This window comes from Opisthocomus hoazin, chromosome 7 (assembly GCF_030867145.1).
Source record: "Opisthocomus hoazin isolate bOpiHoa1 chromosome 7, bOpiHoa1.hap1, whole genome shotgun sequence".
In the NCBI taxonomy this organism is placed as follows: Eukaryota; Metazoa; Chordata; class Aves; order Opisthocomiformes; family Opisthocomidae; genus Opisthocomus; species Opisthocomus hoazin.
The window spans coordinates 31,413,669-31,549,186 of NC_134420.1; the positions used below are offsets into that span (position 1 = coordinate 31,413,669).

Here is a 135,518-nt window from a genome sequence, read left to right on the forward strand (position 1 = left end):
TGATGTCACGCCTAAGGGTCTCCGCATCAGCTCGCGAAGGGTAGGCAGCCAGGAGGAGAGAGCACGGCTGTGTCTGCAGGAGAGGCCGTCTGGCAGAGCTCTGCTGCTGGGGGCTGAGGAGTGCAGTCCCTGGCTGGCACGGCTGTGGTGGTGCAAGTACCTTGGGGAAAATTGTACTCCCAGCAGCAGTGTTTGCTTCTCTGCCGGGTAAGCAGGGAGAGGGGAGTGAAGGTGGAGTAAGTTACACTTGCAAAAGCCCATAACTATTTCATTAGACTTGTAAAGCTTTCTTGGTGCGCGCCTGCCCCTTGGCAAGTTAGCGGAGAACTTACCTCAGGGAAGGGGTTGAGAGGAGGGGGACACCCTAAGTCTGTGCAGTTAAAAATTCTGTTTCTTTAAAGGGAAAGTGAAGATACAAAACGCTGAAGTGGGGGAGCGAAACGGTAACAATTGGGAAGCGAGAATATTGACAAATGTGAAAAGCAAGCAGAGAAAGACAAATTGAAATTTGCATTATTATGCCATCTTTTGTTATTCAGTACCCTCCTTAAAATGTAGGTATGAGGTTGTATAAAGCAACATAAAGAACTAATGCTGGGCCCAGAAGAAAACCCAACAGGTACATACACACAAATCTAAAGTTGATAACATATTAAAAGGAAGAACAATTCACAATAATGCTATAAATGGCTGATTCTCCAGTGAGGAAACGTTGGAAGACTTTTCACGTGGCTTACAGGACTGAATTGCAGCTCTCCAGCTCATGTCATTCCTTTAGGGGAAAAAAATTGGGTTTTGGCTTTCAGTTGTCAAAATTATTTAATTTTGACACTATGGGTTTAACTCATTGATTATGCACTAAAACTGTCTCCTTAAAAAAGCAGTTGCAAGGAAGCTGTATTTTGAAATGGTAGTTACTGAGCACTATGAAATCTGTGATTGTATGAACAAGAAGTTTCAGTCTCAGAATTGTGGGACCAAAGGTTGTACTACACGTCATTGCTAATGTTATTTTCTTTTTAGATAATATGGTTTGGACAGTGTGTATCATCTCAGCATTGCAACAGGAGCAATATTAATATTCTTTTGTCTGGGATATTAATTAAAAATTCATTATCTGATGGTTTTTAAAAAGCAGCTAATAGATGAGATCTGCACAGAAAAACTGTTACAGGTCCAAAAGATTCATGGTAACACTGCTGACAGAAGGCCGTTTACCTTTAGTTCGTTGGAGGGAGTTAAGAGCTCACATAAATTTAGGTTGCTAACGCAGATTCTTTTAAAATTCCTGGCTCTTCCTTTTAGTGCCCTTTTGGCGTGTGCAGTTCCATGTTCTGTCTTGTTACAAGACACTGCATCTGGCTCAGGACACCCCTGAGCTACCTGCTGCTGGAAACCAGCAAAGTACGTCTAGGAAAGAAAAAATCGTTACGTGCTCACTCTGCTCTTAGGTTGCCCTTCCACACCCTGCTGCTGGTCACTCTGAGAGGTAAGATACTGGGCAGGGTGGCGTCTTGTTCTGGCTCAGGGCAGCTTTGTCTATGCTCTTCCTGTAAGTAGGTACCTTGATGCAGCTATTCAGTAAAAACAGGTATTTGTCCAATGTTCTGGACTGAAGAACTTGCATTTTATTTATAAAAGGAATGCGTAGCTGCCACCAAGACTGCCCGTGGCATTGGCGACAGAACTGTGCCCTTCTCTCACTTCAGTGACTTACCTAGTTTTACCACTATTGGCCTTTCTCAGTTTGTCAGTGAAGTTGAGGCAGGTCCTGTGTATGGGGGAAAAAGGGTAGCTCAAGCTGGGTAACCATACAGACAGCAGGGATCCTACCTGAGCTCACTGGAGTCGTAGAGTACTGTATAGTCAGTGAAGCACTGTCTTGTGCCTGCTACTGCAGAAAAAGTCTGCAGGAAGAAAAGGTGGTGGTGTTAACTTCCCCTGGCTTCTGAACAAGTCAGTATTTCACTCCTCACCAATTTCCCACCCGTGCCAGTGGCTGAGAAATGAAAGCAGAGTCAAGATGGACCTGCAAAAGCATGGTCATGACCACCCGTGCTCTGCTCAGGCTAGAGCCTGTCACACACGAGATGGAGTCACATCCACTGCGGCTGAACTAGGATCACTGCGCTCTGCTCTGGCCTCACCACATACGCAGGGACGAAGGGGCTGAGCTGCTGACACCCAGTCACAACTTCTGGAGACTTTGATAACTCACCTTTGGGGAAACAAACTAATGCATAAAAACCAAAGGAGCAGCATAATCCAAAAGGTAAGGATGTTGAGGGTAAGCTGCTGCCATTCCAGTTAGCTAAGAGAAGGTGTACTTATTTTTTACTTGCATGTTCCAGAGGTGGCCAGCTAAAACACGACTGAAAAATGCTAGCCTCTGCAAGGGAAAAGAATGAGAAAATTTCTTGCTAACTGGGCTTTCCTGCCTCATCTAATTGGGCTGTAGCAGCTCCTGGACATAGATAGGGTAGGCAATGAGCTAAATATGAGAGAAGCCAGAGAGCAAAAGCAAAGGTGACATCGAAAGAAGGGTGTGAGTCAAGGGCACCCATCTTCCCCGGTCAGTCAGTCCCCACCCTGCTCCTAGAATTTGCCCAGGCACAGAGGAACCCCTCTGTTCTGCCCTCCTGTCACTTCCCAGCATGGATTTGGAATTCTTTCCATGCCATGCAAGTCAGTGCTGAAAGGTGGCCATCATCACCACGCAGGTCTGGACATGTCAGCATGTAAGACTATGCTCTCTAAAGCCAAAGGCCTAAAACTATAGGATGCTTGGAACAGATACAAAGTCAGACCAAGACAGCACAAATCTGAGCTGAAAACGTGCGTCACTCAAACGATCCAGACTCTGTGCTCTGTGCTTTTCTGTACCACATCTCAGCAGCGTTCATCTCCAAATGACGTGGAGGACAGGGAGTCCGTGTGGTCAAAGCAAACCTGCTCCTGCCGGCTCATGTCTTCAGCCTGTGCGTGCAGCTGATCATGAAGCTTGTACCAGAGCCCTGCTTGCCTCAGAAAGGAACCAGCGTCTATGACTGACAGCTCACCACACAACCTGATTACACGTGAAGGCAGCATGTAATTTGCCATCTTAGGTTAGCAGTGCGACATTCAGGAGCGGGACAAGGACAAAATGCTTCTGAGACTGTTCAGGCTTAATCCAAATTATTTACTTTTTCAGTCTCCATATTTTGCAAGCTTTAATCAGTAAACATCAGTTTAGACCCTAAGCAACAGAGGAAAGCCTTAGAAATGAGCTGTCTTCAAAACAAACAACAACTACCTCTACCAGCAAGTCTGTATGCTTGGAAGATGAGAAGAAATGACGACCAGCTCAGGTGTGTGAAGCCAAGTCCTGATTTGAGCTTTCTCAAAGGGTTGAGCTGTTCTGCCCTCCTGTGCAAAAGGCACTGGAAGGTCGTGTCTGTAGGAGGTTCCTCTTCACTCTGCCCCTCCTTCGCATTACTTCATTTCTACCTCAGAAGAGTAGGTATTAAAACCAAAAAGAACTCCAGTGCACCAAGTGCTAGACAGTTACCCGAGAACCTCAGCTTAGTGCTTATCAACATAGCACAGGAAATTACTTCTGAATATCAAAGTACTTACAAAAATGAAGTTCATCCCGAGTAAAGACCATTAAAAGAGAGACAGTCCATTTCTCATCACTCTGTGCAGCTCACCCTTTCTTGGAAAACCCCCTGCCCCTTCCACGCCAGGAGCTGAGAGGGAAGCATCACCATGAGGCAAGCAGCACATCACCTTCACTATTCAAAGGGATACCATCAGCTCCACCAACTATTTTTTTTTTTAAATAGCAAATTTGTTTTCCTCTTCATTGCTTGTTTTCAAAGCACAGGCTCAGAGGAGCCTGGATTTTGTTTTTTTGATCTCTCCTACTGCTTTCAGCTTGAGCAGTAGCACCGTTTTCATGTTTTTCCACAGGGCCTGCTAATAAAACAGATGCAAATGTGGTTACTATTTATTTACTTCCCTTACAGTGCATGAACATCACTAGTAAGCCATCAGGACTGTAGAAAGCTCTCAGGAATACAGCAGCCTTTGCAAGTTGATTGCTGCTGGCGCAGCATGCATTTTTGGTTTCTGCCGTCAGAAAGCAGCGCAACCTGTGTGGGTCATTATTTCCATCCAAATGCTGTGGCTGGATGGTAGGTCCATTGCTTTTCACCTGAGCAGACAGTGAAAGAGGCCTTTAAGTGTTGTATTCTGAATCCGAGCAGTAATGCTTCAGTGGAACACATTTGATAGACAGAGATAGAAATGCAGCTGTCCTTAACGATCTGGGGATCCGGCAGGTAGAAGGAGGAAGGAGAACATTGCTGATGTTGAAACATCACCCATCTGAAGGAACTTAACTGGAGGAAGTGATTGAAATAGGAAGCAGTCCTTCCAGACTCACACGTTCCCTGATCTTTGGAAGAACTGGTTCTGTTACACTGGAGTAACGCTCAGGTCCTCTGACAAAGACAGACCCGAGTCCCTCTCCCTTGATGTTTTCTCTGCTATATAAAAAGGCTTTTGATCTCTGTGCAGACTGGCGCTCCTTAGCACAGCTGCTCTGACCTCTGCCAGCGCTGACGGCTGGTGGTCAGCGCTATAGCACAGGTCATCATAAGCATAATTCACATTGCCGCAGGGGAAAGTCTGGAGTTTCACCAGTTCAATTCCACCGATATCCAGGTGAGGGCAGTTGCTTCGACTTGGAGATGCTGGAGATGCCCGAGAGCTAGGAGAACTGCAATTCCCATCAAAGTCCGAATCTTCCCGCTCTGGAGTTGCTTTGAACTTGGAGCTGGGGCTGAAGTGACAGATGTTCTCTAGCACCCATGATCCATAGGTTGGGTTCCAAAGGTTTTTTGTTTTGTTTTTAAGTCTGTGGGTTGGTGGATTGCTGAGCTCCAACTTCTGGTGCGAGGTCTGCTGGAACCAGGACCCGCTGTTGAAATCGCTGAGGCATGGCAGGCTGGGACCTCGAGCAGTCGGGGTGCTCAGGTTCTCCACCAGTAGCTCTTGTGGACACTGTAGGAGTCTGTGCCCAGCGTGCTGGGAGTTCGGCGCTTTAGGCGCTGTCTGTGGTGCAAGAGAAGGGCTTACCAACAGGGGCACTATCCCACTGGGAATGTTTGGGCGCATGACTGTGCTCCCTTCATCCTCTGGTGCGGGGCTACACTCCATGGGCAGCTCAGTGTTGATCACGTCAGGGTCCTGAAAAGGGAGACAAGAGTCTGTCACACCCTGAGCACCTCCGGGGTGGCTGTCACACCTGCATCGTAAGAGAAACAGCTATGAGCGTGAAAAAGCTTTTGGCAGAGGCTGACATCAGGTTTGGGCATTATTCCTGGGTGTCGTACAAGGTGCTGTGTGAGTTATAGCGCACGCTGTTAGGACTTGTGAAAATGCTCTCCGATTTAAGTGCTTCCTTTGAGCAGAGGCTGTGCTTTATTGAAATCAGGGCCTAAGCTGGGGGGCACTGGTATGTACTTTATCCCTTGGGAGGCTGGATCCAGGCCTGTAGCTGTAAAATGCTACCAGATGGTGAACTCACTGTGCCATCTCCTTCCCCACCCTCCCCACCCCATACCAGTTCAGCTGTGGCTTTTGAGCAACATTAGCAAGGTCGAAATACGGACATTGAAAGAAATTCTAAATACCTTTCCATCACAAAATGAAGGACATTTTGCTACTGAACAAGCCGAGAGCTGAAAGAATCCACTTGCACAGGAACAGTATAATCTCATTTTGGTGGGACCAAAGATGGGAGAGTGAAGATGGATACCAGAAAACACAAATTCGAAGAGCAGTTGAGCCAACAGCACTACCATAATTGGGAAAGTAATTAGATCAGCCTGTCAGGACTTTTCGTGCGTTTTGGGCACTAAAGCTAGTGCCTTTGGACGGTGCGTGTTCCATGGATTATCATCCACCTGGATACCAAAGCATGAATACCTGTGTGCAATATTTGATTCTTTCCAGGATGGTGGAGAAGTTTGGCCGATACTCTGGGCTATGCTGCCAGCACTGTGTCATGATCCGGTACCTTGAAATAATTTTTAAAAAAAGAAATATTAATCAAGAAAGGTAATTATGTAAAATGTATTTTGGTATGAAGTGATGATGGGACCAGAGCAACTGCACTCAGTGCATGGCCCGAAGGAGAAGAGGCATCTCACTTCTGCTCCTTGAATCCTGAGCTATTAGGGGACCACTACTTACAGCACATCCTATAGTGCTCTAAGCTGTATACAGGAGGCGCTGGCTCAAGCGACATTTGATAGTACCCACCTAACACTGAGGACAGTCACCATTCCCTGACTAAAGGTGTCTGGTTGCCTTTGTCTGACCTGTGTGACACCCACTGTCCTTTGGCTTGTGGGAGAAAGGAAATACTTACACTGGCCCTGGACAATTTTTCGGTGGATCCATTCTTCCTCCACTGGTGACAAATTCCAGCACTTCCTGATTGGTTTTGCAAGGGTAGGGCATGTAGCCTAGGGAGAAAATCTCCCAAAGCAGCACACCAAAGGACCTGTGTCAGAAACCAGCGAACAATACCAATTAGGTTTCATTTGTGCTCCACAAACCTGGCACGAAGCTGTGTAGGCAACACCACGGCAACAACTTTTCGAAGCTGCAGGCCAACCACAGTAATGTGCAATTAGCAAGATTATGAGTCAACTTTGATATAAAAAATACAATCAATCATAACCTTTGCTCAAGCTCCACAACTAGCTTTGCAGTGGTTTCAAAATATTTGAAGCCTCTGAAGTTTTCTTTCTGCTGCATTCATTATTTCTCGAGCAGGAAATGCCAGAGCACCCTTTGCTATGTACGGGCTAACTAAGAATAAGTGTTAGATCTGGCACGGAGGTTCCTACTTAACCTGGGAAGACTCGAGATGTTTGAATCTGTGTTTGGGAACAGGATGCTCAAGAATAAAATCAAGTAAGAGACATCCAGTGAAACTGAAAGGCAGCAGCATTTATTTTTCGTCATGATACGGTTGCTCTCCTTTTTCACATCCCTGGATCAGTTAGGTGGTACCACTGAAAATAACGTATGACTTACACCCATGGACATCAAGAAGGTTGTGCCAGGATTTCAGCAGGGTCAAAATTTTAAGTCTTGCTATTTGCTGCAAAGGTGGAAGAAATTTCCAGTACACAAATGTTACTTATAATAGCCTATTACAGGAACTGTAGCACTTTCCTTCAAAATATTTAGTACTGGCTGCTCACAGTCAGGAACTGATAAGCAATACCTCGTCTTCCAGCTTCACTAATGACTTCAGGAAACTGGGTCAGTGTGGCATTTAAGGGAATGTCTCAGTACAGTACACTGAAGAATCTACTGTATGGGGAGAGAGGCATTCTTAAGCAGCTGGAAAGCTTCCATTCCCCAGCACCTGTGCATGACTGTGCTACTGTTGAAGGGGTGCTTATTTTAAAGAAAGATCAAGTTACACGAGGAATCAGTATATAAATATTGTTTCCTCAGCAACCAGCAAGGACTTCTGAATAAATCTGCTGTCATTTTATATATAATAGAAAAAAATTACACAAAAGAGTAATCCTGGGTGGTACAGAGAGAGTCATCTACAAGGTATATAAGCAGGCTTCATCACCAATAGAAACTGAGTGGCAGATTCTGAGGGTTGAGGGAAGTGTCTCACGGTATTTGTCTGGAACTTAAGCCGAGACTTCTTGGGAATCTCAACTGCATTCTCTTTTCACTTCTTGTTTGCCTTCATATGATACTCTGCATTTATGTACAGTGAAATTTTATTATCTCCATTTACACCAGATTTTTAAATTCTCATTCAGAATTCTTTAGCTGTCCTTCTACTGAATGCAGAGGGAAGACTTCCAACATTTTTCTGGGAAATCCTGACATTTTTTAAGATTTCTGCTAAGCAGACATTTTTTTCTTGAGCAGTACATTTCTTGACTCTTCTCACTAAGTAGCAGAAGTGATTAAAGGACATCTGTTACCAGGTATCAGTCTTGGAGGTGAAAATGCCCTCTAGAAAAGCTTCTGGTGGCATCCACTTGACAGGAAGCATGGCTCTTCCTCCCTTGCGGTAGTAACTTGCTCTGGGAAAGATGAAATGCATGGAGAATGTCACACAGTCTGAAAGGGCTCAGACACACAAAAGATCTTGTCACCACTGCAACAGCAGCTGGGGACTGCATGCGGCAATGGGGCCAAGTGAAACAAAAGGAAAAGTCATCAACACAATGCATTGAAACAGTGCATTTTACACCCTCTTTGCAACTGGGATGGAAGGTGAGGATGTTGTAGGTGCATGGCTGAATACACGGCATTCCCCAATGGTTTGCACAGGGTGCTGATGCAGCAAGTCTTCTTGACATCATAAACTGAGAATTATGTTGGTTCTTTTTTTTAATTTAAAATTGTTTATGATCAACTAGCTAACAAATTCACCTATGCTTGGTTTAGTGTCCACATGTGTTTCCCTGGTGCCCAGTCTGTAAAAAATGCAGCTGAAGTGTACTGGCTAGTAAAACGTAGATGTGTTAATTTACAGTCTGTTAACTCCGGTTAGTTAACTGGTAATCAAATTCAGACACATAATGGATGGTTCCACTGCTTCGGATTCCATGAGACAGTTCCAACTGGTCAAAATGACACAGATTACTGAGTTATTCACAGGATTGAAATGGCCTTTCACTTACCTGTAAATATCCCTGGCCATCCCAAAGTCACCAATCTTGGCTATTCGCCCTGCTCCTGTGCAGGTCAAAAGGCAATTCCTTGCAGCTATATCTCTTTAAAAAAAACAATAAAAAATATTAATTCTAACTCTAAACTCTTAAGTAGCTAAAGGAATAAAGAAAGAATACTCAACCCAGTCCTGCAAGTCTTAGTTGAGTCATCTTTACACAAATGAGAAGAGCCTTATTAAAAATAAGAAGTAGTACCAGCTACATTATCATTTTTGTTAACCACAATTCTTAAACTGCATTTACATTACATTTTCTACCCAGTGTTTTCCAAGCATTCCCCAACTCCCTTCGCCTTTCACTGATGCAGAAAACAGGGTCAGCATCAGAACAGGGATAGATGCAACCTCTTTTGCTTCAACCACATTATGACAGATCTCTTTCTTGCTGGTTTTTTTTTGAAGAGGGGTGTCTCAGCACTGTCTCCATCAGTTACAGATGTGATGCTGTTGGCTAGTGTTAGCAAACTGCTGAAAAGTCAGTGTAGGACCATGTTCAGTGAACTGTTGCTTTGCTGCTTCTGGTTATCTGCTGTGGAACCAAGCAAAGCTACATATGGGAGCAGCCATTTGCTGGGTGCAGGTTTAGCTTGTGACAAATGGCAGTGATAACTGTGTGGCCAAGACTAAAGAATTTGTGTTCATTTAAATCTGCATTCTGAAAAGGAAATCATTAAAAATCATAGCACTGTGGGGGTCCTGTTGACTGCCAAGAAAAATGAGCTCTGTGAACAACTCATATGTTTCTTCCTACTGCCAGCCTTGAAAAATCCCTCTGGACTTGGAAGTCAAGCTCAGCGTTCTTTTCCGTCATCAGCTGTGACTCCTAGATGACAAGACCCGCCCTTAGCAACGCCTTCACAACCCCACAACCTTTTACCTCTAGGATACCTGCTATTTGTAATGATAACCACCTTCCCTTCCCTACTAACTCTAAGTAATACTGACATCACTAACAAATACTAATTAAGAACCTGAACGAAATTCCCTCTACACAGATTTCCTGAATTGTTGGCTAGAACAAAATGAGACAGTTCCCAGGTTGCTTACACTAGAGATCTAACAGTGCAAAAACTGACCCAGAGAGGTTTTTTAAAAGTGCTATCTGCTATTAAGAGTGAAGCACTAGTTTCTTCCATTTCTCTCCTGAAATGGAGATTGGTCTTTAGCAATAACAGCTGGCCTGTCCGTTTGTTGACATAAATGTCAGAAGCTTTATGTGATGACGGCTGGGCTCTGTGACATATGATAAGAAAACCAGGGAACATCTGCTTGACAGGAGAAATGAAAATTGGTTTTATAAAACACTTGTGGAGAAAATTTCTGTTGAGTTTTTACTTGACTTCTTTGCAGCACAAGCAAAAACTGGCCTTTATCATAAATTCAATAGATCAGGGCAGGTGGAAGTTGACAAAGGATATTAATATTACAGTAAGGATTTTTAAACAATAACGCTGGAGTGATTAACTCTGAAGTTTCCACTTAGAATACTGATCCTCTCATGTACTTAGTATGAGATCCAAGAGCCAAAACTTGTTGCATGCATTTATTGCTCTTTTTTAATGACAGAAAACTCTTAATACTTTTCTGAAAGGAACTTATTTAACGTTCAGATGCTCTAATCGTAAAGCCATAACATATCCCATATCTCAGTCTCATGGTTTTTTGCTCCAATTGCTGCTGCCACTTGTTTCCCTCAGTTTCTCCTGTCTCTATGCACTCTTGCCTAGCTCTGCCTCTTTGCTCCGTGCACTGTCATGTGTACATACACGTGCTTGTGCGTGTGGGTGAATCAGTTGTCTACTTGCATAACTGCAGGCTGCATGTCAGTTGAGTTAGAGCCTGCGTGACCCTCCTGTGTGCAGGCCTCTCCTTTCCTTTACACACAAGGGCTGAACTCAGCATGGAGTTCATATTCAGGAAGGAATTCAGTTGCATGCTATGCCTGGGAACATTATGAGCTGAAACAACTCTTAATCAGAAGCAAAGGAGTCCAATATCCAACTGGGAATTTTTAAAGGCTATGTGTACTAACTCTTAACTCTTCTACAGCATTTTATTCTTATTTGAAACCTGCCATTTCAAGATTTTTTTGCTCTACAAAAGAGGGAAGAAATGTGAACTGACAAGTACAGGGCCCCCAAGATCACAGAGCAGGTCAGCTGCTGAGCTGGGAAGGAAGCCTTAGAGTTGTGTTTTTACCTCGTATTATCCCTGTTCTACCCTATCCTAGTCAATAGGTCCAATGTTATGGGCTGTCCTGTGCTGATGGGATAGGGAAAACATTAACTCGACACTGGGAGATCAGAAAAGAGAGAGATGATGCCCTCTTGTTTTACACAGTAACACAAGGTGACACTACCATCTAGTGGACTGCAGGGCTAATCTCAATTGTGTCTATACTATAGGCACCTGAAAATTAGTGCTTGAAGACTTTCACTGTGAACAGAAGATGCCTTTCTCCCCAGCACTGCAAGGAGCAGTGCAGAGCCTAACTCCTACCAAAAACCAGTGAGACCAATCCGGACATCAAAGCAGAAGCCTGTGTTGATAGAAGCAATCTCTGTCTCCCCAATGGACATTAGCTCTGTCTAATCCACCACAAATAGAAACCGTGAGAGCTTCACGCACCTTGCGATACATCAGAAGGGACTGTTTCTCCTCACCTGTGGATGAAATGATTCTCTTCCAGATATTTACAGCCACAAGCAATATCCCGAGCTATGTTCAGCAGGTCCTGCATTGTTAGCGTGGATGGCTGATTCTGGAAAAGGACACACAGAAAATTGTAAGGGAAGAACAGCGAAGTAGAAGAATATAGTACAGGCAGGGGATAATCAGAGAGGGGCAGAAGAAGGGAGAGACATACGTACAGTGTGGGGGAAGGGTTAAAGGAGTCAGGAGCGAAGAGGAACATAAGCAGATCAAACTAAAGAGCTAGAAAATGAGTGAACTCTTATTTCAGCCAGAAGACTTTCAGAAGACTTCACTTCGTCTGAGCACAGCGCATGAGTGCAAGCTGGCAAGAGATCTGTGGCCTGGTCTGAGTAGCCTAGTAAAGGGGAAGGGAGAGAACTATTCTCTGCTGGTGTTGGGACTTTGTGAAATCAAAAGACAAGCAGGTTTAAAAGGTGAGATGGGAGAGAAAAAGCACCACCCACTTTTGAAGAGTGAGTTAATAAATTACCAACAGAAATTAGCCCATGAAGTCAGAGAGCGAGCAAAGATGCACGAGTGCATATCTCTGCACCAGCAGTCAGCGTTTATCAACTTATCTGTTCTTGTGGAAGGACAGATTATCCTCAGGAACAGTACGCGAAAAAGGGGTATTCTGCCACAGGACTCCAGGACTGGTACTAGCCCTTCACCATCTGCCCTTCCCTACCTAAGAACAACAAAGCAGTCTTTCTCCAGGACCCCTGCTTATTTTCATCCCGTCATTTATTTTCCCATAGGGAGATTTCCTTGGTGTTTCTCCAGGAACTTCTATACTGCTCTCAGGAAGGGTGGGGAGAAATTACTACACTGCTGATCAAAAGCCAAAGAGATATCAAATAAATTGTTGTTTTTACGGCTGCGTTTGTTTCTGGATGATGTTATCGCTGTAATTTCTCACGTTCAAACCACATAACACAGACTACAGCTATTGAACACTATTTTTATTGGGGGGGTAAATTATTGCACAAAGCTCTTGGACATCTGCCAAGGAGAATTATTACAGTTATAAAGTATGCATTTCTGAAGAGGAAAGGAAGAGCAAGAAGGAGAAATAAAACCCACAGTCTTCCAGACTTTATCTCTGCTCTGGGATCCCTCTGTCAGAAGACTGTGATGGACTTACATTTTCTCTGCAGCCAGGGAAACTTGTCATGAAATACCTTAAAGTCCTGTTTTCAGAAAAGGTGTTTAGGGACATTTTTTTTGAGTACTAAGGGGACTTCAACTATTGTATTTGCTATCTGCTCACATACCAGCTAACATAGCAGCAGGTTTGTTTTCACATGATATTTAATAAATGACTGTTCTTTACATTACAACTATACATAATTTTCAAATAAGAGTATTTATTATTCTCTGCTGCCCACAGACTTTATCTATGCACAAGAAATGGTACCACTTTCACTATAAATGCCAAAAAAAAGATATACAAACTCCTCCGTCTGGGTGCTGTTACACTACTGTAAGCGCATTTCATTAGTGTATTTACTCCTGTATGTGGAAGACATTAAGCTTGATCTTTTAACAACATGTTAATACCAGCATAGGAGCATACACACATGAAGCAATATTGTCACAACTATTTGGGGCGTGTGTATCTGTGGAGGAGAAGCTGTGCCACGGCATCACGTGGTGTAGGAGTACATGAGGCGCCAGTCGGCCACCTCCTGCCTCTGTAGGCAGTCATCATAGGCACTTCAATACAAAAAGAAATTAACACAGAATCAGGCTTAACTGTTCTTTTTTTTTTTTTTCAAGTCTCCTCTCAAGCAGACATACATACTTATTTAACAGAGGTGTCCAGGATCACACTGTTAAGAACACATACCGGGAATCAGCTATTCATTATAAGAACACTGAAACTAATTCATTCCAAATAGCCAGCATACTCGGTTGGCATCAATATACTACTAGAAATCAGAGATAATTTGCAAAAACCCTCATGACAGCTTTTTATAAACGTGTTTTTTTTTAATTTGGTAATTTTATTTGCATTGATTTAAAACCCTGTCACAGTGTTACATGTGGGCCCAGCTCTTCAGCCAGTATAACTTTTTGCATCTCCATATGGTGCTTATGCACACCTGCTGAGGCTGTAGAGCTACAAATTCCCATTACCGCATATCAGTGCTATAACTTCAGCTGTTTACACACCATCACGGTGCACAGAAAACAAGGCAGACACTGAGGAAAGAAAGTCCCGTAATTTGTAGTCCAGTTGATAGAGAACTCTGGGATGGCAGGACAGGATTTCACTCTTTCCTCCTCAGTTACTAACAGACTGGAGTTCTGGCACTGCTTTCATTTTCTCACTGACATCTGCTTACGTCAAGAAACGAGGCATATATGTCCAGAGGTTTGTAGGAGCTGGGACACATAAACAGCCCTGCTTGGCTTCAGTGCCTTTATCCAGCTCATAAAAATAACAACAACAGTCGTACTAAAATCAACCACAGGCCTAGCAGGGAAGTTATCTCACCACCCTGGGTCGATTCTGCCGAAGAAAGCTCTTCATATCTCCTCCAGCCATGAGTTCAAGCAGAATGAAGCGAGGCAGCGTCTGTAGGCTAACACCGATGCACTGCACGATATTTTGGTGATTGAACTTACTGAAAGCCAAGATCACAGCAACACGGAAGAGAAAGACAGCATTAGTACCTGCCCAGCATCCATCACACTCACTGTGAGCTTTGACAACCCGGATTGAAGCAAATCCTGATGCAGTACAAGTTACCAAACAAATTCCTACTTCAGCCATATCAAAATGCCTCTCTGGCCTCAACAGGTGCAAGATCAGGGTTATGCCTGGCTTTTCTCATGAAAATCTTTCATTAGAAGGTATGAAAACCTGAAAGTTAAGCAGAGCCTTCTGTCTGTGAAGAGATCACAGAATCACAGAACGGTAGGGGTTGGAAGGGACCTCTGTGGGTCATCTAGTCCAATGCCCCTGCCGAAGCAGGGTCACCTACAGCAGGCTGCACAGGACCTTGTCCAGGCGGGTCTTGAATATCTCCAGAGAAGGAGACTCCACAACCTCCCTGGGCAGCCTGTTCCAGTGCACCGTCACCCTCAGAGGGAAGAAGTTCTTCCTCATGTTCAGACGGAACTTCCTGTGCCTCAGTTTGTGCTCATTGCCCCTTGTCCTGTCGCTGGGCACCACTGAAAAGACCTTGGCCCCATCCTCCTGACACCCACCCTTCAGATATTTGTAAGTATATATTAGGTCCCCTCGCAGCCTTCTCTTCTTCAGGCTGAACAAGCCCAGTTCCTTCAGCCTCTCCTCGTAGGGGAGATGCTCCAGTTCCCTCACCATCCTTGTAGCCCTCGGCTGGACTCTCTCCAGTAGCTCTTCATCTTTCTTGAACTGGGGAGACCCGAACTGGACACAGTACTCCAGATGAGGCCTCACTAGGGCAGTGTAGAGGGGAAGGAGAACCTCCCTTGACCTGCTGGCCACACTCTTCTTGATGCACCCCAGGATCCCATTGGCCTTCTTGGCAGCCAGGGCACACTGCTGGCTCATGGTTAACCTGTCGTCCACCAGGACACCCAGGTCCCTCTCCGCAGAGCTGCTCTCCAGCAGGTCCACCCCAAGCCTGTACTGACGCATGGGGTTGTTCCTCCCCAGGTGCAGGACCCTGCATTTGCCTTTGTTGAACCTCATCAGGTTCCTCTCTGCCCAAGATAATCTAATGGACCCACTGACTGAAAGATGGGGGTGATGTGAGAGGGAAAAGAAAGCTAAGCACTTCAAATATGCAAATATTATTGGCATTTGCAAAACAAAATCCTGACCGGTGGTCATTTTAATTCAGCATTGTTTATTTCAAATATGCTGCTGTCTAGTTTGGTGAACTCAGTTCAGTATCTAGTCTGCCAAAGAGGGACTCAGGTAATACCTACTGCAGCAGCTGCTTATGTGATAGCTTTCTACTGCCTACAAAAGAAAGCCGAGACTGTCAAGAAGCTCAGTAAGACGCAGGTCATTAGAATGCAGTATCTTCCCTTGGATAGTGATTACCTGGATAATACAGGAACTAAAAATAGAAAGGAAGCTGAGGAAGAGAAAGGGACGTGTGCTACTAAGTGTATCAAAGCACTCTGTAATCAATTGAAATTGCTCTTTAAAAAAACATACATCAGTATTACCTCCTGTTCAGCTGCCAAGGTTCTTAGAAAGTGTCACTACGTCATGAGATTCATGCTTTAATAGCAAAAAAACAGCATCTAGGTATAAGCTGGGCCAGACAATGAGAAGAGGATCTTCATGTTGCACAAATTAAAAATACATAAATTCTAATTAGTTATAATCAACCCTGACTTTTAGTCATGCTTGACTATATTATTGTTTTAAGCTTAAGGATTTGGGTTAATGAAGTGAATTCCAAGACTGGAATACCTGAACTACAGGTGGTAATAGGAATGACTGGCTGTTATCTTTTCCAGGCAGGTTTTATAGATCTTATAGTTCACTGTCAGAAGGTCATGCAGATGAGACCCTATAAAGGTTCTGTCAAGCTTGCAAAAAATCAAAAGCTAGAACACATCTACGAGAAGTGGCCACACTGGGAGAAGGGCTGTGTTTCACCAGTGCAAGCTATACACACAGAGCCATCTTCACTACCTTATCCCTACAGAGGTTTCAGAGTATCTCATTCAGCTATTTTTGCGCAAAGAAAGGGTAAAATCCTAGGAGCTTCACTGCAAAATGCACTTACTACAGATAGGAAAAGCAAAAAGGCAGCATATAAGCTTAGCTGCTGACTGAAAGCCACAAAGGGAAAAGCTTTCCACAATTTCTCTTTCTTCAGCTGCCAACCCTGCTCTTATGAAAACTCTACTTTTATTTGCAAGAGATTACATAATTTAAGCCCTAGCATGTAAGCCTACCATTTTGGTGCTGGTCTTGCAGAGGCTGAACTTCTGCATCATTACACAGGTGGCTCTAATCTTTAGCTTTTCTATTGCTTTCCATTTCATCATTGAAATTTTGTCCTCCCAAGTAACTGTTGTGTGTGATGAAGCCATGCTTTCCTGGAAATGGCTAAACACCTGCCTGCCAGTGAGAAGTAGCCAATGAATTCTTTACATTGCTTTGCTTGTGCACGCAGCTTTTGCTTAACTATTGTGCTGTCTTTATCTCAACCCACAAGTTTTCTTAAACTTTCCCTCTTGATTCTCTTCCGTATCCCACTGCTGTGTGGGGCTGAGCTGCCTACTGGCATTAAACCACAACAGATGTGCAACAAAAGAACCTCAGTTACTTTGTATGAGATGAATAAGTAGCGGAAACCAGTAACTCATATGCTACTAAAACACCATCTGGTGAAAACAAGGCTGAATTTCTTTTCTAAACCCAAACAAGTATTAATTAGGATTAATAATTCTTATTACCTGCATTACTCCCTTTCCCCCTGCCCACCATCAGTATAAAAACCTTAAACTATACCTGATAATCAATGCTTCCATCAGGAAATCCATCTCATCCTGCTCAGAGCAGACTTCTGGCAGGGTCTGTTAAGAGGTCCAGACAGTGAGGACCATGCCACCAAAGAATTGAGAATATTGAGGTGACCACCAAAGGAATAAGAAAAAAAAAAAAAAAAAAAAAGAATGAGCATGTAACATGTGAACGACTTCAGGAGCCTAAGAGGAGGGCCTTGTCTTTTCAGTGCCCAGTTTATTGGGCTCCACGTAACCCATTTGGTAGTTAAAGCTAGAACAGAAAACTGGTGACTTGGAGATTTAACTATATGCAGTGTTCTGGAGCAAAACAGCTTCAGGTACACATCAAGAAAGGCGTTAGCTGGGGAATTACACATCTAGTTAAGCGCTTTAAAATGACAGGTGTTAATTTATTCTCCCTTTTCTATATGTCCACACTGCAGAACATTCTTCCATGTCGTATGGCACTTACAGCCAGATAATTTAAATTATTGTGTCATGTGGCCTTACAGATTTCTCTCCTGCCAGCAGATCTGCACAATATCTGCCACTGATAAACATGAACTGAGAGCGCAGGCAGCAGTAGAAGCAGCACCTGATACTGTGCCCACTGTTTTAACATTACAGGATGGTTTTGCCACAGCTGTGTTTAGTGCCTGCAGCCAAACTACACACAGAGAGGTGGGACATTTACTGTTCAGGGTGGTGAGACTGGCACAGAACCAGTTCTTGTCATCAGCAATGTGAGCTACAGAAGTCAGGGTTGCATTTTGCTATCTCAAATAAGTGAATGCCTCACAAAGGACAGCGCAGATGATCTATTAAATTGGTGGAATACCCACAAACAATGTGGAGTATGTTGTAAATATATTTTTTAATTTATTGCCAGTCTCCACCTGCTTCTTCTGTAAAGTCAGATCAGGACTGATATACGCTTCTTCATGGAGCAAGGTGAGCACAGCCACAGCTTGGGTCTCATGGACACTCTACCAGTTTCCAGCCAGGGAGAAGGACAGCATTTTGATGGTGTTCAGGGTGTTCACTTTACTGTGAACTGGGTGAACAAGTGGGTGGGTGGGCAGACAGGGCCCTAACAAGTCGCCATCAGTGCTAAGACTTGCAAAACCGGCGACATGCTCACTGGACTATCACAGCTGAACAACATGTCGATCCACTTCTGTTTGCCACTGGGCTGTGGGGCTTCCTCCACTCTGGACCCCGAAACCGGGTTGTGCATTACAACTGCTTGCTAGTGTCTGTCCTGGGTTTTTATGCACATTTGTTCAGTGGCACAGGGAAGTACATAAAAAAATGCCATAATGCATGATCCTTTCACTTTTTTTTTTTTATTTTGAAAGACCTGGCGAATAACAATAGAATATCTTTTTATAAATGAAGGCTACATTTTGGCCTGAACTCACAGATTTGGTTCTCTGAGTCACAAGCTTACAAAAGAACAAAAGGAAGCTATGAGCATCCTTAACTTCAGGGCTGAGTAACTGGCAAATCCTGAGGCAACAGCAGTAATTTTACAGAAAAACAGCCTGTTATCTCCTGCCATTAATGACATGGAAATTCGCATGATATTACAATATATATTCACAGCAGCATATTTAACACTGTGCGATAATAAGAGACTACCTGAAAGTTTCACATATGGTAGATGAACACTACTCTCAGTATAAAGGAAATCTATCTGAGAAAAAATACAAGTATTTAAATATGATAATGTCATGCAAAAAACTTGGGAGAAAGCACTCTAAATCACTGAAATGCAGAAATAATAATATATAAGCATTACTATTAATGTTTACTGTTTGCTGTCACATAAATGTTTCATACTAATATTTTCTTTACACAATTTAGAAATCCCCTTCTAGTCTGCAATGTCCCCAAAATGTCTGTTTGTTGCTACTTTTTTTTTTCTTCCCCTTAAGTTTCTTTTGTTTCTTGACTACTCAGATCTATAAATCATTGTGGCAGAAAAGCCATTGTGGCAGATTTTCTGCTGGGGTGAACTGATGGTTCTGTGTTGATTTCAAGGAAGCTATATTTATTTATGTTGACAGAGAATTTGTTATGTTATTTTGACTAATCATATTATGCAGTTTACAGGTGACTAATTCACACAACTTCCCATCTGAGGGCACTGATTCTACCTCTCCTGAGCAACAGGAATGAAGCTTACAAAACAGATTGCCCTTTTTAGATTCTCATCCTAGTTGGATCACAACTTACAGCTATTAGGCATGCAGCAAATAAGACAGATGCTTTACTTTCAACCTGCTGCTAGTGCCATACAGCTTAAAAATCTAAGTTTATAATTCCCGGATGCGGCAATGTGTGGAAACCCGCATCACACACACGCATATGTCTTTATGCATGTGATGAAAGTGAATCTCCAACTGAAATAGTAATAAGATACTATGGCTCTTACGGGTAACTATCGTTGTACAAGAAATTTGTGGGAACTGACCTTGATAGCCACTTGAAGAGGGTTGGGATCCCCTGCAATGCCTACCACAGTTCCCTCATAAACTTCACCAAATGCACCATGTCCCAGTGCCCTGGAAGAAAAAAAAGAGAGAGAACAGATGTAACTATGCCGCTGGATCCAGTGCTGGCCAAGCTCTTCTCTTCATCCAGTCCATGAATAGCAATAGAACCTGCTGTAAGAGATGAAATCAACAACAGTTTTGTTTTTATCTCAAAGTTCCTGAAAACAACTTCTCGGTATTTTCTGTCACTGTCACTAAAGAAGGGAGGCTGGATCCTTAATGGTTCTGAACAAATAGAGCAGCCTGCTCAGTCTTAGGGTCCTGTCACCAAGTATGGCAATAGCAAGGCAAGTAAGAACTAGAGAACAGTAGAATAAGGTAGCTGCAAGCTGGTGTCTTCAGGAGATGATGCAAGATAGCACATAAGAATGATCAAGTTTTTCCTTCTGAAGTTTACCTAACTTTGATCAATATCATCTGGATAGTATGGAGCCAAAGAGCAACCAAACTAGCATATATTTCCTTGTGACAGGAAATGCTGAAAAAGAAATACTGCTATAAATTTGGAAAGGGGTTACTGCCAGGTGGCAAGTGTAATCCAGAACATCAATAAAAACACAGAGGTAAAATACCTTATACTGTGTGTGGGAACACAGAACAGGAGACTCATGAACTTATACTTCTGCTTTAAAGCTTAACATATCTTAGAGAACATAATAAGTGTCCCATCTATCACATTTTAGCTGGCTTGGACTAGGTGCTTTCCAGTTATTCAGACAGGTGGACCTTGTTTTCCTGTCCTGGATACGTGATGATGAGTAAAACAAACATGTAAGCCCTACCTCTGCCTTTGCTTCAGGCTGCCTTTCCTCTCCTGTGCCAGAGAGCAACCCCTGCAGCAAGCCTTACCGAAGCAGAGAGATGTTCTTCCGTGGGATCTCCTTCAGCTCACTCAGAGTGGCAGCCTTCCCTGCAAAGCAGTAGTTGGGGTTGTAGTCTGTCATGATGGCTGAAGTGCGGATTTTGCTCAGTTTATATTCTGGGCTCTGCAGTCGTGCTCTGGCTCCTTCCAGCTGCTGCTTCTTAAGGTGATAGACTGCAGGTGGGGAGACAAACAACAATGCACAGACAAGATCAACACCTGTGCATCTGGCTGCACAGAAGAGAAAGAAACAAACTCCATAATTATAAATGCTCAAGAAGCATCTTTAGCTTGCCGGTATCACGCTCTTCTCCATGCTCTGTAGTGATTTAATACCGGATGTGCAGTCTGATTCCTGCAGAGCCCTAATTGCCTGGGCGCAACTTAGGTATCCCTCTGCTTCTTTGTACGATGGCTGAGGAAAGGGTGGTCCACAAGACATCTTGCTGTCACTGAGCCGAAGAAAGCATACCATCTCCCTGAATGAATTATATGTTTAATTATAGACTGTGACTTCAGCCCATATAGCAGTGGCTGCTAAAGAGGTGCCTGCTAAGAGGGCTTTCCAAACTCTTTTCTCTCTAGCAAATGCCAGGACAGAGCAGTCCTTACCCTCTGGGACTATGCTTGTGCCTAACTGTGGGGTGGTGATGTTTTCTATCACTTCTTTCTCCCTGTCCCTCTGATCTGCTTGGGAGACCACAATGCTCTGGCTCTAAGTATTAAAAGTAGTGGCATGTGATTTGGTGGTCTCCTTTCATCTAATTTAACTGGAAAAAGCGAAGTCAAACAGTGATGAGGAGTAAGTGTTTCTTACTGATAGATAGGCTGCCACAAGTGAGGATCATTCCAAGCACCACAATCACAGCCACCACAGCTAGGAGGAGTGGGAGAGGCAGGTGTCCCTCTGGGATATGACCCTGGGGCACTGGAAAAAGAAAAACAGAGGTGCATTAGTCAGAAAGCAACCAGAGCTGCTGTAAAGCATCCCTCTGAAGGTTGCTCCTATTTCAGAAAATAATACAGAGATCAGGGCCAGACCATCTTAAGAAAATTCCAGCAAATCACTCTACAGCCCTGGAGGTTGAAAAAATACCTAAATAATATTAGAAGCATTGTGAAGATAGAAAACTAACTGATGAAACACAAATTTCTCATCCATTCTTCAGTTCTTTATAAAGGGGTAACATCACTGCTCACAAGTTGAAAATCTCTACAGTCTTCATATTTTGGAATTCCAAGAGATAGTGCCAAGAAATAACAGTGAATACCAGGCATCAGCTGAACAGGCACAGTGGGAAACTGCTGTGGAAGGAAGTAATTTGTGGCTTAAGTAACTCAGCAGCCGATTATGTTGTACCGGAGAGGTATTTACGCTTAAATATCTGATACACTGTGCCCATTCAGGAAATTTACACCGTGTGTCTTTACAGATGTTTACCTTCTACCTAATCCAAACCTGAATGTTGGAGAAGGTGACAGAGAGGCAGCTCAGCATGTAAGCAAAGGACATCAGGAATTTTCAGTCACATGTTTGACTGACATTTCTCATAACACTGTGTTCACTGGAGCCACTAGCTGTAACTTCGGGAATCTACCATCAAAAATCCAGGAGGAGAGACGATACAAAGAATACAGACATTATGCAATGAGGATAAAACTTCACATCTTACCAGTGCAGGTGACGTTGTCGTTGGCTAGCACAGCCCCCATCTCACATTGGCAGACAGGCAGGTTGGTGTCAGGGTCCCGCTTACAGTTGTCTGAGTGGCAGTGACTGCAGTTAAGGTAGATCTGAACCTCCACCTCACCATGACTCTCCATGGCTGAATAAGGAACCAGACACAGCAGGCACGTTTAGTTTTGCTTTTCCCATCTTGCTCCAGTAAGGAAAAAAAATAGATCAGGTACCTACAACTTCTCCCCTTCTCTGCAGCAGAGCAGACAGTCCAACACAGTGTGGACACATGTCAGAAACCTTAGGGAGCCCAGGAGGAAAGAAGGGATTGGGTCCCTCAGGTAAACAGAGAGGTCTTGAAGTGAATGTCTGGGACTGAGGATGTGCAGTAAACTTGATGCCTGGTGTCTCTCCTTAGAGATTCAGAGGAAAAAGATCCCAGAGCACTACAGATGTATTTAAAGAAATGACCAGCTAAAGATCTGGCCTGCAGAGTGAAATATGCCTGAATGAAATGCATAAAAAAAAAAGACAGGAGGAGACGGAGCAGGAAAAAGGAAATACAGAGGAGGAATGAAAAAGGAGGAAGAACTAATAGGAATAAGAAGTGTATTGTACCTGCCAGGGGATGCAAGAAGATCTCTCCAATGGGGTTCACAAAAGAGATGCCATCCTGCCCACCAGCTGTGATATCATCATTATCGGAGGCATGCCCTCCTAAGGAAAGAAGAGTATGGCTAGCTGATCAGTGCTGCATGCTGCAAAACTGTGATGCCTCTGAAATGCTGCATTTGTTCCTGGCTCTTACCACCCAAGGTCATTCTGCAAGCTTTCAGTGATATTAACATGTACAGTGTCCTTGGTGCGTGAGGCTCACTTGACTCAACCAGTAGCAAGGCTAGTGAAGTGACTTATTCCATTGTTGGTTTCTCAGTTCAGCAAACTAAAAACGTATTTGCTTTAAACAGAAAAAAAAAGAAATGGAACATTTTCCCTGGGCGACTTGGGGGTGAAAGAAGGGGTGATTCAGCACACGGAATGAGTACTAAATCACATAGGAATACTTCTATAACCTTGATTTCCCCAGTTAAAGAGAGATGGTGGAGAGCAGGGCAGGTTTCACACTGTTCACCTTGAAGTATTCGCGTATGACCTTCTGCAGTAGTGTACCTCTGCACTGAGAGCTCTAGCCCTTAACTGCAGGTGCTCTGAAGTGCACAAAATTACACGGCATGACTATTCCTCCAACAGACCTACCTCTGTAGCCTCCACCTCCTCCACCAGAAGTACAAGCTCCTCCTCCCCCACCAAAACCACCAGAGGTAGCCCACTGGAGCTTGGCTAGTGCCTGGGGACAAGCTTGACCCCCTTCTCCACCTTCCAGAAGTGACTTCCCAGCCTGAGGAAGCAAAGTCTCATCTTCCCAGCCACCACCTCCACCTACACAGTCAGAGAGTGAGGAAACAAAACAAAAACAGGTGAGGGAAGCACAAGCAGAAGAAAGTAGGGGACATACTGTAGAAAGACAAAGAATGACCCTTAATAATTTCTTAAGTGCCTGCATTCAAGTTAACTCCTTCTTTAAGGATAAGAGAATAAACAGACAAGCTCCTTGTTGCTACAGATAATAACAAAGTGGAAACCTGATGCACAACCTGTGTTACATGCTGCATAACCAGCACCTTTGCACCAATTTCTAGTGGCATTAGGGAAATAAGGAAGTCCACCACTCTCCTTTGGGATAACTGGTTAGGGCTTTCAGCCATGTGAGATGCTGAGGTCCCCAGGGAAATAAAAAATAAACTGGATTTCCTCATCTCCCTCTAGTGGCCCCTCTATAAGGATTCCAGGCACAGCTATTGCAAGTTTATAAACAAGCTTCCATTTCTGGTACAATTCCCACAATATAACTCCTGTTGTTAGGGTTTCAGGGGAGTAACAGGGAAAATGTTTTCTCTTCAAAGGCCATTGTTACAGTGCAGAGGAGTGGGCTCCATCCCCCAAATACCATTTTCACTGAGTGATTTCAAAGAAGAGAGGAGTCCTCCTATGGAATAGCCTCTACTGGAGCACTCATCACCTGACCTGTGCCTTCTTTTTTCACCTGGTGACACAGCACATGAGACGACATGCTTTATAGACTACCAGCATATTTCTAACAACTACTGCCAGAGAAAAACTCCAAAAGACCAAAGAGAAGCCCCTCACTTCATGCCTATAGGACAACTTGTGTATTCAGCCATTTGGTTCAGACCCTGTGTGGTTTTAGCTCTCACCTGCTGCCCCAGTCCTCCCGCTGACTCCAGGTACTGTGGTGCTGTTCTCAAATTGCTCCAGGGGTACGTAATCCAGGGAGCTGTCCTGAGCCTTCAGGTAGGCTTTTCCTCCTCCTCCTGCTGCGATGAGCAAAGGTTCGAAAATCCCATCCTTCTGCTGGAAAACCCCCCATCAAACATCAGAAAAACTTTACATCCCTTGGATATGTGAACTTACATAAACTCATCAAAAACCATGAAAGCATCCCAAAGAAGAGAGGCCTGAAGCCAGGCGAATGCTACTGATTGTCTCCCAACTGCACTACAAAAACGTTTTACACAGTGTTTCTGTGTACAAAAAGAACTGTTTAACTGAACACCAGGGGTTTGGGGGTTTTTTTTGGTAGGACTGCTGCCAGTATTAAAGTGGGATCCTGGTGTGATTCCCAGACCTGAGCTATCAGGAATCAAGGAGTCAGTTCAGCTCTCTTAATAACAGTGACAAGTACGATCAAGGTTATCAAAAGAGATAAAGAATTTAAACTAAAAAAGATAAAGACAAACAGAAGGATAGGGACGGTGGGGGAGAAAGAGAGAGAGAGCAGGAGACATACTTCTTTTCCATCACCTGTTTTTTAAGAACTGAATATCATATACCATGATTGACAGTGAAAGCTAGTTGCTCTGCTGGACAGTGCTCAGGCAGGATGCAGAGAGGAAATACTTACCCTAAAGATGTAAGTTGCTCCTCCTCCACCCCCACCTCCTCCAACCCAGTCCTTCAGGTCCTTTTTTTTTTTGTAATCTTCTTCAATGAGAGATGACTCCCCTAAGCAGATCTTCTGGGTTTCAGGATTGCCCTGAAAGGAGACAAGAGATGCGCTCATACATTAGCAAAGTCCAGCTCTCGAGAGCTCTTTGTATTTCTCAGTATAATATTGTTTGTGATGTATATCAGACATACATAAATCAGTATATATATTATCTGTGTGGAAGGTGAACTCTTCTACAAGGACCAACAGCTGAGGGATGGATCTGTCTGTTACCTCTGAATTGCAAACACACATTACACATGCAAATGAAAATACAAATAATCACAGAAAAAACCCAAAGCAATACAACAATAACTCACTATTGATATCACACAATTCATATTTTGCATATTTAGAACTTCTTATACCCAAGAACAATAAAATGTGTTTGAATTATGGATTAATTCTCAGAACTTCCTTACTGCAGTATTTATTAGGTAGTTCTCAAGGTCATCATAAATGCACAAAGCAGACAGAGGTCATCTGCACATAGTTAGGAGTGAGCTACTGACACATCTTGGAACAGAAATCTGGAGTCCCAGCTTCCTCTTCCAGCCAAATACCAGAGGACACTGAAAATGCTGAAAAAGTAAAGAGCGGCCTTCTTAGACAATTTTTTTTTTTGGTGACACTAGGTTCCATGAGTTTCAATGACTGTGAATCTGCCCAGCTTCACTCAGATGATTAAGTCTGAACTATTTCAGTAACTGCTATGTTATCTCAGTGCAGGTGAAATTCCTGCTTGTGTGGGTCATGTCACACATCAAGGCCAGGAGCACAGCACTAGTTCTACTGCCTGTGTCCTCTCATTCAAAGAGGATGAAAGATGACAAAGTAGCTGAGGACCAGGGAAAAGCAACTGGGGTAGATCTAAGGAGAGAGAACACAGGTTTGGAGCTGCAGAACTTCTTCACAGAAAGGAAAACAAACATTATTTACCCAACATATAGATTCATCAGGATTTCCAAAGCCAAAGAAACTTGGGCTTTGGAAGTGGGAAAAATGAATGGAAACTTTTTCCAACAGGGTCTGCCAAAGTGAACTAGTTAGTGTTGGGTTATACTTTGCAATTTGGAGAACAAGTCATGAAATGCAAGGCAATAATGGACAACTTTGCAGGTTATGACTTAAGCATAGGGAGTGCACTGGAGAGGGAACCGCAGGTATAAAAATGTATGTTTTATTTAGATAGGTACAATTCTTTTACTATCTAAAGTGAAGAAAGGCTGGGTGTAGAATCTGTTGCAGTATCTGGGTAAGGCATTATATGCTCTGGGCAATGTAAAGAGTAACTTCGAATGCTTACAAGAATAGTGTATGCATCCCAAAACTCAGCAGACTATCTGTGGGGAAAAGATAAAACAGCTTTGTTCCTAGGCATGGGCTGACAGATCACATTTCTGGAAAGAGGCAAAAAGAGGCAACTTTTTGAGCCTAAGTGATAAAAGGACTTTCAAATCATTTGGTCTATCATTAGATGATACATGTATAAGCATTCATATCATCAATTTCTGTTTCTCATGAGTGGGTTTTTTTGTCATTACAAATGCCTAATCCAGGGGCCACTGTAGTTACTGGGAAGATCCCCCCTGGTTTTGACAGGCTTTGGATTCAGACCTTAGTCTCTAAGCTTAGAGATTATCTAACACAGCGCAGCCACAATGCTGCTGGGTGCTTCTATAAATAACAGTAAATTATCTGAAATCTTGGCAGACAGAAAGAAACATAGGCTTTAGGAAAATATGAGAGGGAGCACACAACTCTTGCCTACTAGCTCCCTGCTTAAAATAAGCATAAGCAAGCTGATGAAGAATTTATTTCAAACACCAAGAGCTTAAAGCAAAGTTCCTGTGGGCTTCATATGTGTTTGTGCATTTTGGGATTGTTTTTCCTTTCAGAGTTCTTTATATTTGTTTTGAGATTCTTTCTAACTTGGTTTCTTGGTTCTTCCCAGTCTCCTGACTGGATTTCATTGCTGGATTCTCGGATTTCTTTCTTTCATCATCAAACCTCAAGCCACCCACTGAATCTCACTGAATTGTATCTGCAAAGTCTCTGCCCACATGTGCTTGTGCAGTCCTCACCCCAGGGCAGGCATCTTCCCCCTGCTGCCCCACTAAGATGTACAGCAGCTCATCTTTCTCCAGCTGGAAGGTGGCCGAGATGAAGACCCCATGGGACCTCTTATTGTGGTTTTTGGCTCCCTTCCCCCCGGCCGCTCCATAGGCAGAAATCCTGGAAGAAAAAGTAACTAGTTAAAGATACAAATCTCGTACTTCTCACGTCCAGAGGAACTCCATCTGCAAGCTCTCCCTAGCCTGCATTCCAAACAGGCATTGTTTCAGGGCAGGCTCCCCTGCTGCAGTATCTCATGGCTACTCTTTGTCTGAGGCCCATGTAGCTGAGGCTGCTCAAGAGGACAGAACAACTCTACACCAGAGCACTGGAGACAGAGACTTCAGGAGCAAATAGCATGAGCTGGTATAGCCAAATCTAGAAGACTGAGGATTCAGGACTGAAATGATGGCAACACTTCCACTTGACCACATGCCCACACACACTCCTGTTTGATCTCTTCTAAGTCACCATTCCACTCTTCCGTGCTTTGCAGTAGCTCAGACACAGATCCTTACAGCTAACGCTGCTACTTCTCTCTTACTTCACTGCCCCCTCCACCCAACTGAATATAGACAGTCCCATACTTTTGCTTGCTGAAACTCCACAAAGTAGTTCAATGTGGCTGCCTCTCCAGCACACACTGATAGTCACCTGTATCGGTTTGTGGCTGGCACTCTCCAGACTTGCACTCCCCGGAGCCTGCCCTCTTTCTCCACAGTCACTGTCACGTTGCTGTTCTTATAGGCACTGTCGCACTGAGCTTGAGTTGGTCCACGTGGACCACTGGCACCACATGTTGTGAACCACCAGAGAACAACAGGTGCATCCCCTGTGACCAAAACAGCAAGAGTTGGGGCAGAGGGAACTTCCCTTTATTCCTCAGACGTGTGCAATAACTCACAGAACTATATAACTACAGGGCAAGTATCATTGAAACAAACAACTCATCCCGTTGATATGTTTCCTTAATGATCCTTCAAAAACAAAATTCACATTATCATTATTCACAAAGAACATTAACGATTTTTATACAAAATCAGATGATCATGAGAAAGACCATGTTGCAGCAGTATATGCCATCTACAGGGCTTTTGATCACATCCTGATGGATTATAATTATACAAAAAAATGCTTAAACTTGCTTTTACAGTGTTGAGGACCTGAAAGTCAGTACATGCTAAAGTTAAATTTATCTGTTCAACTTTAACGCAGCTCCCTTGTAATACAATCCACTAAGATACCACCTTTAATTATATGATCACAGAGTAGTTATATTATCCCAACCTTACTCTAGTCATAGCACAACTAGTGCTCTGTATATAGTCACTGTCTGTTATTTCCCCCCTCTCACCTTATTTCCTGCAGACTATTTAATAATAATCATGGACTGCAGATAAATGCATCATTTGGGGGTGAGGGGGAGCTTCTGAGGGGTTTTATCGAAGTGTCTCACAGACGTTATCATATTTCCCTTTACAATGCCAGTATGAAGCAAGGAGATATTATTCAACTTTCCAGATCAGAACTGAAGCATATACACAGAAATAAAGGTATGAAAACATACAACTAGTGACCATCTATGCAAGGCGGTGAAAGTTTTAGTTGACTTGTCTCAGGCTTCCACAAGAATTCTGTGGCAGTAGCAACAGTTGAGAGGACCACCTCTTGCTACTTTCAGCAGGGGCCCTTTTCCTCCAAGCAAATCTTTTCCTGGCTCTTATTAAGCATTACTCTTTTGTTTCTACAACAACGCAGCAGACAACATTCTGCTCTATTTCACAACCCTTGTCCAAGATCAAACATATCCATCTTCTCCGGTGAACGACATGGGGCCTAAGAATAAAACTATTCAAAAACATATCTAAAAACTGTGCATGCACAAGCACCAGAGTCAAAAGCATAACTGTTTTAGAGCTGAGTGATTAAAATAGCAGTAAAAACCACAAACCTTTAAAAAAAGTCTTGTTTAAAGGAAAAAGCAAGCAAAATTTTCCCCAACAGATGTCATCCTGTGAACACGCAGGAGTATCATTGGGATAAGAGTGCTAGCTACTTCACAGAAATCTCTGCCTCTTCAGCTAACAGAGGAACTGCCAGCAGTACAGATTGTCTCATTGCAGGTGGACAGTCTTCAGGAGGTGGTGCAGTCACACACAGGTAATTTTTGGCAGCAAAGCAGCCCCAAGCACAACCTCCCCTCCTCAGGCCCTCCTTTAGACAGCTCTTCTCATCCACACAGTTGTTTTCTGTCCTCCAGAATGGCATTCTCTACTGTTGTCGGTAAACTGGTCCCCAGTGTCACCTGTTCTCCTAGTTTTCCATTCAGTTTTACTCCTCAGTGGATTTCCAGATTCTCACTTACCTCTCCTCCCTGGATATTCATCTTTACACTCCTGTTATCCACCCATTTGGTTCATCTTCACTGCTCACCAAGTCCCAGTAAATCTCTGTCTATCCCCAGCTTTCTGTACCGGTCTATGTCTTTCTCTCCTGGGCTAGCTTTTCTGCACCCCAGATTTGAGTCAGGCAGCTTCTGCTTTTACTTGAATCTTCTTCACTTAAAGATTCCGCTTTTCTTTCAAGAGGTCCTGCTCTTCAAGGACTGGTGAGTTGGGCTCCAGCAAACTGCTACCCCATCACCAAACAGAGACTACCTGACACGGTCTCCACATCTTTGGGACAGATAATACTTCATTGCTCTGTTGCTATCAGGCAGGCAGATCACACACAGAGGATAGGAAGGCAGTCACCACTTACAGTCAAGAAACAGGTTTTCAGTACTGAATCATCTACCTGGGAGGGAGGGCTCTTCCAGGGGGTTCAGAAGATGCTCATCCAGGATACTAATTTCCCGTGGGTACTGGTGCTTGCCACCAGAATGGTTTGGTTGTCTTCCTGTAATAGTTTGTAGAATGGATGGGATAATGGTAGAAAAGAGAGATGGAAAATTTGAAGATTATATGAATGAAACAAGTAAAACCATTTTGTTAAAATAAGTAAATAATAACTTGGGCAGAAAAAATGTTTTAAAAAATCGTATTTTTTTATTATTCTTTTGGGCCTATGTCTTGGGTTAGCTGCTTGCACCTGTGCTGAAGTCAGTGGGAATACACATGAACACAAACTCTCCCTGTCATCCCATGCATGCTCGTCTGCAGGATAAGCTCCTTGGCCAGCCAATTGCCGTGGAGATGACCACAAGAGACTTTGGGAAAAGTGTAGTGGGGGAAAACAGACACCAGGTATTGATGGTCTGCTGGTCAAAGGGCCAGGTGACAATTCTGGACAGCCAAACAAGTGGAGGTGTAAAGGAGAGTGATAGCAAAAATCATGATCAAACAATTAGTTCTGAATGGTATCATGGTAAGTAAATCAGCCTAACAGGTCAATCCCCTCTCAGCAACCAAGTTTGAGCACCCCAGATCTTGCTTAGAGAATAAAATACTAAATAAAATTACCTGTCTCACTAACATACACAGCTAAGAAACAGCAGTATACCCTTGATAGAAGCCACAAATCTTTGGACAAGCCTTTTTGAACAACACAGAGAAAACCACTACATTTCTGACCAGTAAAAAGGCCTTTAAAAATCAGTCCTTTCTCAGAGAGGAGGGGTTTCAAAACAATTGCTAATCCAGAGCATCTGAACACATTGAGAACACCACACAACCAAAGATGCCTTACAACAGGAAAAAGTATAACTGAACCCTTCCCTTATCATCTGCAAACATCCTGTTTCAAGAGTTAAATTACCAATTTTTATGCAGATCTTTGATTCGAAAATCTCTATATGAAAAAGGAGAGACTTCCTTCCATTTTACGAGCCCTCAGTTAATTTAATACTGAACATTTTTCATTAGCTGAAAAATATTACGAATATTTCAATTTATTCCAGTTAAGAGAACCTAACAGCTGTTTGATGCTCTATTCAAAAGAGACTCACTCAGTTCCAGCTAGACAATTATCTCTGCTGCAAAGCCATTGCTCTAAATAGTGATAATTAACACCCTTGTTAGCTGTGTCAGAAAGGCCAAATAACTAATTGAAGCATGGAGACCTTGCTGAGCTTTTACTCCTGAGAATATTCCCCCCAAGTCTGCCTGAAAGCACATTGATGGATGGAAGTAAAAGGGAGCTTTGTACTGACACACTCTGTTCATACTGAGATAGAGAACTTCAATAGATGGAGTTGTCAAGCCAGCGAAAAATGAAATCAACCCAAAACAAATGATCTAGATCAAAGACAAGAAGGAAAACCAAATGAAAAAGACAAGGCATAGCCAGAAAAGCAGCTTGGTCTCCCAAGGCCTGCCCTGAATTGTGAATCCCAAAGGTCACAACAATTTCAGATACTTAGAGACGTACAAGAAGTCTGGCTAGGTTTGCAAGAGTAAAGGAATGTAAATCACTCTGAAACAGTCGGTCTGTGTGTCTGTGTGGATTTTTTTGCAGCATCCCAACTGAGTATCCTAAGGCAATGCCTCATTTCCAAACAAACAATCTTTCCTCCTTCTCCAAATAGTCTCAAATCTTCATGCGCTGGAAGGAAGTTTCTGTCTCTTCGTGCTCAGCAGCAGACAAGCTGCGAGACAGGCTGAGCTTCACCCTGTCCACATGAGCCATTAACTCTTAGAAGGCTGGTATTTTATGCACTGTCAGACATGAATTTGTAAGGTGGCATTTTCCACAAACATGGTGCAGCCCTGGAACCCAGAGGCTAGTGCTCCAGTCAGTTTTAGCTCCCACTTCCTCCTCTGACAGCCAGCATGTTGACTGTAAGTGAATGGAAGGGAACAAACTTAATTCGTATTAAGGTGTACCTATATCAGAAAAATATGAAGAGCACGGGACTCCTTTCTCCAAGCTTTACCTAATGCTGTTGATTTCCACACTGAAAAGGGACAGAGGGAAGTGTAAAGGAGAAAGATAGAGCACCTCCTGCAGGCAAAAACTAAAGTAACTCAGTCCTACTTCTCTGTCTGTGGACCGTAATGAAAAAACACACAGTGGTCCTGTGGCCAGGATTAATCAAAGTAAGGTGCCCCACAGGATAATGAAAGCATGCACGGTCTCCTCAGTGATATCACCTTACTGATGCAGGTAAGAATATTTCTGGAAGCCTCTCCAGCTTGTCCTGGAGTAGGACAGAGAATGTGGAAGCTGCACCAGCTTCCCCCTTCATCACCCCTTTGGCTGGTCTATTGCATTTCTAGTCAACATCATCCTAAATCAGTGAAACGAGGCGGTAACGAGGCTTGACCCACCCCCCACCATTCACCTCAAGCAGCAGTGAGACAGAACCAGTGAGCAGGTCAACAGAACCAGACTTTGCTGGGCCGGGAACTCCAAAGTCAAGAACCAGAGATACGCTATACAAAAGCTCTCTTTGGACAGTCTTGCCGTTTATAAACCAGTCTTCTGGGAAATTATAAATTATGCACAGAACAGAATGTATTCCCTAGGGCAGGGCAGTAGAGGGCACTTTGACAGACCACAGACCTGCGATCTTAATTGGAGCAATATAATGCTTAGAGCATCAAAAGGTAATAGTAAAAGCAGAGACCACATAAGCACTGAGGAGGGTAACAATCAGCACTGTATTTGCCATGCCAGCCCATGTTTTCGTATTTAGACACTCAAAATTCAGACCTCCTCCTATGAAAGCACTAATTAACTAAAATGATAAAACATCTTTATGCCTGTCCCCTAAAAGTCCTCACAACATACCAGACCCTTGTCATCTGGACTGTCACACCGTCTTACGCAAGGTAATTGTATGAACCAGGAGGTGATTTTCTCACTTTTTTCATATGGAAAATATCTGTCACTGCCCAGGAGCTACCATCCAAAGAATGGTCTCTTTGTTTTTATCCTTATTGATGTCCCTCACTACCCACTTGTTTTCCTCCTATATCTTACTGAATCTTTCCTCTCAGTTTTGAGCTATATGGAAAAACCTTACCTTCTTTCCCAGCTTGCATACAGACAAGCAGTGCTTTCAAAGTCTGCACTGAGTTTCATAGCGCAATTGAACTACAGGATTGAAATAGATGCAGAAAATAATATTTACATCCTGGCAAGCAGGAAATTCTTCCTTCCTGCCACACATCCTTCCTGCTGCCCTCATGCAAAGAATTCACTGCTTGGATCTTAATCAGCTCCATCTCTGACATCTGAAACCTCTCCTTGCCAGGGAGAAATAATTCCATTACTGAAAATACAGCAGAGCTGCTGGGCTTCTCTGCAACCTAACTGAATTAAAGTCACGAGAAGAAAAATGCAATGGGGTTGCTTTCAGAAGCGAGAAAATGTCAGTTTGCAAAGAGGATTCAAGGAACAGTGGCAAGTGCAAGGCTTCTGAGAAACATGTTTCCTTCATGATGTCTGTCTTCTGCATGAGTCACACATCTCTGGGTCTACCTTCAGATGGGGTAAGTGCCAGCTGCTCCTGGACATCACTGCAATTTATCCTAATTGAAAATGAGGAGTAATTGCACGGTCTAATGGACAAGCTCTGACAACATTGCTGCAGCGGCATTTAGGCCCTACCTATTTTCCAAAGGATCCATCCCTACACCAGAGCCAGCAAAAAGTCTGCAGGTAAACTGGAGGCTGTATTTGCTCTCAGGAGGGCAGTAAACTCCAGCAGTTCGGTGCACGTCAGCTGGCACAAGAGCATCTGGAATGACTCCCTTCAGTTTCCTCAAAAAATTTCAAAACAAAGTGTTAGCATGGAGATCCCCAAGTGTTTGGGAGCTAGGAATGTTACGGAATTGGAATGAACAAGTGATATTACCATCAAGGAACATCTCTTCCTCCTAATTTCAAATGAAAATGTGCATGCTCAGCATTTTATAGAAGGGTGGTTTCAGTGCCCATAGAGCAAAGGGACAGAGAACAGGAGACTCAATCAAAGGCGGGAGGGAAAAGGGGCTGCTGTCGATGAACTTTCAACATGTCTGTTTTGACATAAGCTTTCCCACATGTTATGTTAGGCCACAGCTAGCCTCTGCAGGGACATGATATTACCCTAAATGCTGACACACTGGGTGTGGTGATCCACGAAGAGTGGTACAGGACCACTGACACACATTTTGTCTGCAACAGCAGTGAAAATTTAAGTGCTGCATATTCACCAGTTCTTTTACAACAGAGCATATAGGTCTTTTCTTCAGTGACAAAAAGAAGGCAGTTTCTAATATTTGCAAGTGGTTCAAGTATCCAACCTCTTTCCTCTATTCAGTGGAATACATTGTCGTCAGTCACATTCGCAGTAATGAAGCAAAGGAAAGCACGTCTGTCATCTATGTGGCAGTAACAGCTGACGTACCCCCTTGCAGGGTAAAACAAACTTGTTGCAATAATCTAAACTTTACTGTTGTACAGTCACTTTATTCTTTCATTTTCTTCCTTTCTTCCACTAAAATATGGTGACTTCCCTCTTTGATTTCAATAAATTCCCTTCAGCTATCAATTGCCAGGGTGCATAGGTCAGCAAGGACTGGTGAAGAGCAGCGTGATGTAATTCTTCCACTTAGGGGCTAAGGAATAAGTCTAGTGTTTCTTGCCAAGACACAGGTCTCAACTATGTGATACGGGATATCCCAGATTAGAGAAAAAAAGAGCACTAGAAGACTTCGACACACTGCAAAATTGCCTCTACTTGCAATCTTCAGTAGGTCTGAGATAAAATAGCATTGTGCTGTAAAAGCTAGATTACACTACCCAAATTCTTTACAGGATTCTGTGACATTTGTGGCTCACCGTCAGCGGAACAGTTCAGTCCAAACGTAATATTGTCGATAGCAATGTCAGCTTGGGAATTCCAACCCCAGGTTGCCAGGAGTTGCAGTTGAAACCTTTGCAATAAGAAATAAGTTTTAGAGAAGGCAGGCAAAGGTGCAGGAGGGAAAAAAAACGCTAAAAATACAATGTTCCCTTATCGTCGAATCATGATCATCACTATATAGAATGTTTCCTCTGGACAAGCCCTGCTGAGCAGCCAAAAGGGCTTGTTAGAAACCTTACCCACACATCAACAGTTTGTAAGGACCAACAAACATTCATATAATGCCACATTTCATGGAGAACAAGAATGAGAGCCCTACTTCCCCTGCTATCTCTACACACATGTAGAAACACAAGCTACTGCCCCTCACTAATAGTTGTACACAGACAATCATCCTTATTCAATTGCTATAAACAGTCAGGGAATCAGACGTGTGCAAAAGGGAAGGGAAAAAATAATCTCCTCCTTTCCATCCCCAAGGCGACAGCCAGAACAAAAACAAAACAGAACAACAATATCCAAACAGACAGGAATCTTGGGCCTGATCCTTAGCCAAAGTAATTCTACAAGGTGACATGAGTTTATTTCAGCTGAAGGTCAGGACATTTTAAATTTCAGCCATAACTCCATGAAGTGTTTGCTTTCCGGGCTGTCTCATCTTTTTCCACCATGACCAGGTGTTCAGCTGATTACCTAGGAGGTCTGTCATGTCCCATGTGTGTTGCCATGTTCTGGATTCACAAGGAGGAAAGAAAATGGGCTGAAGGATCTCCTTCTAATGGATCTCCTTCTAATGGATAGGACTGAATTGTTTTTCATTAGATTTCAGAAATAAACAGATGTCTGACGTCCAGTCCATTTAGAGCTTATTATAAGCATACGGAGAGGACCTCTACTGCTGTCACTGGCGAAACTCAATGATGATTTATGAGAGATCAAGCACTGACCTGCCTAATACATTAATCATTCAGCCTAGCAACACACTTGTTCTAGATTAGTGGCAATAAAGTATGTGTGCATATTCCACCCACCAGCCAAATGTTGGTCCAAATCCACAGTTAATATAATGTTGCATAGCTGCATCAAAATCTTTAGGGATAAGCAGCTTTTATTCCAATTCAAGAAAGGTCCCTTGTGCTTAAATGAAAGCATTCACACCTATAGGATCTGAGTGTTCTGGGAGTAAGTGTTGGTGCAGCAAATGCAAATCAAGGGTCTCTTGAATGACCACTTTCTTACCTACGATATCAGCAGGAGAATTTTTCCTACAGAAACCTGCCACTTTATTAGCAGGTTTAGCAATACTTCTGCATTTTCAGACCTTGTACGTAAGTCCACTGACACAAGACAGTAATTGCCCCAGGCATTTGATGGAAGAGAAAGTGACATCTCCCTGAGCCCAGGACTAGGGCACTTTCAGGACCCACAGCCATTGATACAGCACCACAGCCTACCCCGTACTTAAGTGCCCACATGGCAGTGTACCCTTCATCAGGCCTATCTGCTGCATCTGGTCCGTGGAGTCAGAGCAGGAAAGGGTCCATGGCACTGCGCTACAAGATAGATATCTGCTCCAGCTGAATACAAGTGGAAGCCTGGGGAATGATCACCCTCCCCCAGTGCATGAGAACAGACATCTCATAAGCTCTGAGCTGTGTCTCCCCTTCCTCATAACTTCAGAAAAAGGGAAGGAATTTGCCTTCTGAACTCTGTGCTGTGTTAGCTAGAGGGATTTCCAGTGTTCCTGCTCATTGAGCTCATTTTGCTGACTCTAGCATTTTTCACTCTCCAGCTCTCTGATGTCTGGTCTTCTGCCTGTCTGATTTTCTTCTTATATCAGCCTTTTTCCCTGTGTGTGTGAACCAAGTGAGTGAATTTTCCAGCCGATCACCAGGAGCAGTTTTCCAAGTAGCTAGATGCCCAGCTGGGAGGCTGATCAGCAAACTGTAGTTTGTCTTCCTTCTCTCCTAAGAAATAAATTCACTGGAGGAAGCTGTTGCTAAAAACTACTAGTATATTCCCTCCATGGCCTCCTCTTCCTATCCGCTACGGCTTCTCCACCTCTGTCCCCACGAAGCCGCTCATGTCCTGCTACAGCAACTATTGGTGTTGCAATTCATGTCTGCCTTCTCATTGTGCGATCTGTCCCTTCCCACCCACTTCACTATTGGCTATCAGGCCTTCAGGGAACCAGGGGAAAATATAGCCCTTTCATGCAGCAAGAGAAGGACAGGAGTTTCCTGAAGATTAAGGATACAGGAAAATGACATGCCAGCCCAAACTCTATACTAAAAAATTCGCTAAGCACAGCATTGCTGGAGTTTACATTACCAAGGAAAGCTGGAAGAATATTAAATACACTGCCAGCATGCAGACCTATCCTATCCCAAAGGAGTAATTCATAGCAAAGGTGCGTATGGTGAACACATGATAATGATGAGACCAAAAGTAATAGTGAAATCGAACTAGAAATAGGGTGGAATAACATTCTCTGAGTTTTACTGCTGCTTGGGTCTGAAATGCTATCACTTCCAGACCCAAACTCCTGAGCCTTTCACACAAAGATGCAGAGAATATTTTAAGTTAAAAGGAATCCCCTCAGACCTTCTAATCCATGGAGTTCTGAGACATTATTTATTGCCAATATTAAGTAGATATATTTCCATTTATAACAGGCACTGTATAGACTTCATGATTTTTTTTTGTCTTAAGTGTCATGTGAAACAGACCTTCATGAGCAAGACACAAAAAACAGATTGGAGCCATTTAAAAATCATTTGTGTAGTGAAAAATAACCATCTGCCAACACTAGCTACATGGCTTGAGATCCAATGACATTGGGTGAGGGAGGAGAAATACCTGACTTTACTAAAGTCAAGTAAAGAAAACTAAAGAAAACTTTGGTGCAAGCCTGATTTCGGCAATGGTCTTTTCCTGAGATTGTTGCATCAGTGATGTGGCAATGAATGATCTCCAAGTGCCTAGGCTGCACTGATATAGATCCTAGGCTAGACAGTTGTATTGGCTAAACTGTGGTTTTATCACTCGTTTGATTCACATGGCTGTATTTACTGTGCGAGTACAAAGCGTACCTACGCTAATATAGCTCTTTCCTTGCTGGGAGCACTTTGCAACTGTTAATATACTGGCTTTCTCAGGTTGGTAAAATGTTTCTAGCACAGATACTTGCTACTCCCAATACCTAAGGACTGTTTAAGGCTGCTTGTAAGTGTAGATACACAGTATGGGCTTGTGCTAAGCTGGACGTGAAGATATACACATATGACAATATTTCCTCCACAAACAGAATTGCAGTACTCCTGCATTTTTATTTTTTTCTTCAGTAGAAATGGCCCTGGATAAAGGCAAGCAAGTGATGTCTCACAACAAGAACAGTAACGACTTACTACATCTCTAGGGATGACCCTGGATGCTGCCAGTGGAGCTCTTACCGGGTCTGAAGCACTGGCATTGGTAAGGTGATGAGAAACCAGTGGTCACTCCAGCTCCCTGCTCTTTCCCACATGGGCAAGGTGATTTGAGCTCCCTTTATCTCTTCCCTGACAGAGAAGGAGATGGTACCATTGTAGCTGCCAAAAACATGCACTGAGAATTGGATCTGTAATAGAGGAAGAAGAGAAAAAGAAAGAAAGGTATCCTGTGACAAAAAGGGAAAGTTACTCACTTCTCTCCTCCATGGGGACTGAGACATCAAACCTTTGATCCTGGGTCAAACTGTTTAACCACACACACCACTACGGCCCCCATTGCTTGTGTATGATTCATCACTGTTCCTAGCACAGACTTTTCCTGATGGAGTCCCTGACTGACACTCCTGTTGGGCAGCTGTTCTCCAACCACTGATGACAATATCCACAGCCTCAGACACCATCTGGGTGAGAGCACACTGGTTTCCTTGTTATCTCCTTCACAAGCAAAAAGTAGTAAAGCAGAGGAACACAGGCTTAAACCCAAGAAATGCTTTATCATGAAATGCTTCTACTAGAGTTAGGTTACTGCAGGAAAACAGTCCTGAACACATCCCTCTTCAGTGTTCTCACCAGCTTAAAGATTCCTGTGAAAGGGTTTGAACCACAGTTTGAATCTTCTAAGCATTCCCATTGTAACAGCCCGGGTTACTGTGTTGCACTGATATGGCTCCGTCTATACCCAGGCACTATATGGGGCAGAAAAGCACTCCGAGGGAAGAGCTGCCCTACCCCAAATGCCCTTGAAATGAGGAATTAGGCTACCTCCAGAGGCAGAAAACCTCAATCCATTTACTTTCTCCAAGTCATACACACTGTCTGGACCATAGCACCCATATGACAAGTGAGCAACCTAATTATAAGGCCAAAGAATATTTTGAAGCAGGAGCCGTTCCTCTTTTTTTAGGGCAACCACTTCTGCTTTGCCACAGACCAAGAGAGAACTGCTATTTCCACCAGTACTTCGAGTGCTCAACGGCTCCTTGTTTTACAGAGAGCACCAGCAGGAAAGGGAGCACAAACACGCATGCGCTGCAGAGAACAACCACAGGAAGTTCCTTGCTCCTGAAATGTGGGATCAAATGTGGGTTCAAATGTGGGCCAGTGGAGAAGAGAATGGGTCCACACCTCCTGTGACCTGTATATCGTAACTAACAGTTACTGTTCCTTCTCCTCCTGATTTTGCGAACCTAGGTCCAAGTACATTTTGTTTTGTTGGAAGTACCCAGCAAACTTGACCTGGATTTATAAATATAAACGCTATAATTACATTTCTGGCACCTGCACTATTTACTTTTGCCAGCTCTAATCAGGAGGCTTCAAAGCTTTCTGTTTTCCTCTGGCAGGGTTGGACTCCAGCTCTAACCTGCCATTTAATTTTCGTGTTATGAATGCAATATTATTTAATATTTTTAATTCCAACATCTTGCAGTTCCCCTTATCCTTTGTAGAGATCTGGGCTGAAGGCAGGTTATGTGATTTTATCCACACCAGGTTGCCTTCACCTTTTGAAATTTCTGAAGAATGCGAACAGAAGTTTATTATCTTCATCTATTGCTGAAAAATCTAATGCCTACTAACTTCACACTCCTGTTGTAGTGAAACTGTTAAGTTTGTTAACAAAAGCATTGCAGAATTTAGGAACCGAAGCTGCAGCAGCAAGTATACTGAATGTCTCAACAGCTCAGAAAGCCTGCTCCATTCCTACAAACCAAGGCCACCTCACACAGTTCAGGTGCTGAGTCCCCTTCAGAGGAATAGTCAGTACAGCTAGGCTGGGAAGCTTTCCATACCAAGGAGTTGATTTAGGGCTCCTGCTTTCACTTACTGGGGGTGAACCTCACATCTTTCCAGTGTTCAACAAGTAGGTCGTATAGTCAGCTCTTCTGCTTTTTCGCAGAGTGTGCAGAGGCACAGGAGTATGGGCATACTGTGCAAACAGTGCCTGCAGCCTGATGATTAACTCCACAAAGGTGCTAAGACAGAGTGATATACCTGGAAGCCGTCCATGGCAATGCTGGCTGGCAAGCTGGTACTGTAGGCCTTGGCCACACTGCTTGTCTGATTGCTGTCTGCTCGCAGGTAGAGGAAGTGTCCTGTGAGCAGAAAAATGAGTCAGGAAAGACAAGACGATGTTTTCCTTTTTCATACTTTCTTGCAATAATTTAACATCTTTGTGCTGAAGCACAGTGTAAGTAAGATGACAAGCGTGACTTCAGGGCAAATGTGCTAGTGAGGCAGTTAAGTTGGATGCAATAAGCACTCCAGTAGATTTCAGCAGCACACAAGTCAACACCCCAAACCCTTTCCTGGAACACGAGTGCATAAACCTCAGACACCACTCAAGTGTGTTCCCATACAGGGGCTCACACCAATCTACAGTGAGCTCCTGAGCAGCCCTAATTCTTACACCTTTAGCATCAATGACTCTTGCTGAGACAAACACTGGGCTGGAAGAGTTTGTTTGTAGTCTTTGTTCCCAGGGACACTTTATAGATGCTCTCAAGAGACAAACAGGAAGCTCTTATGGACAACCTTCATTTTGACAAGGAATTGTGAGGGCAAGACTCACCTGTGCTGAACACTCGTGACTTTCAACCTGAACATGTTAGGGTCTGGCTTCCTCCTCCATATTCACCAAGCTGACAGTTCTGGGAATCACCTGATCTATTTTATTGTATTATTCTACAGCACAGAATGTGTATGATCCCTTGGTCTTGGGATATGCTTACATGTGATGCTCTTCCTAACCCACTGGTATAGTCTGGCAAGGGTTTCCAAAGGATTTGTTTCTATAAGCTGCCTAGTTCTGTTGGGCATTTTTTACTTTATGATGCAGCAGCTATCACGTTGGTGCTGAAGTGCTCTGCAATTGCATAGCTCATAAGAGGAAGGAGGAGGTAAGAAGTGCATATAAACAAAAGAGAACATAATTTTTTTAAAGGTGAAGAGTCGTCCTAGTCTTCAACAGCTTCATGTTAACTTGGTTGCAGAACTTCTTTCATATAGAGTTTTGAACCATGTCCAAAAGCTAATTTCAGTTACTTTTGAAGTTATTATAAATAATAATGGTGCTAAAATTTTTAAACCAATTCAAAAAAACTAAATTCAAGGCTATTATATGTATACATACACACATATGCATACACAGAGAGAGTGATAGAGAAGTATGGGGAACCTACCTCTAGTAGCTTGCAAGGTAGACCCTACAAATGAGTCCTCTTGAATCATTTCAGTAAAGCCCCGAATGGACCAAGCAGATGCTGCAGTTTCATTCAGTGTCCAGCCACATGAACCGTCTTCAAAAGAGCAATGCGAGCCCTCTGGGAGACTGTCTGCAATGCAGAATGAGAAAAAGCAGGAAAACAGGAGAAACTTGATTATGGAAGAACACAAAGAGCAGCAAAAGTCAAAATTCACTGTGGTTGTCTAAGCTACCCAACTTCTGCTGCAAAGTTTTTCAATGTCAAAATATTAATTGGTCTCATGTGTTTATTTCCAAAGTCACGATTAGAAAGCCAACACTTTGCTTCTTGAGCTATTTGAGGCTTTGCAATGCTGTCCTGCTCTAGACACTGTGAAAAACTGCAGCTCCCACAATCTAAAGAATGGTAAATCACTGCCATATGTTTGTAAAGGCCTTGCTGTATATGAAATTACAGGCATCACAAAGTTTTCTGTGTTTCAGTTAAAGGCAGGCCAATATACAGATTATTTTAGATCTCTGCCACTGTACTTGCAACAAAGCTAAATGATGCTTCCTAGCATCACACATACTGAGTCAGGGGATTTCTCTGTCGTGATGTGTGAGACGAGCTCTCAACTGGGATCTTGGAGGGACAGATTTATGACTGATCGTGCTGGTGGCTGGCACTAGAAAGATGATCAGCACCTTCCACTGAAGGGAGGTTCAGACCTTGAGTCCAGAAGGAATTTCTCACCCAGCTGCAGACATCTATCTGAAGTAGCAGCAACTATGAAAGGCAGGTCATTGAGCTCCTTACTGCAATATTTAAAAAAACACACCGGAACAAGAAAGCCAAATCCATTTTATCCTATATAGGGTGAATATTCAAAGAGAATCTTGGTATCCAATTCATGTAGATAGGCTAACTTCATTCAAGAGGCAAAATACTGAATTAATCTAGAGATGGCATCAATTTAACTTGTTTTTCATTCTAAATTATTTCTTCTAATGGGATGAAGGTTCCCACAAAGTGCCATGGCACGCACATACCACACCTCACTCCTTCCCATTCATTGGCAGGGCAATCACTGAGGAATTCACAGATTTGTAGGTGGCTGACACAGCCTCCCTGAAGGCAGGGAAAGGTGGAGCTTTTCTCATAGATAGAAAGATCTTGGTTTTCTTTATCTAAAGGAAAAAAGAGAAAAAAGCCCAGAGATGAGCTGGCAGAATGTGTATGGCCCTGCACATGTAGGACCTCAGAGCATGTCCTTTGGGTGATAAATGATACTCACCTCTGCTTTTTACCATGTAGGTTTCTATCCAGCAGGAGATACCTGCAGATCACTTCAGCTTTCCTGGAGACCAAATTTATTGCTCCTTTCTCTCTCATGCACTGTCTTCTGCTGTGTCTGTGCTATCTTTTGATAATCACTTTTCTTTCTCTACAAAGGACCTTGTAGTTTCCTACTGCAATGTACTCCTCAGCTCTGCGCATGTGACGGTGCACCTGCTAAGGAGCCGTGGCATGCTGCATGACACCCTGCTGCTGGAAGTCCTGATGGACACATTGCTATGCCCTACGGAGACTCACGTTTAACTAACACTCATGCTGCTGACACATTTCTGGGCCAACTCTGCGGCATCCAGCCCGTGAAAAGAGCTGCTTCCCCAGCAAGCTGACTCACTGTGCAGGAGCTTTACTCACGCATGCTAGCTAGTCTAGTCAGCTATACTCCAGGAGCATTTGACTGACTGCACAGGTACCCAGCATCAAGGCTGAACACAATATTTAAGTCTGATATTTCCCAAAAGCTTGACTCTTAATGTGCCCAGTCTGTCCTGTGGATGTGTGTGCGCACTGGTCTGTTACGGACCTGCAGATCTGTGTAGGTCTCTTCTGGATCTACTCCCCTTTAGCAGAGCTTTGCACAGAAGAAGGAAGTAAATGAACCAACTCCAGAAGCAGGAGAAAAGGACCCCTCTGCAGCAATCCAGATACACAATCTGAAATAGTATTTCTTCATGGCCTTGTGTTGCGCTGGGTATCTGCATCAGACTATTTAGGCACTGCTTGGGGGTGTTTAGCATAGTGCTCCAGGTTGTATGCATCCCCTCAAAACTCCATGACTGTCAAAAAAACTATTGCATTAAAAGTATAATATTCATCAAATTAAAAGATTAATAACTGCAATAAAATTAAATCTCTAATACGATCAAAACCAGTCTCATGATATATTATGAAACAGCTCTGTCAAACTAGTATTCTCTTTTTATATTTGAAGCTTTTTACACTACATTCGAAGCCATTTCTACAGTGTCTGCAAAACGGAGGCAATAGCATTATATTAATGTATGAAAACCAGGAAGTGCAGACGATCCTGTCTCCAACCTGCAGGCTGTCTGTGCCGACAGGCTCTTGTACTTCCAAGAAGCCTAAATGATATTAGCAGGGTTCTGCACAGCTACTGAGGATCATTTGCACAACATTCACAACAGGACTGTAAGTGCCAGGTAAAACAAAGGATTTCTGAGCTGAGCACTCAGTAATTTGGAGAAAATAGTTACATTCCAATTATTTTCATTTTAGACAGCAGTTCTGAGCCTGGCAGTAGCAAACAGACCCCATGGAGTGCAGATCAATATTTCTTTTCTTTATAGATTTGGAAGATAGAGCCCCAGTATGGAAAAGGATTTGGTGACACAGAGTGGTCTTCTGTTCTTCATTATTTAAGAAAGAAAAATATGAAATGCTAAAATAACCTAGGCAAAGACTTTTCCATCCCTGTTGCTGGATGCAGCATAAGCCCTGTTGTTTCCTCATACAAAGATCAAGCAAAACAAATCCGAAAAGCAGAGACGATCACTTAAATCAGTTCTATAATTCTGAGCTTCAACCTTGCCTTTGGAGCATGTAAACATGCATGCACACACATAAAACACATGCAAATACGACCCTCGACAGGCAGGCACTGCTAGAAAGCCCAGACGAGACTCAGCTTTCACTTATCTCCCATCTGACCAACCCCCTGATCACACACTCATCAACTCTGGTGAGAATGCTGCTCTCTTTTTTGACTGCATCTGGTTATTCCAAACCTGACTGTATTGCAACATACCGTGAAAGCAGTTCCTGAGTTGCAAGGAGCCCACTGCCAGTACTCCAACCTCTTGTGCTCCACAGTTTGAATACAGCAAGGTGATTCTAAACGGTCTTTCTACTCGGCCAATCTGGGCCATCAGGTATTTCCATTTCATCCTAGAAGGCAAGAAAGATCTATCAGACATACACACAGCATACTGGAATTCATGGAGTCTCTAGCATAAAGATTCTGTAGAACATAAGTAATAGTATTCACACAGGGAGTAGATCAACAAATGTAAACTCCAACATAACAAACAGGTGTTAGTATAAAGCAAGTGATGTTCAGCCAACCAAGCTCATAATCCGTTATCTTTGCTGCAGATCCTATTGCTAATGATGAGAAGATCTAACCATTCCCAATGATTCTTCAATTAAAATGGCGCTTCAGTTGTCACCAGTTCTGGACACACACCCCTATGTGTGCCTTCCACATGTTTGGTTGTGTTCTGTTCACTTTTGCAAGTACCGATCAACCAAGCAGATGCAAAAGTCTCTGGATCTCCTCGAGCTAACACTGACATTGTATGTTCTGGAAGTAAATGTCTGGTCCTGAGTGTTTCTTGGTTGTGTCAAGTGTGAGAACCTTTTTCTGTGTATTATCTATCTAATCTCCCAGCTCAACAAGCTAGAGTGAACCCACAAAACAAGGGAAGAAGAAAAGCAGTGTTCCAGAAAATGCAGATTGTTCTGCCAATTTAGACTTCACCACAGAACAAATGCCATAGCACCTACACAGCAAAGGTTTCTCAACTGTGCAGCACTTTGTGGCAGTTCAGAGAAAGACAGAGGTCCCATGCACTCTAATTTTAAAGATGGTTGTTAGGCATCGAGAGCTAGAGAAAGATACCAAATAGGAATTTTCAAAGTACCTCATTCATGTCAGTCTGATGGAAATCAGAGTGTCCAGATGTCATTAAAAAAAATCCAGCAAGATTCTTAAAAAAATTTTTTTAAATATCCTTCTACTTCATGTTAACAAGACAATAAAATACAGTGAGAATTTTATGTTATTATTTTGTAAAGGGGTTGTAGCAAGGATAGTAACAAAAGAATCCTTACTCTAAGCTCTTTTTGAAAAGAACACCAGACAGAAGTAAATTTACCCATACCCTACATGCTGCTGATGTTGCCGGGGACACCCTGGACAAGTGACTTTAAGTCAGCGCTATTGGGATGATAAGGAAGCCAGGCCACAATGTCAAGATGCGTTGCTCATGGTCTACTCCTAGTATTACTTTTTCGTTTTGGAAATGCCTTTAGCTGCCATGAAGTGATCATCTAGCCCTCGTCTTCAACCAAAAACGCACTAGAAGGCTCCTGGACAACAAATGCATCTCTACTGAACACAATGTGAAAATCACTGACCACCTGATTTTCAGCTTGCAAAAAATCCAAAGCGACTTGAATTGTTTATCACCCTCTCCACTTTAGTTTGCCACCAATTAGTTACCTAACTCTTTCCTCCCTCCACAAACAAACTATATACCTTTTTCTGGTGAATGTTTCTTACAATCTCTTGTATGGTAGCCCCTTCTTCCACTCTCACCATTGTACACATACATAAATACCTACAGATACCCAAACTCAGCTGAAGTTGAACTCATCTTATCAAGATGACCCTATTTCTTTTGTTTCCTGTCCCATCATATTCTATCATTCAATATAATTTAATACAGCTTCAGAAATCTCCAGCCCTGGACCACACCTGCACCATCTCTATTACCCAACAAAGGAGAACGACTGCTTTGTTTTCATTTTGTATTACAGTGCAGCTTCAGGAACGTCCTACACTTATAAATACATCTTATAAATACTCTTATAAATATATCTCCCCCACCACAAAGTGGCACAACATCCAAGAGCATTCAGCACTGAGCCAGAACTGAATCACTGCTGTTACGTGACACAGATTTGTTCATCACTCTGTTGCATCCTGTTGGTCACAAAAAATCAATGGGCCTTGATCAAATTGGTTCAAGGAGCCACTGAAGGTAAGGACAGTCTTTAAATCTTTTGAATTTATCTATTAAGCATACTAGACCTTCCAAGCACTGAGACATAGCTGTAGTGCCTCCACCAAGTTACAACGCATCCCTGGGCTGAAATCACAGTATCACCAGCGTTATCACACCCCTGAGTGCAGGAACTCATAGCACACAGCCTCTGATTCACCACCAGTGCTACAGTTAGTGGCAGCAACTAAAGAGATTACTGCCCCGCAGCTGAAAACAATGACTAGTTCAGCTGCTGCACCTTAGTCCTACGTGGTTTATGAGCCAGACACTCTGGAACTTGACATTTATAGCCTGGTATATCAAAACAAATGAAAACCACTCATGATTTAAGTCAATAAACCAACTTCTGAAACGTCATGACTGAGAAGGACACAATGTCCATTCTGCCGTCTCTGCTGGGAAAGCTGGTAGAAGAGCAAAGCCACTATCTTAAACCAGTACTTGTGTGAACTGGCAGCTCTTCTGAGTCAGAGCCCTAAGGTCTCATGAAACATTCTAGTTCTGCACTAAAATATCTCTACTATTGAAATTTGACTCTATTTGTAACACCACAGAAAAAGCTGGCGAGCATCCAGAGACAGCAAAAATGACAAGTAGCTTTGCATCACCCAGAAGAATTCTGTGCACAGATCCTCACCATCATCAGGGTATTCCCCTTCAGAGAAAGCCTACACCCTAAGATCCAACTGCAGCAAGATTTCTAATGCTGTAAATAATTACACCTTCTTTGCTTGGGCCCACTATCCAAACAGGCTGGTCAGAGCCGGTTTAATTTTCTTAATGGAATCAGGAACGAAGCCGATTGTCGATCTAGCAGAAGATGGATCATTGCAGCAAGCTTCCAGATAAGCCAAGCTTGGCAATACCTTTACTAATGATTTTATGTCAAACCAGATCTCAAGTAACAAGGTAATATTACTCTTCTTCTAAACAGAGATGTTAAAATTGATCTGTACATATGGAAGGGCTATCAGTCTGACACAATTTTGAGAAATTTGCATGGGTAGACAGTTTGGAGTTGCAAGTAACCTGATGCTTAAAGCAAGAGAATTCAAGATTTACCCTACAAAACTATAATTTCAATTTTTGATTTGTATTTTCAACTTCTGATTTTCATTAGCCTCTCAATCTCCTTTGCTGAGCAACAGTTTTCCTCCCTTTCCTTGCCAATCCTTTCTATGCCATGCCTTTCCCTATCCAACAAAGGTAACTGACCATTAATTTTAAGAAAGACTATCTTAATATTAAAGAACCACAATTTCTTCATTAAGGGTGAAAAATTCAATAAAGCTGAACAGGAAAACTCAAACCTTTTCTGAATTAGGGGAACTCACAGCACGAGTTATTGCACAAACATATGTATGCTAAATGCTTCCAGGCTCAATCAGTGAATGTACAAACGAGCAGCTTTTCAGTACTCTGCTACATACGGGAAGTTGTTACCTGCAAGTATTCACAAACATCCAGTTCTGGCCATTGGACTTTAAAGGAAATAGATCAAACAGCAGAACATAAGCCTACCCCTCTTGCCTTCACCAGTACATTACAGGGTTCTTATTTGACCCAGTGCTGTTTTTAGATGCAATTTCAACCAAAGCATGAGGGGCAGTAAATCATAGTCACAGATTAGTGTTCAAAAATCGTAGTCTTACATAATAGCTGGACAGTGTCTCCTTTTCTATCTGCATTTTTTAATCAAAATGGCTGTGCGCAATGTTGTCAGTACATATAAGGCATTTTCTGAGCACGCTTACCAAACTACTCCCTTTCAAAAGCTTATGTAGCCGGACACCTAATTTATGAATCCCAAATAACCATATGTGTTTCTACCTGTTCAGATTAGCTACATGGCAATGTTTCCATGTACAATAGTAGAAGTTAAATAACTTTTGTGGATAAAACCACCCACATTAGTAGAAAAGAAGTGTGAAAGATAGTAAGTTTCTACAAGCATCTCTGAAGCTGGCAGGATATTTTAGCATCGCCACCCCCGAAAAAAGGGGGAGAGACACAAAAGCTGAGCAAAAATTGTTTTGTGAGGTTGGCTAATTAAAAAACCCATGTGTGCACACGGCTGTGAACTTCTTGCTTTTTGACCCCCCAAGACAATCACAGCTAGTGCCTTATATTTCTTAAAGAAAACAGAACAAAATCAACTGGCTTATTGACCATGGAAAGGGAGAAGATAATCCCTGCCCCAAAGTGATGTGTTTTAATTTTCACTGAAGTGCAAGTAGTTAGAGTTGAAAGAACCTAGCTCCTTACTTAAACAGTTTTGGCTGAAAACACTGAAATAATTGTGGTCAACAAAAAACATAAGCATGTGAAACCATTCAAAACAAAAGCACACAGGACTCACAGGAATTTTCAGCCATGACTGTTTCTGGGTCTGCATGGTAAAGAGGGAAGAGGTGGCATAACCAAAATAGTTAAAAAGACATTAGATGTGACCTGAATAAGCACTGTAATAACCCTGAGCAAGTGAAGACAGGTTTCTGAGCAAAGTGCCAGATGAAGAAGGCTTGGACTTGCAAGCTAAGCTACAGGCTCTTGACATTTGAGCTCTACTGAGATGAGAAATACGATTTTATATATTTTTGTAAATATATAGGGTTTCAAGCACCACACTCCCTCAGTGGTTCTCCCTCTAACAGTAATAACTCAGACCATCCATGCCCTGTAGATGTGGTATATAACAATAAATACTGTGACTTTGCCCTACCTGTTCAAAGGACGCAGTGTCTGAAGCTCCATCTGTTTCTTTATTCTTTCACTAAGGTACATGTGTGAATAGATGAGTGGCAGCTTCAACACTACCGATTTAATGATAAATCCTAGTAGTTACTGAGGTGGACAGGACAGCAACTTTCTCTCCTGTGTGATACATATCTAAGCCTTTGGGAATGTGTAGCTAGTGGATTCTGAAGGAGAAAACACCACAAGGAGGAGATCTCTAGGTCCAGATAGAGAAGAGTTCACTGAAGTGGTCTGGTGCAGCTGGAATTTATGATGATGTATAGCTTGATCCTGGAATTAAGGGGTGATAGAAGGGACTGAAGCAGGATTTTCTGGAGTGCCTGACTATCTGAAAAAGTGACACCTAGCCTTTTTTTCTATATCTGATTTTCTACTCTGAGCTCAAGACAACCCCTTGGTAGTAACTGTCAATGGTTAAACTACATAATACGCATACGCATCTATCTCAAGTTCATTTCCTCATTGTCCTCCTTGTTCTGCTCTGAACTTCCACTCTCTGTGGAAAGACCCTGGAAAGCAGGAATGCTTCAGGATGGTCTCTCTTCTTAACAACCAGTGCTGTTAAAATCTTAATCATGTAGCTAATGCTCATTTCAGACTACCTGCCTAGTAAGGAGCAGCTCAATCACTGTGTTAGAAACAAATTTTGCTCTGCCTGCACGCTCAGATTTTTCTGAAATTGTGCAGAGATTTTAAATAGTTTCCCTGTAAAGAGGGGGAAAAGGAAGGGTATTTCACCTGACATGGTTCCTAACTCTGTCTCTGTTCCTTCCCCTCCTTTCTGTCTTGATTCAAAACAGGACTTGGTCACTTGCCATCTTTAAAACTTTAATACCAGACCCTTTGACCTTACCAGTGCTTCATCTCACTCACTAAGAAAAAGTAAGACCCATGTCTATGCCGATTTCCAGTAAAGCTAACTCCATTCTGATAAATCTAAATGCCATCACTTTCAGAGAGAGATTATAATCTTGATTTCACGTAGAATTGCTTTGCAGTGCTCAAATAATCTGGTAAACAATATCTATGATCCATTCCATAGGGGCTGCAGTGATTGTTATCAAAGCCTGGTCTGGGCAGCTAGGTATATCAAAAAGGTATTTTATGAATTTATATAGGGGAATGAAGATGTGGCAGCAGTTGCAGAGGCTTGTCAAATACTCAAAGCAGCAAGGGTAGTTATAGGTAAAAAAGGGCATTAGAAACTGATCCCAAGAAATGCAACAGATTCCTTGTGAAATTGGCAAGAAGACGGGGAAGGAGTAGCCAGGAAGAAAGTGAGCAATCGCTACAACCAGGAGGGAACTGAAAGAAAATAAATATGTCTTTTTAGTCAAACTGCTATCTTTGGCTGACCAGGAGCCTTGGCTACAGATCTCCATGGCAGCCTGAGGAGTGCCAAAGAATTCAAAGAAAACAAGAACTGGGATCTATTGCTTAAGTTCTCCATGGGAGTCAGTCAGGTGATGGAAATAAAAAGCTCTGTTCTGTGTCTGACCCAGGTTCTTACAAGGCAGATTGCAGCAAAGGAAAAACAAGCACATGGAAAATGGCAAAATCAGACAACGTGGACTTTTCTGCTTCTTTTCCTGTTGTGATTCATTCTCTTTGCCCATTTCTCCTCCTTAGTGCATTCTGCTATGCGCAGGAATGAAAAACTAAAACATTGGGAAGAAAACATTGGGAAGATCAAAGAGAAGGGAATACAGGACAAGATCCAGGTTTGCTGCACTTTCTTTTTTTGTCTTCCTCTCTTCTCACTTCTATCCTCTGTTTTTCCCTCCACTGACCTCTACAAATGAAGCACAAGAGGATGGTCCTGAACTTAGCAGAGAGAAGGAGGAAATTACAGAAGTGGTAAAGTTAACCCTACCTCAAAATGAGAAATGTGAGCCTTGTAACAATGATAGGGCTCTCTGAACACTTAGAGATATCAGTCATGTTGCCGAGGCAATCTTTGGACTGAGTGCATTTTACAGCTATAGTCCTGGCATCAGTCAGAGAGTCAGCGTTCTATACAAGTGTGTTCTTTGCAAAGGGGATACACAAAACCTGGGTCTGTTACAGACGTCCTGTCAGGAAGCTGCATGCTTCACTCCTGGCAGTTCTACCTTAATTTTCTGCAGCAATGACCTCAAGAAGTGTGAAGACACTGACAAATAGAGGCCTGGAGGGACTCCATCCTACCCTGCAATTCAAAGTCTAAACAGCTGCAAATTGATTGTCTTACCCAGCATCCTCCTCATGGCCAACTCTCAGAGAAATTATTATATTTCTGTTTGTCTCCACATATCTGATTTCAACTGTGAACCTCTGGAGGAGAAGAACAGCATCCTGTGAATATATGGCCAGTTCCAGCAAGCAAGAGTCCAAGCTCCCAGGCAGGATGGGGCTATGCAGGCTGAACTCACATCTATCTGGGAGTCTACTGGTGTTCAGGAGGAAAATGTCCCCTGTGAGGGAAAAAAAATAAAAAAGAAGAGACATACAGTGTGGATGGAAGAAAGATTTAATAAGAGGAAAATGGATAAGGAGCTTGAAGAAAGGAATCATGAGAAGAAAAGGGAGGACTGTGCACAAAACCCCAAGAGTAGCAGAAAGTAGAGAACGGAGAACAAAGCAAAAGTGAGGGAAATACGTAAAGCAGTGATAGGAAGAATGAGAAGACAAGAAACCAAAAAAAGCGGAGTAAAGACATCCAACTAAACAAAAGCCATAGACTTTGCAATCAAACAGCAGACGTGGAGCCAGCCCTGGCTTGTAAAGGGTTGAGTTTCCTAAGCAAAATCCAGTCTCAGTAAGCAAAAGTAGCTTATGCTAAAACAGTGAGATACAAATGGAGTATATACAGGGGCTGGCTGTATACAGGCTACATCAATACACAACTCAGGCAGTGCACTTACACTGAATGGTTCTTAATGACTCTCAGGCACTGACAGCGCACTTACAAGTTGTGTGCCAGAACCAGCTCATGGCAGTATTTTTACTGACATGTGCCTGAGGTCTCAGCCTGTTGCTGCCACCCACAGCTGCTACTGGTGCTGGGAGAAAGCCGATGTCCATTCAAGGGGAACTGCAACTCTGCCTACCTTCAACATCTCCACGGGAGGAACTGTTTTCCAGAAGCAGCTGCTGCCTTTCCTGAGACACCAGGGCACCAACTGAAGATAACTCCCAGTCCGGTTTTCCAAAATTGTCTGTAGACGTCACCCATGAACAGCTTGAGCCGATGATACAAGAGATTTCTGTTATGAGAAACCAAAGGTTTCATTGAGGCCTTCCGCAGTTCAAGGGGTAGGGTGATGCAGGCACACAAATGAGCAGATGTGCAGTGTATGGGGGCTATCTCTGCCAAGAAATTGAAGAGTTGAAGAGAAAAAAGAAAGTTTGTCTTGTGCAGTAACAACAGAGTGTCACCAAGCGCAGGTCAAGGGACATACCAAGAAGAAAAACAACACTGCAAATTCTTGACAGGTGTGAATCAACATCCTCCCACTGGTATCAACAGTGAATTTATATCAGTGGAAGGTCTAGCCCATACGTACATAAAATCCTGAATGAGAATAACACCTAGTGCAGCAAGGATATTAAAACTGTACGGATTTAACATTTTGCCAGAGAGGAACAAATGAAACCCTAAGGTCAACATTCTTTCAGCAATAGAAAGAGCTTGACCGGGTCTCAAGCAAAAAAGCTGAGCAATGCAAGATTTACATATTTTTTATTATTATTTTTTTAAACAGTTTTGCTTTCCTCCAGCAGGATGGACAAGAAAACAAACTCCAGAGTCCATTTGCAGCACTGAGAACGCTAGATCATCCTGGCCAGAATTTTTCATAATCAGCATGTTATAAACCAGATAAGAAGTAATTCACTGTTCTCTCATCAATCTAATATAAACTCCCTGAAGGGATGTTAGCTGCACAAAGCTCTCCCACATAGAGTGGGGCTGAATAGATATGGTAAGCTGATATTAACTTGCACGATATTTATTTTCAGTAGTAATAACAATATTATAGTAATAACTGGAGGACCCCCAGGCCATATGAGAAATAATAAGAGACTGAACATTCGTCTTTGGGATCCTGGCATTCAGGCATTGCAAACATGAACGACACACTGTTATCCCTTTGGTACCACTATTCCTGGGGAGGAGAAAAGAAGGGTATAAAGAACAGAATTAAGGTCAGGGATATAACAAGGATAGGTGGTTGAACAGGCAGCAAAGGTGGGGCAGAAAGAGAAGCATGAGAGCCTCCAGAAGACTGGCTATACTTTAACAAAAAGAAGAAATTGAAGCATCTTTTGAGTGCAACAGCCAAAGTAGTACAAGTTTTCTTAATTTTTAAAGTTAATTGTAACTACCTTCTTATAAAACAGCACCCAGCACGCAGGGATAAGAGAAACACGGGTGTTTACAGAGCTGCACATCACTGTGGCTTGGGACAGGCTGTGAACTCACGCTTGAACACATGTTCTCCCCCAGTTCCTCTGTATGCTCCCCAGCCCTGCCTGGCCCACTCGCTGCTGGAGGTTACTGCCTCTCTCAACCGACCACCTGGACCAGCCACTTGAATAGCTTCTCAGCCCACCTCATCATATCCATACAGCTTAGCAAAAGGTCCACTGCACTGTTCAGCTCATCGCTTTCAAATGGAAGCCATAAGCAGAAGAACTGGCAAATTGTGCGTGTGCGGATGTATGCAGCGTCAGCTTCAGGCAATGGTGTGATGATCCAGTAAAACAGCTTCAGGGATCTCAATAGCTCAGAAACTCCACAGCTGTGTGAGACAAAGCAGAGTCCTGATTCAGACCTGCTGTGCTGTTTCAAATTTATTGAAGTTTGATGAGTTAACTAATTACCCACAGACTTGCTGTCAGCAGTAGTAATATTTTTATCAGGTAAAAATCTAGTTAGTCATAAAACCCAGAAAGCAGTTTCTCTCACAACAGCATGACAGTGCAAGAGAGTAATGTGAGAGCTCAGGAAAGAAAAAATTCCTTTTCTTTTTTAAATAGAGGATTACTTGAAACTAATATTTATGACAAACAATACCCCTGCCTGCAGTAGCAAGGACTGTACCAATGCAGAATTAATCCTCAGAACATGCCTCATATAACAAAGCAGTTCACAGCTCAGATAAGTGAACGCAACATTCTCCCTCAAAAGCATCTAATTCACCTACTCTCTGGGCGATATAAAGCCTATCTGCCACAACCTGAGGCCTAAGAGGACCTGAATGCCTGAAAGAGGAGTCTGAAATAGATCAAGGAAGTTGCTGACATCTGGTAAAAACAGGCCTCCGAGCTTTCTGGCAACGGATCATGTGCATTGCATTATGATGGAAAGATCGATCAACAAGAAGCTGTTGTTGAGCATAAATCGCAGAGCAAAAGAACTGGGTACACTTGCATGGTCACAGTATAAAACGACACTGAAAGCTGCAACCTCTGACATTACTGTGTACCACCTTACAGATGCTTCATATCCAGCTTTGCTTAGCACTTATGAACCTGGAGAACTTCAAGTGCAGGTCCCCAAAAAGGCAAAATGTGCCAGAAGCGAAAAGGGAAAAAAAAAAAAAAAATATACATATATAGAGAAATACATCTGTATTACTACAATCAGCAAAGGACATTTTGAAGTGTTACAAAAGTGTTCTGGAAAAGCTTAGAGTGAAGAAAGCTCACGGACAGTCACAGGGCATGGTAGACAGGAGGTTCACACTTTAAAGAATTAGACAGTCTGAAAGATGTTACTATAAGGAACTCCTGTCTGGCAAGGCTAGGTCATCTTGCAACTTCCTGTGAGGAGTGTATGTGACTCTTCTAGCAAGCATAGGCCTTTCTTTGTTGTTTAGCATCTTCATTAATGACCTAGACCAAAGGGGCAGAGTGCATCCTCAGTAGGTTCACAGAGATTACAGAACAGGGAGGAGCAGCTGTGCTGCCACTCAGAGCAACCTGGACAGGCTGCATATTGGGATCTTCAAGTTGGACAGAAGGAAATGCCAAGTTCTGCACCTGGGGAGGAATAACCCCTGGCACCGGTTCTAGGGGCTGACTGGCTGCAAAGCAGCTCTGAAGAGAAGGACTTTTGGGTCCTGGTGGACAACAAGCAGTCCACGGCATGTCATACATGGCATGAGCCAGCAATGCTCCCTTGCCACAAGGAAGGCCAACAGCCTCCTGGGCTGCATTAGGAAAAGCATTGCCAGCAATCGAAAGACACGATCCTTCCTCTCTACTCAGCACCGGTGAGACCATATTTGGAGTACTGTGGCCAGCTCTGGGCTCCTCCATGCAAGAAAGATATGGACTTACTGGAACAAGTCCAGCGTAGGTCCAAAAAGATGACTGAAGGACTGGAGCATCTTTCATAAGGGCAGAGGCTGAAAGAGCTGGGACTGTTCAGCCTGTAGAAGAGAAGGCTCAAGGGGATTTTATCAATCTGTACAAACACCTGATGGAAGGGAATGAAGAGGAAACCAGACACTTCTCAGTAGTGTCCACCGACAGAACAAGAGGCAATGGGCACAAATTTATAAAAACTAGGAAATTCAATGTGAACACAACAAAACACTTTTTTACCATAAGAGTGGTCAAAGACTGGAACAGGTTGCCCAGAGAAGTTGTGCAGTCTCCATCTGTGGAGATATTAAAAAGCCATCTGGACATGGTCTTGGGCAACCTGCTCTAGCTGACTCAGCCTGAGCTGGGAAGGCTGGACTAGATGATCTCAAGAGGTCCATTCCAGCTTCAACATTTCTGTGATTCTTTCACTGAATGAAAAGGTGTCAGTTCAGTTTCCAGGTTTCCACACCACTGACAGCAACTGGTTCATTTCTTTCAGACATTTATAAAGTATAGTGTTTGCCACATCCACCCTGGCACCACAGTAAGACCAAATTCATCCTATCTCTCACAAGCATTTTGTCCAGCTCACTGGGCTTTTACAATGCCTAGACAAACAAAACCCCAGTTGAAAAAATACTTCATTTTGTATCAGGAAAGGTAGCTTGTTCTATAGTCGCTGGAAAGCAGCTCCACTAATTAGCTTTTATTTCAAGAACTCCCAAACCCAAATCTGATGGATTTCACTGTGCTGATGAAGAAGATTATTCTTTCTATTTTCTTTTTTCTTTCTGTGTGGGTTTTTTTTGTTTGGTTGGTTTTTTTTTTATAATGAAGTCAGGGATCCCTTAAGGTTACACCGGGCTTTCTGAGTTAGTGCTCCACTTCCAGTGAGAAATCCAGTGGCACAGCTTTCTGGCAAAGGGTCCTTGTGACTGACACGATCTACCTTGCACCAGGATTTTGAAGTAGAAATAAGGAGGATGTAAGGTAGAGGACTTGTAGTACCTGGTTTAGAAGGCTGTTGCAATGACACCATCCTGTTTTTTGTCAGGGAGAGCTTCTGAGGTGGATTTGGTGAAGAAGAGTTTTCTTCATGTGATTCAGAACAGGAGACAACAACTGTAACAAAAGAAAAAGAACAGAGGAAGAGTTTGGTGTTTCTACACAAAACTATGCTCCCATATTGTTAAACATGAACATATATTCAGCAAAGCCCTGTTATATTACACCCAACCTCATTACAGTGTACTGGTGCAGTACTGTCTTGGTGATGTTTCGAAACAGCCCTACCACTTCACAGAGACATAACTAAAACTAAATACTTTATTTACTAATGTGTTCTTTCCTATTCTTTATCCACCCCATTTTCACCAGTATATAACCTCTAAAGAGACAATGTATATTCCAGTAGTGCTCATGTTGCAGTAACAGTACATCTAGCTGCTCTGCCAAAAAGTGCACCTCTAAAGCATTCGTGTTGGATAGGGCTTTGAGCAACCTGATGTAGTGAAAGATCTCCCTGCCCATGGCAGGGGGACTTGACTAGATGATCTTTAAAGGTCCCTTCTGACCCAAACCATTCTGTGATTCTACGATTAGAAGAGTTAAACTGTAAAATGCTTCTTAGCTATACAATACATGACACAGATTTATCAGCAATCTTTTGGGAGGACCTGCATAAGCGCTCTCATCTTCACCACACAAGAACAATGCCCCATCTGAAACTAATGCTAATAAAACCTTTGCATCATTGCACACATTCAGAGAACAGGGATTTTTTCTTACTGCCAGGCAAGAAGCATGGATTTTCAAAGGAATCAGATAACTTTCTTTTATCTGGTATTTAGTGATACATACTCTTCCCAATACCCTTCTTACTAATCTGCCTGCAGTGCTCTATCTCAGGGATCCCTTTGTCGTATCTATAAAACCCCTTCTTTGGTAACGGTGACATTTGATCATAATTATGACACCAGTACATATACATTTGTACATTTTTATTCAAATAAAATCTTAGACTCCTGATGTAAAGTATGGTTGTGCTGGAAAAAAAGACCAAAATCTCAGAAGATACAAAAGGACATAGAAATTCTTTTCTACTTCACTAGTGTGAATACTAAACCCAGCATGCTAAGATTAGTTGGTTTTAAATGGAGGTGTTCTTCTGGATCAAATTTTTGTTATTCAAAGTAAAACAAATTTATCAAAATTATTATTCATTGTAGTACTTCTGACAATGAAATATTCAGTACCTTATGACTTCTCTTTGGAACAACCCACACCAACAATGGCTTTTTTTATCTATTTAGCCTGTGCATGTGAAAATATACAAGTCCCAAACTAAGCATGCAGTAATCTGTATCTGAGATTGTCCCATGTCTTGTCTTTTCTAGGAATCATAAACAAATCAACCAGAAAAAAACATATTTGTTTTCAAAAGATATTCAGAGAGATGCAAGATGAGTTTCTTTCAAACCTCAGCCATGTGAGTCATGAATTCAGCAATGTAAATGTGTGAAATCATGTCAGAGGAGACAGGAATCCTATTCACATGAACTGCAATCAGTTGAGACAAAGGTGTATATACATGCCATTGATAACAGTTAGGATATTCTCAACAGAACTAATTTGAAAAATAGTATTATGAAAACATACAGAAGGATACAGAAAAAGAAGAACAAAAAACCCCAAAACTTGAATGTATGTTCAACTTTTTAAAACTTCGCACTGCTTTTAGTTTTTCAGCATACGTACTCTAATTTTGAACTGCTAAAACAATTTTCATTTTAATATATATGACACTGTGCATCACATAAGTTTTATTTTTTTATTATAGTACTAAAGACAGCCATCCAGTCTTCATGGGGTTCCAAGGACTGGGTAACTTCAGAACATAACAGCATCATACGGCAGCAGAAACATGCTGTACTGATGAGAGCCCTGTGGTCTCCACAGACCAATTGTCAAACACTACCTTTTTTTCTGCCTCTGTGTTCAAATACGCAGGGACATTAGTATTTGAAAAGCTGATTCTGCACTCTATATAAGACATAGACACTGATGTGCTAAGTGAGTTATCTTCAATAATATCTTCAAAAACAACATGAATTCTTGTTTGGCCAGCCTTATGAAAAGCTTGCCTTTTTTGGCTTGCCTGATGAAAAACAATTGGGGAACCTCTTCATAAAACTGTCAAAAAAATCCATGCTAAAAGTCAATCACATATTGCAAACAAATCTATTTCACAATATTACAAGAAATTTTGCTGTGGAAAGAGAACAATACTTTTTGACAACTTGAGTCTGCTCCTCCCAACTTATATTCTGTGTCTGTTGAGATGTTGTTCAGTTCTGTATCTCCTGATCTTTGTTAAGCATTGCTGTAGCTTCCGTATTTACTTTCCTCAGGGCTTTCCGTAAAGTCTGTTCCACCCAGTCATCTCCTCACATGCTCTAAGCTGCTCGTGCATTTTGGAAATAGCCTGAATATCACGGACCCACAAAACATACTATAGCCATGGCAGAAGTTCTGCTAAAGACATTCCTCCTGATAAAACTAAAACATAACCAAAATAACCATAACCTCCCCCCCAGTTACACAAACTCCTTTGGGATTTTTCTCTTCTTTCTCACTAACAAACATAAGTTCCAGTGGCAGACTACCATGAACGGAGGCCTAAGCTACATGAAACACGAATTTACTGCTTTAATGTGAAAAAAAAACCACTGCCATTGGTGATGGCTGAGACAGACAGGGTACAAATGTTTTTTTGTACCATTGAGATAAGCGTCTTAAGAAGTTTTGTGGTCTGTTATTAAGATATACTCAAACTTAACTACTGCTTTGTTACAAAGAGCACTGCATAAAACTTGATCTGCTAATTACATTCTTCACTGTGCAGGCTGTCAGCAACATCCTGTTCAATTCTGGAAAAAAGCCAAGGGGGTTCATTCAAATGCCTGGTAACAATCCCACTTACCTACCCTGGGAAGCTGCTGCTTACTGAACTGTGCATATAAGAGGAACGAAAGGTAGTAATTACAGCGGCATTCACTGAGAGACAAAATATGCTTGGACAGAGGACCCTAGACCCAGTGATAGGCAAGGAATTTGTTCCTGTGCACCCACCGAAGTATGCCCCTGTTCATTTATTTCCTCATAGCAAAGAATTTCTGGCTATGACTCAGCAGAAGAGGACTCACAGTATGATGAATGCATGCATGAGATCTGGATAGCAGTGTTGTAACACTCCAGTCCAGCCTACACTCTTACTTGACATCTCAATTATTTTTCTCTCTCACTCATTCAGCCTCTCTGAACCGGAAATCTAATGCACACAGTCACTAACAGAAACTCTTCTTCACTTTCCTTTGAAACTGGGAACTCCAGAGATGCTTCCAATAACCCCACATCACACCCACATCCTTTCATACACGCTTGTATGTAATTCTTGTATGACACAAATTTCAGCATTAAACAAATAATAAAGACTAGCTCCTATCAACTACTTGATCTCTCTGTCTTGATTGGCAAAAGACAATGATTTCAGTGAAAAGAAATAAAAGATGGAAAGAAATGAAATCTGTGACTTTAAGCTAAGTCTGCCACCAAGCAACACAAAATGATCAGGAAGAAACAGTAAGTGTAACAATATCCAACTGTCACAGCACAGCTATGGGATCTTTCAACTGCACAGCACAAATCCACTGCTTTTTCTGTAATACAACACAGCAAAACCAGAAGCCTCCAGCATTCAGAAGACAATTCCATTTCTTTTGTTATCCTACAGGAAAAAGCATTCAGACACCTCCAGGGCTGAGATTTTTCCTGAATCCTTATGTTACTTTGCAGAAGAGAAGAAAATTACAGAAAACACTTTTAGAACTCATAATGGCAAATCAGCTCCAGATCAGCCAAGCCATCTTCCTGCCAAAACAGGAATTTCCTTTAGAGCATTTCCTAGTGTTTTTCCCCATCTAATATCAAAATAGCAACTCAATATTTCTCACTGCTTATCTGAGAATATAAACTAATGCATAGACTAATAGATCTGACTGTCAGGCAGTCAGGCTAGACAAAAGGAAGACTCTGTCTACTACCTATCCCAGTATTTTTCAGTTACTCCTAAACCTTCTACTTTCATCTCAATAAATAATCTCTCTTCTTCATGAGTATTTACAGCTTGAAGTTATTAACCTTTCACCTTGGAAATGTCACTGTAATCTTCTGCTGCTTGCTATTAAACTCTTTTATTCTTTGCTCATTAGTTGGTTGGTTCCCACGTCCCTTGCTTATTTCATCACTTTCCATACTCTGTCTAGATACATTGCAGGTAATGGTCAACAAGGGGAGCAGCATGACAAAATGCAGTTTTGCCAAAGCTTATTATACAAGAAGTTCCTAAAGCATCACTCTACAGCCCTCTCCAGTTTTTCAGGGTTCTTACTGAAAGGCAGACATCAGCGCACACTAACGCCATGCTGTGCAGAATGGTCATTCTGCTCCCTCCTGAGATCTCCCTGTTTACCCATGTAACAATCTCATCAGTCCTTTTGGCTAAAATAAATCCTCCTAGTTGGTCATCCACCATGGCATCAAGTCTCTCTCTGGCATATTTCCTTCCGAAACAGGTATTCCCACCCTCCATATCTATACTATTTCCCTTTGAGATACCTGGTTTTATTGCATTGGTGAGCTGGACTCTGCTTTCTATTTTTTCCTGTCTTAATCTTTTTGTTATCAGCAGATCATCAGTACAGTTTTTAGCAGCAAGTCAGAAGACAACATAAAACTGTTAAATAGCACATAGCCCAGAACTTACCCTCACAGGAAACTTACAGAGTTGATCAACAATGATTCCTATTCATACTTATATTTTAAACCTACCTGTGACATGGTGATTTGTACCAGCCCAGGCGCACACTAAAGTACATCTCAAGAGTTACCAATTTAAGTATGTGGCTGAAATCGTAACATCCTACATCCACACTATGACTTCTGTCAAACTTGTACACTCATTTAAAAAATATGACACTGCAACAAGGAGTCTTTTAAAATAAGCCCTTTAGATTGACATGTAATTATAAACCCTTTCCTAGTTCTTTGATCCTGTGTCAGGTATTCTAATATCTTTACTCAGACTGATACTAGGGCAGAAATCATCATCTTACCAAGTAGCCTTACTCACAGGAGTAGAGAGTATATCAGCACATGTAATTGAATACAGCCATGCAGCATATTCCATTTACCCTTTTTAAATACTAATGTGACATTAACTCTCAACCAGTTCTCCAGAATTTCTTCAGTATCCCAACACATACTGAAAAATTCAACACGGATGTCTTTTAAAGCCCCTTTCTTCCAAAATTCTTAACACAAGCTGTCTTCAATAGCAGCTTTACAAACTAGGCATTTTAATAACTGCTTTTTCACAACATCTTTGTGTTGTTATGAAGACTATTGCATTATTTCTATGTGACAGTGAAGCATCAGTTTTTGGAGTTTTTTTCCTAGAAGAAAAATATTTATTGAACTCTTTCTTTTTGTCTCTGTTATTGACAAACCTACCACACACATCTATGACAGATTCATATTTTTGCTGGTAATGCACTTGGAAAATTTCCTTCTACTTCCTAACTGTGCTGCTGGTTTCTTCTTAATTTCTTTTGCTTCCTTCATCTATTGCTGAACTTTTGACTTTTCAACTTCCTTCTACTGCAAGCAGTGTACTTTTCTCCTTATTTTTATACCAGTATACCCTCCCCTTTCAGCTACAGATTTGTGGCTTTCTAGCCATTTACACAAACAACCCAATTATTTTCTTCATTATTCCATCCACAGCCTTTCTTTCAACTGAGTTCGTGTGATATTGTTTTAAACTTTGGGAGATTTAGCTCTTCTGGAAGTACCAAGATAAAGCATTTCAAATGTTATTTAGGCACAACAGTCCATTCATCTGAATATCTAGGCTGAAGTACCTACCAGACCACTTCAGATTTTATTCTGTTTCAAAATGTGTATTCAAGCCACAATCATTTCCACTTGTATAACATCTGAGTTTAGTTCCGGGCTCAGTTCTTAACTCAGTTCTTTATTTGCTGAGGATAGGTCCAAGACAATATCCTAATATGTGATATGAGAATTTGCATTCAGATATTGTCATCTACTGAACATTTGCAAAGATGCTCTCATGCTAGCAGAATGAAACATCCAGTATGCCACTTGTGTTGAAGGCTTCATACACAGAGACATAAAAACGCTTTTTTCTCCCCTTACGCAAAACAGACTAGTTAGTATTTCACCCAGGTCAGGTTTGACAGTCTATAGTAGTCATCAGCAAACACATCAACATTTATTTTAGGTATTAATTGATCTTTTGGCCTTCAAGATCATTTGATTCAATGGCTGGGGAAAGAGGAAATGTCATTTTTGCCATGAGATGCTGTTCCCAGCCTACTTCTGTCCTTTGACTCTAGTCACAGGAATCCTCCCTCCCAGCCTGAGAAATTCCAGTTTACCAGCATTTAGGTTTAGAAATTAGTAATTCCATTCCATTGCCACTTGTTTATTAGCCAGCCTCATCACGTTGGCAGTAAGCAATTAAAGAACTCCTCTTTCAGTCCTCGGTGCCTTGATTAATTTTGTTCTGAACATCTTGACTCTCTGCTAAACAAGTGATTTTTTACTCCTCACTTTTCTGTCATTTTGCTTGGTTGCTAACATAACACCATCCGAACAAGTCTGGCCTAACAAGTCTAGGAGGTTGCTTCCTCTCCAGTGAGCTGGAGACCAGTCGAGCCATACAGCTTCTTTTCACCAGAGAATATAGACATGCATTTCATAGACTCAAGTCTTATACAACATATCTGGCTAGCAGAATGCTTACAGACTTTTTTTTTTTTAATTTTCTGTACTGTTTTATGTGCAGAACATGGATGGCATCTAAGAATATAACTTGTATGTCCTTCTTCTTTGGCACCATTAGAAGATTTCTAAAAATCAGTTACATTCTGCGAAACTAAACCCAGTCATTTATGCTAGTGTGGACTATCCTTGGTGTCTCCTTGCTTATTTGCTTCAGAGAATCTACTCAGCTGTTGCAATCCTATCTGGTATTCCATCCACAAGAGACAGAATGCCACCTCCTTGTCCATCTGCTGACAAGAATCTTCCTTGAAGGGTGGTTAAGTGGATCACTCTGAAGAGCTTTTCACAGCCAGGCACTGAGCAACTCCCTGTTATAATACTCACTTGGATTGCAAAAGATCATCTGCAGTTTCCATGACATACAGACTGACTAGACATTTACAGTTGTACAAAATTCCTACAGTCCTCTTTCCCACTGCTCACAGCATGCCTGCTTCCTGGCTGCCTCTGGTTACACAAAATGCTGCTTTGTCTCTCATTTCCTCGCTTTCTCTATTTGGCCACTCGGTTCCCTCCCTGGATAGAGATGTTTCCTGAGTCACGTTGTCCAACAACTAGTTATCCTCTCCTATGTGTCTTAGAGTGAGTACTCATCCTTTCAAGCCTCAAATCTTTGTTTGTAATAAAATTGCTATACTGCACTTAAAAAAAAGACCCTTTAAGCTCCAGCACCAAATACAGTACATTGCAGGTTTCCACCACTGCTACAGCTATTAGACAGAACTCACCCAGAAAGAGTTTTACCCATGCCATCTACATTTTTCTCACAAAACTCACCTATTGGATAAGATGCCAGATGGAATTCTTGGGTCCTCCTCTTAATACTACTTACCTAACTTGGCATATTGCCTTTGAATTTCAATTTGTTAATTATGATTTCTTTTTCAGTTTTCAGTGTACATGTACATCTACTGAAATAGATCTGAATGACTATTTTAATTACAGTTGAGAAATAGTATGCTAAAAACACTTCCTGAAATCCAAAAATATGCTATCTACTGCATCCTCCTTATCTACTGTGTAGTGTATACATGCACATACTCATGTGTGCACAGTGTCACATTAACCTAGATTTCTCTTTTTATAGCGCAGATGCTCATTACTCTTATGTCCATTTTTATAAGACTGCTTATTACTCACAGATAATAAGGCCTAGTTTTTGCATGGTGTCTCACCTCTACTAAAGCTGCCAGGAACCAATCATATGCTACCCAACTCCCCAAAGGCTTTCCAAGGACCTTTGAGATGCACTGTTCAGGGGGGCTCCGTTCTGCTCTCCTTCCTGCTTTCTCTTCTCTGTTCAGGCTGGGGTGATTGCTAGCAGAAGAGACATCTAATCCATTTCTGCTATCTGTGTACAGACACAATACTGACAGGTAACACAGGTTGTACCAATGTTGGTTCTGAAGAAGAGGGATTTGTCCATATGACCTGGAGCTTCACTGGAATACAACTTCTGTTTTTCTTGGTAGAATTTCATTGGTGTGAGCCACAGCCTTGCACCTGAAAGTTGGCTGTTTGTGGGGTGGTGGCTTGTAGAAAACACATTTGTTGCTTATATCACATCTGTGTCAGAGACAGTGGAATTCCAAATCCTGAACTCTTAATCTGGTACCTTCTCTTCCCTTGCTCCTCCATACACATTAATTGGGAAAGAAACATTTAAAATACATTGAGAGGCATAACTGTGTTTTTCTCACAGGGAATATGGATCTTCTTGAGTTTGTAAAAACTGGCCAAAACAAAGGTGGAAAAAAGAAGAAGAAAAAAAAACCATAAACCAAAAAATACCAAGTGTTTAATGAACCAAAAAGTAACAAAAAAAAATTAATTCTTGAAACGTTCTGTTCCTTTTTCAAATCTTAAAACACTTTTTCATTTATCTGCAATAAAACCACCATCCATTTTTAAGGAAAATTTTCCTTTGTCATATATCAAATTTTTTAGGTTAACCTTTCAATATTTTCAATCTAGTTTACACTCAGGCCACACAAATGGTTACATTGTCAAAACCAGAAGGATGACAAGCTTGAGGGAGAGGAAGGATGCAAGCCTTTCAGGCTGGCTTTGTCATTAGAGGAAAGGGATGTGAAATTGCACCCTAAGATTCCAGTTTTAAAACAAACTGTCAAAGAGCCATCATTACAGAGGCAGCAAGCGTGGATGACTGGCTTACATTAGATGTATAACTCCGAGATTAATAAAACTTAGGGGCATGTGTCCAACCCTCAACAGAGTTTTTCAAGCAGCTCCAAAGAAGCACCAAGAAAGGAATACATGATAGAAATACATTTTGCCTTCCAAGAGAACAGCACTTCAAAACTGTTGTGCTCTTGTCTATAAATTTAGAGGAAGAAATATAATTGTTTTATTCCTTCAGAACAGCACTCATTATAGGGTTTTTCTGTTGATGCCTAAAAGGAGATACGTATGTGTGAATTCACACGTATAGTGTAACAGGCATAATCAGTCACAAGGGAAGGTGAAGGAAGATATAAAGCCTGTAGATGCAGAGAGAGTAAGCAAGCAGAAGGTCTCCCTTGAATAGCTACCTGAGGCCTTGCTCTCTGCTGATGGCCCTAAAATGCTGAGCAGTGCCTATTTCCTCATGGCATATTTTTATATGAAAATGTCAGTTCCATTACTTAATGGGAAATATTAGTATCTTCCAAATATTCATGTGGAAACTATTGTAGCACTTTGTTAAGGTAGAAGCATGTTTTCTTTACTCTGTAATCTACTCTAATCTACTCTGAGTTCAGAGTTTGTAACATCAATGCAGTCAAGTGGTGTAATACCTAGCTAAAGGAAAATGTTTTCATGTTTTCAAAACAGACTGTTTGCCACACAGACTGACTCATTTTGATTAAGTTAAAGAATAAATTTGGAACAATTTGGTTTGTGAAAAATGTTAAGATTTTTAGTCTTCATCATGATTAGAAATCAAACAAGATTTCCAAAATCAATTTGCCATGAGACAGAATATTTAGTTTTCAAGAAACTCATATGCTAAGATGCCAAAAAACCCCTCTGTGAACTGCCCAGAGCGACCAATAAAATTAGGCAAAAGAGAAATGAGAGACATAATTACTAGACAGCTTCCCTCTAGGATATGTTCCGCTACCAGCTTCCGGATGCCTCTGCATTTTGTGGCCTGTGCCAGAAGTTCTGTGTCCCTGCCCTTCAGCTTCCATGGCACAGCAGTGCAACATTTTGCAGTGAAATTGTGTGCCAGCAAGAAAGTGAAAGAAATATAATTTTCAGATCCAGGTTTTGATTGAATTATTACAATGAACATACAATTGATCATGTAGAATTCAATTTAGTAAAAAGAAAATTATATTCAATTACTTGATTTCACACAACATAACTCAAGTGGAGAGGACAAAAGGGACTTTAAGATGTCCTTGAGCTCCCTTGATCTTCAGGGTTACTTAATGTTCCTTTATACCCTTGTTTTACTAGGAACAGCCTTAGGAATGCTCTAAAACCTATGCACTGCTCCAAGAATCCCTCAGGGGCTGCTCTGCTCACAGAGGCTATTCAAGCACAAAGGCACATTTCCTGCACTTCTTTTTCCTTTGATCTACTTTTGACGCAAGGATGACTGCCAACAGCTCTTCATCATCTAAGGATTCCCCTTTGAGAACTTAACCCTTGCACAGCAGAGTAAGTAGGTCAGCTATAAGGATGCTCCATACATCATTAAAAGCAGTTTTATTAGATACATATCTTTCTCTGGTAACTCTTCCCAGATAGCAACAGAGGCTGTCACGCCACAGCATTGTGTTTAGCAGAGACACTACTCTTGAGCAGGGTTCCCATTCTGGGTCTGCTGTCAGCCCTCTGAGTCACTGTGTAGAACACCACAGATGGTGGGATCAACCTCTTGGTGAAGGTGCTTTTAGCAAAACAAAGGGAAAGTGTGATGCAAAGACTTGGTTACTGTTGTCTTATCAATGCTCCTGGGCTACCTACAGGAGAAGGAAGAACTATCACAGCCGACATTGATTTCCTTCTCCAGGACTATTGGCTATGGAATGCTACAAGCTTTTCTCCACTATTTAGCTTCTCTGTGAATCTGTTGGGAGACCACTGAGAGGTGAGAAACTACTTCATACACGACAGATAATGCCATCCTTCTCCAATTTCATATTAGAAACAATATCATCTCTTAGCTTCATTAAAACGTACCAAAACCCACTCTCTGCTGAAGAGCACATGACTGCCAGTAAATTCTGCAACACTAAGAGGATACTGGTAGCAGAAGAGAAATGTCTAAAAACTTACAAGCTCCCAGATGGTTTCCATGCTAATACTCAGAGTCCCGTGCACAGACTGCATGCAAACTTCTTTTCAAAACAGTTTTGCCTTGAAGAGAGCAGGCATAATTGTGCACTGTGCCCTCTGCACAAATGTAATATTCACACACACAAACCCATTTGCACAACAGTATGCCCAGCAATGAAACATGAAAAACATTTTGGTACACCTATTTTTAATAACGAGAAAACATTCACCGCTTTAGAAAGACAAAAAGACTGAAAAAGCCTGCTAGTTTCTTCTACTACAAGAGCCACTATTCACCCCTTATAAGACTGTCCCAGAGTCATCTCAACCCAAGGAGGAGTAAGGGATTAGGAAAAAATCTAAATAAATCTATCAAAAAAAACTTACAGGTATTGCAAATTCATTGATAAATAAATAAATAAATCAAACCCAAGAAACTGCTCCCACCCCAAAAATAACTTTAAAAAAAAAAAGAAACAAAAAAAGAAACAACCCACCCACCCACATACAACTTGAGCAGAGCAGTTAATAAGAGGAGGGAAGACCCAGAGCTACAAGCTATTTGATTTTTTCCTAGGAGACTGTGGAAATTGTTGTTAAACCATCAATTCTATAAGGATGCTTACAGCTACATGGCTATATCTAACGTGCTGGTACATGAAGCGCTTTTGTAAAGAAGGCAAAAATTCTTGCAGCAGGAAAAGCTCACAGTTATTGTCCTTTAGTATTGATAGGAAGTCTGGCATCAGAAGCACAAGTGTGATTTAAAGTACTGATCTGAGTATGCAAGTTTAACAATGAGGCTCAAATCTCTTATTCTAACATAGCACAAATACTGCCATTGGAAAAAAGCATCCAGAGGAGGAATCAGCAGTAGGCAAAGAGCACAGAGTGCAGATTGAGAGAGATTTGCCAGAACCACGATATTCCTGGTTGTTCTTTGTCTGATGCTGGTATAGATCCATTCAGAAAAGGTACCTAGTATTACCAAGCTACTACTATTAACATTTATCCTGTATTGGTGTTTCACAGTAATAACAGAGCAAAAGACTATAAACTGCATTTTGATTACTATAGTTATGGCTACAGTTCTCATTTTGGTTAATTAAATTGAAAGAGAATTTAAAATGTATTAAGGTAAGTGAGCTTGTCAAATAGCAACTACTTTGACCTGATAGTTATTGCAACATGTCATTCATCACTCACCAGTTCAGGCTCACAAAGACAGGAGAATGCAATTGTTACTGCCTACACTTGCTGTCTTTACACCTAAAGACAAATGAAGTGGAAAGTAGTTAAAATACTAACATTCTGTGAAACCAGAGCTAGCAGAAGTGAACCTCAGAATTTCTAAGAGATGGTCTAAAGCAACCTTTAACGGGTAGCAACTGTACAATTTGTATGAAGAGCAACTGTCTGGAATCCCTTAAAAAAGAGTTCAGAACCAAAAAATCCAAAGTAAACTCCAGGACAAAACAGATTTTTTTGTAGCATGTAGAATGCTAAATACATAGTGATACATAGTGATAGAGAAAACCAGTCAGTAGCTGCCAAGAAAAACCTGTGTCAGCAGCAGATAAAGCCCCCAGCTGAGCTGGAAGGGGTCAGGGCACAAAAAACTGTGTGATCACAAAGTCCAAAGACAGTTTTTGGCGTAAATGTAGAACGAGGCAGACTCACGTGCTGCTTTGCCAGGTCACTTTCCTGACTTCAGCTTGACCATCCAGTTCTGCATTCTACAAAATGCTACTGTGCTACTCTCTGAGTGAGAAGTTTTATTTGCATTGTTTAAAAAAAAAGAAAATAGCAATAATGAGTAGGACTGGTTGTTAGCAGCCTCTTTCATCTAACAGGTTTGTTATCTAGGACCAGGACAAAAATTGGCCACCTTTTCTCAGCTATTTCACGAAATTTCTCCTTTATCGCAGCTAGATTCACTGGCAAGCTTCCTATTCTTTCTTGCAACAGCATCAACAGGAGTTTGAATAGAATATCTGACTTCAGAACGTTTCACAAAGATACAGATGCAATGTTAGCCTTCTGTGTCAACATGGAGAGGCATACCAGAAACATAACATATCTTAGGCAACTAATAAAGAATAAGGGGCATTAAAGTTCAGGGAAAGACAAAGATGTGGGTAAGGAGAAACTTGTTATCCAAACACATGTGTTTCTATAATCAGGAGAGGAATGTGAAAAACAACGAATGTTTCTGTTTTGTTTACTTTTTCCCTTTCTCCTACTTGGTCACCCTCATGTGAAAATCACTCTGGGCTCTATGACTTTTGAAGATAATATCTTGTACACAAGGAAAGATACCTTCACCATTTGACTTGGAATTTAATATTATGATAATGTTTTCTTTTAATGACAGTGTGGAGAGTGTTTATTTGAAAGTTGGCTGCTGGCCAGCTCTTTTTAAGCTATATGAGGTTGTAGTTTCTTAAAGCTGTGTGAAACATCTTTTATGAAATTCAGCAGAGTAAGAGAAACCCTCAAGACCTGAAGAACTGGGTCCCATTTTCTTCTCTTCCATTGATTAGTAACAGTTCAGGTATGGGCAAAGACTATGATCAGCAATACATTCCACATAGATAACACAAATACACAACAGGACTGGGCTCTATCCAATGCAGACAAGGCAAAAACCCAGCCCAGAAGAGCTCACATTCTCAGACAAAAGACAACGAAGAGATGTCACAGCAAATAGACGCATGGAGAGAAGAGGAATAAACACGTATGCTAGGAGAGAAGAGATAGACACAACTGAGTTGCACTCAAATACTAAGATGCTTTTGCATTTTTATAGAACTTGGAGAAAGAAGCTACCAACTTCAGGTCATGCCCATTGTTTTGACAATACGTCACTGGGCCCCCAAAGTAAGTTGTCAGCTGTCACGAGCTGTGCTGTTAATGCCTGCTTTACCAAGCAGAAGACTAGATACAGTACCTTCTGGAAACTATAGAATGGAACGTGGTTGCTAGTGGTAAAGTATACTTAACTTACTGTTACATTGGAGCAAAGCTCTTTCTTTAGGTTCTCATTCTGGAGCAGCCAAAGGCTGCAGCTGTATTTTGGGGTAACCATGGTAAGGCAGTACAAGAACTATGCCTTTTTAAAGCAGCAGCACTTGTATTTTGGCATACAATAGTGACTTCCTCAGAATTATTTTGCTCAGAAGCCCCACCCACCACTGTTTATTAAACCTACTGACAAGGGAATAATATACCACACCATAATGATGGTGGGCTTCCACATAAGAAGACAGTATTAAGTATATACTGATACTAATAGTTCACACATTACTGTAGCCTTTATCTAGAAGTATCACAGCATGCACGTGAATATGCATATGTGTGGGCCTGCATATACTAGTGAATGAGACTTCATTATATCTGCTTTGTGCAAAACAGAAAGTCATGAAAACGTGTAGTTGTGCAGAGATTAATTTTAGACGTGATCAATTTTTTCCTAAATGGTAAAAGTGACTTTTCTTGTGCCAATGCAATGGGGTTTTTTTTAATTAGGAAAGCCTCATTGATCATTTGTTAAAACTCCAACAGGCATTTTTATGGCCAGAAGCTTAAACCTTGAATATGTGTCACTACAACTTAAGTCTCACTGGGAGTTCAGGTAACATCTTCAGATCTGCTTGGTCATTTTCATACCACCCTAGTGCAACACCCACGCATCCTTGCCAGCTGTTCTACTCACCATGTGGTCCTAGTGTGCCTGACAGGCAGACTGTTCAATCTACGAGGAAAAAAAGCTTACTTCTGCGAAGTAAATGAGTAAATGCAGAAAAAAGGCAGACCAAAAGTCTAAGTGGAAATGACAGGGGATAATCAGTGGACTGAATTCCAGAAAGTTTGTATCCATAGGGGTGAGATATGTTTTTATATTGCAAAATGATATTTTAGAAGTTGTAAGCACACAAGGGGGAGTGAATAATTCTTTTTGTACTGCATATTCTCCTTACTTCTTGCTCTTGTCTGCTCCAAAGAACTTACCTGCTCTTCTCAAAGGGCCAGAGACTGCAAAACTTGCTTATATGCAATAGCATGCCCCCCCCAAGAAAAGCATCTTTGGCAAAGGCTTGCCCAGATACTGCTAAATGTAAGAAATTAAGCAGGAATATGAATAGCACAGTCCAGAAGAATTGTGCAGGGGGGAAAGAAGGCAGAGGAGTTTTGATGGCGATACAAACTTTTGAAGTGTGACGGAGCTGCTCTTGCCTGGGATACTTTAGTTCTGAGAAAAGGATGTATCGTTACCAGGAATCTTAAGAAAGATCATCTGCATACAAAGTACAGCAGTCCTAGGTACAAACCATGTTTCTCTTCTTGACTGAAATCATGGCCAAAGACATCCAGAATCTAAACAACACTCTATACTGAAAATGCTCCCTCAGGAATACAAAAGGAGAAGGAATATACAGGATACATTCCCCTAGACCATGTGAGAAAATGTTTCGCAAGCTTACATCCAGTTGTGAGAGTTTGATTTAGGCCATAAATAGAAAAAGACACTGAAGCCACTTGAATTGCTTGATCTCTTGGAGGAAAAACGTAGTTATTTTTGTTAAATGAAAGGATATATATTTTACCTCCTTCTTCAATGGACAATTTGATTCTTTCTTCAGGGCACTCTGTAATTCCTGTTGCTAACATCCATCACATGTCTGTCAGGCCAAGAACCTCTCTCCCCCTCCTGAAAAGGGTATCTCTTGTTCGGCCCGCATTCCCTGAAGCCATAATGCTTTTAATTGATTGCTTTTCTCTCTTCTTTTTCTTAAGCATCTCTTTAAAGTCACTCTACAATCTATATAAACCGACTAACCACTTTAGTTACCTTTCCCGACAAGTGTGCATGTGAAAACCCATTGCTTTATGTCTTGGGCTCGAAAACCCTTAAGCAAGATATGAAAACCTTAAAAGCTTTATTGCTCAATTAGCTGTTTTTTTTCCAGAAGACAGGGAAAGGTAGCAAGTGTTGCAAAAGAAAGAGATGAAAACTAGAGTCAACCTTGTATCCTATATCTTCTGAAAAAGATGTCCTCTCCCACCTAGCTTCTGAGGTCAGTTATTGTGAGTCAGAAGAGGAAACAAGGCAATGACCATAAAAGATGGTCCTGGAGCCCATGATGGAGAGCTTTCTGCACATCTGCTTAATTCACGAATTGCACACCGATGTCAGATGAACTAGAAACAACAGAGGTCCCTGCCTTAAGACAAAACACAGAAAGTCACAATCTGTTGGTGTCTGCAAGACTACGCTGACAATGACCTGTCTTGATGGCTTTTGCATTTGACATGTAAGTCAAGACTGAAAAAACTGTCTTCCGCCCACGCTTCTTCTGCCATTCCAGGTAATATGGCTATTTGTGCTTTGGAAGGAAAGAGGCAGACCAGTGAAAATAAAATTGAACTTGCAGTTCATATGAAGGAGATCAGCAAATACCCTAAAAGCACATGCTACCTTTTCATTGCATTATGCCATTAGCAGAGACATCCATGGGAAATATCGTTATTGGTGTTAGAACTTAACTCCACTCTTTCTTTAGATATCTGTCCAATAACTGAGTTACAGAGGAGCAAGGAAGGATGACCTCAATTTCTTTATTACCTCGAAAAATGAGGGAAGTAGGCATGCTGCACAGTTAATACTTGATTTCCTTGCTGACAGGACTGGCACATAGGACAATTTGCTTGGAAAATTTAAACCCAGCATTTTAGAAATTAAGCAAACTAATTTCCTTTCAGCATATTCCGTTAAACAGGAAGAATCTTAGCATGTGATATATTGTTATTTAAGCTGTCCAAAATTGAATTCAGATGTTCAGAAAGATCAAGCTAGTGAAAAGGACTGATATTATTGCTTTTTGCTGCTCCCACAAGCGTTACACAGAGCACATGTTCAGTTACCCACTCCAGTCTGATACTCCTGCAATACTGCAGCAATCTTTGTGATACAGTCCAAACCAAGTCATCATTTAATAAGGCAACTATCATTTTCAGGTTGAACAATACAATTGGCACATGGAAAAGAGATCAGATTTAATCCTTGGCTCCTACTCTTGGCCTCGGTCAGAAAATCTGTAAGACAGCTCTGCTCCACTGCCATGGATTTGAGTGTTTAGCATCACAGTCAGCTCTTGCTCTTTTGTGTTTCCAGCACTCCTAGCACAGGGTGAATGTTTTGTGGTCCTTTCTCATTGAAATTCCCATGGCAGGGCAGCCTGGAACTGTAGCAGGCTGTACTCTATAACCCAAGAGACCCAACTGGTCTTAGAGTCCTCCATTTTCTGGAGCATGCTTGTCTGCTCAAGTGGATCCATTGTCAGGAAGCCACACACTTGTCTCCTCCTTGCTTTGGCAGGTTATACCATGATTACAGAAGTCCAAGTAGTCTGGTATAAACGCCAAACGAGACAAAACGCCATGAAGAAATCAGTCTGTAAGGCTGCTTTAGTGTCAGTGACACAGCAATGTTTTTCAAGAGTGTTCTAGATATTCTCAAGCAACAGAGAGTCAAGGTGTCCTCCTGGGCTGTGTTTAGACATTTCCCACATTTCTGCTTCCTGCAGAACAGACTTTCAGCTGTAGGAGCCTTTCACCTCTTTGCTGAAATCTGGTCTTGATTGCCACCCATGGTTTGACTTCATTGTAGCTTTCCCTCTGTTCTAGCTCCTTAGCACACTGTATTCACTTACAACCATTTCAGGATTAACTGACTTTCACAGAAGAAGCTGTTAAATATAAAAGCTTTTGACCTCCAGTCAGGTCTCCAAATATGTAAATTTGGAAAGTCATTTTGAATGATATTACAATATTTCAATGGAGCTAAATGTTGCGTTTTTAGATTTTTTTTCTTTTGCTATTTATATGGACATATCTGCTAATTCAGTTCACAGTGCAGTAAGGACCTGGTTTTATGTGTGTGAATTGATGTATTGAAGAGATTTGCTGAAATGAGAGACTAGCAGTTTGTGGATAATTACCTGTTATTAGTTAATTTTGGATCTCATGATGAGCGAACTGCAACTTACATGGTATTATTTCCCTGCTGCTTGAAGTATTGTGCAATAAGTGGAAACAAAGGATTTTAATCTAAAAAGAGCTAAATATCTTTCAAATACCAAAGCTAAATTACATTTTTTCCCATCAAAGCTTCTGGGTTTAAAGAACAAAGAATATACAAAACATAGGTCTACTCACTCTGCATAGATTTGCTTTCTAAAAATTAGCAAGGAAATATTAAGAACAAACCAACATATCACTAGGCCAAAACTAGTTTACATTCTCTAAATTAAAATCTAACTATAGCCAAGTCTAGGTCACAAAGAATTTGGATCAATAAATCAAATAGGATAATGGTGATGTCTTAAATAATCAGATTCTGAAATCATCAAATGAATGCATCAGCTAATCAAATGAAATCACAAGGTTAACACAGGCAATTGCTTTTCATCAATCCTCTACCAAGAGATTGAAAGTGATGGCTGTTTTCCTTTGATCTGAAGCTGCACCTCCTTTCCAATCTAGCACAGTGGTCTGGTGCAGCTGTTGCAGGCCACGAATTTCCAGGCTGAGTTCAAACCCTTAAACAAGTTTTAAGAGAGTGCAGCAAGCTGCTTTCTTGTATCACTTTGTTGCTACACAAACTATTATTACTCCACTAGTCTTACTTCTGATTTTGCATACAAAACCCCAAACATTTAATGAAAGTCATTATTGAAACAAGCTGGCATGTCACAGTACTAGGTCTAAATAACACCTTTTCAAGAGCTTCCTGGTTTCAAAAAGTCCTATCCAGTACTCATTTGCATGCAGGGAACTATTAACAGCATGATTTACCACCATTTAAACCATGCTCACACCCTACATATCCTGTAGAGTAATGACCAAGCATGTTTCCCTCCTTCAAGGTTAAAGAAAGAGAGAATGAGACCTAGATTTGGGGGTCTTTTTGCTTTGCCATCCTGGAAGTTTCGAAGCAGGTGGCTGCAATTACTGGCACCAAAGGATGCAGTAGCTTATTAAGAAAACAAAAACTAGTAGTCAAGTAAGATTACTCTTCTCCAAAAGGAGAAGTGTTCAAATGACATGGTCTGTCTAGGGGCTCCCCATATGGACACTGGGAAGAGAAAAGTACCTCTAGAACTGCTGTTCACTGCATGTCTGCCAGTCACGGATTTGCGACAGAATTGAATCCTCTCTGGACAGCCTAGGTGGGATGAATCTCAACGTTTCAGGACTGAACTGCTACACTGATATAGCCAAGGACAAGTGTCTTCACTTCCCAACCGCTCAGAAGTGAACTAGAGATACTTTTCTGCTTAACAGAACTGGTGAACCATGAGAAAGAGCCCCTCTTCCTAATTACCATATGCTTTCTTTTAAAAATAAAAATAAATTTAAAGTGTCAGGACCGGAATGGACTTCCACTTAAGGGTTCAGGGACCCTGCTACACCAGAAATCCAGGGATGGTTAAGTGACTTCTGCGTCCTAGAAATAGCTGGTGTGGTCTAATTCTCTTGTAAGACACATGCTTTTGGCTACCTTAGCCAGAGTTTTTAAATGCATTTAAAACCAGTAAAACCACAGCACTTTGGCATTTGCCTTTCACAGTTTGGCCTGTGTCACCACAGAGAACCCCAATGACATTGACAATTTCAAAAGAGCCCATGGTGCAACTACCAGCAGTGAATGTTACAAAAACTTTACTCCGCTGCGGTGAACAGGAGACAACATCAAGTCTGCTCCTTTCCTCCCTTCTTTGGCATAACGGCTGGGCAGTACAGGCAGTCCTAACTTCATTTAAAAGAATCCCAGGATCTTCATAGCTATAACTCACAGCTGAACCATTGCTTTCCATTCCTCAACCAAACTCACACAGTCTACTAGCAGCTCTGAAAGTAAACAAACAAAAAAATCCATATGCGTGTTTATAAACCTCTTAACCACTGTCCTGCCACTGCATCCCTTCAAAATGAGGGAAGTAGAGAAAGTCTCATCAGAACTACGTGAAAATAAATTTTGTCCTCATCTTTTCCAGTGTGAGTGTAATTTAATTTATGAAAATTAAAGCTTACCCAGATGCATTTGAATAGGAGTTATTCCAGTTCAGTTACAAATAAACTGGAATAACAGCTAATAAAAGGAAATCTTTCCTGTTTATTTCAAGTACACTAACACCCACTATGGGCTAACACTGCTAGGAATTTAATGTAGCTTCCTGAATTGGCTACGTATTTCTTAACCTTAATATTTACTTATAATTGCAACAGCTACACTGAGAAAAGTTACAAGTTTCTGGATTTTTCTCAGTAATAAACTGGGCACTGGAGCTGAGAAATGAAATTTCTGATTGCATGCTATATTATGTTTTCACACAATCATATCTATACTGTCATTAAATATTCAGCAACTTAATAGTGCTAGGCACATTACATTTTTATGCTTGGAAGTTAGGCCAGTTGCATAAAATTCTCTTTTAAACTTCTATATTAGATCACCTTGTGTTTCCTACGGTGCCATTTTCACCAGAAATCAGTACTGCTGGAAATCACATTATTTCCAAGTCTTCTGTTTAAAATCCTTGCTTCCATCATTCCAACACATTTATTTTGGGAGGTGGAGGCAGGCCTAGTGGTGGGGAAGAAGACGATGGGGCACTCTTCATTAGATGCTGCTTTTGGAGCATGCCTCTAAGAAAACTTATTCTCAGCAAGTACTTCTACTGCTACAGCATCTGTAACAGGTTTTGAGTGTTTACTGCTATGTGATTTCTACCTGTAAACAAACTCCTACCAAGAAGTCTCACGTTTTCTTTTTTCAGTTTGGTCACAATCCTATTTTGCTACTGTCAATGCTCTATCCTCATGATCCCTTCAATACTTTCCACTAATCTCAGTATTACGCCATTCCACAGGTTTTGTGAAAAATAGTCAAAAAGATCACTTAATTTTTTCTTTAATCAGTCACATCAAAGCCCTCCTGTGCTCTCTGGACTACTCCTTTACAGAATTTTGATTAGAGCAACCTAAGAATGAACATGCTTTAATATGCTAACATGCACTGCACAACATTGTTGTGTCCTCCTTTGAAGGTCTTTCTGCTAATTCAGCAGCTCCTACGTAAACTCTGTCTGCTTTTGCAGCATTGCTGTCACAAAGTATAGTGGGTGCTGTCTAACCATTCCTGGTCACTTTAAAGCGTTTTTGGTGGCATGCTGCAGAGCAGAATTCAACATTCATCCTCTCCGCATCAGTCAAGAATCAACATTAATTTCCATGTTGCACAGCTTGTAGTGATCAGACACCTGGTGTTTTGGTGCACCTCAGGGGCTGACACAATTGCAATATCTATTTGATCACATATGTAACAGCTGTAAGCACTGTTAAATCAGTCAACATTTTTCATTAACCCCTCACCCTTTTCTTTGCTGATGTATGCACAAAACTTCCTCAACTAATTTTGAGAAGTCATGGTTGATGCTTTTATACTTCTATGACAGTGATATATATCAGATAACCACAAGGGTATAGATGAGCAATAAAATAACCACAGTACAGAAATAAAAGAAGTGAACGAGTGTTCTCTCATACAGTGAAGAAAGAGAACCTGAGGTCATTCAGCCAGGTTAGAAGTATCGAATTATTAAGAGATAACCAGTGAACCAGCAACTGGTGTATCTGTCTCTATAATCAGCTCCTGGGTACATACCTTTCCAGAACCCTTGAGGTATGAGGGAAGCTGCTATGAGATTACAAATCTGCTTAGGAAGGATAGGCTGCAGAAGTGAAAAGAAGAGATGAATCAATGACATGCTATATTACACCACTGCTACCTCAGTCCTGCAGGATTTGAATGCTCATGGCTTAATATTAGGTAGCACATAGCACAAGAGGGAACAAAGACACAGCCATTTACTAAATAGAAATCACAAGGTTCTCAGTAATGACGCTGAAAGGGTAAATCATTCCATTATCAGTAGATACTCTATTTATGAGGAGAAAAAAAAACCCACAGTACATGTATGCCATGTAAGAATGTAAGAGCACTACCTTCTCTTAAAAATCAAGAGCTCTAGATAGCTTGAACCCAAAAGTCCTTAACAAACTGGCTGGTGGTACCTCTGCTGTAATGCTCGTTTCAGAAAGTCTCAGAACATTGAAAGCATCTCAGCATGAAAAAAAGTGAACATTTTCTTAATGTTTAGAAAGGTAAAAAGGGAATCAAATAGTATGCTGGACCCTGATTACAAACTTGAGCAAAATAAAGGAAAAAATTTATTAAGTTTGATTAATTAACAACAGGAATACAGTTAAAAAGACAATGTTTCATGGAATAAAAGGTTGTCTTAAACCCACCTTAATCTTTAGAGACTATAGCAGCATTGTCCACATGAACATCCCCTATAGCTCCTGAACTCTTTGCAGTCTTCCAACACTCTCAAAGTTGCAACAAATCCACCAACTTAAAACCACACCCGTAGCTGGTGATGTTCTAATGACAAGAATATACTCTATCAGCTTTCCAAAACATGGCAGAAAATTACTTCTGAAATCTTTTTGGCTAAATCTGTATGAAAATGCCTCCTTTCCTTCACAGATTTTTCTTTTTATTTGCATTCATTAGTTTATTTGCTGTTATTGCATTTTTTACAATCCACTGTGGATTCATATCTGTGGTACAGATATGAATAATAAACTGATGGGCTTTGACAGGCACCTTCTAGGTCTGTTCATGGAAAGAAGGCTTCAGAAGCACGCCACCTTTGCATTTTCTTTTTTGAGAGGACTCTCTGCCATTATATTTGCAACAATCTGATCACTGACATTTATGTACGCTTGTCTACAGTCTGTGTGCCAGGCACAGGTTATTAATAGGTGCGCCATTGATCCTAATATCAGGGAAAGGCAGCTCATACCATCCTCACAAAGAGCTAACTTTCCTTATAGTGCCCAGCCTATTTTTAACAGTAACTTACTTCATCCTACCTTTCACTTATACCACAAGTATTTCAATTTTTAATTTAGCTTTCCAGTTAACAGATCAGATTTATGCAGTTTTATCAGAGCTTGTGGTCTTGTGGTTTTCCCTTGTCAGAAAGGGGCATCTTTCTCAAATTATATTTTCATGCGAGACTATGAATACAGGAATTTTGTGCTCAGCTTCACCTAGCAGTATACCTACCACCAGCACCTTGGCAGCAGCTATATGGAGCAGCATGGAAGATTCCATCCTCTACACTTACTCTTCAATACGGCCAGGAAAATATGGAAGTACTGCCACAAGTCTCCTCTTAGTATCTGCCAAATTCCTTTCCAGAAGGAGAGATTCCAATTGCTCCATGCCAAAATTTAGTTTTCATAGGCATAAGTTGTGAAAAGGTGGGATGCATAGAAGTACTTTAAGAGAAGTAATTTAAGAGATTAAACTATTTCTCACCATAATATGTCCAGTAAGTACATAAGAGTGGGATTTATGACTTCAGCCATGTAGTACTTAGGCGTTAAATCTAAGTTAAGAGAGAGAGAAAAGCATTACAGGAAGAGTTTAGAAGACTGGCTTAAACTGCTCACCTACTCAATGGCTCAAGCTGTCAAAAGGATTCCTATTCTAAGTGCCATGCAGTGAATCAGTTTGTCACAAGCTCACTTTGTACCTCTTAACATGTTCTAAAAATCTGAAACAACAGTAAAAGGCTGTTGCCTTGATCAGCCCTTCAACGGCTAAACTAGGTTGGAGAAAAGTACAAGATTAAAAACTGAATCTTCTGGCAGTTCCCCTGCATTCTTAAAGATCAAAACACGCTGTGTTACCTGGGGTTTGTTCTGTTAGTGCACAGACTGCCACCTGTAAAAAGAGGGCAGAAGAACTTTTTATCCTGCTCATTCTTTAGTGTCTCCTGTAAGTTCTTCAGTCACATCCTATTCTTTTTCTCCACGCCATCTCCTCTGCCACACACACAAAAAAAAAAAAAAAAAAAAAAAAAATCAGGACATGGAAAATGGAGAGGATGTTTATGTTATGCTGTGGAGAACTTTGGCATCAGTTGGTAACTTCGAGGAACAATCTTGAAGATGAAAGATGCAGATGCAGGAGCAGACCCTGTCCAGTAGTCACATGACATAAAAAGAATGGTTTCCAAGTAAATAGATGTCTAGGAAGTAATTTGAAATTTAAAAAAATATTTCTACATGCAGCCCAGGGAAATGCAGAGTTTTATCAGCACTGGCACAGCCTCCAGAGAAGGAATTAGCAAACCTGGAAGAAAAAGAGCTCTCATAACATCCACTGAACTATGACTAGGTCGATCACTAGGTTAACTGCAGTGAAAAGTGTTTCCAGTTAATCTGCACCGACTCCTAACCACCTAATGCCCAGGACACTCCTGTTTATTGAATGACCAGAATGGGATGGAAATCATGTCAAGGAAGAGACAAACCAAGACCATGAAAGCCAGTCGTGACAATTAACAGAGACATAAACAAGCAAATGCTAAGTACACATGCATAAGCTGAAAATTATAATAGACTCCCTGTATCAGGCATCTACCGATTTCTGAATGAATCCTGCAAAGTAGGCTCTCACTAAACCAAAATATGTGAATTGAGAAAAGCGATGGAAAGAAAGGATGAAAGAGGAGAGAGAGGAGATGTTTGAAGTTTAATAAGAAAGACTAATTTTCCAATTTTGTGTGCATATTTATAAACACACACGTGTATTTAAAGATACAAACAGTACAAGGTATGACACAAATAATATAATCATCAAACAAGAGGACAGTTTACAATCTCTTTCAATCCCAGCCCAACACTTGTAAAAGTCAGAACGGATTTTTGTTACTTTTAATGACAGAAATTATGTCAGCACCATGGGCTACTACTCCAGCCTCTCTCCAGAAGTGGACATGTTTACATGAATGACAATTAGGGAATTGCAGGAATATTTTGCACAGTCTAGCACAACTGACAAAAAAAGCGTACCACAAATAAATTACAGACCATGCCACATTATTCCCAGAAGCTGCAGATTTAACTGCAAAAGAGAGTTAGAGAAAGACACTCCAAAAGCAACAGATAACTAGAGAGACAAGAAACCAATGATCAAAAGGTGAAATGAGACATGAGGATGAGTGGGAGCTACTAGCTGGTGGTTTTGTATCATCACAAGACACCCTTTTAGAAGTACAGAGCAGAAATCAGTGGGCACAAACTATTGAGACTACTCCCCATGGACACGATGTGCTGCAGCCCAGAGGGAAAAAAGATGGGCGCAGGAGAGTTTAAAAAAGGGAAATACCACTGTACGCAAGCTTCCATGGCCTTGCTGTGTGTGTATGCAAGTGAGCAGGTCTGTGCACAGCTATAAAACAGGCTACGGAAAGCAGTGGTGAGAAGCAGCAATTATGGGAGCACCAGGTTACAAGGTAACCTCAGACTCCAAGCAGCAAAGCAGACAAAACTGAAGACAATGACAGAGTTGGGGCAAGTAGGCACCATTTCCAAACTGAGGAGGTCAAAAATCAGGAAGGCAAAGGAAAAGTCTCAGCCAGAGGGAAAAGTGTCTCAGAGGAGAACAGCATCAGCCAAGACAAAGTCCCTCCTCAACAGCAACAGGACAAACAAAATGCGGAAGACTGGTTCAGAGATCAGAAGACTGGTCCTTTGTCAGTGAGGCCCAACAGGCCACAGTAGCATGGCAAGAAAGGCACTTTCTAGGGTATAGTATGCATGAGGCTGGTGAAAGATCTATTAGAAACAAAAACTGTAAACTATTAGGGACCTTCATAAAAAAAAAGAAAGATTTGGAGTAGTCATCAGGAAATCAATCTGTGCAGACAGGGCTAGGATGCTAACTTGAATCACAGCACAAATATAAACAGTCTTCTTAATAACAAGACAATTTAATAAGCATCGAGCCCTGATGGTATGCTGAATATTAAAAAGAGTGATCTTTTCATTGCTTACTGTTTTAGAGTAGCATGAGAGCCAAGTCTTTGGAGGAAAGTGAATCTGGGCAGTCTTCTAAGGTCTGCACGTTTCTCTTATGGAAAGGATTAGCACTAAGCTTGTTCACACTGTTCAAAATATTTGCCACCTGAGAGATGACTCTCCAGTATGAATACCTTAACTCGCAGCCAGCACAGTGTAAGAGGTGTAGAATCTTTCTTCAAACTGCAACTGGGATTACTGTTGTGAGGAATGAACTTTGTGTAACTGATTCTCAGTGGGTAGGAGAGCCCTGGTGTTCAGCACTTCCTAAACGGACTAAAAGTCAGGGATGACTTACACTACCTTATTGCTGTTTGGAAAATTGTTTCTTTATTTTCAAAGACACTTCTGTCATTGTGCCAAGATCCGAACTTTGTTTTTGGATCCAAAAAAATGACCTTTGATTTGAAAAAACACAACAGTTTTTGCTCATGGCCTAAAACAACATAACCAAGATTTATGAATTGTACCGGTCTGCTTTTGGTAGGAAACTGACTTTGCAAACAGAAGACTGGTCACCTGCATTTCATTTTTTTTTGCTTGCTTTCTCCTCCAGTAAAGAAACGTAGGAGAAAGAGGGGATGACAGACAGATGATCTCACTGTTCTCAGAACACATAAAACAGAAAACAGGCAGTCATGTTGTAAAGAATGACTTTACTACACTGTTTGTAAATGAATGTTGTAAGGATACTTCCTTATCCTGGCTTTTCATTTTATTTTACTTTTTTCTTCCAAGAGAGTAAGGTGTGGTTTAGAGAGGATATCTTTGGGTTACTGTACCACACTTCCCAACTGGAAAGCAGGTAACGGGATATTTCATATGAAGGCTTTTATTTTACTTCTGACAGGAAGTCCTTAAATATAATGAGCCCTTCCTTTCTTTTAAAGGAACACTTCAGGATCAGTGCGCCAAAATAGAAATGGTGAAATTAGGAATTTCTTTCCTCCCAAGGAAGAGGGCCTCAGATTACTCTCTCTCATCACTGCAAGGATGAGCTCCAGTGTTCAACAGCTTTATGAATTACTCCAACACACTGGCACAGCAAACACTATCATGGCTATTCTGATATTCTTAACACTCACAAACTGTGCTTTGAAAATATCCCCCAGCTCTTATATCCAAAGAGCTTTATGGAAGGAAATGAGTAGTATAAAGCTCAAATGACCGACAGCTAGACCATACCAGCACTGATTTGATCCATTTTAAGACAAGGGGGCCTCTCTCATTCATTCTTTTCAAAGATGTTTCAGCCTGTCTTAAGCTTCATGTTGAAGATGAAAATGTCACCAAGAAAATCCATCCCAGTGTGAAATCAGTGCAAGGACATCAATGCAAAAGAAATCAGAATTATTGTCTGCAAAAAAACTAAGACTCATGGGAAAATTCCTGACTTCCTTTCAGACCATGGATAAATTGATTAAACACTAATGAACAAAATGGTGCCTGTAGGAAAATGATTGGGGACAGTCCCGCCAACCAGTCCTGAGCTATTTCTTTTGCAGGTGGGAGGGAAACAGAAATGGATGCATTTCTGGATCTATCTGGAAAGCATCTACGTGCACAAAAACCAAGCACGCAAAAAACACCGGATGCAAACAAACATAACACATGAATGTTGAATTCTCTGGATATCTCAACTCAAGCTCTTACATTTGTTCAAGAGAAAATAAGAACATCTTCTATTAGAGTGAATTCATGAAACACTGTGGCTGCTGGAGTACAGACCTGCTCTGTCACCCCTTACCTTCTGAAGTACTAAGTTCTTCTGGAATCATGAGAAGAGCAGTCACTCTCTGGAAGGGATTCGTGGGCAAATACTATGAGACCATCAGCTCACTTCAGTAATTACTCACTTTAACCAGGCCTTTATCAGAGAATTATGAAAGAGACTACATAACCCAACAGAGTGTCCCCAAAGCTCAGTGCCTGACTACTACTGGCCTGCAGCTGGAGTTTCTTTGCTGGCAAGGGGTCACTCCAGACCTGTCCACACAAGCGAGAAAAATGAGGTTTCTATTCCTCAGCCCTCAAACAAGCAAGCTAAGCTGAACAACAGACAAAGCCTTAGTTCTTCGCTTCCAAGACACCAGCCAGAATGCATGAGCCAGCACAATGAGGAAAATAAACAACACTGAGGTCAAGAGCTTGTGGAGTTTTCTTCTCTGCTGGCCCCCAGAAAAAGTATGAATCATGACAAATCCTTAAGCAAACCTGGCTCTGCCCCCTGTGCACTATATCAAAGTGGAGTCCCTTACATAAGGCAGCTTGCAAGGTGACAAAAAGCCTCACAGTGGCATGTAGCTTTTAACAATTAACACAGACACTGCTTGAAAGGTTCTTTAATTCCACACAATTCCTACACTTTCAGTGCTCACTCTTCTGACATCCAGAAATGAGCTAGCAGACCAAGCATGGGTTCCTCGTTTCTTTGTGCCTACCAAATGCAGCACACCTGTCACAGTTTCTGTACATTTAGATCATGCTTGGACTGCTCATCCAGCATCTCATTCCACCTTTTCATCTGTAAACAGCCTGAAATTGTATCTGTATCTAGCAGATTATCACCCACAGGAAAAAGCTTTATATATATTTGAGTAGTATTGTTCTTTTCTGTATAGGACTGTCAAAAGTTCCCACTGCCCACCTGGTATTCCACTAGATATCCTCCCAGTGGAGGAGAGAATAATATGGAGAAATCATTGGTGTCATTTCAGTTTCCCATCAGTGCTCAGCAGAGCTTCTTCCAGAGCTCTCACAGAATCACACATCTCAAAATGTCCTTTCTGTGCCAGCTCCCTGTGAAGAAGCCTCAACTCCTCTGCATAAGGAAGTTGCAAATGGTGCTGTAAATACCTATCACTACAACAGCCAGCTATGAGGTTCATAAAAGTCACTGCTTCTTTGCAAACAAAGGATGAACTCCACTTCATCTACAGTAACGAGCAAGTGTGACAGAGCATGCACAACATATGCAGTCCCAGCGTGCTGCATAGTCAATAGTAGATAGTACACTCTTTTGGAAGCAGATGTTGAAGCAGTTGCATTGCTCTCCACCTAGGCATGGCTTTGGGAAGAAGTAATTTCATCTTGCAGTAAGAAAGAGAGCCATGTAACCTGGCATAGTGCCATAACCACATCTGAAGTATCCAAGTTAGAATCTGTTACTGGATTCGGATTCTTCTATACTGTAATATTTTGGGAGGGCTGGGTAGAGAGTAGTTGCTGTCAGAGCACTGAATTCCTACTTTACTGTCTTCTATTCAGCGCAAGACTAGGTTTTAAAGTTACTCTGAGGCATGATGGAAAGCCAGTTCAGTTCCTAGGACACCGGTAAGGCAGGCTTCATTGACAGAGCCCAGCAAGGCAGCAGGCTGCAGCGTGCTGGGCACAGAGAGACCTGCACTTGGCTTTGAACGCAGTCATGGTCATTGCTGTACCTCCACATCAACATGCCGAGGGCACACAGTGCAGTGCCTGGGTCTCTGAAGAGGAGATGCAGTTACCGTGCCAGTGAAGGTGGGCAAACACCTACCCCTACTATCATCTTCCCAGCACGACCCTGTCAGCTCTAGACAAGAGTCAAACACCTTTCAAACATCTTCCTCACAGCCTCAGCTAGAAATTGTTGCCAGCTTCCAAGGTAGGGACCACAGCTTTGCCAGTAAGTGCTCCAGCAGCTTGTGGAGTCTGCCGATGCCAGCTGAGACTCCCAAATGGGCTTCTTAACAGCTGAGCCTCTCAATGCCAGCTGGACTCCAGAAGAGGAAAGCAATCAAACAAACAGGTGGAGTGTGAAACTCAACACAAATTTCAGCAGGGTATTTCACAGTTTGGCAGCCGAGATTGCAAATGTCTTCCTCGCATCATGGCTAGTGTTCTCTGGTGCTGTAAGCAATGCTCACCTCCAAAGCACACTCACCCTGAGTAGCATGCACTTTATTCTCTGCACACACTTAGTTCTTCCTCTTTACACAGCTGAGAATCTGGGTTTTGAAGCTACAGGCATAGAGACACCAAGTGATTGCTTTGCATTCTTTTAAAGCTCATGTCAGGTGTGAGTAACGGCAGCACAGAAACAAGCTGTGTACTTCTTGTAAGATCAAAAGACACTGATGCATCCTTCATTGAGCTCAGCCTGCCAGGTGGTCCTACACATTGTGTATAAGAGATGCCAAGCCACAGGAGAAAGAGCAAGACACAGCAGCACAGCTGACAAGGTGCAGGGGATGGGGAACAGCTTTGCACTGCAGACAAAATAGTCAGAAAAGTTCCAAGACCCATAAAACCAAGTTTGTCTTCAGAAAACCGATAAAGTTCAGCACACAGCTCTGTCAAAAAGATGAGGGAGATGGAGAAAAGGAAGCTGATTACTGTACTTTAGTTAGCATACACAAAACGTCAGTTTCAAACAGCACCAGCATTTGGTTGCATCTAGAAACCCAACACCAGCAATTACAGCTATATTCTCTCCTGTCTTTCTTCCCAAGATTGAAACTGCACTCTGAAAATGGACTCAGTGTCACAAATGACCGAGTTGGCATGAAGAATATCAATCACATCACCAGAGGAACAAGAGGGAATTTTATATCTATTCATCAGCACTGTGCCTTCTCAGGAGTAGATAGGGATACATTATGGAAAACCAATACAAATGCACCCCTTCAAGAACACCTTTCTTTCCTCCACCAATGGAAAAGCCAATGCTGTCAGAAAGTTCTTATCAGTAACCAAACATTCAGTGTGAAAAAATAGTATTTTTTTTCAAAGCCACTATTTAAATTTGCACCAAAATTGAGTTATAGGTTCTCCTTAATTATATTTCTTTAAAAAAGGCCCCCAAAATAAAAATAATTCCATGCATTGGATCTGTTTCAAGGAACTAAAACATACTGTTTTATGTCTCACCACACTGGAATAAGGCGGATAAAAATAGGTAAAACAGGAGAAGGATTAAGGCACCAAGACTAAGCAGCCTTCCCCAGATCATACATAAAGCTTGTGGCAGAACTGGAAACCAGCCCTAGAAAATCTGACTCCCCTTACCATATTGTAAAAGAGTTTGATAATACAACCTTGCAGTCCACTTTGCCTAACTTTAAATTTAAAGTCACATTCAAAGGAAAAAATGGATTTATTCTGTACATTTACTTTTAGTAGTATATTAGGATGATTGAAAGAGCGAGAAATGTCTCCAGTGCTGCCAGTGCCTACAATTCTATTCTGAATTCAGTTCTCTACAGTGTTTTTCTTAAACATGTAGTTTCTGGAGCCATGTAATGACATGAAAATTACAGCAACAAAAATTGCTTAATAGTTACCCAGGATAGCAAACACAAACTGTAAAGACTCAGAAACCAGATGGCTCATAAATATGTTTGGTTTAATTTGATGATTTTTAACCCTATCTTGTGATGTCAAACCTAAACTTGGAGAGTTTAGGTACCACAAAAACAGTGACCGCTATAAATTTACCCTTTGCCAAGCTCAGAAAGACTAAGCAAGGTACTTTCTGCTGTCACTTCTCACCAGCTTTGTTTCTTGCTCCTTGTGTTTGGGTCACCAAGAATAAAAGGACATGCTTAAGAGTATTCTTAAATGTAGCTGACCTTTTTTTTAAAATTCATGGGAGCACTTCTGTGCATGCTGGAGCTTATAAAACATTTTGCTTATAAAATCTAAGCCTGGGTCCAAAACTGTTTTGCTGTTTCCTTTTTAGATGATAAATGTAAACCCTAGCTCTACACCTTCAGAGCAGATTCAGTCCTATTCCTAATTGTTTCAGAGCACCTCCTCTAAAAACAGTCTGTACATGGTATGGGTCAAAGCTGAAAACAGACCATTTTGTCTAAAGGGCTAAGAGGAGACTTTAGGGCCACACAACAACATGGTGTATCTGTTCTTCCTCAGTACTGTAGCATCACTGACAGGATTCAGACTACTAGTCTGAATTTTGTGTCCCCTAAAACTGTTAAAGTTTTGATAACTGGATGCCAAAAACTCACAAGGTCCAAAACCAAGAAATAGTCATAGACAGAACTAGATAGCTAGCAACAATGTTTTTCTATTTAGTGAAACAGGATTGTAGGTATTTACAGAGTGGTATGAATTGGTACAGAGGTTGTCAGCTCACTGACATCTAGCTGACAAGGCTGACATCGAGTGCTCAATTCATTGCAAAAGAACGGAAAGCAGATATGACTAAGCTAGATAAGGGTGTATTCACACAGTCGAAGTTCAGGTATCTAACCCTACAGGTTAGTTTCACAAGACACTTATTTCAATGACTGGGGAGAGAGATTCAGGAAAAAAACAACAGCTTGAGTTTCCCAAAACAATTCCTTCACGCCCTTCCCCTGGCCCCACTGGGAGACTGACTTCCTTCTTGTCCTTGCCCAGCAGCCACCATCTCCTCAATTGTACCTACACAAGCTCTATATGGTCACACTATAACTGGACCATTACAATGATTTACAAAAAGAGAAAGCTAGCTTTTAACTTCGATGATTTCAAAGCATCCCTACAGACTGACTGACACAGCTAAGCTGAGACCATGCTGCCACTTGGGGGTTGGCAGGAGAGGTCAAGGTATGCGTGAATGCTGGAAATCCGAGCTAAATATCACCTGAACATTGACCTTCTTCATGTTCACTCAGTCTCAAGAGCCCTAAGAAATCCAGTGGACGAATCGCACTTCTACGTTTCAAATTCTACATTTACTTGACATAAGGCACCCCCCACCATTCTCGGTAGAAGAATGACAGTAACATTATTGGGCTGTTGCTTCTTGTCAATCCTCCTTGCAGCCACAAAGCTGTTTCTATCAGTAATGAAATACCTTGTCTAGCTTATTCTGCACTTACCCTGGTACTGCAGTGAATGTAAATTCTACCAAAGCTTAATTAAAACATAGTTATTAGCTAGATTGACCATAGCTGATAGCCTGTACAGACACATGCCACAGAAGTCCCTCCAAGATGGTAATACTGAATACACATTTAAAATATTATCACAAACAGTCATGAACAACCCCTGAATGTTGTACAGTTCTGGATAACTGCATCCACCAAGGTAAGCATGGAAGACAGCATGTTTAAAACAGAGCTTTTTTCCATGTCTTTTCAGTTCCTAAAATAAGTGGGGGAAAAAAAAAAATCATTCTCCATCGGGAAAAAAAAAACACCCAGATTTTTCCCTTTCATTAATTTTCATGCATATATATGCAGGAAAACACACAAGAGAAGAAAAAAAGTTTGGGAATTACAATTGGAAGAGAAGAAATAAAAAAAAGCTACACCCTGTCCAAAATTTATCAGGAAATCAAAATGAAAATAGCTTTTAGAAGGGAAGCTAAATACTTGTGTCTTTTCAGACTAATCTAGCATAGCTCTAGAGGACATGAAAAGTGCTAGAATTGCATAAGCGTTTCATTTTTCTATCCAACTGAATAGCCAGAATACAAGCCATTTTGAAATAACTAAATAAAAGCCAGCTTGGTTTATTCACCTTGTTTTGCTTATATTAAATCCACAAGGTTATGTTTTATAAATTTTACTGACTTTCAAATTTCTTCTCTAGGATTGCAACAGACTGGCAAACACAATCTGTCAAACTCTGGGGAAGTTCAAACTCTTCTAAGAGCCTGATAGATCTTGAAGGGCCAGGAGGCATGTGGGACTTCAGGGAAGTTGAAAAAAGAATGGTGATATCAAGTATTCTGCGATGACTATGTTATCAGAGCTTATAAGATTCAGAAAGTCCAGTGCCTCATCAAAACGTGGGCTGAACTGTTAGCCTGCATGGGGTTAAAGAAAGTTTCTTTCTGAGGTTTTTAATACTATTTGGGCTCCTATAGTGACTGTAAACACAGAGAATGCTCCCGTTGTGAATTACATACTTTAAAAGTGTTAGTAATGTAAGAAGATCTGGACTCCAGCACAGTATATATCAAAACGCCATAGACCAAACTCTAAAAACATGGTAAAGACCAAGGAAATTTCAAGCAGTCATGCTTTTCTATGATTCTATTTGCTGAAGTCAAAGTAGCAAGTATGTATTAATCACTAGGAGCTCAAGAGGAAAAAAAAAATTAAATAGCAGATACTTGGAAAATTAAAACTGCAGTTAAATATAAAAACAGAAACAGAAATCCCAAATAAATCAAGACATCTAAGGTATTAGAAGTGTGTAATCATCCATGCTCCTTACATTGTCTAAAATATTAGTCAGGAGACCAAGGTCTGCAAAATTGCCAAATGAACTATGCATTGAAGCAAAGCAATTTTTCAGTTCAGTTCCAGTTTGAACTCAGCTTTGCCCGAGGCTGCTCAGGTTCAGGCTGACTGCTGCTAACCCTTTTATTGGTAATCCCAAACCACACTGGGTGGGCTCATGGTTTTCACTGGAAAAGTTTCTCTGTCCTGCTCCTCTGCCCAGCCCTGGCCATCTTCCAACCTCTCCATGTATCCTCACAGTTTCCTCCTGCCTCTGTAGGGCCAGGAAAGCGGAGCCGAAGTTGTGAGGCAGAGCTGCAAAGGGGAGTGCTCGAGCACTCAGAGTTCACCCTCAGCATGTAGAAAAAGGTCTTGGTCACAGCCATAGAGCCACTCAAGCCAGTTCTGCATCAGCATGCAGAACCACCTGCTTGTGAGGGTCCCATGGGGAAGCAGAAGCTGGATGCGAAACTGCTCAGAAGCCCACCACAGTTTAAGCCTGCTCCCATGTCGGCAGCATCACTGCCGTGGGAAGAAAGATTTCAGCAAACTGTGACTCTGAACCAGTAACCTGTCGGGTTAGGTTCTCATTGAGGTTCCAGTACAACTGCTGGTAATGGGTCGGTTCTGATTCACAGTGGGAAAAAGCTCCAGTTTGGGTTTCATCTGGTTCCTGGATAGCACAAAAACTCTTCACCATGACAATGCAAGAACAGAAATTTCTCACCTCCTGCACTTTATTCTGTGCACCGAAACACCATCACATCCCTCCATGTCACTTCCTAGAATGGCTTTCTCTCAGTTACTTTATCACTCCTATGTTTTTAATATATAAACACGTATCTCCATAGACATAGACATGGAGAAACACATGCTGTGCTACAGACTGGGGAAAAAAAAAAAACCACTAAGTGAGCAACTGAAATGCATGAATAAATGCATCATTCTTGGCTGATATGCCAAAGCTTACGGGATTTCAGATACCAATTAGCTGAAAATCTGTGATGTCTTATTACCAGACATGGCTCTCCTAGGGCAAAAGTCAAGATGAGTTGTAAGGATGGATCTGTGCTTTTTGGAAATTCTTCAGCTTTTAATTCTAGACTTTGGTCTCATTCTCGACTACCTTTAACTTTGATGGGCCTGCTGTGTCAACAGGTGTCTCCTCTGTTTTTTTTTAACTCAGTGCCATTGTCAGGGAGTTTCTTTTCTTCATACAGAATAGAAGAGTTCAGTTGGAAGGCACCTACAATGATCATGTAGTCCAACTGCCTAAAATAAATATAAAGCCAGTTAGAAATCTTAATAAGTTTTTCACGAACAAGTGGAAGAAAAGGTTGTACAGCATTGCGTAAAGTTTCATGTTTTTCCAGCCAGCTTTACGTTAAGGAGCACACAGAATCATAGAATGCTTTGGGTTGGAAGGGACCTTTAGAGGTCATCTAGCCCAATGCCCCTGCAGCGAGCAGGGACATCTTCAACTAAACTACGTTGCCCAGAGCACCGTCTGACCTGGCCTTGAATGTTTCCAGGGATGGGGCCTCCACTACTTCTCTGGGTAATCTGTTCCAGTGTATAGAAAACCAGCCTGAAATTCTAAAAAGATAAAAGCTGGGCTGTGGATGAGCATCTTACTGAAATTCTGAGTTCTTTATTTCCTCAGTACATATGGCAGAGTTGCTTTTTCTAGGTGAGGAAGACTGGAAGATCATCTCTGTTTCCTTTTATGTCATTTCTCTCTGTTTTCATTACTCTTCATGGGCCTAGATGTGCTGGTATCATACACACTGGAAGCAGCTGCAGTGTGGAGGTACCCCACCTTGAAGAAAGCTCTTAGAAACAGCACACCTGAGGGAGGCAAAATGCTTCAGTGACACCCTGCCACTTGCCTGGGAGCTGTAGTCATTTAGGCAGTGCAGAGACCTGGGGAGGTCCTGATGCTATGTTTGCTCGGTTGTAAAGGTTCTACACCCTGAGCTCCACTCTTGAAAATGGGACATATAAAGGTAGAGACCTGCCTTTCCCCAGGCATAGCTCCTTCAACCTCTAATGGTGCTGAACCAGTCACAATCTGAACCAAAGGCTCTGCAAGTTCCTTCTGCGCACACATAACTCCCCAGTGTGATGTCACCGCTCTTACAAGACATCTTGGTTGTCCGTATTCACCCAGACCACATCTGTCAGACCAGCTGCAAGTCACCTCTGACCAAACACCTCAAACCACCTCTTTTCCAAGCTGGCCTGCTATCCTACCTGTCATGCGTTTCATTTTTGTACACCCCCTGTCCTGCTGATGGCAGGCCACAACAAAGCACTGGGTTTATTAGATGCCAGGAGAGGAGAGAAGCAGGGGAGCAATTATAGTGGAATGGGAGGAAGAGGAATTGTAAGAGGAAGGACTGATGCTGCGACAGGAAAAGACTACAAGCCTGATCCAATTAATTAGCATAATTAATGTCATTATTTTCCTCTGCTGATTTAAGCATTCAAGACAGAAATCATGCTTACTCGTAAGAGTCTCACATAAAAGTCTCCAGATACAGAAGGCAAGATGTTGCACTGCTGTAACTGTACTCCCATAGAGATCCATCAATTTGCATTAACTAAGAACCCCATGGATTCCTTCCTCTCCATTTATTTCTGGAAAGAGTTCACCTGCCTCTCCTGTCAGCAGCTGCTTTGTGCCTCTGCTTTTACTAAAGGTTTGCAAAAAGTTCAGGTTATCTTTGTTTCCCTTATTTTTGAGGAATTCAATCCAATACCAGACTACAAACAACAGTACCAGCCACTGTGTGTATGTGCAGTAATGAACATCAGCCTCCGGACAACCACCCCACCTGCATTCAAAACCCCAAGTACAGATTGGTATGTGGTATTACAAGATAACTGAGCAGCTTTAATACAGGATTTTCCAAGTTACTGGCAAGCCCAAAGAAATTAAAAAACTGTCACAAGTCAACCGGACAATTTTTCAGAAGTTTTATAAAATTGCAAAGACCAACACATTTCAGGGAGTGTTGAAATGTAATCTTTCATGTCAAAACTAAACATTTGACACTAAATCATATTTTAAGATTTTTAAATAAATATTTAAGATTTTTGAATAAAAGACTTCTCTAGGCAAAAGTTTTAATTAAAAAAAAACACATTAGAACAGCTAGACTCATTTGAATGTCTCAATATGAACTGGTGCACACACAAAACAAAGACCCCTTTATAAAGCATTTTAGTGTCACCACTTCAGCATTTTTCACTAAAATTAATTCAAAATGAAAATTTCTCTGACTCTAGTCACAGACATCACAGATGTACTTCTACACACCAGCACAGCCAGCAGGCACCCCATCACACACACAAGCAGGGGCCCTCCTGTACATCTGTTTAGGACTCAGAGAGGCGCGAGAGTAATGCTTTTGAAACTTCACTGGAGCGGGACATCCTTGTCTCCAACTTTGATCTTAGGCACCTATTAGAAACCGTGAAACTATGCAAGACTGACAGAACAATGGATCACACGACATTGTCTTCAGCTCTGAAGCAACAGTACACATGGCTCACTACCTGATTGCTTCTTCCTCTACCTCAGTCCTCCCTCTCTATATAGTTTACTAATGTCCAGTGTTTGTCTGCACATGTTCCCTTACTGTGAGATTCCCATATATCTATCCTATCCTTTTCCACTGTCCTTTTTCTTTCAAAGCATCCTCCCAATGTCTGACTTTCAGTGACAGTCATAGTGCCTTGAATTGCACATCCAGACCAGGCACAGTATCTCTAGATATGCTGTCATTTGCACAGTAAAGGACAATGGACCTAAATCCCAAGACAAATTTCAAGGAGTTTGCTGTCCTGGTTGGAACTATTTAAGTGAAAATACTGAAAACAGTACTGTACCTGTATGCTACTTTGACTGAGAGGAGATAGGCACAAGAAGACGAAAATAAGAAAGAAGCTCTTCAATGAAGAGGCAAAAGAGAATGTAGATCCCCATCCCTTCCACTCTTGACATGCTCTCCTCTAGACAGACCAAGGTAGACAAACTTTTACTGCTTTGTGTATAAGTCAGACAAGTGTGCTGGTTTATTTTTCAGTTGGCTTACAACAAAATGAAATACTCCTATATAAGCATCTTCATGCATGCGTGGACCGATTAAACTTAAACCATCTTACACTTGCTCTATAAAACAGGACAGCTCAATTCTGAGGCAGACAAAACCAGAGAGAGGAAGAAAACCTTCCAGGCTTCTGAAAAGAGTTGGTTAGACAAATGCAAGGAGGAACTAGCATCCAGGAATAGGGCATTCACCATTGTCATGCTGATATACCATTCTACAAACAAACAAACAAAAACCTGGCTGTCTTACTCCTAAACCTGACATCAACCTCCCTATGCTTCTCTGCCTTGGAGAGGATTCAGTGAAACCCAAAACCATGACTATGGCTGAAATTCAGGCTGAAATTAAACATAACGTATCCTGTTCTGTGACAGCTCCCCTACAACTATTGGAAAGAGCTGTAAAGAAAGACTTGACAAAATGCCTCTACTAATATTATCTCAAGAACTGTGGTTATACTCAATAACTAAACTCTGAGCAATGACATAAACATGACCGCACATTTGGAAAGGTGTTCAAGGTTTGCCCGGGACATATGTTCTGCTGTAATTTTGCAGATAGTTTGCCCTCCACACCCAGAGGCAAGAGCATGACGTCCAGCCAAGCACAACCCAGTTTTTCATAGAGGAGACAGGACTGACCTACCCCCTCCACCAAGCTCAAGTAATCAAAGGAAAATCATCCACTATTAAGACTCAAAGGAATGTTGGTGCTTAAAATAAAAAGAAAATACTCCCACACATTCATATGGTGGCTTTTTTCACCTTCTTCCTAGCCACTTCCTGAGACTTGAGGCCAGTGTGTAGCCTCAGCTTTTGAATGACTGTGAAGTTACTTTGACACTGGACAATGCACATTTGTGCACTGAGTCCTTTCCTGGTTTTGGTGGTGGTGGTTTGGGGGTTCTTTTCTGCTGTTGTCCTCTACAACTTTCCGAATTTTCTCATAGAGTCTTAAGTTTTGCACATTTGTTTTCATTTAGCTCTTTACTTGCTAATACACCTTTTTTTATCTCTGTCCTAATACAGTCATGCTTCAAATCACAGACTTGGAGATACAGCAAATATAATGACTATTCCTTACACTAACCTTACTTGCATGTTGAAAGTCACTCCACCAAAAACTCTGTGATGATACTAAGCAGCTCTGGATGAGACCACATGCCATGAGAACTGAGGCTATGGGTTCACGCAGCTCTGCGTGTCCGGGGACACTTTGACAGTAAAGCAACCTCCTCCCAATAGGAATAACAGGCCAGAAAAAGCCCAAAATCAAAAACTCTGTGCTATGCCTTTGCATTCAATTGTAAATAGAACTAAATGATGAAACCTGCTTAAAAACTGATGAGCCCAGTATATTGTCATATAAAAGAAAACATATTGAGGTTCAGCCTTTAGCCAGAGAATTTCACTGCACTAGCAAGATCAAGCTGTAGCGCCCAACAACCTGTTTGCTTTACCTCCTTCCCTGCCTGGAAGTAGTACGATTTGTTACACTGACAAATACAGAAATGTCTCCTGATCCTTGTCTAAGGGTCAAGATAACGTCCCTGTCTCTGCACCAGGGATACTAACTTCAGCTCTCTGAGAAGTTCAGCATGTCCTGATACAGGTTTTTCTGTCCTGAATTTCATAACAAATTTGTTTGCCAACATGCACAGATAGTAAATGTGTCCCACTCCCACATTCTGCCGTGGTTGCTTGCACGCATGTTGCTGCTTCCCAACTTCTGTTATCACTGCACCTCCTAACATTTCCCTCCTCCTCTCCTACTGTTATTTCATTCCTCTTGTTGCATTTCAGAACCAAAGCTGACAATGACAAAGAGAACCACACAAAGATTCCTTTCGAAACTCAGCCTGCACACCACTCTCTAGGTGGGAGCTGGTAACTCCATCTTTCATAGTCCCGATACCTTCTTCTCCTTTTATCCGTCTCCCTCATCTTTCTCCTTGGACAAAGCATCTTCTCCAAACTACACCTTTTCCTGTAAGCAACCTTCACTACTCCTGGAGCATTACTTTCTCCCACCTCTCCAAAATAGTCCCAGAGAGAGTAATCTGGCAATTAGAGAAGCAAATGGTCCTGGGGTATAGCTGTTAATTTCACGCTGAACCTTTGAACAATGACAGCGCTTGTCTGCAGTCTAAGAGCCTTGGTCAGCAGCAGCCTTTCTAAAACTACGGATCACCTATTCCTTTCAGTGAACAAAATGTACTGAGAATCAATAGCCAGGGAGATTTATCTTCCCACATACCACCCACTTCATACATGTTTCATGCCAGTATTTTCTCCCCCCTCTCCTTTTTTCCACGCTGTTTCGAAAATAGCTCTTTACTGGTTTTAAAGGTAAAAGGGAACGGGCAATGAAACAAGTCTGAGTTCCTGGGCATAAGAGGGAGTTTGCACCGTAGAGAGATGGGGGAAGAAAGATAAGTTACTTACCCAGAGTGGTGACCCCCAGCACCAGCTGCGGGAGCCGGTTCATGGCTCTGCGGGGTGCGGGCAGGTCCCAGCCGGGTGCGCGGCCGTGGAGGGGACAGGCCCGTATCTGCTGCGAGCTCCGCAGGAGCTCTGAGGCTGGGCTCGGGCTCCTGCTGCCTTGGAGGAGAATTCCCACCTCCTGCTCACGAAGGCTCGCATGGGTCCTAGAGCCTCCCTCCCTTCCTTCCCTCCTCCTCCTCCTCCCTTTTTTGCGTGCCGCTCCTCTGCACGATCAGCAAATCCGTGAGGGAGTTGCTTCAGACAGGAACACATCCATCCGTAAAATTTTTAGGCATTAGTATTAATTGGGGAAAGGTGAATTTAGCATCTTACTGGGTTGTGCCCCCTTCTCAGTCTTCCCTTGCAGCTGCCTCGATGACACGCGAGACTCGCACACTGCCTGGGCCAAACACAGCTTGTCTTTAAGATGACAGAGAAGATTCCCCTGGCCTGGAAGCTCTTTCACTGTCTGCCCTGAAAGAGAAATCAGACCTATTTACACAGCCTAGATACCCGCCTGCCTTTCCTTAACTTCACTTACAACCACTCAACTCCTGAGCAAGACAGTCTCGGCTGGCGAGACATGCAACAGGGACCTGCAACACAGCAAGGCGTAGGTGCTCTGCCTGCAAGCTTGTGCATTCGCTCTTTAATCACTTTACTTGTTAAACTCCTTTCTCTTCTGGTCCATCAGCATTTCAGTTACGTTACTTCATTCTGCCTTCAATTTGTTTGCATGTGGGTTTTTCCTTCGCAGGGACTTTATTTTAAAACAGCTATTTTATTTTTATTCAGAATACATCCTTTCTGATTGATTCTCCATGTGACTACCCTTACCCTGGATTAGGAGTGCTTTAGTCCAAATTAGCATAATTTATTGTGGCTGTGGGCTACAGTAATTCAGAGAGGAAACTGTTGTGAGTTTAACAGGGAGTACCCGAGTCTAGAGTGAATTACCCTTCACGCTGTAGGCACTGGAGAAATTTGGAACTGACATGAGTTAAAGCCCTGATAGGTCTGGTGGGTCTGGCACTTTCAAGGCGGAGGCCTGCATTCCATTTTTAATTATGGTTCATAGATTAGACTACAAATTTAGTGAATTTACTTAACCTTCTGTGAATGTTCCACTGATATTTTTGAAAAGTATGCATTGCTCAAGGGTAGAATTTGCTTTTGTACTATAACCATATATTTGGATCTCCGTATTTGCTCTTTATTCAGCAACATATTGTCATTTTCAATAGATTTAGAGAGCCATGTTTCTGAACACAACCTGGATGATTTGGAAAAAAAACATCATTCTGAGGCTCTTCTCTGCTGCCACATCAATTACAAAAGTATGGTAGCAAGACAGACAGGTATTATTGGTTGCTTATTAACTAAGTTTATATAAACTATCCCCCAAGCAAAGTAATAGCCCAAGAATAGTGTGTGCTCCTATCCAAGCGAAAAAAAAAAAACAAAAAACAAACAAAAATCTGCCAGCTTTCCATCTCTTCATAAATAACTTTCTTGGCTGAGGCTTCAGGACTGCAAAGCAGGTAATTTTTTACTCCAGTTGGTGAAAAAGTAGAGGTACCTCAGGAGTTTCTATACTTGCCTAAACCCTTCTATGAGCAGAAATGTAAAGAAATCTGTATCTGCAAGGAGCTGGTAGCAAGAGCAGAGACAGATGAAGTAACACTGCTTCTGACAATACTCAGAGTTTTAAAGCAGTTCATGTTTTCCATGGTTTTCAGTTAGTTTGGCCAAGACAGACAAATTCTGAGGCTCATTATAGAAATGTGAGGCATTCTATAAAAATTAAATAGATGCATGTGATGCTTTTAAGCAGAGAGTAAAAGCAGGGGAGAAGGTGACTAATCTCTGACTGGCTCATTAACCAATTTTGAGGATTGGAGTCCTGGCTCAGAAAAGTAAAGCTCGTTCCACTGGAAGGTCCACAGTTACTCCTCAGCAAGGTAATCCGCATCTGTCAAGCAAAGGAAGTCACCCATTCCCGACAAAAGCTGATATTTTAGGGAATCAAAGGTTTTAAAGATAAAGGAAAAGATATGGAAAACCAAATGCTTCACAATGAAAAACACAAGAAAATATGCAGAGTGTGGAAACAACAGAAATCAGAACAATGCCCAGCATTTGGAAATAGGTGTGTGAACTACGAGTAAGAGCTACTCACCAGCAGTTTGCAAGTGGTATAACAGCATGCACAGCAAGAAACAAACCCCAACAACAACAAGAGAACGACAGCAACATCATTAATTCAGAGGATATCTCTGCAGAAGTAATTAGGAGCAATGGACAACACTGCATCAAACTGTCAGTCTGAAAGCAACTGTGACAATTGCCTGCTTTTAAGTTGGGCACTGATGCACAAGCTAGAACACTGCCAGAATCTGGAAACCAGCGATTAAAAAAACCCGCTGGTCTTAAGTAATGATACAATCTCTGGCTCAGCAACAACCTTCTGGAGCCCAGGAGAGGGAACCAGATATACTTATCCTATTGTTACATTCTTCTGAAGGCATCCATTATTGTCCACTGTTGCAAACACAGCACAGAGGGCAGCACAGAACTTTGATCTAGCCCTGTAAGATCTCAAAAACATTCAGAACAGGGTTGTAAGATAAGTTCCCATTGTGCTACCGGGAGAATTCCTCAGAACTGAGGGGAGATGAGGTGGAAGAACTTACCCACAGAGCTAGCAGAGCTCCAGCAGTGGGGTCTAGTCACTGCCAGAAGAAAAGATGGAGTTTTCACCTACATGTACACTTGGAGACAAAAAGTTTAAACAGCAGAAAATATTCCCCATATACAAGAAGAAAGCATTGGAGAGGTGGTTGATAGCAAATGCATTTCTACCTGGGACACAAAGCAAATGTTCACCTAGCATCAACACCGGTGGGAGATACTGTTTCCTTCTGGGTTATGCACTTCATGGAAATATACAGCACATTTCTGATAGCATATGCAGTACAGAAGTCTGTATCATGACATTTTGATCTAAGAAAACTATGAAAGAAATGCAGTCAGAGACTTCATAAACCTTGCATGGAAAACAAACTGTAGGGCAAAAGCTAAACCAATACCACGTAATTTCCTTATGTTGGAAATAATATCCAGCAGAGCAAGCTGAATGTGGCGAGATGATATAGACTGGCCACACAAAGATGAAGGAGTACAGATTCATTTGAAACATGAAGTATGTAAAGAAATGTGTGCTCAGTCAACGTGCCTCAGCACCCTGAATGCTGCTCTACAAAACTGTCTAAGAGATACAGGATTTAACTGTTACGAAAACATATGGAAATCTGAAGGCATTAACCAAAGATGGCCCAGTCAGAGATATGGAATCTAAAGTGCAAAATTAAATTGTCCTCGAATTCTTCTACTGAGAATACTGGTTATTTTTACAAAGTTGTATAGTCAGACTTGGAGAACAGTCACTTACCCATAAAAGAAGCTGGGTGTTAGTGTACATAAATAAAGAAGCTTTGGCTTTACTCCATAGCCATTACAGCTTCACATCTTCATGCATGGAAGAACTGTGTGAGCTAAAAACTGATCATAAAACTCTTTACAGCCTAAGGGACCTGGCAATTCTCAGCCTAACCTTTCCCACAAGCAAAAAACTACACAAGTAGTTTCAAATATATTATTGCAATGCTGCATAAAAACTAAGCAAGATCTGATGGTGGTTAGACTTATGGTCTCTGGAGCAATTGACAGAAGAACTATGAAGCAAAAATATCCAGAACTAGATTTTAGATGTTACACACGCGAGCTTTTATAAAAAGGTATCTGTCTGGTGTCAGACAAAATGTGAACTTTGATTGCTGCAGACATTGCTGAAGGCAAACCCCTGCAGAAAGTAATGGTGGCCAGTGCCTCAGATAACACTAGTTGCTCCAAATGGTGCATAACAGCTAATAGAGACATCTTAAAATAATAATAGGTAATAACAGGTTAAATTTAATTGTTAAATGTGACTTTGCTTCAATGCATATGAAATCCTCAAACATCAGAGAAAAAAGCGTTAAAAGGGATGTGAATGGAATCATTTAGGGGTTTTAAAATCTAAAAGTGGGAACAATGATATTTTACACCATCCTCAGATAGGCAGCAAGTTTGAGGAAATTGTTAGTGTTTGTTGCACAGGCCAGAAGCAGAGGTAACGATGTAGGTGGTGTAAGTGGGAGGTGGGAGGGTGGGGAAGCAGGCATAAATTTGTCACTGCTGGCTGGGAGAAAACCAACTTATTTGTGTCCCAGACTATCAGATTCATTCCTGCACAGAGTAGAAGATATTTAATGAGTCATTTGTCCATGTCAGTACTATCCTTGCTGTATTTTAGAGTACCTGTGTTAGTAATGTCTGACAACAGGACACCTTTAATGAACATGAGTTTCAGCAGTTTGCAAGTGCAGTACATATGAGGCATGTCACTACAAAACCCCATTATTTCCAGTACAACAGGTCAATAGAAAGTAGTGTCAAAATAATACAGCACCTACTAATGACAAAGGATAGAGGCCAATTTCAGCACTGTTAAATCAGAGCATGGCACCAGAAAAGCATGGCTTGTCATGTGCTGACATTTCATTGAATGGAAAATTGAAAATGAGAGAGACTGTGCTGCTAGAAATGGATGTCAAGAGCCCTTGGGGACTTGTAGATATCTAAGGAGACAGATGTGGGATATTTGGAGACAGATGAGGAAAAACAGCAATTTAAAAATGACTTGGAGTGCCTGGAGCTCCTGCCATTTGCCCAAGACAGAAAGCTCATAACTGAAGGCAAAACAGCAGGAAGGCAGCCGAGACAGTTCAAAAGTCACGGGAGTGTGCCACATAAGGAAACCAGTGTAGAAAAAGGCCACCCTATGAGTCAGTTGCTGTGTAACAGTCCCAGGAAATTGCACATTCTGAAGTGCCTGCTGTGTACAACTAGAATTAATGAGCCAATCTGACAACATACATGACCACAACTTACTAACAGCCCGTGGACTCAAAGGCACTCTTCTTTCAATAGCACCTTAAGCTCACAAACCACCTAAATGACACAATTTCTTATGGAGATCCTGGGTTTAAATCACAAGTCATCTTCCACAACAGCGGCTGGACCATCTGCTCATGCAGCAACATCATGAGAAGGAGCCTGGTGTTTCCTGTAAAGGCCCAATATCACCTAGTACAGGAACAGGTGTGAGGGATAGCTGGAGTTCAGCGATGCACCAAAGCCTGGCCACAGAATAACTTTTCACTGAGCTGTAAAGGGGTTGAAAGAGTGGCATGGGAGTCAATATTTACCCTTGTCTCAAACCAGGACACTACTTCACCTGCTGTTTTCACTATCTCCCCTCTTTTCGTCTCCTCAGTGATCTATTTCAGGTGCTCCATTTCTGCTTGTGTCCTACTAAGTCTTTGCTTCCAGCTGCTGTTTCTGACTCTCCAGGTTAAGGTTGAGAAACAGAATCCTTTCGATGATCCAACAGCCACAATTCATGCCGTATTCCTTATTCATCCTTTCCATAATGCCACTTAAGAAAATGTCTCTCATTACTGTCTTTCACTTAGCTTATTTTTACTGCACTTTTTGGAAGCTTTGCGTCAAGAGATGGAAAACTATCCTGTCATGTCTGCACGCAGTTTTCTGCCTTTCAATGCTAAACACCAGCTCTCCTTTAGAAGCAACACGGAACTGTGCTCCACCACTCTGAGACAGATGCTTTAAATAGCTTCATTTCTCATTGTGACTTTTCCCAAAAAAAAAGTCCAAAAACTTGGACTTCCCCTAGAGGCTTCAACCTTTTACGAGTTATATAACCATCTGATGTTTACACAACAGTCTCTTCCAAGCAAAATAGAGTTAAACAAAATAGTTCAAGGTCCTTATACCCATATAAACTTAATCAGTAGCCATGAGGCAACATAAACTGTGTTCTAGTTCCTGAACATCCTTCTCCTTCACTGCACAGGGCAGCAGAGTTCTCATCCTGTGTCCAGATATCTCACTTCTTTCTTTCAGATTTACATTGTTTTTCACAGGGTACTCTCTAACTGGCTACCAGGTGGCATATGATGACATCCAGTCTATGAGGTAACTCCAACTGTAAATTAGCAGACTTTGATTGCTATTTATGTCACCTAGACAAGCCTGCAGGACCAAACCCATTCTGCTAGTGCCCCACTTTAAGGGAGATATAAATTCAAAATGAGCATGCAGAGGAGCTGGGCAACCATCTAGATTCCAGGCCAGTCAGAAAGAAATGGACCCCCCCCAAACTGGGAGCCTCTGAGCTGAGGAGAGACTGGATGTCCCCTAAGCAGCTCAGTTTGAAAAAAACTGCAAACAAGCCTCAGAAGTGATGGCTGCAAAATGGTATCTATCAAGAAGCTAGGGGAGCTCTGTGGACTTTGTTGTAATTCAGAAAGTGACTAAAACCAATTGGACTAAGAGCAAGCCTGAAGGAAAGGCACTGGAAGGCTGTGTGGGGATGAGGAAAAATTTGTTTAGAAAATTAATTTGTATAAATTTTAGAAAATTTAATTTTCATGTATCTGACAATACATTTGAGTTTTCTCTGTCTCAAAAACATAATTTTCTAGTTCATATACTAATACAACCTTACAGTGTGAAAACCCTACTCATGTTTACCATATTATAATGAAAAGAGACAGGAGGATCCCTCTCAAAAGAAGTTCCACCTCGAAGTCCTGTTACAGAGGAAGGTATTTCTTATGTAATTAAAACAATCAAGCCTGCAATTTCATTCCAAATATCACCATCACTGTGTTACAAGCAGGATAAAGGAGGAAGCAGAATTCTATGCTGATTGTTCACTCATCCCTTATTTTAAGACTTGCATCATAAAAAAAAGTTAAATCAAGAAAACAAACCTTTGTGAAACAACAGCAGGCAGTGGTAAAGTGCTGATTCAGTATTTTTACAGTAGGATTCAGCCTGAGGAACTCTAGCCAGTTAAGAAAGATGAAGGACAAAGCTCAAAAGTCATTCCTTTCTGATACACTTGAGGCTGAATTGTACACCCAAGTAGAAGGCATGATTGTGATCTTCATGTTTGAGAGTCTGCCTGTTCAAACATTATTTTTGGCATATGCTGTATGGACTTCCCCAGTAGAATTTTGAATAACTGGATTTCAGGTGTCTGCAGTTTAGTTTCTATAAACCACCCCATGTGACATCTCCCAAACAAAAACAGTATATATTTAAGCTATGCCTTTAGAATCAAAGGATCCTAACTTTCTTTACAAAGTTTACAAATAGATGATGTCAGTCACCAGTGCAATGTATCAGCCAAAGTTCTAGAATACCTATAGATTATTGAAAGTCCCCTATACACCCCACCTTTTAAACACATATTTGCTATGACATGAACATCAGCAGCACAGTTTTGGGGATCTCTTGGCCCAACACATATGAAGTACACATAAGACAGAATATTTGTGACTCAAGCTTGAGTCTAAGTATTATATTTACAATCTTAGCTGATTTATGCTTACTGTGACAGTGTCTCAGTGCACCATTCAGTTATACTGAGCAAAAAAGAGGGTAAGATCTGAAATTTTCTGGCCGGAGCAATGAAATGATTTTTCAACGAGTGGTTAAGTTAGCAACAAATATCGTAAGTCCTACCATAGTCCACATGAAAACAGCTTTTTAGTTGCTCCTAGTGGGTTGTCAGATGAAAGACAGCATACAAAGTAGGTCATGCCAGTAACTCCTGCACAGCTGCAATGCAAAGATTTCCTAAAGTCTTTTCGGTAGCCACTTCAAAGTAAAGGAAGTTTACAATAAAATAATTTATAATTATTCATGTAGATTACTGTAGCAGGAAATAATACATGTTTTCCCCTGAGATTCATCAATAACAAAAATTATATCCCTGACAGATCAAACCTTCATATACAAGAGACAGTAGATTAACTCTTCTTTCTGTTGTTAATTAAACAATTAAAGAATTTGCGTAAAAGAAGTATTTTTGTCTTTACCTTCTGATCTCTCAAGGGACAGAGTATCAAAATATTTGTGCCAATTGTTTTGTCAGCATACAGCTGAAACAGAATAATGCACTATCTCCTTGAGTGTTCTCAAGACAGCAATGGAACTGCATTAAGAACATATGAAAACGTAAAGCATATGCTAAAATAAAATGGTAGTCAGTGAATTAGTGCTTATACTGATAAATGTTAATTCTATCTATTTTAACACCATTTAAGAATTAATGGAAAATGAGAATAATTACTTTCACCTTACTGTCTAGGACATGCATGCAAAGCAAGCAACAGGTAAGCCATCATCTTATCCTGAAGGTTGTGCAGCAACTTATTATGCCATATTTCCTCATTTATGAAAAGAGTTTCAGAGTTAGAGGAGATTTCGATTTGTCAGCCTTATATACATGAAGAAGTTGATGCATGTCCCTAAAGATTATAATCCTTATACCCTGCAGTTTAAAAGACACTGAAATACGATGTATTTTCTTGACCTTGGGTGAAAATGACTTACTTGCAATCCATAAGTTGTTTCAGAACAACGAACACGAGTAACAATGGAGAGACTTTTCCACTCATGAATGCTAACTGCTAGTGCTTACTTACTTTTTTTTAAAAAAAAGAAACTCTCAAGACCTGCTATAAAACCATTTAAATAAGCAGACAGTGACTATGCAGTGACTACAGACAAAACTGGCATTTCACTAGCAACATTGGCTGAGTGGTCTTGTTGACTGATGGTGTGGATTAGGCAGGTTAAGTGAGTTCAAAGACAATTGATATTACATCTTTTTTCTCCATGATATAGTCACAAAATTCCACGCGTATTCAGAGTCAGTCATTTCTGTAACAAGTCATATTACTGTTCAACTATTTCATATACATCTTTGACACTTTCCGATGATGTAGTGCCATCACTATCCTATGTTAATATTTTATTGGGGTCTTATGCATATTTCCAACATTCCAGCATGCTTACCTTATCTACTGTTCCAGCTTTAGGTATTCTTGAATTGATTCCATATGTTACTACTTAAGCAGGTAAGTGTCATTACTTTCCACTAAATTCCAGGCCAGTAAATGCTAACACTGTGCTGATTCATATGTTGTTTTATTTTTCTTTCACAGTGTGCTAAAAACACTTTTAAGATAATCCTACAATTAGAAAAAAAGGATCTTGTAGACACTGAAGATTATGACATAATGCATTCTTAGACACGTAAGTTAAATGAAAGATTAATGTCAAATTTGTTTTATTTTTTAAAATCGTTTAATAGTCTGCTTGCAAATTATAGTTCTGTTAAACTTCAGTAATTTATTTTTAAAAAGAGATATAATAAAATTTATTCAACCTCATATTTACCAATTTAAATAATAAATTCAAGATTACATGTGTATTTATATGTTCAATATTTATACCTGAAGGCAAGAAAAATAAAACACCTCAAAAATAAATGCTAGGCTATAGGGATTAATATTTCCTCTAAATACTCTTCACTGTATAGCACTATGTTTCTTTTATTGCTCATTATTTCCAGCAAAAAATCATGTAAGTCCCTTATCCTTCAGTAGACTGCTAACTCAGACTTTAAGGCCCTTCAACGTCTCATTAAAGCCCATGGTTTTAGTCTCAATCTATTCCTTTAGGTCTAACAACACATGCGAGATTCAGCTTCCATATTGAAAAGCCCATAAAACTCTGCTTATTCACAAGTGGATAGCAGTGAACAGGTCTAAGCAGCCGATCAAAACAAACTTTCTTGATTCAGACTTTCTCAGTGAGAGTATCAATAGCAAAGTATCAGCAGTAATGCAGACATACAGTAGCTGTGTGCCTGGGTTCATGGTACCATGAAAGGCCTGAGCCATCCTAAGGATGTACAAGCCCAGCTTGGAGACTGACAACAGGAAGGTTTTGCTTTCTCTCCCTCTCAATCATGAGTCCACCTGCCTGCCTGCCTCTCTTGACTCAAGAAAACATCTATGAGTGTGACTGACCCTTACACATCAGGGTCAAAGGAAAAGCTGTTCTTGCTTGCATTTGGTGATCAGGGACCAAAATACAGAAATGGACTTTCCAATGAGGGTATTAAAAAGAGGAGGGAGAGAGAAAGGATTTCATAAACTCGCTGTTTTGAACTGGTCATGTGGTTAAGTAGCTTGTAATTGCGCATTGTTCTAAGAAATCAAGGCTTATACTGAAATTTTCCTCGAGAATAGCTATTAACCTCTGTCATGTCTGAATTCCTCCAGAAATTCTTCTGGTATTTCATTTCCGGGCTACGAGGCAACTAGCCACTTCATTCTTAGATGTGTGGCTCAATATTTGTGATTCAGTCAATAGCACTCAAGCTGCTGCAATGTCATTATGTACATGGTTGTGCCAGGAGACAGATGTGGCAGATGATCAGTATTCACAGCTTGCTTTGCTGAGGATCAGCATGGAGCCCAGAAGAAAGCAGCAAGGGTTAGTTATGCCCTTGCCAGCTTCTTGTCACTCCTACCTCTTGAGCTACAGCAAAATGTGTAGCAGTGATGCCTGCCTGTTACTGCCAAGACATTCAAGGGTGCCTTTGAGGTGGGTCCTGGAGTTCTCTAGAACATCCTCCCTCAAGCAAGTTGCTTCAGCGGCTTTGGTAATATACTCACATCCCTCTCAGCCCTCACAAACTTCTTCCTCTAGATTTTGTTAATGCACCTGTCATGACGTTAAGCACCCATCAAAACAACAGTTTCTACTCAGACTGCTCATTAGTCACCTTCTAATGACGTTGCAGAGCCCGCTCTCTACAAAGATACAAAAAGAAGTGTTTTTAAAGATTTAATTTCTGGGTAGAGTCCTTCAAAAGCTTTTATTTCCTTTTTATTTCCTCCTCATTCCATCAATAGGAACAAACATTCATAGTCCTCAAGAACTTTGGTGTTTACATGTGTGGTAGGAAAGTGCTTATTGTTCTTTCTTGCCCCTCAGAAGAAAGAGGAACCTGAAGCACACAGAGGTGAACAACCAAGATTTAAAGGCATTTAGACACTTAGACAAACAGACAACTGTTTATAGAAGCTGTCCCATTACTATCAATAGGATTTAGGCCTTAGAAAAGGCAAGCAGTGAAAATGGACCCTTCAGATGTTGCTACTGTCATTTGATGGAAGGACTCCTTAGATTTTTCCAACATCTGCCAGATCTTGAACTGAAAGTTGTTGGATTGGCAGCCTGGGAGAGAGCAGCTCTTTACAGATACTAGGACTGGAAAAGATTTACCCTGCTAGACAGGTCCGAACAATACTAGCATTTTACAGCTTGTTGACTCCCGTGATAGTAAGGCATGCTGTTAGAGTGGCTGGCAGGGTTAGTCTCTTAGGTCCATCCAACCTCTGACCGCTCTGCCTACTCTGTAAATCTGTAGTCTTTTGTAGTATATTGGGTTGTTACTGTGCTTTTTAAATCAGTCACAGATATGTTTTACACTTTCCGTTGTAAACACAAGGCATAGCTCTGCAACCTGAAATTAAATACAGGGAAATATGCACATCTAGGGGCAGGGAATAAAATCCTATCCAGCCATGCCATTACTTGGTATGTCCTGTTCATCTCCTGGGACAGGATAAAGGATGGAAAAATGTGCTTCTATCTGCACTGAGCAGACATCAGATGTCAATGGATTTCAGTCACTCTTCAGGTAATCTTTTAAGCTGCTTGCATTTCCTCTGAGGCAAAATATATATATATATATGTATACATATACAGACAGATACACACAAGTACAAAGAATACATCTCATCTCTTACAGAATTTCCATAAAATAAGACTGGACAGAGGGCTACTTTTGCAGTCTATGAGTGCAACTTTACACTTGATTCCTGGCACAGTGTCACCTTTAAAACAACCATTTTTATCAGTGTACTCATGCACCTCTTGTAGCACTAAGTTGCCTTTTGGTTCCTGAACTGTCTGCTTTAAGTGCAACATCACACAGCACATTACCAGGGCTGTAGAGGTTTTTGGTGACCTTGACAGCTTGGTATGGTCATGAAAATGCTCTCATCTACACTGAGAATTAATCCCTTGCAGAGATGGTCTTGGATCTTTCTGTCTGTTGTCTTGGCTTCACGAGATCTCCTTGGGTTCAGCTACATGTCTAGGCTATGTGAGCAGGTAAGCAACAATTAATAAAACACATTTGCCGTATTAGAAGGTTGTTTTCCATTTCTACCTGATAGAAACTCTAAATCTCAAAATATCACTGAGCAAGAATAATCCAAATACTATGAATGCAAGAAAAACTGATCTTCTCCTGCTGACACAAAGTACTTTATTTTACAGAGTGCAGAGGAAAGAGGCAATCCTGATACTATTTTTGAAAAAAAATAACGCATTCCCAAGAGAGACACGTTTGCTAAAGATTTATCTGGTCCAATCATTCCTATTTCATTTAACATGCTTTTAGTTAATTAGCTCAGAAAATCTAGTGACCTAACGGAAATTATTGAACCAGCCAGCACAAATGAGTTGGAAATGGTCTACACTATGTTAAAAGGAATTCCACAGAACCTAGCTGCTGTAACTTTTTCTGTGTCTTGTTTATTTTTTTGTTTACAGTGCCTCTCCTGATTGTTTTTCCCTTACAGTATTTGGTTGTTTAACTCTTATCACAATCTTGGGAACTGGTGTCACTGAGTATAGGTTGGCAGTCTTTGCCCTTGACTTTGGAACAACTCAATCTTTAGTACTTAAAATGTTGCTACAAGAAGTATCTTCAAAGTAACAAGAGTCTTGATGACTGTAGAAATAATTCAGCTTCTCATAGTCTTAGGCAAGTCCCAAGACACTTTGATAGTCAGAACTACCTTCCATGTTCTTTCTAATTGCAAGAACTGATGCTTGGAGTACCTTTGTTCTGCTTCAGGTAGAGAGTGGTTCACAGCCCATACAGACAAATCTCTTATGACTTTCTCCTTGAAGTTTTACAATTAAAAGGGTGTCTACTTAGCTTCACCTCATGACCAGACAGTTCAAAGGCAATCCAAAAAAACCCATATAACTGTAGAAGAGGTGGCTGGTAATGTTTTACACAGACTGACTTGTCTTCAAGAGAGTGCACAATGGCAGGACTCAAACAACAAAAACAGTCGTGCTGCAGAAGCCTACCTATGCATAAGCTTGTATCCCAGCTTGATATAAAGATGACCAGGCTGATAATGAATGGTGAGATGTGTCTTTCCCATAACCACTGTTAAAGCTGTAAAAACATTGATTCTATTTGAAAAGAAATATATTTTCAGTGGTTTCCATCTCCTTGAATTTGGGACTGAATCACAGGCCTTCTTGCAGGTTACCTGCACAATCCATAGGTTTTCTGCACTCACAAGTCCTCTTAACCAGCCTCAAAAAATATTACACAAAGCTGGCTTGCACAGAAGATAATAGATAACCTGCTCAGTTAATTTCCCTACATATTTTTTAGTCTACTGCTTCCTTCCCTTGCCTTTTCTAGCTTGCAGTTTCCCCACACGTATTTTTCCTCTTCTTGTTTTTCACCACAGTGTTGAGGAGCCCTAGGCTTCTGCTGTGTTACCTGCTCTAGAGCAAGCTTTTTCCTACATCTTTCCTTTTGCCATTTTTTGTATAGCTTTATATCTTCTTGTTCTTCTTAAACTTTTATCATTGGTTCTCTCTGATATGTGTTTCCTAATGTCTTCCACATACCTTCCTTTTTCTCTTGAAATATTTTAAACAAATTATTACGAACAAAGTAACCTTCCATCATCTGTCTTGGGTTTGGTGCTTTCCACTGAGGCAGCTCAAAACACTTAGCGAGCATTTGTCTTCTCAAGTCTCCCCTATTTGCCATAGGAGGAAATCTAGGCAAAACCCCTGCTGTTTTCATAGTGGCCTAAAAGTATTGAGGAACTAAAATATTCCTACTGGTATTTGTTTGGAGTGAGACAACTAATTTCCAGCTAGAAGCAGTCTGGGAGCCAGTTGTAGATTTTCATCATGACATCATTCTTTCTTCACAGATGGCTAATCATTATTTTTCACAAAGGAAAGCCCACTCTGGAATGAGCATTCCAGAGAGCACAGTGTAGTGTCTTCAGCTGGTACTAACTGACATTACTGCACCAACAAACATCATAATGATTTACACCAGTCCTTTGATGATCCCATCCCAATATGGTAGCACCTGACTATGCTTCAAAAAAAAAAAAAAATAGACAGAATATTTTGGGTTAAAAGTGTGAAGACTTACAAGAATGCAGCAAAAAAAACATGACACAGAAAGAAGTCCCTGTTTTGAACAGTACACTATATCAGCATAAAAGTGCACATAGAGAAACAGATTAAAGGAACGATCTACAAAATAAAATAACACAGGGAAGCATGATAAATTCAAGCTAAGGAAGGCAGCCAAAAGAAATAACAGCTGCTGCCATTCCATCTGTCCATGTTCTGTACAGCACACAGGTGGGCTGAAACGATTTGGTTTATAGAGGTAAAAGTGGCAAGATAGCCACCAAGCAATGCTGTGCTAAATCTGTGAGGGGGAAAATCCAGGCTACATAAATGAAGGTCTGGAGCATCCACCACAGATTTGGTGCAGTTTGTCATGTATACCTCCATGACACTGTGCTGCCTGAGATTTCTGGTGCCTGGTTGTTACAGAGCTGTCGATATTTCATTGACATTACACTGAACAACATAGAACTTCAGTCTGACATACAATAGCTGTTTTCATGGCTACTGAGGACACTCATTTTCCCTTTGATGAGGAACAACATAGCAGCAGACAGCTTCTACATATGTAGCTAGTAAACTACAGGCTGTTATCACATGACTCTCTGCTAAATATGCTATCAAGAAAGAGCAAGGTACTCAATTTCAAGACTGAAATTCTACATCTTTTCTCAGCTGATCATTACTTCGGTGCTGTCAAAGCTCTCCCAAAGCTTTATGCTATGTTAGAAACCCTCTCATGGCACTGTTAATTCTGGTTGGGAGAAACTGCCCTCTGTGAACATACATTCCCTGTGGATTTCTGTTCTTGAGTTCAAGTGTGCATACCACAAGATAGGCTTTCTTGAAAACAAATATGCAATACAAATGACTGACAGTTGACGTATCTGTTTACACACACAGTTCATTCAATGGAAACAGTGGTTTCCCAGGAACCTACCTTCTTCTCCATGACATTCTATACTGCAACAACTTTCCATTTTGTCAGAAACAAATTGCCAGCATTCTTCCAGTGAGCTGCAAACAGTGACCATTTTTGTCCTCCACTGTAGGCCTCCAGTTTTCAGAGGTAATGGTGTTGTCTGTGTATCTCTCCTAAACCAGTGGAGAAACCTGAAAATGCACGGAAAATTGGCTATTAGTACAGATTATTGTCACGTATATTTACAGTAAATCTTTACAAGAACCTGGCATCTCTCCTGAATTACAAGAGACACCAGTAAACTCTTATATTTCAAATGCTTGGGGAACATAAAGACATATGTTTGTATTTTACACGCTTATTTTACCAAAATGAGATGCTCAAGCTCATTAAATAAATTTCAAAATTTTCTATCATGCCAGGAAAAGACTTAAGTGTCAAAAAGAAAACATAGCTGGCCATAAGGCCAACTTCTGTTGTAACTTCTGTTTTTTCATGATTGTCTCTTCAACTTCATTTTCAGATATATTGTAGAAAATGTGTGTTAAGGCTGGTTTGTTCTGTGCGCTTTGCATGGAATAATCAGCCACAGTCTTTCTCAAAAGCTATAAATATAAAGCAAGAAATCATTTGGCCAAGAGTCAAATACTCAACAGGTCTATCTCCTCAGAGAGCAAGATGCCTTGCACAAGACGTGCTTTGGCATAGATTCCAGCTATAGCCAACAAAAATTATTCTTCAAATTTGCATAATCCTGACTTTATAATAGGGTTACTGTATGTTCTTTTTTGAGGACCAGAAGAATGCAAGGCCATACACCACTGCCCTGCCACCTCCTTTAAATTCTCTCCTAAACCAAAGCCTGCTCCTACTCCACATTTTAAAAAACAACATTTTGTATACCCACCAACTTTACAGGGGTCCGTATTGCAAGCTTGGTTTCACTGAATTTTCATATGCACTAGTTACAATTGCTAAAGGTGACCATCTGATTAGCAGGAAGCAACAGACCATCAGTCATGCAGAGGAATTGCAAACAACAGCTTTACCTCAAAAAACTGTCTGGTGTAGGCAAGTCAGGTGGGGAAGCACATGCGTTAGTAAGCAAATACAGTGCTGTCATCCAAGTCTTCAAATGTCAGGAAAAGCAATAGTGGTTGGGAAATGTCCTCAGAAACTCTATTTACCTGTTTAATGATATTTCCTCTTAGTGGTACAATATCCAGGGTTAAGTGTTTCCAGAAATGCTTGGGATCATATCTTCTTCAGCATTTCGATTGCAAGCGCCATGTACTCACATCCTATAACTTCTTGATGACCTTGTCACGTGCAAATGGTGGTTGTTTAGATACAATATAGGTATGAAAGTTAGAAGATATTAAAGTTAGAAGATATTTAAGTACACCATATTTCAGGCTGGTTAAGAAAATAATCATTCAGCACCACTTAAGCAACCACTTACAAAGGCCAAACCTTCCTGAGACTTTAGTTTGTCCAGAAGACACAGCTCCACAGTGAACGGCAGCAGACAAGGAATACAGACAAAAAAATGGAAAGTGTCTTCTACAGAAAAGACTCCTGTGACCATGGCACCTGAATCTCCAGCAAATCCACACCTCTCAAGCAACGCCAAACGATCTCCTGTATGCCCAGCTGCAAGTTAAAGTATCTGAAGCTACAGCAGTCTGAGGGGTCTCAACAGCTGTTGCCTATAGACATAAGCCACTGAAGACCATCTGCCAAGGTAGTTCTGAGGAAGAAAGCTGCAGGGACATACTCAAATGATATCAGCTCTGTCAAGTAACAAAGGAGAGGACATAGACTCAGTGCAGAAAACAGTGCAGAAACTCCTAGGGAGTTGGTACAACAAAGCTTCTTTCAACAACAGCTAGCTGAAATGAGATGGCTTTGCTGAATTTTTCTGATGCTGCATAATACAGGACTGACTGAAACAAGAGCGAAGCTTCTTTATGCTTCACTGTAAAAGACTATAGGCACTCCTGCAATCCTTTAATCCTTTAAAATTTACTATGGAAGGGTACCACAGTGGGTAATATTTATAGAACTGCAAAAGTTAATGATCTGGTTCAGCATGCAAAAACCAAGGTTCCTTGTTGTTGCAAACAAACAACTCCCTTTAGAAAGGTGTTTAAATGCACATTTAGGATCCACTGCATCTCATTTTGTACAGACTACTCTTACTGTATAGGTTTATTCATACCAAAGGCCTCTGTTCTGAGACTGACTTTAGTATAAGGTTTCTGTCCCCATAAACCTAATTAGTGCATGGTCCCAAAAAAATTGGCTTGAACAGCCAGCTATGTTTCCTCCCCAACTCCTTCTATAGCTTCTACATCTGTAGGCTGTTCTTTTCTCACATTATCGTCTCACATCTTTTGCAACAGTTCTTTCAATAACACACCCAAATCTCACATACCCCTTAGAATGAAGCTCCAGAATTTTGGACTCCTGATACCCACTTTAGTCTCAGGCTGGTGGTGGTGGTTGTGCATTTGTGTCTGTAAGTAAATAAAGAAGCTAAATCAAAGTTATACTAGAAGTTTGTACAAACTCATATTGCAGCTTTTGCTCCTCATGCGTTTGGGTTTCCTAAGGCCACATTTCTTTCTGATACAATTTCTCTACAGTCGACAAAAAAATCCCACAAAAGATGTACCAGATCTACTTTCTTTTTCCTTTTGTGAGTGGGCTTTGTGGGAAGTAAAGGGAAGCAATTAGACTGAGTTGTTTTGTTTCACATCAGTCGAGGCAGAAAGGAAGAAGTTCACTTGCAGGAGTACACCAAATAACTCATGAAACTGCAACGCAGTGTAAGTATATTCTTTGTAAATTATTGAACTTCACACTTCATGGAAGCTTTGCACTATTAGAAAATGTAAGGTGAGTACATAGTTTTAACGCACTTATATAAACAGGCAGAAAACCACGCAGAGATCATAAGCAACTTTTCCCAGCTCAAATAACAGTTGACAAAAGGCCAGCGAAGAGGACACAGAAATAGAGACTTCCCAAAACTATCTCAAATTTGGTTTGGGCATCAGGTTCCAGCCCAACATTACTGCCACGGGTCCCATGCAAAAGGAGAAATAACAGGAAAGACAGGAAAGCTCCTGTCAGATTTTTAGTCTTTCATAATTTTCTACTAGGCAATAAAACATCCACTTAAGGAAATCTTTTGGGGTTTGAGGTTCTTCTATTCCCAGCGCAAAACTTTATAAGCATTGCTTTTAGGTGAGAAAGGTGATCTGGTCATTTATTTCTTGGTCATTTTCCACTTAATACTCAGCAAAATTATAACCATGTGTTCTGAATGCTTAGCTCCAAAAATGTTTTACTTTGATTTTGGGAATCCCTAAACTCTTTGTGTTCTCCTCAGCAACAGCCACACAGAAACTGTGAGGAGGAGGCAACAGCCTATGCCCTCCTAATAACATTATCAGAGAAACAATGAGAGAAATGAAGTGAAATATTATATGGTATGGTTGTCACTACACTCCTGCGGGACACAGAGTCACACTTTCAAACGCAAATACAGGATTTGAACTCAGGCCTCCAATATCTCAAAAGCTGGGAAAGACAACACCATCACCTCCAGCACCTTTTTCTTCTCCCAGACTACCTGGCTTAATTTTTGCTAATGAGTGGTTGAACCTTTGTTTTTTAATCTCTCTTTGTATTTTAAAGTAAATCTTTCTTATTAAAGATAATTAATGAGTTGAGCTGAAATTTATGGAAACCTAAGCCGTATTCCCTGTTGCATAAAATATTTGCTGAAAAATAAAATCACTCCAACTAATGAAATCAGAGGAAATGAACTACTGGCAATTAAAAAAAAGAAGGGTGTGCGGAACAGGCCTCAGAAAGGATATGGAAAACTTTCATCATTCAATATATTACTAATCAGCATAATTAAAAATTAGTTAACATTCAAGTGCACAGATACAAAAAACAGTCTTGTATGTTTTTGTTAGTTTACAGAAAGATTTAAAAAAAAAAAAAAGCAAAGCTTTTAAATTCTTCGCATCAAATGTACAATGTTTCTTCTTGGGAAGGGTAAGGACACTCCAAAAGTGTTGGTGTTAAAGCCAGTCAATAGTGCTGCGAATGGTCCCTTGACAACATCCCCCTTTTCTCCCTCCAGATTCCCCTTCTGGAAAGTTCAGAGCACAGGGAAGTGTGCTTGTGCCTCAGTCCCACAGAAAACACTTGTCACTTTTGATCACACTCAAAATAGGTATAAAATAATACAGTAGAACAACAGAAGGGACAGGAGAAATATGTTTAGAGAGCTGAAACTTGTTTGTTTTCTCAAGCCTCAGATCTGAAAACACACGTGCTTCTAGAGAGCTATGCTGACAGCTTTGACTCAATGACACACAGGCATTGAGGCCTGTACCCTTTCCTACAATCCACAGGGTAATCCTCAGATCACAGAGTTTGGTTTAGGACCGTTCCTTTTCATGAATTATTGTAGCAAAAGCAAGTCGAGCAAGTGCAACCGTCTAACACTACAGTGAGGTTATGGTAATAGTCTCAAAGAAGATTCTGAAAAAGAGAACTAGGGTTAATATTGGTGATGGAGGATTTAACAGATCACTTCAGCATCAATAGGCACTGAAAAGTATACTAGAAACACAAAATAGTTCCCATCTTGGTGGGCTTAAAATGCATCACTTTATGGATGTGGGAAACGTCATCAATCCCTCAGCTGGTTTGCTACCTTCTTTCTTAGTTTCAAAACAAAGCTACACATTTGAAGCCAAGACCTAGGAATTTGGGTCCTGGGACCTGAAGTTACAGCATAATCCCCGAAGGCTTTGAGTCCCGGCTCGAATAAACATCTTCCAGACTTACAGCTACCCAAAAACAAAAAAAAAAGTGAAAACAAAGTGATGTCAAAAGAAGTAAGATCCTGAATCCATGGGGAAGGGCCCCAGAAACCTGCAGCGTACCAGTGTTCATGAGTCACATACGCTGGAGACTGTGGAGTTTCCTAAGTCAAAGCTTGCTGGTTTGCCTGAGAAAGAAAGATGTAATAGAGTTGTGGCAACTGAAAGCCCAGGCTCCCTAGCAGCCTGTCAAGAAACCCAACATGCCTGACCTATGATCTGACTAGTTAATGGGCAAAGCCAACGTGAGGAGTGACGCCCAGTGCACGCTGGAGCTGGGCAGGCTTACCAGTCTGGGTTCCACACAAGCACTGCTGAAACCAGCCGCCCAAGAAAGGAGATTGAGGTGACAGCAGCACTACATCCATCCCCTCTGAGAGGCAAAAATCCCAGCTGTAGACATTGTGTGTTCTGCTGGCATGGTGGCAAACACTGTGCTAGCAGCCATAAGTGGCAGAGGTCTGGGGATGGTATGAGGGAAGACTGTGTGGGCCAAAAGGCTGTAGACTATGCTAGGCACTGTATAGAGGCCATCTGAGCCTCTGGGAACAGGTGAAGTTGCCAGGCACCACAGACACCTCATGCACTCCAGACAGACCTCCCTCTGCCAACTGCAAGCGTACAGCCAGTGCCAGGTTTGAGGAATAAAAATAAGATAAAATAAAATAGCACTATTCTGTTACAAGTAACCACCAGAGCCTTCACTGACTGGGAAATCCATATTAAGGTCATATACACCAGAGGACTATAAACCTTAGCCATTTAAAACAACCGTTGCAATCCAGGTTTGAAGATTTGGCTTCATCCTGCCTGCAACTTCAGTTATCTCTTTCCTTTAGATATTGTCCTGGGTTTGGCCAGAACAGGGTTAATTTTCACCGGAATCCAGGAAGGGGCACAGCCGGGGGGTGGGGGCTGACCCCACCTGGCCAAACAGAGCCCGGTATTCCATACCATGTGACGTCCCGCTGGGTTCCGGTGGGGGGGGCGGTGCGGCGGGAAGGCACTCGCGGCTTGGGCGGGCGCAGCGCCGGTCCGGTTTCGGGAGAGCGGCTGTTGTACGGTTCGTGGTTGTGTTTTCTCCTTATTTGTATCGTTGTTGTTCCTGTTTTCCCTCTGTTTGCTGTTCTGTTAAACTGCCCTTATCCCGACCCACCAGTTTCTGCCTCTTTCTTTCCATTCTCCTCCGCACGCCGGCGGGGGGAGGGGCGGCCGCGTGGCGCTTTTGTTGCCGGCGGCAGCCGAAACCAAAACATTAAATTGGCGCCCAAACGTGGGGCGGGGATAACGGCAGGGCTGAGCAGCGGGTGTTAAAACTGCTTTCTTAGATTTTGTTAAATTTTGTTGTAGGCATTTTTTCTGTGTTACTTAAATAGTCGCCGGTAAAAATGTTTCTGTCTTTCATCAGATGGTTGTGGTTTTTGAATCCGTACTTGCTGTACTTGTTCCCTGTGGTGCTATTCATCGTCACGGGGAAAAAGATCAGGATGATAATTTTGCTCTACCTTACGATATCGACTTATGATATGATAACATCACTGTGCATGAAATTAGTCTTGTATTTGCATGCGGCACTGCGGTCATTTCCGTACCTCGGATCCTATGTCTTAGATTTTGTTAATAATCAAACCCAGTCTGTGGGGAAAGCCGAAGGGGATACCTTCCCCCACTCTTTCGCCCCCCCTCTCTCCCTCAGGCTGGTCCTAACTGCTTTTGAGAATTTCGAGTACCCGTGGGATGCTCAGGGCAGCACTCTCTTTTTGTTATGCCTCCTGAACGGGTTCTGGGTTTTGTTTAGGGTTAAGCAAGTCGTTAAGAACATGGTGCAGAGACCTGCCCCGGGGCCGGATAGCTGTGAGTGGCTGGGTGTGTGGGACAGCATGGGCAGATGTCTAGAGCAGTGGGCACCTGCGGTGTGTTTTAAACTCACCCCTGAACAAATACAGAATCCGGACAATCTGGTAAAATATCTGAAAAAAGTGTGCTGCCGCCCTGGGAATTCCAGAGAGACACAGATCACCACAATGTGCTGGGGTCTGGCCCACGCCTACCGAGCCCTGTTCAACACTGTTCAGTGCCTTAAAGGGGAAAGGGGGGGAAGCGAAGCGGCAGGCGCTGCAACTGGCGCTGCCCCCCCAGCCGGCCCTGCAGCCCCTCCAGCCCAGCAGGCAGTCCCAGCCCCCCTGACCGGCACCACGGCTGCTGCAGCCACAGCTGCAGGGTCTGCCTCGGTTTCCCCAGCGGACACAGCAGCTGCTCCAGCTCCAGCTCCAGCCACAGGCACAGTGACTGAGCCCAATGACCAACCTGTGCAGGTAGCAGTCGCCCCCGTAAAACTAAAGAAAGATGCAAAGAGAGCAGATCGCTCCGGGAGGGATGATGATGAGCCAGGGTCATCACGGGAGATAGAGACAGAGATCATCACCCGGTCCCTGTCCCTGGGCGAGCTGCGAGACATGCGGAAAGATTTCAGCCGCCACCCAGGTGAGCACATTGCCACCTGGCTGCTGCGGTGCTGGGATAACGGGGCCAGCAGCTTGGAGTTAGAGGGCAAGGAAGCCAAGCAGCTGGGATCCCTGGCCAGGGACGGGGGCATTGACAAGGCCATTGGGAAAAAGGAACAAATCCTCAGCCTCTGGAGGAGACTTCTGTCAGGCGTGAGGGAGAGGTACCCCTTCAGTGACGATTTTGTATGCTATCCTGGCAAGTGGACCAATATGGAAAGGGGTATTCAGTACTTGAGGGAATTGGCTGTGCGGGAGCTGGTTTACTGTGACACAGACGATGAGCAGGTACCTACAGACCCAGATGAACTCCAGTGCTCACAATCCATGTGGAGGAAGTTTGTGCGGAGCGCACCCTCCTCATATGCCAACTCACTGGCAGTTGTAAACTGGAAAGGTAAAGACGTACCAACAGTGGACAAGGTGGCTGTCAGACTCAGCCAATATGAGGAAAGTCTCTCTTCCTCCCGTGTCTCAGCTGTGGAGAAACTGGCCCGGGAGGTCCGGCAAATGAAAGAGAGTAGGTCCTACTCCCCACCTGTACGGGCCAGTGTCTCAGCTATTAGGGGCAAGCGTTTCCCTGCTCAGGAGAGGGAATACAGAGGCTACACACCACGGGGCACCCTGTGGTTTTACCTGCGTGACCACGGAGAGGACATGAGGAAGTGGGATGGAAAACCCACCTCAAGTCTAGAGGCACGAGTACGTGAGTTGCGAGGTAAAACAATCACAAAAGGGGACTCTGTTAGGAAAAATGCCGCTCCAGTTTCCAAAAGCCAGCTCTCCAGACCAGGTAGACAGTTTGACCTTGATTCCGATCCTCTGGAGGGGACCTCCAAGTCATTTTTACAGCAGGTGAGCAGCAATTTCTCTGACCAGGATTAGAGGGGCCCTGCCTCCAGCCAGGTGGAGGAAAGGGACAACCGTGTCTATTGGACAGTGTGGATTCGGTGGCCTGGCACGTCAGATCCACAAGAGTATAAAGCTCTAGTGGACACTGGTGCACAGTGTACTTTAATGCCATCAGAGTTCAAAGGGTCAGAGCCCATTTGCATTTCGGGAGTGACAGGGGGGTCCCAAGAGCTGAGTCTACTGGAGGCTGAAGTGAGCCTCACTGGGCAGGACTGGCAGAAGCACCCCATTGTAACTGGCCCCCAGGCTCCGTGCATCCTTGGGATAGACTATCTTAGGAGAGACTATTTCAAGGACCCAAAGGGGTATCGGTGGGCTTTTGGCATAGCTGCTGTGGAGACGGAAGAAATTAAACAGCTGTGCATTTTGCCTGGTCTCTCGGAGGATCCTTCCGTTGTGGGGTTGCTGAGGGTTGAAGAACAACAGGTGCCAATCGCGACCACAACGGTGCACCGGCGACAGTATCGTACCAACCGAGACTCCCTTCTCCCCATTCATCAGCTGATCCACCAGCTGGAGAGTCAAGGAGTGATCAGCAAAACTCACTCACCCTTTAATAGTCCCATATGGCCAGTGGGAAAATCTACTGGAGAGTGGAGACTGACAATAGACTACCGTGGCCTGAATGAAGTCACACCACCACTGAGTGCTGCCGTGCCAGACATGCTAGAACTTCAGTATCAGCTGGAGTCAAAGGCAGCCAAGTGGTATGCGACAATTGACATCGCTAATGCATTCTTCTCCATCCCTTTGGCAGCAGAGTGCAGGCCACAGTTTGCTTTCACCTGGAGGGGCATCCAGTACACCTGGAATCGACTGCCCCAGGGGTGGAAACACAGTCCCACCATTTGCCATGGACTAATCCAGACTGCACTGGAAAAGGGTGAAGCCCCAGAACATCTGCAGTACATCGACGACATCATTATATGGGGCGACACAGCGGAGGAGGTTTTCGAGAAAGGGGAGAAAATAGTTCAGATCCTTCTGAAAGCCTGTTTCGCCATTAAGCGAAGTAAAGGGACCTGCGCAAGAGATCCAGTTTTTGGGAATAAAATGGCAGGATGGGCGCCGTCAAATCCCAATGGATGTCATCAACAAAATAGCAGCTATGTCTCCACCAACCAGCAAAAAGGAAGCACAGGCCTTCCTGGGTGTTGTGGGTTTTTGGAGGATGCACATCCCAAATTACAGCCAAATTGTGAGTCCTCTGTACCACGTGACCCGGAAGAAGAATGATTTTGAATGGGGCCCTGAGCAATGACAGGCATTTGAACAGATTAAACGGGAGATAGTTCATGCCGTAGCCCTTGGTCCAGTCCGGTCAGGGCAAGATGTTAAAAACGTGCTCTACACCGCAGCCGGGGAGAATGGCCCAACCTGGAGTCTCTGGCAGAAAGCACCAGGGGAGACTCGAGGTCGACCCCTGGGGTTCTGGAGCCGGGGATACAAAGGATCCGAGGCCCGCTATACTCCCACTGATAAAGAGATTCTGGCAGCATATGAAGGCGTTCGAGCTGCTTCAGAAGTGGTCAGCACTGAAGCACAGCTCCTCCTAGCTCCACAATTGCCGGTCCTGGGCTGGATGTTCAAAGAGAGGGTCCCCTCTACGCATCATGCCACCGATGCTACGTGGAGTAAGTGGGTCGCTCTGATCACCCAGCGCGCCCGAATGGGAAACCCCAGTCGCCCAGGAATTCTGGAGGTCATCATGGACTGGCCAGAAGGCAAAGATTTTGGAGCATCGCCAGAGGAGGAGGTGACACGTGCTGAAGAGGCCCCACTGTATAACCAGCTGCCAGAAGATAAGAAACAGTATGCCCTGTTCACGGATGGGTCCTGTCGCATTGTGGGGAAGCAGCGGAGGTGGAAGGCTGCTGTATGGAGCCCTACACGACAAGTCGCGGAAACTGCCGAGGGAGAAGGTGAGTCCAGCCAGTTTGCAGAGGTGAAAGCCATCCAGCTGGCTTTAGACATTGCCAGTTGAGAGAAGTGGCCAGTGCTCTGTCTTTACACCGACTCTTGGATGGTGGCCAATGCCTTGTGGGGGTGGCTGCAGCAATGGAAGAAGAACAACTGGCAGCTCAGAGGCAAACCTATCTGGGCTGCCCCATTGTGGCAAGATATTGCTGCCCGGCTAGAGCAGTTGGCTGTAAAAGTCCGTCACGTGGACGCCCACGTCCCTAAGAGTCGGGCCACTGAAGAACATCAAAACAACCACCAGGTAGATCAGGCTGCTAAGATTGAAGTGGCTCAGGTGGATCTGGACTGGCAACATAAGGGTGAACTCTTTATAGCTCGGTGGGCCCATGACACCTCGGGCCACCAAGGAAGAGACGTGACATACAGATGGGCTCGTGACCGAGGGGTGGACTTGACCATGGACACTATTGCACAGGTTATCCATGAATGTGAGACATGCGCTGCAATCAAGCAAGCCAAGCGGGTAAAGCCTCAGTGGTATGGAGGACGATGGCTAAAATATAAATATGGGGAGGCTTGGCAGATTGACTACATCACACTGCCACAAACCCACCAAGGCAAGCGCTATGTACTCACAATGGTGGAGGCCACCACCGGATGGCTGGAAACCTACCCTGTGCCCCATGCCACCGCCCAGAATACCATCCTGGGCCTGGAAAAACAAGTCCTGTGGCGACATGGCACCCCCGAAAGAATCGAGTCGGACAACGGGACTCACTTTCGCAACAGCCTCATAGACACCTGGGCCAAAGAACACGGTATTGAGTGGGTGTATCACATCCCCTACCATGCACCAGCCTCTGGAAAGATCGAACGTTACAATGGGCTGCTAAAAACCACTTTGAGGGCAATGGGGGGTGGGACTTTCAAAAATTGGGATACCCATTTAGCAAAGGCCACCTGGTTGGTTAACACCAGAGGGTCCACCAACCGGGCTGGTCCTGCCCAGTCAAAACCTCAGCACCCAGTAGAAGGGGATAAAGTCCCTGTAGTGCACATGCGGAACATGTTAGGGAAGACGGTTTGGGTTAGTCCTGCCTCGGGCAAAGGCAAGCCCGTCCGCGGGATTGCCTTTGCTCAAGGACCTGGGTGTACCTGGTGGGTAATGCGGAAGGATGGGGAAGTCCGATGTGTACCTCATGGGGATTTAATTTTGGGCGAGAATAGTCCATAAATAAATTGTATAAAGTTAGTTGTTAAATAACCCTGTCACTGTCTGTTATCACTGTTATAATTGTTATATTTTGTACCAGTAGTAGCATAGTAAGAATCGTCCAGATTAAAGAAGGATGGACTTTTTCGATGAAAACCTAGCAGAGCACAGCGATGATGGAACTGGACCTGGTTTTCAACAACTGGCATCCAGCAACTTCATCAAGATCAACATCTCCTGCAGACTGTGGGCACGGGCCGCACCAGATACATCAGCCGTGAGCTCCGGATGCAGCAAGTGACCGCCCATCACCACACATCACCTCTCCTGCCACGGAAGACCATAACGACAGATGGAGCCTGAAGTCATGGATTAAATGAACTCAATGGACACGTTAGAGTGATGATCCATAGACCAAAGGAATGATACCTGGAGACAGGAGAAGTGGTGGTGATCAACTGGACAATGGGGGACCTGGGCATGACGTAGATGGTATGGAATAAGGGGTGGATAATGTCCTGGGTTTGGCCAGGACAGGGTTAATTTTCACCGGAATCCAGGAAGGGGCACAGCCGGGGGGTGGGGGCTGACCCCACCTGGCCAAACAGAGCCCGGTATTCCATACCATGTGACGTCCCGCTGGGTTCCAGTGGGGGGGGCGGTGCGGCGGGAAGGCACTCGCGGCTTGGGCGGGCGCAGCGCCGGTCGTGTTTCGGGAGAGTGGCTGTTGTACGGTTCGTGGTTGTGTTTTCTCCTTATTTGTATCGTTTTTGTTCCTGTTTTCCCTCTGTTTGCTGTTCTGTTAAACTGCCCTTATCCCGACCCACCAGTTTCTGCCTCTTTCTTTCCATTCTCCTCCGCACGCCGGCGGGGGGAGGGGCGGCCGCGTGGCGCTTTTGTTGCCGGCGGCAGCCGAAACCAAAACAATATCTAATGCGCTTTACAGAGATGAGGACACCTGCAGGTGAAAAGCACAGGACAAGCATTACCATTTGCAGTAAGTAGGAGGTAAACTGAAAATTTAATCTATGATTCTAATAATCCTCCCACCTTTTTCATTTAATGCATACCTTTTCCAGTGACTTTTGCTGTAGGGTAGTATTTGCATATGAAGTGTGCAATTGTGAGCTCAGAAGAGGCAACTGAAACTGTCTACCAACTTTGTGAAAATTACTTGAAAATGTGGCTCTCAAAAATACATTATTAGTAGTATAAGGTACATCCAGATAGTCCAACACCATTATAGAACAATTTCCTTTATTGAGCATTATCCTTTTTAAGAAGTCTGTTAAACTGCAAAGAATTTATACAACTGATATTATTGCTATGCCACTGGTCCTCATTTCACTGAATTTGCCTCTAAAGCAGAAATGATGCAGTTGTCTCATTGCTCTGAAGAAACTTAATGGATCTTTAACAACATACTGATATGGTTTCTCGTGAAAAAAAGTCCTCCTGGTATCAGTCTGCATTAAATGGTAGTTCCTAAAACTTCACACAGGAATCATTTAAGTTATTAACAGGTTTGCAAAACGAACGTCTCAGGGGAATACCTTGCAGATAGTCTGTGCTCCAGAGGCAGGCAGACAGCTGCTTTTCTGGAGGTTCATTTGTGACTTTTTCCAAAACTATGAATTTTCAATATCAAACTAAATTGCAAAGTAAGTTTGTGAGCTGAAAAACAATGTTCCTACCTGAGGACACTTTTTCAGCCACACGTATCTTAGCCATGATTGCAAATCCCTACCGACAAAAGCAGTCCTAATGAAATCAGATCCTTTCATTGGAACAACTATAGGCTGTTAGGACTTAAAATCACTTTAATTTAAAATCTATTGTTATCTTCAGGACAGCTGTTAATACTGGACCACATGCTCACCTAGTGAAACTACTAAAATCAATATGACCTATTCTTACTGCTAGCATTTAAAAATCCAGCTAACCACATTTAATCAAAGTGAGATGCACACTATCACTCTTTCTTTACCAAAACATGGCCACCAAATTTTGAAATTGTGGCATTCTTTGTTTCCTTATGAAACACTTATGACATGAGCTAATTAATTTTTAATGTTATGTTTGTGTTCACATTTTATAAAACATTCATTGAAAAAAATATTCTTCTTATCCAAGTAAAAAATAAATTTAAATAAAAGCTACATATAATATAAAAATCTAAGGCTTTCCGCAAGCCACTGGCTTCCAATGCCAACTGCAGTTAAAGCAGTTATGAGATAACAGCTTCTCTGGTACACTACAGAGTTGTGAGCACAGTGGCTGCTATTCCAATGCTAGAAACCAGTCATCATTCAAAACACATACAAATGTGGGAGAGGACTTGACTAAATTATTTTCCAATAATATGTGTGTCTGTAGAAGAGGCTGAAATACCAGACAGTTTGATAGCTTACAGACATCAAATGAAGCACACCACACAAATTGGACAAATACAATAACCAGTCCTCAAAAAAATCCTTAGGACTGTTCCAGCAATGAAGGGCTGCCTGCAGAAAGTTACCCTTAAACTCTGATATTTGCCAATGCTCAGTAATATCAGCTTCTGAATTGGAAATGGAGTGCTTTATCCATTACAAAGGGAAGTTCAACTCAGAGCAACAGGCACATTCAGGTATCACAGTTTGACATTTCTCCCAAAGGCACACTGCAAATTGGTGGCCAGAACACAAATAAATAAGGTCTTCCACCTCCTATGCTGCTGCACACTCTACTATGTTGGTGTTTACTCCTAGATGTCCATGATCAAACAATCAATCACAGGATTCTCATCTGCTCATCTAAAGCACAAATTTTCCAGACAGCTACTTGTTAAGCTTCTTCTCATGCTGATTACTGCATCTTTTACACATTTTAAATACAGGGCAGTACTACAGACCTTTGAAAAACATTTGCTAAAAGTACTTGTTATATACACCAGAGATTTGCCACGAGGGGTGCATATCCCAAATTCTTCAACCCCTACATTAAATAAAGAAGAATTTTTCAGTCTGTGACCTATTCAGCGTTTTGAGACTGAAACAGTTAGCTCTATGCGTTCCTGCTGCAGTGCTGGCTGAAAACGGATATATTATCTTCTACACTGAGTATCATGCCTGGTTTGACAGTGGAGCTGCACATATAAAAAAGACAAAAGCTGTTATGAAAGACTGGTTGTTCCTAAAACAATATCTCTAAGATGATGCTGTGCTCGTTTAGCTTGTTACCCGAAAGGTTGTGCATACTGTTATTTTAGCTCTTAATCGTAAAAGACTGTCTCCTGTGGGCTTGAAATGTCAACAGTTCCTAGCTAATATCAAAATACTACTTCTGTCCTATACTCATTTAAGAGTTACTCTTCAGCAAGGTTTAAAATTAACTATTTACTACACACTTCAATTAAAACTGCCTTTAGACAGACACATTCTCATAGGCACACGTACAACTCCACCCTTTAGAAAATCTCTCTGCTACTTGTCCAAATCCCTAAAGGCATGTTCATGACAAATAGAGATGAGCAGTGACATTTCTCAGTGTTTTTTTGCAATTATAAGGAACAGAGTTTTCCTCTAACGTGGGTTTTATTTAATACTGGCTGTATCAATTGTTACATTCTTCACGGAGACCTTAAACCCGTTAAGTAAGAGCCCACATTGCATGGAAATTACTGAACAGTTCTATACATTCAGGCACAAGCCAGCTTCCTTTATTTTCTTGGCAACTGAACAATTTTAGGAAACTGTAATGAGGAAAATTGAGAAACTTAAGCAAGCCTCAGCTTAGCCTACCTACTGACCCTTTTTCTGCCCATATAGCCATATAGACCCCCCTGCAAAAAGTAATTAAGCTAAAATTAGGCTTGAAAACACACAAAGAATCACAGTGCAGCTTAGTGAGTTAGAAGGAAATCACAGCATCTGATGACCTTTCAAAAATCAAATTAAATTGAAATTGATGTAACCTGTGTGAAACTTTGTGAAAGATCTTTTAAATCAGGGAATACTTCTAATGATCACATTAAAGACACATTGATTCTAAAGTCAATATTTGTGTCACCTGCAGGCTTTAGCTTTTATCATATACTTTATTTTAGGAAGATCAGTGCTTGGTGCAATTGTTCAGTTGCAGTGCAACGTAATTAAGGCAGGAATACATTCCAAATATTCATCCAATGTTACCAATTACAGATAAAGTTAGGCAGGACAATCAGCAGCAAGAACTCTAAGCAGCAACAGATCATAACAAACAGACCACTCTTCTGGGATACGAGGCACAAATGCCCTCTCAGCCCAAACTTTGCCTCAGTGCCAGCAGAGACACCTGTAAGATGGAATACAGTGAGGTGCATGACCACTCCACTGACACAACAGGCCCAGGGCAAAAAGCAATCAGCTGAAATCACCATCACTGCTATCAGCTGAGCTTGGTACAAACTTCTGTGGGCTATTTTTTGTACAGATGTGGAGACAACTATTCTCCCACGTCCTTTCCCTGAGATTACTGCATCCAGGAAACATAAGAAAGAATAGTTTCCACTCCCCCTTCTCCTATTTCTGCATTTTCTGTGTTGTTAGGGAGAACCACATCTTGTGAAGAGCAATTCTTTAACTGGCCTTGAGTCACACAAGAAACACAAACATCACTTGCTGTTATAGTCTTGAGCAAAAGGCTCAGTGCATGGAAGAAAATAGACAGGTTATCAAGGTAAATATTTAGCACCTTATCCAAGCCGTAACAACAGCTGCCAGAGAAGCTGGAGGCAGCAGCTGAGGCATAGAGCTGTGCCCCACAGGTGCTGCGTCATTTCTCAGGTTTCCTTGGCTTGAGAAGTTAACCCAGACTGGATGTTAATGGGAACATAAATTAGCAATGCTAATAGGAAGCTACTCTTCCTGATGTTTTCTTACTTGTAGAATACCATCCTGTTTTGTCTTGCTTTCCCTGCCAGGCAAGTGAAAACATCTGTGTTAGAAAGCTAGCTCATAACAAATTTTTTGAGAACAAGTTATCAGGTTCAGTAGCATCAATCTTTGAATTTAATGAAATAGAACTTCTTGGCCTAAATTGAGATGGATGGTCACACACTGGCTCTTCTATGCATATAATGACTCTAATCTGCCTGATCAACTTCTGCTGTTATCATCAATGGGGGCTACACTTGGTTCATTGCTGAACTTTTGGGGCAGAAATATCCACATGGCAGCCTATGGGAAGAAAAGACGCATGTCCTGAATTCATCCCCATAGCAATATAGCCTAGACATGACCAACAAGCCAGTGAATTGATGGACTCTGATAACATGGAAGGTCCTTCTTGTCTCCAGAAAGTACAGAGTCGCTCAGGCATGCAGTTTGCCTATCATCCTGAAATCCTGTCCATCCACACAGCCACCTCCATGCTAGCATTGGTATTCTCAGGCATAGCTTGCACAGTCTCATGGGCTTAATTAGTTTACACAAGCAACGCAAGAGCAGAATTTAATTATGCTGTTTCTCCACAAGCAGCCTAAGGCCTAGCTGCATTTTTTGGTGTATCAAGAAGCAAAAGTGTAGAAATGCTTATACACAGGTACTAGCTCTCTACAGGGGCTGGAGCAGAAGGCCTCCCTCCTGAATTACCTTTTTGACACCTTCTGGATGACGATAGTGGTACAGCTAAAGAGGAGTTACCATCTTCCCCCCTGCCCTTTATTTTTGGGGAACTAAAACTGATCTGTCATTTTACAGTGAGAGCTGAAACCGTGGCTGCACATTCTCCTGCAACTGGGAGTGGATATGCTAAGTTTTCAGCCCTCAGGCTGGATATTGTAAGAGGCTGAGGAAGACTATAGGTAAATATAAACCTCACTGTCAGCTAAACGTTCCTCTCCCTGTTCTCATCAGAACTTTCTCCCCTTAACACAGAAAGGAACCAAGACTGATGGATACTTTATGACTGCTCATCATCATATACCACAGAAGGGGGTGATAAAAATAGAGGTCATCTCAAAATTCAGTAGCATGTTTCAAGATCCTTATTTACTTGAAACACCTCCATTAAATGGATCACTAATAAATAAAGCACAGGGAAAGAAGATTGGTTTATATCAATTCTCTATCATGTTAGAATTTAAAGTCATAGCAATTGGGACATTTTCCACACACTACTGCTACAGAGGACTCCACAGCTCAAGATAACGTTGTTTGCCTGAGCAGATAAGCATACCAAACTGATAAGTAAATCCTACAAAGCACTGCACATTGCAACATTCAGGCCAGTTCCACCAAGGCTACAGCTATATTGCCTGTTTCATTTTCCCTTGGCTGTCTATGGAGCACCAAGAGATAAGGAAAGAATAAGGTGTACACAGAGCAGCCAGTCTGATTTTCTCACTCGCACATTCCTGCTGCTTCCACTCTATATATCATTCTTTCCTTCCTGTCTTTCGTGTGTGTGTGTGTGTGTCTGTGTGTGTCTGTGTGTGTGTGTCTGTGTGTGTGTGTGCCTTTCCAGCTATAGGAAACAGATCTTTTATGTATCCATGCTTCATGACATTTGTCCCATTCACTGATAATCAGTTTGAAATCACTCTTTTCTATTCCTAAAATGAAGCCTTTATCTAAACCTGAAACTACTACTGATGTAAATAATCCCATTGATGCAAATGAAACTACCTGGGTGTAGATAACTCCTGAAAATTGGAGGACATTTCCTAATCATTTAACACTTACATTAACAGATTCTATGATTTTCCTTTCTTTTGACAAGGCATCCAATAGAAAGAAAATACAAAGACATGTGATCATCCTCTAACATACTCTTTAAATTATAATCACCTTTAAGTTCCTGCAGAAGGAGCTAGAAGCTGTTGGGGTAAGGTACACCGTTTCACAGGTATCTCTAGGAATCAAGCCAGGTTTTCCACACCTTGGTTCACCAGCAGTGAAGGACATTACATAAGAATAACCTTATTTAAAGAAAATAATATCACTAAGTTTCAGGCCACTGCCAGAATCTTGAAGAGGATTTTGCTCTATGGTACAGAACAGTTTCTTCTACAACTGAGACACAAGGTTACATTAAGTTAGAGACGCCAAAATGATGTCCGAGAGACCTACACCAGCTCCAGCTCAGTCTAAAGCCACATTTGGCTCAATATCAGTGCCAGTCCACAGCATCCATGCAGTCCTAGTGTGATCTATTAGGTTCTTGGCATTAATGACACAATTTTATTCCAAGACTTGTGCTCTCTCTAGAAAGTGCTTTTCATGCTAACAGGAAGAAATGTGTTCTTTACAAAAATTAGTACAGCCAAAAGTCCCCAACAAAAAGCAGCATGCTTTGCCTTTGGATAGCGAAATTTTAGGCTGTCCTATGTTAAGCATATGGATAAACACCCAGCTAATGATAACAGTAATAATAAAACAATCTTTGTACGCGCCTGCCCTAAAGGAAGGCAGCCTTCAGAAAAAGCCTTCTTCCCAAGCTCTAAAGCCTTGAAAATATTTCCCCAACACTCCTGACCACTCACTTAAGAGAAGTGGAGGTTTATTTTGTCATGAGAAATGGTGCATGCTAGGACAGAAATTTTAGTTAGTTCCAGGCTGATCATAACAAAGTGTATTAAATAGTTATCATTTCTTTAATACCAACTCTTAATTAAAGACTTCTGGCTGTAACTATTTATTCTGCAGCACAAACGCCTTGCAATGTCTCTTGTGGTCATCTTCAAATATTTCTACAAGGCAGCCCAGAGGAACACGGCTTATGGTGGAGTAAGTAACTGAGCTTCAGGTCTCTGAAATCAGAGACAGCTGCCCCATCCTTAGGTCACCTGTGCCCTCCAATTACCGTATACCCAGCAAGTCACTAGCCTGTATGATGTTCCTGAGAAACACTTGCCCACTACATGTACTTAAAAGTAGGCATCATCAGAGAAAATTTCTTTGCTTATGTTAAAACATCTCAGTCCTTACTAGGGGAAAGAACTGCAGAAAATTACGGCATGGGACTTGGTGTATGAGGCCTGTTCGGCCCACAGCATCAATGTGGAGGCTAATTATGAGATGCCAATCAGTGGAAACTGTGGGCTAAGAGGTCCCTGGACACATGACCAACACAAAGTTAAACTGAACCTCAATTTATTTTCAGAGAGGGAAGTTTATTAGCCGAGAAATAATGTATCTGCTTGCTTTGTTGCTGAACAATTCTCACTGCCTGCTTCCCTAATCAAAGAACAGCTTCTCTCTTGCCTTAGAATGAATAGCTTCTTAAAAACTAACTTCATAAATATACATAGAAAAAGGGAGAATCTCGTTCTGCCACAGATCAGTGAAATTCTGCTTTTAATTTTCTTTAAGCTACCTCCTTTTTGTCTGTCCGCAGAGATCAACCAGTCCGACTTTGTTGTCTGCTCAGCTCCTAGCCGCAAGTTCAGTACTGCAAACATTAGCTACTCTCGTCTGATTACACATCTTGGTTTTATGTATTTTATTTTTTCTAGATCTTAAGAGCAACACTGATGCATAATAACTCAGCTTTTCGTATTTGCTGCAGTTTCCACTGTGGTGGGAGATTTAACAAAGCAGGAAAAACCCCAATGATTCATTGAAGAAAAGCAGTGGCATCCAGTATTTCTAGATAATTTTCACATTTTACAATCCCATATAACTGAAATTCTGTCCGTCAATTGCAGTAAAAGACCCTATGAAAGGGAAACTGCTACTATTTCACTAGGAAAAGTGAACTGCACTTGAAGAGCAGCACCTCTACCCTCCATATCCTCTTCTGCTTGATGTCTGTGCTGCAGGAGGTGAATATACCCTATGTAAAAGTAGAAACCAAGAGCAACATTTCAATCATTTTTTTGTCGGTGTAATTTGAACAGTATCATTGAGTTACATTGCTGTGCTTGGCACATGTAATGATGGGGCAGACCGGATGGCAAGGGCTTAAACTGCAGATGACATCTCCATTAAAATGATTCATGTTATCATGGGATTAGGTCACAATAACAGGGCTGCAAATGCCACAGTAGTTGTCAGAACCATCTCTTGCTGCATCCTCTCTTAGTGGTGCCACTGACACATTCAGGACTTCTTTTGTGACACTCCAAGTGTTTAAGGACTACAAAATGACGCACGGGATAAATGGACATCTCAGGGGATCATTAACTGGCTATCAGGCTCTCACTTTTCATTTGAAGTTGACATCCAGGATGGGTCAACGACAACCACGAGCCCTTTCTATCTGGCCTTGGGGGAAGAGGCGGGTAGTGCTGATGAGTTACCCATAGTACAAGAAGCGACAACACAAAAAACGCACTTTAAATGGGGAGTACAGTAGAATCCAAATCCAAAATAAGCCAGCTCATGCTCCAGACTTTCAGCTATGAAAACTTTTGTCATGCACTGTACACCACCAACAGCAGGGAATTCTTAAGAGAGATTGCAGGCTACAGTTGAAGGAGTATCATTCACCAGATGAGATCAAGAGTCTTGGTCCTGTCTTACTCTGATCTGTCCCTTGCACTTGCTGTTCTACATACTCTCCAGCTTTTGTAGAAAGGAAGTTCTGCTCCCTAACAACGCACAAGTCCATCTATAGTCTTATTCAACCCACGGTGCAGGTGTGTAGGGTCTTAGATGGCATCTGCTACATGACGAATTAGTAAAGGTAAAAAGACAGCAAAAGAGGCCTTTAGAGACACTTTTTGAATTTCCACCAGCATGTTAGTATCATCTGAGTCCTTCCCTTGCACAGCTGTAGCACGAGTCTAAATAACTTCCAAGGAACATACATGAAAGTGAGAGAGAAGCACAGAGGTACTGATTTTTGTCCCTTTCCTTATGTCCATATGCTCTGGAAGCAGAACACTTCTTTTGCTACCTTTTCCCCAGTGGTTGTGCTGCCTTCCTTTATTGAATCCATGGATTATTTTGAGTAACTCTTAATATCAAGTACACATAGCACTGTGGATTTACACAGTGGGTTATAAATGCAGACATATTTTCCACATTGAATAGGATTACAGACTAAAAATAAAAACTTCAAGAAAACAAAACATAAATCCAAAGTAAAGCCACTAAAAATACTAATCGAGATTAATACAAAATTATTTAGGGGAGAGGTCATTTTTAAGTTAAAATCAGTGGAGAAGAGCAGACAGGTGAGCAGAAAGAGTGTCTTTCAAGAGTATGGGAAACCGTGATGGGAGACTGTACAAAAGAGAAGCAGGCATGGAAGAATACAAGGTGGGATGAGAGGTCAAGGGGAGGACTACTGCAAAAACTACATGAAAAAGAGAAAACTGAAGCAAAGCTGGGTGTAAGAAATATGCAAGCACGTGCTTGCAGTGTACTTGCAAGCAATATAGAACAATACATATATGCACAGCAAAATCAACACAAAAAAAAACAAAGAAAAAAAGAGTCTGATTTTTTGAATGTAAAGATAGCTGTCAAAATTATACACAGAATAACAGGGACAGGACAGAAGAGCACACACCAGGCACGGACATGAATCGAGCAATCAAAACATAACCTGGAAAGGAAAGAACAGTAAACTCATCTCTTGAGGATGAAGCTACTTGATCTCTTTTCCTGTGACCTGCAGAAGCTGCTATTACATCTCCATATCGTGAGTTGCCGGTGGCAAGGTCAAGCATTAATAATTTAGCCAGTTTGCCCACAAGAAGAAAATGAAAATCATTACATGATAGCTTTCTTCTCCTAGCATCTCTCTTGTTGTGAAGTACATGGTAACATGTGCTTGCCCATATACCAGCACTGCAGCTGGCCTAAGGAAGTTAGTTCTTCCATCATTCAAATACTCTATGCAAATATATGTATTTACATATATGGTTATACATCCTATACACAACTTTTTATGTATAGGAGGCTCCATAATACATCTAAACATTTAATTC

General features: G+C 41.9%; 1 protein-coding gene across 1 annotated transcript; it reads right to left on the reverse strand.

The window, feature by feature from the left end:
- Positions 1-3,210: 3,210 nt before the first annotated feature.
- LTK (leukocyte receptor tyrosine kinase) lies at positions 3,211-113,235 on the reverse strand. The gene is made up of 29 exons (XM_075425833.1): positions 113,178-113,235; positions 56,960-57,073; positions 52,687-52,842; positions 51,828-52,050; positions 44,800-44,939; positions 42,731-42,868; positions 41,676-41,828; positions 40,489-40,589; positions 38,458-38,624; positions 34,981-35,075; positions 30,010-30,111; positions 27,868-28,045; positions 27,183-27,333; positions 25,015-25,146; positions 24,308-24,464; positions 23,289-23,471; positions 22,650-22,748; positions 22,027-22,179; positions 21,171-21,281; positions 20,341-20,527; positions 19,410-19,500; positions 16,938-17,002; positions 13,968-14,097; positions 11,437-11,534; positions 8,724-8,816; positions 8,019-8,120; positions 6,422-6,556; positions 5,977-6,067; positions 3,211-5,235 (listed from the first exon to the last, which is right to left on the reverse strand). Exons 1-29 carry the CDS (start codon positions 113,215-113,217, stop codon positions 4,462-4,464), a joined length of 4,359 nt encoding a protein of 1,452 aa, XP_075281948.1. The 5' UTR covers positions 113,218-113,235; the 3' UTR covers positions 3,211-4,461.
- Positions 113,236-135,518: the final 22,283 nt, after the last annotated feature.

What these genes read in the sequence shown, in the direction of transcription:
- LTK (XM_075425833.1), bottom strand. Translation starts at nt 113,217, where the DNA reads ATGGAAAGTTGTTGCAGTATAGAATGTCATGGAGAAGAAG. An exon ending in TTGCCATGGACGGCTTCCAG is followed by an intron (nt 38,625 to 40,488) that starts GTATATCACTCT and finishes CCTCTATTACAG; the next exon opens with ATCCAATTCTCAGTGCATGT. An exon ending in CTTCTTGCATCCCCTGGCAG is followed by an intron (nt 22,180 to 22,649) that starts GTACAATACACT and finishes TTCCTTATTCAG; the next exon opens with CCATGGAGAGTCATGGTGAG.